Raw genomic sequence first — 144179 nt, forward strand, 5'->3', positions numbered from 1 at the left:
ATCTCCGGGATGAACACCAGCTCAGCCCTCCTCTGCTTTCCCATCCTGCCTCAGGCAGAGCCTGGAAGTGGGCTGACCATGGTTACTAGCATCTCAGCGGACAGAATAACAGCCTGGAAACAGACATGGATATTGTCCATTTCACAGACAACCACATCCAAAAGCTTTCTTCCCGGATTGCAAAACAAACCCCACTGACCAAACTCCCAAGTCGCTTTTTTATTCAGCTGTCATAAACCACCACATAAATACATAGAATAAATACAAAACCAGCAAGGATTACTTTTAAGCCTTTGGTATGGAGAGCTTTTCTCCTCTTCTTATTTTCCCCTTTCCCTGTGGTTATAAGCCCCTTTCCTCAGGTTCACATGATGCCTTTGGACACCAGAGCAGCCCAGAAGTAAGCCTGGTGCTGGAGGGCCTTGAATCCATCAGTGGGCAGGCTAGGTCCTCGCAGCCTCTCGGGGTGGGGGGCTCCTTGCAATGGGGGGTGGGATAGTGGGGTGGAGACAGGCCCACCCCCAACCAGACTCACACATAGTCGTCCAGCCTGATGTCTTTGGATGCTAACGCAGTCCACAAGGAAACCTGCTGCAGGCGGGCCTTGAATCCATCAGTGGGCAGGCTAGGTCCTCGCAGCCTCTCGGGGGGTGCAGAGGGTGCTCCGGACGATGGGGGGTGAGGTACGGGTGGAGGACAGGCCACCCCGACCCCCAGGGGGGGCACTCACACATAGTCGTTCAGCCTATACCCGCTGTGCGAGGCCGAGACGGCCGAGGGGGCCCGATTGTCTTTGTAGGCGTCGGGGGGCCGGTAGGCGGGCGCGGGGGCGCCGGCGGGGGCCGCGGTGGCCCGGGGCGGGGCCCGGGTGGGCGCCTCCTCCTGGCAGGCCAGGCAGAGCAGCGTGCCGCCGATGAGCGACAGGGCCGAGGCGATGAAGCCGAGGTAGAGGGCCTGCCCAATCTCGAACTTCATGCCGCTGGGCAGCAGCGGGTTGTAGAAGTTCTGCACCACGTCGTGGGTGGTCCAGGAGACGGCCACCAGGCAGAGCAGGCCGGCCAGCAGGAAGAGCGCGCCGCCCACCGCAGCGCACGCCGTCTTGGCCGGGGTGCCCTTGGCGCAGCGCGTGCACTGCATGCCCACCACGGCGCTGGCGCACGCGGCGCCCGACAGCAGGCAGGACACCACCATGAGCGCGCGCGCCGCCTGCAGGTCGCGGGGCAGCGCCAGCAGCGAGCGGTAGATCTGGCACTGGTAGATGCCTGTGCTGTGCCACACGCACTCCATCCACAGCCCCTTCAGGTAGGACACGGCCGTCAGGATGTTGGTGCCCACGTGCGCCGTGCGGCGCCAGTGCGGCAGGACGGTGGTGATGAGCGTGCCCACCAGGCCCAGGAAGCAAAGCAGGAAACCCAGGAGCTGCACGGCGGTGTTGGCCATGGCCTCGCCGGCGGCTGCCCGCTCGCTCGGGCGCCGGCTGGAGTCCTAATGAAGCCGGGAGGCGGGGCGGGGAGACAGGAAACGAGTTAAAGATTATCTTCAGGCATGCCATTTCTGCCCCCGAAAGCCAGATTTCCATAGGCCGTTGGTACCACGATTAACATATTAAAAAAAAAAATAGCTTCTGAGACTTGATTGGGTGCAAGAAGAGCTGCTTCGTCTAAGCTTCCATGGAAGGCCAGAGCTAGAAGGAGCGAGGGTCATGAGGCCGGCCTGTGCTTTCCAAGGACCGCAGGGCCCCCACTTGTCTTAGTGCTTACCAGCTGCACGTGGGAAGTTCTGCCTTATGTCTACCCTCACACTAGGCTGCTGCAGACTCGCACTTTGTTCTGTTTGATCAGTGATCCACTAAGGTTGTTAGGGATACCCTGGGGGCTCAGAGGGTAAAGAATCTGCCCACAGTGCAGGGGACCCAGGTTCGATCCCTGAGTCAGGAAGATCCCCTGGAGGATGACCTGGAGGGCAATCCATGCCCTCCAAACCCTTGTTTGGAGCATCCCATGGACAGAGGAGCCTGGTGGGCTACAGTCCACAGGGTCACAAAGAGTTGGACATGACTGAGCGACACTCATGTATTTACTGCTGCTGCTGCTAAGTCGCTTCAGTCGTGCCCGACTCTGTGCGACCCCATAGACGGCAGCCCACCAGGCTCCCCCGTCCCTGGGATTCTCCAGGCAAGAACACTGGAGTGGGTTGCCATTTCCTTCTCCAATGCATGAAAGTGAAAAAATAAAGTGAAGTCGCTCAGTCGTGTCTGACTCCTAGAGACCCCATGGACTGCAGCCCCCCAGGCCCCTCCGTCCATGGGATTTTCCAGGCAAGAGTACTGGAGTCATGCACTTACTGGAGGTTGCTAAATCAGCAAATGAACTGATCATTGTTAACAAATGGACTCGTAAGCCTGTGCTGCCTATGGCTTAGAAAATAGCTTAGAGTGCCTGTCAGGACAAAACATTTTCTGAAAGTGGGAGGCTTCCCTGTGTGCTCAGGAAGGGAGGGGGTTAGCACCCTGGGCAGGTCAGATGCTGCCTTCCAGAATTCCAGGCATGACCTTAGAGATCATGACACCAGGGGACAAGAACTACCAAGGCATCAGCTTCTTAGGTGCTATGGCCAAGACCATAAACCAATGGCCTTCCCCTCCAGGCAGGGCACCTCTCCTGACACCACTCTGAAGAGGGGTGGGCTTGTTACAGACAGAGGCTGCGACCTGGCTTTCAGATACAGGGTGGGGGTGTGCAGAGCCATTTCATCCTCATTAGGAAATCAATTTTCATTAAATTAATTCCTTGTCTTGCCAAATGCTCAATCAATCCCTTAGTTTTCTTCTTCTTCTTTTTTTTTTTTTTAGTTTTCTTCTATTTTCACTTTAAGACCATTCCTAGAACTGCCTGTTAGAAGGTTTGCATCTGGGACACTTGTGCATGCATGCGTGCTAAGTCACTTCAGTTGTGTCTGACTCTTTGTGACCTCAGGGACTGTAGCCTGCCAGGTTCCTCTTTCCATGGGATTCTCCAGGCAAGAAAACGGGAGTGGGTTGTTAAGCTTTCCTCCAGGGGACTGTTCCCACCGGGGGATCTAAATGGAGCCTCTGATGTCTCCTGCATTGGCAGGCGGTTTTTTTTTTTTTTTTTTTTTTTTACCACGTGTTACTTGGGAAGCCCCCCCCAAACGTGCTAACCACAGCAAAATCTCAAACCCTTCTTGGGGGCAAGGACCCAGCACGTGTGTAGTAAGTGGTGGCAGGCATGTAGAGGATACTCAGGAAATACTGGGAGGGAAGAAGGAGAGAGGTGGGGCGGGGGAGGGAGAAGAGAGGATGGAAGGGAGGGGGGAAGAGGGAAGGAAGGGAGGGAGAGCGAAAGCACCCGAGTGGACACCCCAGCTCCTCTCTCCTGCCGGAAGAGAGTCAGGAGTCCTGTGCACAGGGCCACCCCCACCCCCTGGGTGACTAGGGGCCTGTCTTTAAAATGAGAGAGCCGCAGTGACAACCTGAAGGGCTGGGAGGGGTGGGTGGTGGGAGGCAGGGTCAAGAGGGAGGGGTCATATGTATGCCTGTGGCTGATGCATGCTGATGTACGGCAGAAACCCACACAACATTGTAAAGCAATTATCCTCCAATTAAAAATAAATAAAACAAACCATTAAAAAAAACCCAGCAACGAGGGACTGGACTTCATGGCCCCCAAGTGTCTTCTGATTCTGAAGGGAGGAAAAGGGAAGGGTCTCAGCTGGTGACAAGTCACTTCTGCAACCCAAACGGGTGAGAATTCAGAAGGCACCCCCACCCCCATCTTCCTTCTTTCTCAGGGCATTTTTCTGCAATTAAGCGCAGAAAGGAAGCAGGGAGCAAAAGTGGGCTGAGAGGGAGTCTCCCAAGGCAATTCCTCCTGTGAGCTGTCTTTGGGGTCCCCCAGGACCTCTTGGCTTTAATCCTGGGTCTGTCGTAAAGAAATCCTCCCACTAAATCATAATGCAGGATTGGGTTAGTAACAGGTGATGCTTCCTCTGGGGACCTCAACGATAATCTTGCTGGATTTAAAAATCTATGCCTAGAGGTGGGAGGAACTGGGAGATGGGGCTGGACACATATACACTATTGATACTGTGTATAAAATAGAAAATAATGAGAACATACTGTATAACACCGGGAACTCGGCTTAATGCACTGTGCTGATCTAAATGGGAAGGAAATCCAAAAAAGAGGGGATATATGTATATGTAAAGCTGATTCATTTTGCTATCCAGCAGAAACTAACATAACATTGTAAAGACACTATACTCCAGTAAAAATTAATTTTAAAAAAGCATTGTTGGAAGTAATCTTAGATCTACTCTAGAAGGGTGGGGGTATGGGAACAAGGCTGGGGGTTTTGCTGATGTTAAAAGTGACTGCAATAAATGCTGGAGAGGGTGTGGAGAGAAGGAAACCCTCCTACACAGTTGGTGGGAATGTAAATTGGCACAGCCGCTACCGAGACGTTCCTTAAACAGCTACAAGTAGAGCTACCGTATGACCTTGCAGTCCCACTCCTGGGCATATACCCAGAGAAAAACATGGTCCATAAGGATACATGCAATGTTGATTGCAGTACTTTTTACAATAGCCAAGACGGGGAAGTAGCCTAAATGTTCATCAACAGAAGAATGGATAGAAAAGATGTGGGGTGTGTGTGTGTGTGTGTGTGTGTGTGTGTGTGTGTATAAAATGGAATATTAGTCAGCCATTAAAAAGAATGAAATAATGCAGTTTGCAGCAACTTGGACGGACCTAGAGATTGTCATACTGAGAGAAGTCAGACAGAGGAGAAATATAGTATGACATCCCTTATATGTGAAATCTAAAAAGGAATGATACAAATGAACTATTTTTTACAAAACAGAATCAGACTCACAGAATTAGAGAACAAATGTATGGTTTCCAGAGGGAAGGATTGGGGGAAGGGATAGTTAGGGAGTTTTCTGATTGACATGCACATACTGTTATATTTAAAATGGATAACCAACAAGGTCCTACACTGTAGCACAGGAAACTCTGCTCAGTGTTTTGTGGCAGCCTGGATGGCGGGCGGGGGGAGTTTGGGGGAGCATGTATACATGTCTATGTATAGCTGAGTCCCTTCACGGTTCCCCTGAAACTGCCACAACATTGTCTATTAATCAGCTATCCCCTAATACAAAAGAAAAAGTTTTAAAAACTAAAGTAAAAATAAATGACTGCTTGCCCAGGACCCTCCTGTTCGAGTCACTCACGCCTCGAGCTGATCGACCACACGCATCTAGTTATGGGCTGGCTTTCCTTCGGAGGCCTTCTTCCCTCCATTCAGCAAGTAGCCACTCTGTGCAGCTGCTGGGCTTGCAGTGGCGGGATGGGGGCGTGGGGGAGACCCCCCCAGTCCCTGCTGCCCAGGGAAGGGTGGGGGCCAGCTGTCCCAAGGTCACTGCCAGGGAGGCGGCGGGGCCAGCAGAGGGGGCCGCTCTGATATGGGGGGCCAGAGCCGATGCGTGGAACAGCAGCTGTTCCCTGCCCTGTTTTCCACAGGGGGGACCTGGGTGCAGGAATGAAAGTTCATTTCTGGCCTGGCTAGAATTTTCCCTGGTTTACTTCCTCCTTTTTGAATTCAGCAGGATTGAAGTTCGAGTAAGGGCTAGCAGTGGTGTTATGAGTATATCCTCTGTAGCTGACTCGCCCCACCCCGTCCGAAGACATCTTTCTACAGTGGTTCAGGTGGCCGGGGTGGGGGAACTTTCCATGCTGAAATCAGGACAGCCCCAGGCAAACCAGGACGATCAATTCCTCCAGGGAGTCTGGAGGCTGGGGACTTCTCCAGATGACCTCGGATCCTCCCAGTAACCCCCCCAGGCCAGCTCCAGCTGGGCGGCTGCACTGTCTGTCCCTGATCCTGGGCCTTCTGAGGCTCCTCCGGGATCTTGCTTGTCAAGGTCAATCGCTCAGTATCCTGAGCCTAAAGAATGTGGCATGAAAGCTAAGCCTGCTGACCCCACTGGTCTAGGGAGGGGGACTGGAGTTTATTGGACCTCTAAATATTTATGGAGAGCAAGGACTGCTAATTTTAGAAACCATTAGGTTGCTATATTTAAACTCCTGCCAGCAGGAGTTGCTAATTTAAGAAGTGAGTGTTAATGAGCCCCCAACTCCCAGACCCCAGCTCTCCACCCACTTCCCCTGGAGTTACCAGCAGCTGCTACTGGTCTTAGGTCATAATTCAACTTCCCAGCCCAGCCACTTTTCACTTTGGGGCCCCTGGATGGAAAAACAACCTCAGGTGAATGAATCTCCTTGGAAACCACTCATCTTGGAGCTCCGGAAGGAAACTTGCCCAAGCATGGCCTCCCAGGGGGGCTGGTGTGCGGAGAGGTCAGCTGGTCTGCAGCTGGGTTCACCCATGGGCTACCCTTTTCCTGCAGCTGTGTGCGTGCTCATAGACAGATGTGCGTTTGGGACAAATAACGGTTCTAAGGATCAGGTTCTGAAAAGACCTTGACCAGCTGGATGGGTGGGGCTGCATGTAACAAGAGGACGCCTTCCAGGAAGAAACACTGGGCCTGCACTGGGGTTCACAGCCCTGGAAGCACCCTCCTGGCTGAGCAGTGTGTGGCTTAGTGACACACGCGAGCAGGATTTCAGGCCAAGCTTCCCAGTGGCTGCTTCTTGAGGTGCTATGTTGGCAGGATGTCTCATGGAAGACATAAATGCCAGGTTGCTGTTGTTCGGCCACTAAATCATGTCCGACTCTTTGTCACTCCATGAACTGCAGCACGCCAGACTTGCCGGTCCTTCACCATCTCTGAGAGTGTGCTCAAACTCATGTCCATTGAGTCGGTGATGCCATCCTATCTCATCCTCTGTTGTCCCCTTCTCTCAATCTTTCCCAGCATCAGGATCTTTTCCAATGAGTCGGCTCTTGGCATCAGGTGGCCAAAGGACTGGAGCTTCAGCTTCAGCATCAGTCCTTTCAGTCCTTCAGAATGGACTGGTTGGATCTCCCTGCAGTCCAAGGGGCTCTCAAGAGTCTTCTCCAGCACCACAGTTCAAAAGCATCAATTCTTTGGCACTCGGCCTTCTTTATGGTCCAGCTCTCACATCCATACCTGACCACTGGGAAAACCATGGTTTTGACAGGTATGTTGGAGAAAACCTGGTAATGGCAGGACCTCTCATCTTTGGCCACATGCAACTATGCATTGGAATCTCCCAGAAAAGTCTCTTGCGTGGCATTTCCTAAGTTTATTTGACTGGAGACATCCTCCCCCTGATTTTGCCAAAGGACAGCTTAAAGTCAGATCACTTTGGCAAGTGGACTTAGAGGGTGGAAGTCTGTTGAAAGTTTAATGGAGGAATGATGAGAGAGGGTTGATTTTTTAAAAGGATAAGTTTGATGTTGGCAGGAGTTGAAAGAGCACAAATAGGAGGGACAGCAAGACATGCTGATGTGCCCCCGGAAAGACTCAGGGAAACCCAGGGCTGTAAACTGATGTGAAAGTCTGCGAAGGGCAGCTGTGAAGTGCAGCAGAGTGACTGTGGGCCCCCTACACTGGATCTGGTTTTATGAGCGCCACATCCGAAAGGCGAGGGTTTGTTTCTTTTTCATAAAAACTTTTATGTTGTCTCCGTCCTCTGTTGTCTGTAGGCTACATTTTTTTTTTTTAAAGGAAGGAATTTTAAAAAAAAACAAGACAGGAACCCAGAGCACATGGTGGGTTTCCTCCCCGCCTGCCTGGACCCCAGCTGTGTCAGCTTTGGAGCTAGCCTCTGAATTAGGTCATTTCAACAGCCCTGGCCAGTGGGGGAGCTTTGCCGGGACGAGGGACGTGTGGGTTGTTTGCCCGGCCCCTGCTCCTGCTCCTTTACTGCCCCGGCTCCCTCTGCCCCTTTTGTGACGAGCTCTGCAGTGGACACACGTGTCCTTTGTCCTTTCCACCTGCACGGCTGAAGGGCATGTCAGCCCTGGAGCAGAGGCCGTGCAGGTTATACCTGGGATGCTGGGGGCGAGCCAGGTGTGTGGAAGGCTCTACACCCCAGAACCACTGGGGCCTTCCTGCCTTGGCAAAGAGCTGGACGACTTGAGCTCTTGCACCTCATTTCAGCTTCTGGCCGCCCTGCAGTCACAGTGGATCTACAGCCAGTTGAGAACAGGCCATCCCCTATAGGACGGCTCCACGGGCTCCTGACACGTGTCGGATCCCCTGAGACACCTTGGACTTTGTTTCCTAGAGCTTTATCAGAAAAACGAAGAGCTGCCTTCCAAGCACGATGGTTGTTGGACTCTGAGAGAATGCTGAGTTGCCCCAGCTCTGATGTTCAGCAATTAAAGAAGTCTGGCTCAACCAATTGCAGTGTTGGGAGGGGTAGACTGGGCGTTTGGGATCAACATGTACGCACTGCTATATTTTAAATGGATAACCAACAAGATGATTGCTTCTTGGTGGGAGAGTGATGACAAACCTAGACAGCGTATTGAAAAGCAGAGACATTACTCTGCCGACAAAGGTCCGTAGAGTCAAGGCAATGGTCTTCCCAGTGGTCACGTACAGTTGTGAAAGCTGGACCGTAAGGAAGGCAGAACACCAAAGAATTGATGCCTCTGAACCGTGGTGCTGGAGAAGACTCCTGAAAGTCCCTTGGAGAGCAAGGAAATCAAGCCAGTCAATCTTAAGGGAGATCAACCCTGATTATTCACTGGAAGGACTGATGCTGAAGCTAAAGCTCTGGTATTTTGGTCACCTGATGCGAAGAGCCAGCTCATTGGAAAACACCCTGATGCTGGGAAAGGTCTAGGGCAGAAGGAGAAGAGGGCATCAGAAGATGAGACGGCTGAACGGCATCACAGATGCAATGAACATGAACTTGGGCAAACTCTGGGAGATGGTGAAGGACAGGGAGGCCTGGCATACTGCAGTCCATGGGGTCGCAAAGAGTCAGACAAGACTGGGCGACTGAACACAACCACCACCAACAAAGACCTACTGTGTAGCACAGGGAACTCTGCTCAATGCTCTGTGATAATAACCTAAGTGGGAAAGAATTTGAAAAACTGATAGATACATGTGTATGTATAACTGAATCACTTTGCTGTACACACGGGAAACTAACACAGTATTTAACAATATCAATGATGCGTGTGTGCTCAGTCCCTTATTCGTGTCCAACTCTTTTGTGACCCCATGGACTGTAGCCTGCCAGGTTCCTCTGGACTTCTCCAGGCAAGAACACTGGAGCAGGTTGCCATTTCCTACTCCAGGGATCTTTCTGACCCAGAGATCGAAACTGTGTCTCTGGCATCTCCTGCCTTGGCAGATGGGTTCTTTACCACTGAGTCAACTATACTGCATTATAAAATAAAATTATTTAAAAAAATATCCTTCCTGTCATGCCAATTAAACTTCATTATAGCTTAGATATTTAATAAATGCTAAATCTTGGGAAATAAAAACTCCAGGGAAATTTGGATTCATCTAAATGAGCTACATTAGCCAAACTACCCAACAGGAGAAAAGAAAAAGAACTTTTATGCACTATCGGCATGAAATAATTCCAACCAGTAATGCTTAAATCACATGCTGGATGCTTGCTACTTCATAATGTGCAAAGGGAGGGGATTTCTTTCCTAGAAACTTAGGTATTCTCCAAAGGTGCTATTTTAGTACTTCTTTTTGTGCAAATATGTCAAAATTATGACAAAGTGATCAAGCCGTACCTTGGAAAAACCATTTCATATTCATTTAGGATGGGCTGGACTGTGGGTTTTTTGGCTCTAAAAACAAAGTTTCCTTCATTAGTATTCCAAGCTTTCTGTAACTTTCCTTGGGTTATTTTTCAGACTGGCAGCCATCTGTATTTTAAGCTTATGAGGACTTTCATGCCATGTACATACGGTGTGGAAGAACTGCAGTCTTTCCATAAGAGGCAGAGACAGAAGAATTATATAATTAACTTATTGACTGCTCAGATAGTTGATATTATTCAGGAAAACTGGTGTGAAATATCTTGCTCAAATCATATAGAATGACAGTTTATAGATGAAAACTTCCCCTCTATTTTGGATGAGTAAAGAAAAATCTACTTTTTCATAACAAGAGCTGGTTTGGGGGAAAATCCTGTGTTAATACGCATAAAAGTCATGGGATGTGGTTAAATGCTTGCAGAGGCCATTTTCAACTCAGCGAGATTGAACAAACTATTGATTTAGTGAAATCTACAAGCTTAAGTTACCATGACTATAAAATCCTAAACCGTTTCCCAGGAGGCATTATCTCTCTCATTTCAACTCACCATACTTCATTAGAATCCATTAAAAATGCAGTAGATCAATATGTTTAAAATGAAGTGATTGAATTTCATTTAATAAAATACCCTGGTGCCTCTGCATAGGTTTTTTTTTTTCCTGACAAGATAGTTGTATAGATTGGCTATGTTGTTTTCATTTTTCAGGGGACAGGCGACTAAAAAAATCTGCCATACAAGAAAAATATTAGAAAAGCAAAAAACAAAACTCATAGGTTATATGGTTATTTTCATAAGTGTTAGATGATGATTAGATAGCTACTAGTTTGAGTGTTCTCTAGGAAAGATTTATGTAAGAGAGGCTATGGGTTGCATTGTGTTTCCCCACTAAGATATGCTGAAGTCGTAACTCCTGCATACCTGTGCTCAGTCACTTCAGTCGTGTCTGACTCGGTGACTCCATGGACTGTAACCCACTGGGCTCCTCTGTCCATGAGATTTCCCAGGCAAGAATACTGGAGTGGGTTGCCATGCCCTCCTCCAGGGGATCTTCCTGTCCCAGGGATAGAGCTTGCATCTTCTGCATGTCCTGCATTGCAGGCGGCTTCTTTACCTACTGAACCTCCTGGGAAGCCCCATAACCCCTAAGACCTCAGAATATGACCTTATTGGGAAATAGGGCCGTTACAGATGTAACTTTTAGTTACCATGAGGACCTATGGGGTAGGGTAGATCTTTAAACCAGTAAGACTGGTGTCTTTATGGGAAGATGAAGAAACACGGACGACACCATCTGAAGATGGAGGCAGAGATTGGAGTGATGCTGCTACAAGCCAAGCACAGCCAAGGATGACCAGCAGCCGTCAGAAACGAGGAGAGAGGCCTGGAACAGATCCTTCCTTGTGGCCTGCAGAAGGGGCCAGCTGGCTGCTTGAGTTTTGGACTTCTGGCCTCTAGAACTGTGAGAGAGTACATTTGTATTGTTTTAAGCCACCTAGTCTGCAGTGCTTTGTTAAGACAGCCCCAGGAGACCAACATGGAGGATCCCTGAATGGCAGCCTGGGGAATTACAGAAAAAAAAAGAAACAAACACCCATGTCTGAATATGAGAAGTGAGTTCCCTTCCGGAGGAGGCACTGAGCAGGGTCTAATGGCTTCACATCCCAAAGTGTGGAGGACAGAATCCAGGGAGAGAGGGAACATGGGGAAGGGGCTTTGAAAGCCCTTCTGTGGTTGTAAAAACTCAAGAGTGAGTGCCAACTACAGTAAGTAACCCAGACAGCGGTCAGATGACTCAGCTTCTCCAGCTCGGAAAAGTGCAAGAATCCACTGACCCCACAAAGAGTCTGGGGGGCTCAGTTCTTCACTTTTGTGTAATTGGCTGGGCTGCGTTCAGAGACATAGCAGTCCTTTCAGCCGGCATGTCTGGTTTTCTTAAGTCAACATGTCTTGGTTTCATAGACCATAAAAACCTAAATTTGGGGTTCAGGCCAGATTTGGATAAGGCAACTCCTACGTTGTCCAAGCTTTCTCTTGGAAATCCAGTAGATCTCAGAGGGACCTCCCTTTAGGACTTACATCAAAACAGAAATAAGTAACAGGACATTGTTACTTCCAGCTGGGCTGGAAACCTCCATGAACAAGGTAACTATCTGATGGATTTTGTAAACCTGAGAAAATGATTTATTTGAGCATTGAACTGGGATTATACAGCAGTGACTAAAAATATGGTGTCAGATGAGAAGGTAAGACTGAGATATATAAATGCTAAATTAAATACTGCTAAAAAAATGATGTTTAGGGCTTCCTTAGTGGCTCAGTGGTAAAGAATCTGCCTGCCAATGCAGGGGACACAGGTTCGATCCCTGATCCGAGAAAATCCTCCATGTTGCTGAACAGCTAAGCCCATGAGCCACAACTATTGAGCCTGTGCTCTAGAGGCCCGGAGCTGCAGCTACTGAAGCCTTTGTGCACTAGAGACCCTGCTCTGTGACAAGAGAAGCCACCGCAATGAGAAGCCTGAGCATCACAACTAGAGAGAAGCCCCCACTCGGTGCAACTTGAGAAAAGCCTGAGCAGCAAAAAAGACCCAGCACAGCCAAAAACAAATTCTCTGTGAATTTAGCCTTTCAAGCCCAGGTGCACAGAAGCTGTGCGTTATTAATGATGAGGGTAGAAACAATCACAGTTCAGTGTTCATGATATTCCAGACATGGGCGCCGTGCTTTCACTGGCATTAACTTAATCCGTCAACAAATCTCCAATGTGCGTGGCATCCTCATTTACAGATGGAGAAACTGAGGCTTGGAAAGGTTAAGTAACTTGTCCAAAGTCACACCTGGGCTGAATCAGGGAGACTCATAGGTGAGTCCTGCAATCACCCAGGTAAGAGATCCCAGCAGTAGCAAAGGTGGGTGCTGAGAAGAGAGATGTTTGGAGGTGAGAGTGGCTTAAGGTCTTGGGCAACTGGAAGGATGGAGCTGCTATTTATTGAGGGTGAAGACAGTGGGGGATGGGAGGACCTGTGTTTGGAGGGTGAAGGGCAGACAAGGGGAGTTTGGTTTTAGACATGCTGGGTTGAGATGGCTGTCACCATCTGGTAGGGGAGGGGGACACAATGGTTGGATGTGTAAGTGCAGAGTCCGGGGAGGGCACAAAAGTGGGGAAGTCTACTCGGAACTCAACAGCAGAGAGCCAGGCCTGAGGATATCCCCTAGTGGTCAAGTGGTTAGGACTTGGTGATTTTGTTGTGGTGGCCTAGGTTCAATCCCTGGTTAAGGAACCAAGATCCTGCAAGCCTCATAGCACAGGGGGGGAAAAAAAGAGGCAGGATTGAAAGAAGCCGTGAGACTGGGTAAGAGCCCCTAGGGAGCAAGTGTGGACCAGGAAGAGCAGATGCCTGATGATTGATCCCAGGAAGCCTCCAACAGCAGAGATGGAGGTGAGGAGGAGGAGCCAGCCATGGACCACAGACAGTGGCGGGAGGGAGGAGACAACCCAGAGCGAGATGGGTGAGTGAGGAGAGTTCCAAGTTGGAGGGCACGACCCACTGGGTCAAGTCATCAGGTGAATCACATCATCTGAGCCCCGGAAATGATGGTTGGATTGAGCAACATGAAGGACATCGGAGACCTTGACAAGCTCAGTTTCTGCCAAGTGATGGGTGTGGCTTCAGGATAAGCTACAGAGAGGGGCACAGGACATAATGAGCCCGGAGAATTCTTTCCAAGATTTGGACCATCAAGTGAACCAGGAGATGAGGCAACTGTTGCAGGAGGGGGGGTTCTTAATCTGGGGTCGAGGGCCCATAGAATTCACAGTATCAGTCAGCTTGAATGGGAAAAACAGTTGCATCATTTATTTCACTATGGTCTCCTTGAAAAGCATGTCCTTGTATAATGACCCCCTTACAGTAATCTGATTAGTGCCTGTGACTTCATCACCAACAGAAATAGTGGTTTTACCAGCATTGCAGGTATCTGGGAAGATCAGTTACCATGGTTGCTATTTCAAAACTATGCTAGTTATAAGACCCCTGCTAGGTCTGATAGAGAAGCATAAATTACCATGGACAAAATGATATTAAGATACTTTGATAGGGACTTTCCTGGTGGCCCAGTGGTTAAGAATCCGCTTTCCAGTACAGGGGACACTGTGGTTTGATCCCTGATCCAGGAATTAAGATCCCACATGTCAAAACCACCATATGACCCAGCAATCCCACTCCTAGGCATATACCTTGAGGAAACCAAAATTGAAAAAGACACGTGCACCCCAGTGTCCACTGCAGCACTATTTATGATAGCTAGAACAGGGAAGCAACCATCTGTCCATTGACAGATGGATAGATAAAGAAGCTGTGGCATATATATTCAACAGAATACTACTCAGCCATCAAAAGGAACGCATTTGAGTCAGTTCTAAACAGGTGGACGAACCTAGAGCCTGTTATACAGAGTGAAGTAAGTCAGAAAGAGAAATATAAATACCGTATTCTGACACATATATATGGAGTCTAGAAATATGCTACTGCTGAATTTGTTTTCAGAGCAGCAATGGAGAAACAGACACAGAGAACAGACCTATGGACATGATGAGAGGGGAGGAGAGGGTGAGATGTATGGAAAGAGTAACAGGGAAACTTTCATTACCATATGTAAAATAGATAGCCAATGGGAATTTGCTGTATGACTCAGGGAACTCAAACAGGGGCTCTGTGACAACGGAGAAGGATGGGATGGGAGGGAGGGGACATGGGTGTTCTTATGGCTGATTTATGTTGGTGGTTGACAGAAAACCACAAAATTCTATAAAACAATTATCCTTAAATTAAAAAAATAAGACATTCCCAATTAAAAAAGAAATCCCCCATGCTTCTGGGTAACAGAGCTTACACACCACAACTACTGAAGCCTGCAGGCCCTAAAGCCTGCTAAAATCTGCAACAAAAGTTGCTAAAATCTGTAACAAAAGTTGCTAAAATCTGCAACAAAAGAAGCCACCTCAAGGAGAAGCCCTCCTACCACAACTAAAGAAAAGCCCAGGCAAAGCAAGGAAGATCTAGCACAGCCCCAAATAAATCAATAATAAATTTAAAAATTTTTTGATAACTGAATTTTGATATAAACGGCTTCCTTTACAATCCTGGGTATCATTTTACACATCTAAAAGTATTATTCGGAGAAGAGACACTTACTTGACTTCATTGAATCCTAGGCAAAATAAACCACCAGTCCAATAAACAATAACAACATCAATAACAAAATAAATAAACACAAAACAGTTAAGCATCTCTGCCGGTGGGATGTGCGGTCAAGAGAGGATGCTTGTTTGGTTGTTGATTTGAAGATGAGAGAACCCAGAGCATGTTTGCCTGCTTTCGGAAGTGACCCCATAAGAAGCAGATATTGATAATGGTGAAGACAGGTCATTGAACAGAGGACGTCAGGGACCCTGGCACATGTCTGGAGAGACAGGCTCAGGCCGGAACAGGAGGGCGAATCAACATGGGGAGCCTGGGGAACGTGGCCACGGGGCACTTGGTGATGTTCTCCGAGTGTCCCGGTTTTCTCAGGGGAAGAAGCAAGGAGATGAACTGGGAAGAAAAATGGTGGGGAAGGTGTTTAAGGTTTGCGCAGAGGAGAGGAGGGAGGTGCTGGTCGCCTTGGAGAATGGGAGCTTGATGGACTAAGACAAGGTCAGCAGCAGATGCTCATGTGAAGCCAGGGCCCCCGAGGGTTCTGTGACCATCAGCCGCTGGACAGCCTCCTCCGGGACAGTCAGTGGGACTACATGGGTGCAGGGAGGGTAAAGGACTGGGAATTCTTCTAGGAGAAATGATGAAGGCAGAGAGCAGAAGGGAGACTGGCGTGCACACAGGGGAGTGACTGTAATGGTGGGCGGAGGATGGTGCTGCGGAGGAGGGGAGGAACAACAGGGAGGAATGAGCTGGAAGGACCGGAGGTCGTGGCTGGAGACTGAGACGCAAAACACAGTAACCTTGGTGGGCCACAGCAGGAGGTCGAAGAAGACAATGGGGATGCGTGGGACCACCAGGGATGGTGCAAGGAACGGCTGGGGAAGGGACGGGTTCAGGAACTGATGGGCAGAACCAGCCGTGGATAGGGAACCACCATGAATGACTTAGCACAGTCTATAATCTGGTGGTTTCAGCGTGGTTTGAGAAGTTGCATCTTCCCTGATTATGGACTTATTCTCTGCCCGTGAAGTTGAGAGAAAGAGACACAAGGCTAGAAAGAGGAACAGCACGCAAGTTGCATGTCTGTTAAGTACCCACTTGGGCACGGGCAAGTCAGCCTTCGCCCGGCTCTCCCTTCTGCCCTTCAGGCCTTTCACCCACAGGAGCGCCGTGCGATAAACACCCTGTCTTGGAACTCGCTCTTCCGCCTTGTGTTTTCCTAAGCCACCCTCTGTCCTTGTCCCCTGACATCCTGTTCTTCTCTGCAGAACAGGGGGGACTGCAGGACAGTAGCTTCGTACCTTGGAAGATTGGCTGGGAGACACAGAGGGGAGGAACTGCATATGAACCGAGCCGGAAATGCACACACTGCATGCTGCTCTGTGCGACCCCAGACAGCTTGACAAATAAATTGTGGGGCAGGTCTCGGCTGGAAGGGAGCTTCCTGGCTTGCGTGAGAGGTGGCCGGGCCTCCCCCAAGTAGGAGGCTGCTTAGGCTTCACCCTGTTGCTCACCCAACTCTGAGTATTCCAGCCAAGGAAACTGAATTCAGCAGCTCTCCACTCTCCCGATGGGTCAGCATCCCTTGGAGAGCTTTAAAAAGACCCCGAAGCCCCAGCCACTCCAGACAGCATGGTTCATCCATTCATTCACTGCTTCATTCAGAAAATATGGACACTTTTAACTTCCCCCCTCTCTCCAGGTGCTGGGATGTGCAGTCAGGTTTGAGAATCGCTGCCTTAATTCATGTGACTTGTAAAGGTTCTATCAGGAGCTTTCAAAGAGTTCCTGCTATATTTAAAATAGGTCACCAACAAGGGCGTAACGTCTAGCACTGTCAGTATTCTATAACGAATGGGAAGAGAATTAAACGAACAGATACAGGTGTGTGTGTAACTGAATCACTTTGCCAAACACTCGAAACTAACACAACACTGTTAATCAGTGATAAAGACAAACAACAACAACGAAAGAAATACAAAGTCAAATTTATCAAAATCCTCCCCCCACCTTCCCCCAAAAAAGAGCTTGAAATTGTTTAGCCAAGAGGCACAGTACCGATGTCTATTCTGCTTGCTGGCTCTGCTGGCTGACTCGGGGCCTTCTCTGGGCAGCCCAAGATGGAGACAGTTGTGTTCACCTACCTACAAGCCTTCACCCTCACACCACCTCTGCCATCAGAACCACCTCTCCATCCACAAGTCCTACCTGCACTCAAGTCCCACGTCCATCCTTGATCCTGCACCTCCATCTACCCCTAAGCTGCCTCTTCGATGGCCAAGCATCTTAGAAAGAGGCGGTTTCCTGATTCACCCTCGACCTTCTGGCTCCTGCCCTCCCAGTATCCTGCCCCCCAAACTTGTTCTTACCACCTGGGTCCTTTTTCTGGGATTCCAGCCCCTCTTGGGCATTCAGCCCACCTGTGGTGTTAATATCAGCCAAGAAGTTACCCCCCGGGGCATTTAGCTTTCACTGGGTGGCCCTTGAAAACAAAACTCTTTCTGGCTCCAAAGAATGATACTGGCAGTGGCAAGGAATGATGGGGTCAGTCCTGGAGAGAGGCCAGTGCTAATTTGATGTATGTATTTATAAAACATTTGAGAAGTTTAGAATGAATTGGGCCGAGTCTGGGATTCCAGCTTGCAGAAGTTCACATAAGGAGCTTGCAAATGAAACAGTGCAAAATGAAAATGAATCCCTTGTTCAAAAATGATTAAGAAGTTCAAGATGGTAACCACAGACCAGCAAACCCAGCAGGTGCCCTCCCTGGCACTGGGTCCTGGGCGCCCATGGAGGTGGCAGGCCCACGTGACCTGGATGTTGAGATGTTCCTCCCTTAAACCAAAGAGTTCTAGTTTGAATGTTGAAAGGGACAAGAGACACTTATGCAGTGTTCTGCCGAATGAAAAATATGGTTTCATGTGTTGGTTTCTTTTTCTTCATTTAAGTGGAGCCCAGATGCCTCTGTTAACACCTGCCAAGGAGGAGCCTTTTGAAAACAAAGCTATTGCTGGTCTCCTGTGCCCAGGACAGGCCGCCAGGGGAAACAGACTTGATGTTCTGAATCTCAGCTTTCATGTCTTTCTTGTTCCAGGGAAGCTGTAGGTGTGTGGGTGTGTGCGCACATCCAAGTTCAAGGGTGAACCGCTTGCCTCTCGGGTCCAGAGATCCTGCCCACAGCCTCCCTGTACCCCGGCGGGGGACCCCCAACCCCAGGTGAGGAATGGGAGTCCCATCGGCTCCCTTCTTGCCTTCAAGGACAATCTCGGGGCACCCTCCCAGCAGATAACCCCCCTGGAAAATTTCTGCTCATGGTTGCTGTTGGCTGCCCAGCCGAGAGCCTATGGCCCTGGCACCCATTCATCCTGCAAACAGTAAGGACTCCACCTCAAGCTGATTCTGAAGATCAGCTGGAAAGAGGAAGGTTTGAACTGAAAAGTGCCAAGAATCACTCTTGAACTGGCTGGATTGACTGTCTGAATTAAAAAAAAAAAAAAAAAGACATCAGGAGAAGCCTTGAAAAGAGGCTTTTCGACTTCTTGTTCTCTGTAATGCAAGATATTCTCTGAGAAAATGATTTTTTAAAACCCCAAATTGATATATTCAATTTTTATGAGCTATAATTGAAAAAAAAAAAAAACTAACTGGAAAGCAGGAAATATTTATGGTAACTTTGTGTTCCTGTCTGGGAAATCCTGTGGACAGAGGAGCCTGGTGGGCTACAGTCCCTGGGGTCGAACAAGAGTGGGTCATGACAACTAAACAATAACAACAACAAGGGAAGAAATTATCTCTTTCTTTCCACAGATTTCTCTGCAGATGCTTAAGTGGCATCAACCCCGTTATACAGATGGATAAATAAAGCATGGTAAGTTTTAGAGATTTGCAAAAGACTGATGCTGAGGCTCCAACACTTTGGCCACCTGATGTGAAGAACTGACTCATTGGAAAAGACCCTGATGCTGGGAAACATTGAGGGCAGGAGGAGAAAGGAGAGTTAGAGGATGAGCTGACTGGATAGTATCACGGACCCAATGGACATGAGTTTGAGCAAACTGCGGGAGATAGCGAAGGACAGGAAAGCCTGGCGTGCTGCAGTCCACAGGGTCACAAAGAGTAGGGTACGACTTAGCGACTGACAACAACAGAGCAGATGGAGCCAGATAAGAACAGAGGCTGGCATCTGGTCAAACTGATTTTGGATAAACAGCTGAGTCATACATGACTCACCTGGCTATCTACATCATAACAGCTGCTTCCCAGAGTTGTCTAGAAGATGCTAAGATAATATATGTAAAAACCCATAAGCTCTGCAAGGAAGGACACCCAGTACAGGAAGGTGTGTGCTGTTGAAGTTCTGTCATTGTTTCAGATACATCCATCAGGACTTCACTGACGCCAACCCAACTGGAGACCCGGGGCTGAGATGCTGGGGTAACTCCACAGTGGGACTGCGCTCTGGTTTCCCGAGACTTTAAAATGAAACAGAGTAATCAAGCGATTGGAGGCCTTGCAAACAGCAGGAATGAAACCTCCCAGTAGGAAGCTGCCGCCAAAAGCCAGTGTGCTGAGTGCTTTCCAGGGTCCGGGACCTTCTCAGGGCACTAGTCCCAGATCCTGGTCTCCTTTGTCTGTGGCCACCCCAGTGACAGTTCAGACAGTAAAAAATCTGCTGGCAATGCAGGAGACCCAGGTTCAATCCCTGGGTCAGGAAGATCCCTTGGAGAAGGGAATGGCAACGCACTCCAGTCTTCTTGCCTGGAGAATTCCACGGACAGAGGGGCCTGGTGGGCTCCAGTCCACAGGGTTGCCTAGAGTCGGACACGATTGAGCAACCAGCACTTGCTCTGAGTAGGTGGTGGTCCTCCCCAGCAGCTGCCGGGGATGTGGGGTTCAAGGCAGTCGAAGGATTAACTCACTGATCAGATTGCATGGATTTCCCCTCTTCAGTACCAAACCTGACCCTCATTAACCAGAGATCCAGCTCTTCCTCTCCCCCCTCCAGGCCCGTGTCTGCGTGCTGGGGGGTGAGGGGGGGATACGTCTCCCAAGTCTGGAGGCCCTTGACCCCCCTCAGTACACGAGGGGCAGTGACAACAAGCTCTGTAAGCTGACACTCACAGATCCAGCCCCCCAGCCCCAGGCTATGCCAGTGATGAAAGTGTTCTGCTGCCCAAACGCTCAGGAACTGGACTCTGTCCGTCCCTCCTGGCTCTTGAGAAGCCGGGCTGTCTCCATACCCGGAGCAGGGTCCCCAGGGTGCTCCCCACCCAAGGCCCAGGCACAATGGCCCTTCTGCAGGGGATGACATCTCCCGCCCATAGCACCCCCGCCCGCACACAGACCCCAGACAGACCACTGCTGACCCCAAGCCCTCCCACCGCGTCTCCCAGCCCCACACTCACATGCAGCGCCCTTGTAGTCCCAGCCGCCTCGCTGGATTCCCAGCGGCTGTGGGAACTGGCCGGGCGCCAGGCGGCCTGACCCACGGACTCCACCGGACTCTGCCGCCCTCCCGACCTCCCTCTTTCACTGACTGGCAGCTTCAAGGCCAGGGCATCTGAGCAGCTGGCAGCTAGACAATTACTGTGTCCTTTGGGATGAGCCTGTGTAGGCACACGTGTCATTTGGTTGGATGGTTAACTGCCCTGTCCGCTGGGCCAAGGCAGACATTCAGGACCAACCAGAAATGCCATCTCTGCCCTTTGGAAAAAACGCCTGATACATCAGAGCATCGTCATCTCCTCCCTAAAACACTCTCTGGAGATTCTCCGGGACTGGACAAAGCCTGGACCACTCCGCGGGGTGTCAAAGGCCATCCACGTCCAGACTGGCCCACCTGCCTGCTCTCTGCATCCTCACTTCTCCACATCCTTGTTCATCACCCCGCAAGGGACCGTGCAATTCCTGCCAGTGACTGAGACCCGCACGCATACCCTCCTGCTGCCCTGACCACCCAGCCTGCTCTGGGCCGGTGACCTGGCCATCGCCTTGTTGCTTTGGACTTTTGTTCCATTGAGCAACACGAAGTTTCTCAACCAGCGGGCTGCTGGGCATCTGTCAGTGAGTTCTGATCAACATGCAACTGTTTTTTTTGCTTTGTTATTTCTGCCTACATTTGCAGACATGGGTGGTTCAGGGACGTCGGTGGGGTGTGTGTGTGTTGTAGGCACAGGGCAGATAAAGGGACGGTTTGTGATTAGTTGGAGAAGCATGTTCAAGCATGACTCAAGAACCCAGCGAATTCAATACCATCAGTAACAGTCCCCAGATGGCTCTTCTGAAAGTTAGGACTGCAGGAGAGGTTGGCCAAGGGAATTGGGCTGTGCTGGGATTCAGAATGGCTGAGAACCCCTTGTCACAACTAACTTGTCACACACATCTGTCCCTGCCTCATTAATATCATCAATGAATCTCCAAGAGCAGTGACTATGCTCCTGAGTTCTTTCCCCAGCGCTCATCAACCTGCCTGACTCTGGCTGGTGCTTAGGAAAAGACACGGTGAAGGGACTCAGGTGTGGGATAGTGGCCTGGGCGTGGACCTGAGCCTGTCCTGTATCCCTGGCAATGGGACTGGGAAGGCAGGGATGGGAGCATCTTGTGTCTGGGGTCTTCAGAAGTGCCTGTGAGTTATCAAAGATTGAGGATTAACAACCCACATCCACATAGCTTGCTTTTTTTTTTGTCTCTTCTCCAGAAATAACTGTCCTAAACAAGATCATCTTTAGTTCAGGGTCATTCATAAGCCCTGATCCTCTTCTATTAATATTTAGAGATAGCTCACTATATTTTATATACTAAAAAAATGCACCCATATTATTTATAATATTATGCTGGGAACTTCTTTGAAATTATTTTGTAATTTTGCCTCTGGGATGATTCGGCTCCATGTGATACATTTCATTCACAACTGCCTTTGATTTCTTGACCTTGATGGTAGAATCTTAGGCAGTCCTGCAGAGAGAGACAGCCTCTAATTGTGATAAAATATCATGACATTTTTGAGAACACTGCACTTAGTAATGAAAGAGGTGAACATAACGTTAACGTTTTGCAGACTTCCGTAAAAACTTGATTTTCCTCTGGAACAACTCAGTCCTATTCTGGGCTGAAGAGTGAAAGCTCCCAGGCCTGCAGCCCTGGTCTGTGGTTGCTGGTGGACAAAAGGGCCTTTGCCCTCTGACTTTTCTGAGGGCAAAGTCAGAGGGGCTCTCTGTGACTCAATCCAAGTGTAAAAGTATCGATCTATTTTTCATTTGTTGAGTATTTCTTGAATTACAGCATGTGTGAGTTTGATGGGAAGACAGACACTGCCGCTTCATCCTCAGACTATGGGGGTCACTGGTACATGGAGCAGCTGCACCAGTGATCATTAGGCAAGGAAGCTAGGCTTGGGAAAGCTAGATGGGGAAACAGTGGAAACAGTGACAGACTTTATATTTGGGGCTCCAAAATCACTGCAGATGGTGACTGCAGCCATGAAATTAAAAGACGCTTACTCCTTGGAAGGAAAGTTATGTCCAACCTAGACAGCATATTAAAAAGCAGAGACATTACTTTGCCAACAAAGGTCTGTCTAGTTAAGGCTATGCTTTTTCCAGTAGTCATGTATGGATGTGAGAGTTGGACTATAAAGAAAGCTGAGCACCAAAGAATTGATGTTTTTGAAATGTGGTGTTGGAGAAGACTCTTGAGAATCCCTTGGACTTCAAGGAGATCTCACCAGTCAGTCCTAAAGGAAATTAGTCCTGAATATTCATTGGAAGGACTGATGTTGTAGCTGAAACTCCAATACTTTGGCCACCTGATGCAAAGAGGTGACTCATTTGAAAAGACCCTGATGCTGGGAAAGATTGAAGGCGGGAGGAGAGGGGGATGACAGGGGATGAGATGGTTGGATGGCATCATTGACTCGATGGACATGAGTTTGAGTAAACTCTGGGAGTTGGTGATGGACAGGGAGGCCTGGCGTGCTGCAGTCCACGGGGTCACAAAGAGTTGGACATGACTAGCAACTGAATTGAACTGAACTAGGTGTGGGGCTCCAGCCCTCCTCTCCCACCCAGGATTCTCATCATCGCTCCTCCCCACTGCCATCCAGATCTGCCCTTAGATCTTTTTTAAACTCTAAGGTGTAAATGACTAATAACGGTTTAACATATTGTTCCTCCCAGGAGGTATTTTTAAGTCTAATGGATAAAGATTTAGTAGTGAAATTTCAAACACCAATCAGGGTGTACAGGAGGATTTGGGAAAGGATGGTGGTGAGCATTTTTTTTTTAACACCTCCAATCACTCCATTAGGGCTTCCCAGGTGGCACAGTGATAAAGAATCTGCTTCCTAATTCAGGAGATCCCAGAGACTGATTCGGGTTCAACCCCTGGCTCAGGGAGATCCCCTGGAGGAGGACATGGCAACCCACTACAGTATTCTTGCCCAGAGAATCCCATGGACAGAGGAGCCTGGTGGGCTACCATCCATGGGGTCTCAAAGAGTCAGACCTGACTGAGCACGCATGTATAGGCAGTCATTCCATTGAATTAGCGCAACTTGTCTTTGCGGATATGATTGAAACCAGTAGATATTTTGGAATAAATGGATGGATGATGGATGAATGGGTGGACAGACAGATGATGAATGTGTAGTTGAGTGATGAATACTGTTGTTGGTTAGCTACTAAGTCATGTCTGACTCTTTGCGATCCCGTGAACTGTATCCCGCCAGACTCCTCTGTTCACAGGATTTCCCAGACAAGAATATTGGAGAAGGTTGCCATTTCCTTCTCCAGGAGATCTTCCTGACCCAGGGACTGAACCCCTGTCTCCTGCACTGGCAGGCAGATTCTTTATCACTGAGCCATCAGGGAAGCCCATTGGTGGATGAATAGATAATCTTTATTCTATCTAGACTGGTCGTTGAAGCTTGATTTATTTTATGATTCCTCATAGAGCCAGGCTAGGGGCTAACATACATTAAGAAGTTGGTAGAAGTTTGTAGAATAAATGGATAAGTAAAAAGAATGTTATGATTTTCAGTTACTATAATACTTTGGGTCCCCTTGGAGTGGACTCAGCTATCTTGCTGGGATAGAAGCCCCTGTAAAACTTGACCTTGATCAATTTATTGGCAGTAAATCCTGCCAGACACACAAGACTTCCATGGAATCCTTTCTGAGTGGTTTCATGTTAACTATGCAGAGCTCTGACTTTCAGTGAATTCCTGGTATTAATAATAACAATGATACTGAACTCATTGTGGGTTAGTTATTGTTTTAAGCACATCACATATATTTAATAATTTTATCCTAAAAACAGCCTGATGCTTGGGTATAGTATCAGCCCTTCCACCAATTTAATGGATGGGAAAATGGAGGCTCTGAGAAGTTAAATAACCTGTTCAAGGTCACATTAATAGGTGTAGGCAGGATTTGAATACAGGCAGATTGACCTCATCATCTGGGCTCATATCATGATATAGTCAGCACTTGGTATCTGTGGGTTTGGCATTCACAGATTTAATCAACCATGAGTCAAAAATATGTGAAAAAAATTTTCTAGAAAGTTCCAAAATACAAAACTTGAATTTGCTATGTGCTGTCAGATATTTGTGTTGTTGGAAGAGGGTGTTTGCTATGACCAGTGCGTTCTCTTGGCAAAACTCTGTTAACCTTTGCCCTGTTTCATTTCGTACTCTAAGGCCAAATTTGCCTGTTACTCCAGGTATCTCTTGACTTCCTACTTTGCATTCCAGTCCCCTATAATGAAAAGGACATCTTTTTTTTTTTTTTTTTGGTGTTAGTTCTGAAGGTCTTGTAGGTCTTCATAGAACTGTTCAACTTCAGCTTCTTCAACATTACTGGTTGGGGCATAGACTTGGATTACTGTGATATTGAATGGTTTGCCTTGGAAACGAACAGAGATCATTCGTTTTTGAGATTGCATCCAAGTACTGCATTTCAGACTCTTTTGTTGATTGTAATGCCTACTCCATTTCTTCTAAGGGAGTCTTGCCCACAGTAGTAGATATAATGGTTATCTGAGTTAAGTTCACCCATTCCAGCCATTTTAGTTCACTAATTCCTAAAATGTCAACGGTCACTCTTGCCATCTCCTATTTGACCACTTCTAATTGACCTTGATTCATGGACCTAACATTCCAGGCTCCTCTGCAATATTGTTCTTTACAGCATCGGACTTTACTTCCATCACCAGTTACATCCACAACTGGGTGTTGTTTTTGCTTTGGCTCTGTCTCTTCATTCTTTCTGGAGTTATTTCTCCACTCTTCTCTAGTAGCATATTCGGCACTTACTGACCTGGGGAATTCATCTTTCAGTGTCATATCGTTTTGCCTTTTCATACTGTTCATAGGATTCTCAAGGTAAGAATACTGAAGTGGTTTGCCATTCCCTTCTCCAGTGGACCACATTTTGTCAGAACTCTTCACCATGACCCGTCCGTCTTGGGTGGCCCTAAATGGCATGGCTCATACTTTCATTGAGTTAGACGAGGCTGTGGTCCATGTGATCAGTTTGATTAGTTTCCTGTGATTGTGGCTTTCATTCTGTCTGCCCTCTGATGGATAAGGATAAAAGGCTTATAGAAGCTTCCTGGTGGGAAAGACTGACTGTGGGGGAAACTGGGTCTTGTTCTCATGGGCGGGGCCATGCTCAGTAAATCTTTCATCCAATTTTCTGTTGATGGACAGGGCTGTGTTCCCTCCCTGTTGTTTGATCTGAGACCAAACTATGGTGGAGTTAATTAAGATAAAGGCGACCTCCTTCAAAAGGTCCCATGCATGCACTATTGCACCCAGTGCCCCTACCCTGCAGCAGGCCGCTGCTGACATACAGCTCCACCAGAGACTCCTGAACACTCACAGGCAAGTCTGGATCAGTCTCTCGTGGGGTCACTGCTCCTTTCTCCGGGGTCCTGGTGCACACAAGATTTTGTTTGTGCCCTCCAAGAGTCTGTTTCCCCAGTCCTGTGTAAGTTCTGGTGGCTCTATGGTGGGGTTAATGGTGACCTCCACCAAGAGGGCTTATGCCATACCCAGGTCTGCTGCACCCAGAGCCCCTGCCCATGTGGCAGGCCACTGCTGACCTGTACCTTCACAGGAGACACTCAAACCCTCAAAGGCAGGTCTGGCTCAGTCTCTGTGGGGTCTCCTGGTGCATACAAGATTTTGTTTGAGCCCTCCGAGCATCTCTGGCAGGTATGGGGTTTGATTCTAAATGCGATTTTGCCCCTCCAACCATCTTGCTGGGGTTTCTCCTTTGCCCTTGGATGTGGGGTATTCTTTGCCACCAAAGATGGAGAAACTCTATACAATGAGAAAAAACAAGACTGGAAGCTGACTGTGGCTCAGGTCATGAACTCCTTATTGCAAAATTCAGACTTAAATTGAAGAAAGTAGGGAAAACCACTAGATCATTCAAGTGTGGCCTAAATCAAATCCCTTATGATTATACAGTAGAAGTGATTCAAGAGATTAGATCTGATAGACAGAGTACCTGAAGAACTACAGATGGAAGTTCTTGACATTGTACCAGAGGCAGGGATCAAGACCATCCCCATGGAAAAGAAATGCAAAAAGGCAAAATGGCTGTCTGGGGAGGCCTTACAAATAGCTGAGAAAAGAAGAAATACTAAAGGCAAAGGAGAGAAGGAAAGATATACCATCTGAATGCAGAGTTCCAAAGAATAGCAAGGAGAGATAAGAAAGCCTTCCTCAGTGATCACTGCAAAACAATAGAGGAAAACAGTAGAATGGGAAAGACTAGAGATCTCTTCAAGAAAATTAGAGATACCAAGGGAACATTTCATGCAAAGATGGGCTCGATAAAGGACAGAAATGGTATGGACCTAACAGAAGCACAAGATATTAAGAAGAGGTGGCAAGAATACACAGAAGAACTATACAAAAAAGATCTTCATGACCCAGATAATCACAATGGTGTGATCACTCACCTAGAGCCAGATATCCTGTAATGCAAAGTCAAGTGGTCCTTAGGAAGCATCATTACAACCAAAGCTAATGGAGGTGATGGAATTCCAGTTCAGCTATTTCAAATCCAAAAAGATGATACTGATAAAGTGCTGCACTCAATATGCCAGCAAATCTGGAAAACTCAGCAGTGGCCACAGGACTGGAAAAGGTCAGTTTTCATTCCAATCCCAAAGAAAGGCAATGCCAAAGAATGTTCAAACTACTGCACAATTGCACTCATCTCACAGCTAGCAAAGTAATGCTCACAATTCTCCAAGCCAGGTTTCAACAGTATGTGAACTGTGAACTTCGAGGTGTTCAAGCTGGTTTTAGAAAAGGCAGAGGAACCAGAGATCAAATTGCCAACATCTGTTGGATCATCAAAAAAGCAAGAGAGTTCCAGAAAAACATATTTACTTCTGCTTTATTGACTATGCCAAAGCCTTTGACTGTGTGGATCACAAAAAACTGTGGAAAATTCTTCAAGAGATGGGAATAGCAGACCACCTGACCTGCTTCCTAAGAAATCTGTATGCAGGTCAAGAAGCAAAAGTTGGAACTGGACATGGAACAATAGACTGGAACAATTTCCAAATTGGGAAAGGAGTAGGTCAGGGTTGTATATTGTCACCCTGCTTATGTAACTCATGTGCAGAGTACATCATGTGAAATGCCAGTCTGGATGAAGCACAAGCTGGAATCAAGATTGCTGGAATCAATAACCTCAGATATGCAGATGACACCACCCTTATGGCAGAAAGTGAAGAAGAAGTAAAGAGCCTCTTGATGAAAGTGAAAGAAGAGAGTGGAAAAGTTGGCTTAAAACTCAACATTCAAAACACGAAGATCATGGCATCCGGTGCCATCACTTCATGGCAAATAGATGGGGAAACAATGGAAACAGTGACAGACTCTAATTTCTTGGGCTCCAAAATCACTGCAGATGGTGACTGCAGCCATGAAATTAAAAGACGCTTACTCCTTGGAAGAAAAGTTATGACCAACCTAGACAGTATATTAAAAAGCAGAGACATTAGTTTGCCAACAAAGATCCATCCAGTCAAAGCTATGGTTTTTCCAGTAGTCATGTATGGATGTGAGAGTTGGACTATAAAGAGAGCAGAGTGCCAAAGAATTGATGCTTTTGAACTGTGGTGTTGGAGAAGACTCTTGAGAGTTCCTTGGACTGCAAGATCTCACTAGTCCATCCTAAAGGAAATCAGTCCTGAATATTCATTGGAAGGACTGGTGCTGAAGCTGAAACTCCAATACTTTGGCCACCTGAAGCGAAGAACTGACTCATTGAAAAAGACCCTGATGCTGGGAAAGATTGAAGGCAGGAGGAGAAGGGGATGACAGAGGATGAGATGGTTGGATGGCCTCACCGACTCAATGGACATGAGTTTGAGCAAACTCCAGGAGTTGGTGATGGACAGGGAAGCCTGGCATGCTGCAGTCTGTGGTGTCGAAAAGAGTCAGACACGACTGAGCAACTGAACTGAGCTGACTCAACTGTCAGCTATTTATATTATACTTGGTATTATAAGGAACTTGAGATGCTTTAACGTGTATGGGAGGATGTGCATAGGTTATATATGCAAATACTATGCCGTTTTAATACAAAGGACTTGAGCATCCTCCATTTTGGCTCAGGGGAGGAGGCTGGCGCAGCTACCTGCAGATACCAAGGGACAAGGGTGTGTGTGACATGTCCAAAGTTAGCTGGAAGCGGCAAGCTCTCCTCGAACCCCGGCTCAGCTCAGCATCACCGAGCCATCTGCACTGACAGGTGGATTTGTTTTTGACTCAGCTCTGCCCCCATCTCTGCTGGGTTCAGGTGGCCTGTGGGCGGAGCTCAGTTCCTGGCCAGCTTTGCATCTCATAGACCACGGGCTGTACTGTGAGCACAGAGCTGTCACTTTCTTTCAAACCATCAACCTGTTTGCAGAGGAACTGCCTGGCTGGGCCTTGGACTGTTCCTGACTCTCTATCTGGGGTTGCAGACGCTGTGTCCCGTGAGGTCCAGAAAGCAAAGCTCAAGGTAGCTCCCTCTCGTGAGGCCTTCTGAGGGGTCACATGGTGAAGGACAGGGGGATTCTTCTCTGCTTACAGGTAACTGGAAAGCACAAGTCAGTCTTGGAAAGGGAGTCCCCATCTTTGGTTGAAAGAACCTGACCTCACGGTTGGTGAGGATGCGGTTGAATGGGATGATGGATGGCACCTTGTCCAGCACAGGGATCACTGAAGGAGAGGTTCTGTCACCCCTTTGTGGAGAGGGCTGTGGTGGGCACCCGCAGGCTAAGTGCTGGTTTGGGGGCTGGGACCTTTGGGATCCCAGCACTGATGATGTCGTTACCCACGGCAGGCCCATCTTGGGGGAAGAGACTCCTTTCCCACCTGCCTTTGGCTTAGGTGGGGTGAGAAAGCCGGGACCAGCCCAGCTGCGTACCTGAGTGGACCATGGTGTCAGCAACAGACATTTCAACACAATCCAGTGTTTGCTAATTGCTCTCGTGTACTCTGGACACAGGAAGATTTAACCTTTTGGATGAGATAGATACCAGTAACTTTCCAGCTGAGAAGCCAGGGATCATCTGATAAGTGACAACCAAAAAATTATGTCTTAAACTATAAAGAGGTCAAAAGAATGGAACGTGGGTTCTCAGCAGAAATCTGCACAAAAGTCTGTATAATCAAACCTAGGGTTTTCCTGGTAGTCCTATACAGAAGTGAGAGCTGGACAATAAAGAAGGCTGAGTGCCAAAGAATTGATGCTTTTGAATTGTGCTGGAGAAGACTCTTAAGAGTCCCTTAGAGAGCAAGGAGATCAAACCAGTCAATCCTAAAGGAAATCAACCCTGAATATTCATTGGAAGGACTGATGCTGAAGCTCCAATACTTTGGCCACCTGATGAGAAGAGCTGACTCACTGGAATAGACTGATGCTTGGAAAGATTGAGGGCAGGAGGAAAAGGAGACGACAGATGATGAGATGGTTAGATAGCATCATGGACTCAATGGATATGAGTTTGAGCAAGCTCTGGGAGATAGTGAAGGACAATGAATCCTGTCATGCTGCAGTCTATGAGTGCAAAGAGTTGCACACAACCTAGCAACTGAACAACAACAGCAATGCTCGCTATTCACAATAGCCAAGAGGTGGCTATTCACAATAACCCAGATGCTCATAGGCGGGTAAACGGATAAGCAAAGAGTGGACTAGCCAAATGATGGAATATTTCTTAGCCTTAAAAAGGAATGAAATTCTGATATATGCTACCACGTGGATGAACCTTGAAGACATTATGCTAAGTGAAATAATCCAGTCACAACAGGTCACTGTTATATGATTCAGCTAACTTATAAGGTCTGAGTAGCACAGTAAAGAATCTACCTGCAATGCAGGACACCTGGGTTTGATCCCTGGGTTGGGAAGATCCCCTGGAGAAGGAAATGGCAATGCACTCTAGTAATCTTGCCTGGATAATTCCATGGACAGAGGAGCCTGCTGGGCTACAGTCCATAAGGTTGCCAGAGTTGGACACGACTTAGCAACTAAACCACCACCAAAGTAGTGCGAGTCAAGTTGGATTCAGAAGCATCCCTCTTCTAGCTACATCTGACAACTAATGCCAAATCCAGATCCTGGCCACCTGGCAGGATGAACCACTTGGTCTCAGGGGATTTAAGGTCATGAGCATTTTCTGCAGCAAATGCTTCCTTTCTCATGGGCTCATCGTGGTTATACCACTCTGCCTGAGTGGGCAGGCTTGGCATCACAGGAGGAGGTGGTGTGCAGCCGTGAAGCCGACCACAGGTCTCTGCGGGCGGGTAGCATCAGGTGGGGCTGGAGAAGGCTGCCAGGTCATCCACCTGCCGACCCGGCCTCCCTGGACTCCTCCTAATTGCTACCCCTTGACTCAGAAAATCCCGTGACGCCAGGTGTCTCACCTTGGGGTGCTTCGTGCCTTGTAATTTACTAAGTGCTCTCGCACAGACTGTTACTGAATCACGCAGACACCTCTAAGAGGCAGCTGCTATCATCGCCAGGCATCTGGTCCCGCCCTCACAGACAATCAGAGAAAGAGCCGAGCTCCTGATCTAAGCACGGAGTTCTCTCCTGCACAAGCTGCCAGCCCGGTGTCGCCAACCCTCCTTCTGGCTATTAGAAAAGCCGGTGGTTATGAGCAGCTGGGTTCTAGGTGGCGCTCTGGAAGCAAGCCCCAAGCCCATGGCCGAGATTCACTGAGTGAACAAGCGTGGGTCTCAGCACAGTTTTGTGAAAGGTCTTTCCTCCACCCTGGAGGCTAGCTTACATCCATTACAGCTAATGGGCCAGGATGACTTGGACAGGGTCTTGCTTGAAACACCTTCAAAAATACCTCGGTTGCCATGAATTTACCCAGGCAGCACATGGATGAGAGTCAGAGGCTCCTGAGATGTGTTTAGATACTACCAGGGCCTTTTCAAAAGGGAGAGGAACCTGAATATTGACTCTGATCATCTGGGAAGATGCTTGTTCACACTGCCCTCCACCTCTGCTTCCTGCCCCATCCTCTCTTGTTTATACACATGCACACCTGTGCACACACAATGGACCCATGGACACACAGTGGGCTTCAAGGGCTTCCTTGGTGGCTCAGATGGTAAAGAATCTGCCTGCAATGTGGGAGCCCTGGGTTCAATCCCTGGGTTGGGAAGATGCCCTGGAGAAGGGCATGGCAACCCACTGCAGTATTCTTGCCTGGAGAATCCCCATGGACAGAGGAGCCTTGTGGGCTATAGTCCATGGGGTCGCAAAGAGTCAGGCATAACTGAGCACAGCAGCACACACATTCGCACAAACACATAGACCCACACTTTTTCTTAAAGTCAATTTTGGCAGCAGCAAAGCTGAATATTTCTAATCCTCTGTAAATAAGGTAAAAAGGAGGACCTCCCTGGTGGTTCAGGGGTTAAAAAACAAATCCGCCTGCCATTGTGGGAGACACAGGTTCAATCCCTGGTCTGGAAAGATCCCACATGCCTCCAAGCAACTAAGCCCATGCACCACAACTACTGAGCCTGTGCTCTTGAACCTGAGAGCCACAACTACTGAGCCCTTGAACCACAACTATTGAAGCCTGCATGTCTGCACACCCTGGAGCCCATGAGAGGCCACTGCAGCGAGAAGCCTGCTCACTGCAAGGAAGAGTAGCCCCCGCTCACCACAACTAGGGAAAAGCCTGTGTAGCAACGAACACCCAGCACAGCCAAAAATAAATACTTAAAATATCAAAAATAAGGTAAAAAGGAGAACAACTTTGAACCAGAGAAAGAGCTTCCTTCCATCAGGTGAAATGAGGAGGCTAAATGCCGAATGCCCTTCACCACGTTCAGTCCCAAACACTGGGCAGTGGCTTCCCCGAGCCTTGACTCCAGCAAATTGACAGGGCCATGTGGGGACCGCAGGGCACATTCCGGTCTGTGAACCAGGGTCCCCCCTCACGGTCTCCTCTCTAAGGCTCACGCTCTGAAACAAGTCACTTCCACTGCTCTCCACAGTGTTCCATGATCCAGAATCTCCCTTCGCAGCCGGCGGCCTCTCGCGTAAAGAGGATCACCAGAACCCAGGACCGTGCACTCGAAGCTTGTGAAGGCAGAGCAGCGGAGAAGGTACTGTTACAGCGAGACCAGGAAAATAAAGAAAGGGAGCCCAAGGTCAACTTAACACGAGTTTTTTTTTTTTTTTTTTTCCAAGTGCTTGGGGGATTTTTCATGTTGGTTTCATGGAAATTTATTTTTGCAGAGGAGACTGTGTTTGCTACAAGATCTTGCTGTGTTCATTTAGCCCAGTAATAAAAACCATCTGCCTGAAATCCTTTTTGGAAAGAGAAGGGGTATAAACAAATAAGCAAATGGTTATAAAAGACCAGGGGGAGGAGGAGGGCTGTTTCGGAAGGAGGGGAAGGTGAACCCAGAGCAAGTGCGAAAGGCCAGTATTTACAGGAGCTCTGACTTCTGAAGGGACGTGTCAGGCTGTTATGAAAACATATATTGGGTTCAAGTAAATATGGCATGTTTGGGAGGACAAGTGAGGAGAAGGCACCACTCTCTTCCCAGGCTCTCGTCTGGGCTTGGGGTTTTATCACAGGAGTCAGAACGATATTAGGGGGACTTCCCTGGTGGTCCAGTGGTTGAGAATCTGCCTTGCAATGCAAGGGACACAGGTTCGATTCCTGGTTGGGGAGCTAAGATCCCATATGTTTGGGGGCAACTAAGTCTGAGCACTGCAACTTGAGAAGCAAGCCCACAACTGCTGAGCCCACGCACCACAACTAGAGAGAAGCCTGCACACCACAGTGAAAGATCCTGCCTGCCTCAGCTAAAGACCTGACACAGCTAAATAAATAAATAATTATTTTTAAAAAGAACAATATTAGGAAACATTAACCTAGGAGCCCCAAACTCACATCTACTGGGAACCTCAGGTAATGGTGGTGTAGCCACTCAGTCGTGTCCAACTCTTTTGTGACCCCATGGGCTGTAGCCTGCAAGGCTCCTCTGTCTCTGGGGTTTCCCAGGCAACAATACTGGAGTGGGTTGTCATTTCCTTCTCCAGGGGATCTTCCCGACCCAGGGATGGAACCCTGGTCTCCTGCATTGCACGTGGTCTCCTGCAAAATTTTTTACCAACTGAGCTATCAGGGAAGCCCTAAGAACCTCAGACATGACCTTATTGGGAAACCGTCTTTGTAGATTTAATTAGTGAAGGTCATACTAGATTGCTAAGACTAGATTGGTAAAGACTAGATTGGTCCTAAAGGAGATCAGTCCTGGGTGTTCATTGGAAGGACTGATGTTGAAGCTGAAATTCCAATACTTTGGCCACCTGATGAGAAGAGCTGACTCACTTGAAAAGACCCTGATGCTGGGAAAGATTGAGGGTGGGAGGAGAAGGGGACGACAGAGGATGAGATGGTTGGATGGCATCACCGACTCAATGGACATGAGTTTGAGTAAACTCCGGGAGTTGGTGATGGGCAGGGAGGCCTGACGTGCTGCGGTTCATGGGGTTGCAAAGAGTCAGACACGACTGAGCAACTGAACTGAACTGATACTAGATGGGAGCGAACCCTAAATTGAATGGCTGTTGTCCTCACAGGAAGAGAAGAGACACACAGAAGAGAAAACCATATGAAGACAGAGCGGTTGGGATGATGCACCTAAAAGCCAAGGGAAGCCAAGGGATGCCAGGAGCCAGCAGAGGCTGAAAGAGGCTGGATGGATTCTCCTCTACAGCCCTCAGAGCCTTCAGGGAGGACCACCCTGCTGACACCTTGATTTGGGGCTTCTGGCTTCTAGAACTGGGAGAGGATAACATTCTGTTGTTTTAAGCTTCCTAGTTTGTGATGAATTATTATGGAAACTCGGGCAGCCCCTTTATGGCTGGGAGCTGCATAGGCTGGGACAGATGGGGCATATTAGGACCAAGAACATGGTCAAAGGGCTTCCCGGGTGACTCAGTGGCAAAGAATCTGCCTGCCAAGCAAGAGACACAGGCTTGATCTCTGGGTCGGGAAGATCCTCTGGAGAAGGAAATGGCAACCCGCTCCCGTATTCTTGCCTGGAGAATCCCCCTGGACAGAGAAACATGGCAGGCTACAATCAATGGGGTCACAAAAGAGTTGAACATGACTTACCGACTAAATAACAGCCACAACAACGTGACCAAATTCTTGGCCCCTAAGTTAGGAGCATAAGTCCATGAGTAGGGCAGAATGGACTTTGAAATAATATATTGATATAGTTTTTCTTTTTTCCATTTTGATTTGTTTTCCTTTCACTGAAAGAGAGAGAAAGACTCTTCTGGGCTCAAGGATTGAGAAGACAGCCTGAGTGACCTTCAGGGTCACCTCCATGGACAGGTGGGGTCCTCTAAATGTCCCAGCTGAGTTGGGAAATGGTGAGTAGAGACAGTTGCCCCTCTGGCTTCCTGAGGAGGCATGACATGGAGAAGTAGCAGGAAGGACCAGGTTTTGGCTTCTGACAGCTAATATAGGTTATGTCTCCAGCAAGACAGTGTTCTTGAAGGCCAAGTATTGGCAAGAGATAATTTTCAAAATTCCTTTAGGTCCTGTGTGTGTGCTCTTGTGTGCTCAGTCATGTCCAACTCTTTGAGGCCCCATGGACTGTAGCCCACTAGGCTCCTCTGTCCATAGGATTTCCCCAGGCAAGAATACTGGAGTGGGTTGTCATTTCCTTTTCCAGTGGATCTGCCCAACCCAGGGATCAAACCCAGGTCTCCTGCATCTCCTGAACTGGCAGGTGGACTCTTTACCACTAGTGCCACCTGGGAAGCCGGCTTTGGCTCTTCAGTTCAGTTCAGTTCAGTCGCTCAGTCGTGTCCGACTCTTTGTGACCCCATGAATCATAGCACGCCAGGCCTCCCTGTCCATCACCAACTCCCGGAGTTCACTCAAACTCATGTCCATCGAGTCAGTGATGCCATCCAGCCATCTCATCCTCTGTCGTCCCCTTCTCCTCCTGCCCCCAATCCCTCCCAGCATCAGAGTCTTTTCCAATGAGTCAACTGCATCAGGTGGCCAAAGTATTGGAGTTTCAGCTTTAACATCAGTCCTTCCAATGAACACCCAGGACTGATCTCCTTCAGAATGGACTGGTTGGATTTCCTTGCAGTCCAAGGGACTCTCAAGAGTCCTCTCCAACACCACAGTTCAAAAGCATCAATTCTTTGGTGCTCAGCTTTCTTGATAGTCCAACTCTCACATCTATACATGACCACTGGAAAAACCATAGCATTGACTAAATGGACCTTTGTTGGCAAAGTAATGTCTCTGCTTTTCAATATGCTATCTAGGTTGGTCATAACTTTCCTTCCAAGGAGTAAGCGTCTTTTAATTTCATGGCTGCAGTCACCATCTGCAGTGATTTTGGAGCCCAGAAAAATAAAGTCTGACACTGTTTGCACTGTTTCCCCATCTATTTCCCATGAAGTGATGGACCCAATGCCATGATCTTCATTTTCTGAATGTTGAGCTTTAAGCCAACTTTTTCACTCTCCTCTTTCACTTTCATCAAGAGGCTTTTTAGTTCTTCACTTTCTGTCATAAGGATGGTGTCATCTACATATCTGAGGTTATTGATATTTCTCCCAGCAATCTTGATTCCAGCTTGTGCTTCTTCCAGTCCAGCGTTTCTCATGATGTACTCTGCATAGAAGTTAAATAAGCAGGGTGACAATATACAACCTTGACGTACTCCTTTTCCTATTTGGACTGTTAGGAAGTACTGTTAGATCCAGTCTGTTGTTCCATGTCCAGTTCTAACTGTTGCTTCCTGACCTGCATATAGGTTTCTCAAGAGGCAGGTCAGGTGGTCTGGTATCCCCATCTTTTTCAGAATTTTCCACAGTTTACTGTGATCCACACAGTCAAAGGCTTTGGCATCGTCAATAAAGCAGAAATGGATGTTTTTCTGGAACTCTCTTGCTTTTTCCATGATCCAGCAGATGTTGGCAATTTGATCTCTGGTTCCTCTGCCTTTTCTAAAACCAGCTTGAACATCTGGACGTTCACGGTTCACATATTGCTGAAGCCTGGCTTGGAGAATTTTGAGCATTACTTTACTAGCGTGTGAGATGAGTGCAATTGTGCGGTAGATTGAGCATTCTTTGGCATTGCCTTTCTTTGGGATTGGAATGAAAACTGACCTTTTCCAGTCCTGTGGCCACTGCTGAGTTTTCCAAATTTGCTAGCATATTGAGTGCAGCATGTTCATAGCATCATCTTTCAGGATTTGAAATAGCTCAACTGGAATTCCATCACCTCCACTAGCTTTGTTCGTAGTGATACTTTCTAAGGCCCACTTGACTTCACATTCCAGGATGTGTGGCTCTAGGTCAGTGATCACACCATCGTGATTATCTGGGTTGTGAAGATCTTTTTTGTACAGTTCTTCTGTGTATGCTTGCCACCTCTTCTTAATATCTTCTGCTTCTGTTAGGTCCATACCATTTCTGTCCTTTATCGAGCCCATCTTTGCATGAAATGTTCCCTTGGTATCTCTCATTTTCTTGAAGAGGTCTTTAGTCTTTCCCATTCTGTTGTTTTCCTCTATTTCTTTGCATTGATCGCTGAGGAAGGCTTTCTTATCTCTCATTGCTATTCTTTGGAACTCTGTATTCAGATGCTTATATCTTTCCTTTTCTCCTTTGCTTTTCGCTTCTCCTCTTTTCACAGCTATTTGTAAGGCCTCCCCAGACAGCCATTTTGCTTTTTTGCATTTCTTTTCCATGGGGATGGTCTTGATCCCTGTTTCCTGTACAATGCCACGAACCTCCATCCATAGTTCATCAGGCACTCTGTCTATCAGACGTAGTCCCTTAAACCTATTTATCACTTCCACTGTATAATCATAAAGGATTTGATTTAGGTCATACCTGAATGGTCTAGTGGTTTTCCCTACTTTCTTCAATTGAAGTCTGAATTTGGCAATAAGGAGTTCATGATCTGAGCCACAGTCAGCTCCCGGTCTTGTTTCTGCTGACTGTATAGAGCTTCTCCATCTTTGGCTGCAAAGAATATAATCAATCTGATTTCGGTATTGATGAACTCATCAAACTCATCTGGTGATGTCCATGTGTAGAGTCTTCTCTTGTGTTGTTGGAAGAGGGTGTTTGCTATGAGCAGTGCTATGACCTTTAGCTCTTAGTCCCATATAATTCACTCAGAGATTTGATCCTTAAGGTTCTTATAATCCAGATCACTCAGGACATCACAGATGAGTTTCTGCCATGAGGGACGGGGGTGGATGAGGACAAGGAAGGAAGCCGAGGAAGGGGAAGCCAGAGGTCACACGGGTTGCTCCAACTCCCTGCAAAATGAAGGTTCTGGATGGGAGCCCAAGGAAGATGGGCTTTTCTCCTGCTCCTTGTTTGGAACATTGGTGGACGTGCCCACATCCTAATACAGAGGCATGTGGGTGCTGGGGAGCCCAGTGCAGTGGCAGGAAGAAGCAGTAAACGTGCTGGACCAGGATTCCTGGGCTCCTTCAACTCCTCTGCAGCATGGAGGGGACCCAGGGATTCTCTCAGATGCCCCACAACAGTACAGCAGGTAACCAAGGGCTGCTGGGAGCCAGTGGCTGTGAGGGCCCCAGTTTGGCCAGGGATGAAGCAGAAATCTCACCAGACCTAGGGGATCTCCACGGTGACCTGGTCACACTCAAGAGGCCCCAAGCACAGGCCTTCAGTCCCTCGTCTTTAGCAGCGACATCAGCGGGAAGTCCAAAAGGGCGACCAGCACAGCTGCCTGGCAGAAGGGGCCCGTGCAGGGTCAGGACAAGACCAGGAGACCTGTCGTCTACCCACGGGGACCATGAGTTTCTCTGTGCATCAGCTGCTACCTTGGGTATGAGGGTGGGAAGGAGCGAACAGCACTGAGGAGAGTTGAAATCTATCAACAAATATTCCCAGAAGCCTGTGTCCATTGAAGGCAATCGTTTCAACCAGAGATAACGACAAATTACTCCCCTCTAATGCCCGTGGGAGAGAGTCTAGCATGGAAGAGAACTATGGAAGGTTCATGGCCCCAGAACACCTGAATGGGGGAAGTGAGTCTGAGTTCTCACCACCTTGGCCTGGAAGGATGATGGTTATGGCTGAACAGTGTCCCTCCAAAGATTGCTAAGTTGATGTCCTAACTCCCAGCACCTCAGAACATGACTGTATTTGGAGATCGGGTCTTTAAAGAGGTGACCAGGGTTAAATGAGGTCTTACAGGTAGGCCCCAACCCAAGATGACTGTCATCCTCAGATACACTCATAGAGAGGACAACCAGAGAGAAACCATGTGCAGATGGGAAGAGACTGGAGTGACGCTGTCATAAGCCAAAGGACACTACAAATCATTGGCCAAGACCAGAATCGAGAAGAGGCAGGGAAGGACTCTCCCCTAGAGCAGTGGCCCCCAACCTTTTGGCACCAGCGACTGGTTTTATGGGGCTTCCCAGGTAGCTCAGATGATAAAGAATCGACTTGCAATGCAAGAGACACGGGTTTGATCCCTGGGTCAGGAAGATCCCCTGGAAAAGAGAATGGCTATCCACTCCAGTATTCTTGCCTGGAAAAGTCCATGGACAGAGGAGCCTGGCAGGCTACAGTCCATGGAGTCACAAAGAGTCAGACACGACTGAGCAACTAACACTTTCACTTCTCACCAGTTTCATGGAAGATACTTTTTCCATGGACTGGGGTAGGGGGATAGTTTCAGGATGATTGAGTGTGTTACATTTATTGTGCACTTTATTTCTATTATAATTACATCAACTCCACCTCAGATCATCAGGCATTAGATCCCGGAGGTTGGGGACCCATGTCCTAGAGACTTCAGAGAGAGCATGCCCCTGCTGACCACTTAATTTTGGACTTTCAGCCTCCAGAACTGTGGGACAACACAGTTCAGTTGTTTTAAATCACCTAATTTGTGGAGCTTTGTTACTGTAGTCCTGTGAAGCTAAAATATACAACTTTATAGAAATCAAGCTTTCAGAAGGATTTCACTCAATCTAGGCAGAGTTAGAAATCTTCCTTCCGAGAGCAAATTACTTCCGATTTTGAGCACGTGGTGAATTGGGGGCACAAGAGGTTGCAGGGCACCTCCCTGAGCATGCCTCGCTCTCCCTTCCTGGTTTAAACCATCTGACCTAGAGCCTGAAGAGCAAATGCCCCCCCACCTCCACTCCTGGCCACCAGGGCTCCCTCCCACCCCACCGAGGAGGGAGGAAATGGATGGCAGAGAACACAGGTTTTCTTAGCTTTCCAACAGGCAGCAGCCCCGAGTCTGTTTTTTTTTTTTTTTTTCCCTCTTCCCTTCAAATTGGTCTTTCACGTCTCCAATAACTCTTATCTTTCAGCAAACTCAAGCAGGCCCAGAGCAAGCTGTGAAATTACCAAACTTCAAAGGTTTCACACAAATCATCTTAAAGGCCTGACCTAAGCTCAGGAAAGCCCGAAGGAGGCTGAGAAATCACTCCTTATTTCAGCACTGTGTCACTGAGACGTTGTTCCACTTTGCAGGTCACACCTGTCACCTTAACCGGCCCCGCTGGGGTCCCAACCACCTCAAGACACCTGCATGATCCACCCTCCAAAGGCTGAGTAACACGCTGCGCTCCAGGTCTGCTGGCAGCAGCTTGGATGTTATTCCAGGGGGGTGATGGCTGGGGCGGCCTCACCAAGGCTTTGGTTTAATTTCCTTTGCTGCTGTTGGGGTGGTTTTGCAGGAAGTGGGTGGAAGTGATGGTTCTCTGCGGCAGTCAGTCTTAGTCTCGGCCACTGGTGGTGATGGTGCAAAGCGATATTGTTGATGGGAGAGGTGGGATGCCTGTGAGCTGGGAGAAGTGTGAGAAGAGAGAAGAAAAAAAGTAAAATAATGATGGTGATGACGATGATGGTAGTGATAATGGTGCCTTTTCTCCAGTCCTGGAGGATTAAAATTTGACCTTTCCTTCTCCCTTTATTTTACATTTCTCGTCTGGATTTAGCTATTAAAGACCAATAGAACAACTGATGGGAAAAATACTGTCAGTAGCGTTTAAAGTCCTGGGCTTAGGTCAGGCCTTTCAGATGATTTGTGCGAAATCTTTGAAGTTTGGTCATTTCACAGCTTGCACTGGGTCTCTTGGCAGCAGGTTCATTGAGCAAGAGAAGAGGTTTCCAGTCTTGAACTGGATGTTCAGGTGCTCAGTCGTGTCCAACTCTTTGCGACCCCATGGACCGCAGCACGCCAGGCCTCCCTGTCCTCCACTATCTCCCAGAGTTTGCTCAAGTCTGTGTCCATCGAGTTCGTGATGCTATCTATCTTGAATTGGATATGTGGCACTTGTGTTCAACAGACACCTTGGGAGGATGTGTGATGACTGGGTGCTGTTTTTGGTGATGGAAATGTGAAAATGGTTAAGACAGAGAACAAAGCCTTCCTTCCAACCACCCAGGGAAAGATGCACACACAGGAAGCGGCTGTAAGTGTCCGGCAGCCCCTGAAAGATGAGAGCGGCCCCCTAGGAGGGTCTTTTAGCTCCATAAAGAGATGATAAAATGAGCCTGGGTCCTGCCCCGGGATCTGGCTGGCGGTGTCTGTCTGGGCAGCGTCAGTCCTGTGCAAACACGGGCCTTGGGAGAGCTGAAATCCAACCAGGGCCCAGGCAGCTAAGACTCGTTTCTGCTCCAGGAGGTCATTTTCCTCTATGTGGCTCACTCAGCAGGGACACTTTTTTGCAAGTCAGCCATCCAGACAAAGGTGTCTTTTTGCAGTCCATCCTCCTGGATAAGGCACTTTTTTTTTTCCCCCACTTTGCACCATCTCCGGGCATGTAAGCCACCCTGATCTAACAGAATCAGGGCTGCTTGCAGGAAATTTTACAAAGGGAGGGCAAGAGAGATGACCCCGAGGATGGCAAGCCTTGAGAAGTAAGCGACATAACACACTGGTCTGGGGAGACTCGTGAAGCCCTCAACTCATGGGGAACTCGGCCGTAGAGTTTTCGTGTGAATGGGGCCATTCTGCCTTCAGTCTTCTCCAATTTTGATTTTATAGGGGAAGTCCAGGACTATAATCTTGTGAGGAAAAGGGGGCCATTGTGTTTTCTCTTTGAAATGATGCAGTGCCTACATGGGAAAACAAGGCCCACTCTTAACAATTATTTGGTACACACTTAATGACCAGAAAAAGCCTTTAATTTCCGGAGGTGGCTCAGAAATCTTGTCTAAGCACGTGGCCACCGTGATAACCGTTTAGGAGGCATGCGGAAGAGGGCATCAGAAGATAATGTCGGCGTGCAGAGCAGGGTGGCTACTGGGCCTGCCCACTTCCTCCTCTGAAAACATGGCCCCTTGTCTTCCAGGGATGCTGAGGCAGGGAGAGGCAGTGACTCCAGGCTCCCCAAGGGCTCCAGCCTGGTCGAAGCTGACCCTGGGCCCTCGCCTGGCCATCCTTCACTCCCTAGAGGCCTATCTTCAGCTTCTTTTCTTCCCCAAAGCCCCTGTATTTGTTTCTCAGAGCTGTCTGACAAATAAGCACAAGCGTGGTGGCTGACAACAACAGAAATGTATCCTCTCACCATTCAGGAGGCTGTAAGTCCAAAATCAAGGTGCGGGCAGGGTTGGTTCCTTCCTGTGGCTTCTGAAGGAGAGTCTGTCCATGCGTCTCTCCAGCTTCTGCTGGTGGCCTGCATGCCAGTCTCTGTGTCTTTGCTCCGCTGAGAAGGACACCAGTCAGAATGGATGAAAAGTCCACTTTACTTAGTGTGACCTCACCTTAGCGTAACTGGTTATGTCTGCAGTGGCCCTCTTTCCAGATAAGGTCACATTTTGAGAGCCTAGGGAGGACATGAATTTGGGAGCAATGCTTGTTCCATTGAATGGTGCTCCCTACCGTCTTTCCTGAGCTCACTGTTCAACCCAGTCCACCCCCATCCTCCACAGACACTGAAATCCATGGATCTTGACCCCTGGGATCCCACAGAGTTAACCCATAGATGGTCCCAGCCTTGCAGCCCACTGACTCTCTGACTCTGCCTGTCCTAGCAGCTTTCCTTTCTGTTCCAGAAGAAGCCCTTCTTCTCCTATTATGCTCTAAGAAATCCATTTATCTTTTACTTGTTAGTTGCTTTTGTTGTTTAGTTGCTAGATTGTGTCCAACTCTTTGTGACCCCCATGGACTGTAGCCCACCAGGCTCCTCTGTCCATGGGATTTTTCCAGGCAAGAATACTGGAGTGGGTTGTCATTTCCTTCTGCAAGGGGGAGCCTCTTTCTGATCCAGGGATTGAACCCGAGTCTCCTGCATTGGCAGGTGGATTCTTCACCACTGAGCCACTTGGGAAGCCCTAACCTGTTTAACCAAGTCTAAACTCCCGCACCCGGATTTTCAACCTGTCTCCTCACCCTCTGATGGACCTGAATCTGCCTACTGTTGATGTGGTTGCCAGTCACCCCATCCCCCAGGCCTCACCCTTCTCTGCTCTTAGCCCACCCGACCCTGGTCAGGCTGCTCTCCTGTTTCTCCCCACTCCCTCCTGCCCCTGGCAGGACCCACCCCCCTCCTCCTCGTACAGCTTCTGTCCCTCAGGTGGTGGAGCCTCAGTGCAGGCTTGCTCCATTGAACGGGATTCCCTGCTGGCTTCCTGAGCTGTCTCAGCCCCTCCCCATACCCTTTGTTTCCAGTTCCGGACCGATGCCGGAAGTCGCTCCTTCCCTGAGCTGCTCATAGCCTCTCTAGTTCGCTGGTGCTTTGCTGACGAGCCATCTCCCCAGCTAGACTTTGGGCTTTCTGAAAGTTAAGACCACGACCCATCTGTGCTTCAGTCCCCCGGCACCACCCAGGACCCCAGAAGGCTCTATCAGTTTTCACTTAGAACTTGCACCCATGGAGCCATTTTGCTTTATGAGCCTGGGTTGCCACGGAGAATTACTTCTTAGGGGTTGAGTCGGTTTGGGATGTTAACACAACAGGATGGGGGATTAGACTTTAATTGTTTTATGGGATGTGTTTAGAGTTTCTAAAGGTGGGCCTTAGGTCTGCCTGTTTCAGAGCCTGCAGAGTCGCTTTTTAAAAGGGAAATTCCAGGCCCCTGACCCAGACCTGCTGATTCAGAATTTTAGGAGGTGAGTCTGGGGAACTGAGCGCTGATGTCAGCGCTGGCTCCTGTCCTGGTGATTCTTATGGGTGGTAAAGTTGAGAGTCATGGATCCAGACACGTGGATGATACATACTGATTCTAGATGTTCTAGCAGAGCTGAAGATAAACAAGAGACTTCTTACAGCTCATAGAGCCAGCTGGGCAAAGCCAAAAGTGATTCATTGCTTCCTAGGTGACCCATCACTTCAAAAGCGAGGGTTCTCTCCTGAGGTCTAGTGACATTCTCACAAAATCAGAGGCCCAGGAGGAGAATCTGGAGGGTCTTTGGAGTGACCCGTGGGCAGTGCTGAGCCCAGCCACAAACAGAGTGTACCTGTCTTCCCCTGCTGGTCCCCTTCCCCCCAACCCCAGGCGGAGAATTAGAGCATGCTGTTCAGAGCTAATGTTTGCTTTGCTTTTGGAAACACCTCAGGGCAACTCAGGATAGGTTTTCAGAGTGGTGTTTGCCTTGGCTTGGCTGCAAAGTTCCCCCTTTCTAGTCTATTTATTGCAAGTTAGCACTCGGCCCCAGATCCAGGAGTCAAACACTGGTTCTAACAGAAATCAGGGTGCAGACGAACGAAATGAAACATGGGGTGGGCTGGAGGGCGTGTCCGCATGCTGGTTTCTTGGCCTGGGGGGTAACCTGAGGTCAGGGTGGGAGCCAGCCTTGCAGCCCCTGGCCTGGGCAGGGAGGCCTCTGGACCATGGGATAATAATGGCCGCCTACTGCCCAACAACAGGCTCTGAAGGAATTGTTTCCCAGGACAGGGATGTGTTCCATTGTTAGCTCCTATTTTGTTTACATGTTTTCTTATCTTTCAAAAGATTCAACTAGCTTTCGACAGCAAATTGCGGGTCCTTCTTGATATTCGCTCTCAAGTTGCAAACAGAGGCTGCCTTATATTTGGATGATAATCACCAGGGCTGTGCCAGCGAGTCCATTTACATCGTATCCTTTAATCCGCACAAAACTCCATGCGGAGGGTGTTATTAGATCCCACTTAATGATGAGAAAGCAAACTCAGAGAGGTTAAGTGAGTGACCCAAGGTGACCCAGCTGATAAATGGGGAGGGAGTAGCCCAGGGATCACCCCATCTGAGCGACAGCGGGGCTGGCCACTGGTGATGACCTACTCCCGTCAAAAGCTTCTTTCCTTGCCTTAAGGAACAAACGCGACACATACATACTGCTGTATATAAAATCAATAACTAATAAAGACCTACTGTATAGCACAGGGAACATTACTCAACACTGTAATGATCTATAGGGGAAAATAATCTAAAAAAGAGTGGGTGTATAAATACGTACATGTATAACTGATTCGCTTTGCTGTACACCTGAAACCAACACAACTTTGTAAATCAACTATACGCGAATAAAAAGTTTTTTAAAAGTGGAGGGATTAACAATGGTTTACCAAGGCCTGAAAAATTTCACCTGAGTCTAGATCCTCTTTGCATTAAGTATATCATCCCATTTTATATTAGCAAAATGAAAACTGAGGAAAGGTATGGGTTTCCCATGACACGTCTGCAGGGCAGTAAAATACACCATTAAGGGGAATTTCTGGCCGTATCACATTTCTATTTCACAAAAATGAAAAGCATGATTGAGCTTCACTAGTGTGGGTGGTAGAAAGTGAAAGTGAAGTCTCTCAGTCGTCTCCCACTCTTTGTGACCCCATGGACTATACAGTCCATGGAATTCTCCAGCCCAGAATACTGGAGTGGGTAGCCTTTCTCTTCTCCAGGGGGAGCTTCCCAACCCAGGGATGGAACCCAGGTCTCCCTCATTGCAGGCAGATTCTTTACCAGCTGACCCACAAGGGTAGAAAGAGTTTAAAATCCAAATGGAACATAAGCAAGACCCTTGGGATGTGGCCGCCACCCTCTGATCCAGGGTTGGTTGCAATCAAAGGCGTGCTGGATGGAATCTGGGACATTAGGGGCTGGGTGAAACTAAACCAGAAGTTGTGGGCTTTAGGGAACAGATCCACAGTCTCCCAAATTTCCTACTTGAAGACCTCCTTCTCACTCTTCTGTTCCATAGTTTCTATGGCAGAGACATGGACACAGCTCTCCTGTCCCAAACCCACAAGGTCACTTTGATCATCGGAGACTTACAGCCTGGCCTTTGTTCAAGGACCCATGATTCTCTCTACACTCAAGAATAGGAAAAAAGAGTACTGTGAATTTAAAAACCCCAGTTACTGATTGAATCTAACGAACCCCAAAGAGGCTAAGATATTATTTAGACACGGACCTTAGCTCCTAGCGGCTGGATGAAGTGGGCTGGCAGGGGTTAATGGTACTATGCTGCTTGACTATTCCGGAAAACATCATCTTTTGACTTACTACCATGAGCTAAAAGCAGTTAAGAAGAAACCACTGTGAACAATAGTAACTGCTATTCTATCGGCAAAAGCTGAAGTTGGTGTTATTACCCTAGGTTTGCATACTAGGGAACAAGAGATTTGATGAGTTTGGTAATTTGTACAAGATTATAAAGCAAGCAATTGGTAGGGTCCAGAAAAAATGGAAACAGTGACAGATTTTATTTTCCTGGGTTTCTAAATCACAGTTGACAGTGACTACAGCCATGAAATTAAAAGACACTTGCTTCCTGGAAGGAAAGCTATGCCAAACCTAGACAATGTATTAAAAAACAGAGACATCACTTTGCCGACAAGGGTCCACATAATCAAAACTATGATTTTTCCAGTAGTCATGTACGGATGTGAGAGCCGGACCATAAAGAGATCTGAGCACCGAAGAATTGATGCTTTTGAACTGTGGTGCTGGAGAAGACTCTTGCGAGTCTCTTGGACAGCAAGGAGATCAAACCAGTCAATCCTAAAGGAAATCAACCCTGAATATTCATTGGAAGGGCTGATGCTGAAGCTGAAGTTCCAATAGTTTGGCCACCTGATACAAAGAGGTAATTCATTGGAAAAGACCCTGACGCTGGGGAAGACTGAGGGCAAAATGAGAAGGGGGCTGCAGAGGATGAGATGGTTTAGACGGCATCGCGGACTCAATGGACATGAATCTGAATAAACTCCAGGAGATGGTGAAGGGCAGGGAAGCCTTGTGTGCTACAGTCCATGGGGTTGCACAGAGCCAGACACAACAACAACAACAGCAGAGCCCAGAAATAAACGAGGTCCTTTCTTCTCTAAGCAGTCTCCCATGAAACACGGTCCTCATCTCTGCCGTGGCCTGACGGAGTATCACATTCTACTACTGCATCAGCCAGAAGGTCAAGAGCAATTATGCCATCCCAGTAGTATGCTTCAGAGTCAGTCCTGGAATTAGCAGCGTTCACTCTCAGTCAAGAAAAGAGTATTCCAAGGAAATGATATCTTAGATATTTTTTTTCCTTAGTTGGTAGACATTCCTTGAGAGGGTTATGGTGCATTAAAGATATATTACTGTGACGTCTTGTAAAAATTTTATAGCTACTGTTTTACACTTATTCAGCATTCCGGATCTCATTGTGGTATTCACTTCAAATAATGCTGTGTGAGTCAGTGTGTAAGAATCAAATGCAAGTTGTACATTATTTAATGATATCCTAAATAGCTTTAGGAAAGAATAAATCCTGATAGCTTTAGGAAAGAATTTTTCTTAAATATCATGATTGTAGCATTGTCCACTATTGCTTTAAAAGTCGAGTTTCTTGGCATTCATAATTATGATGGTTATAAGAAATGAGTTGTTTACTATTAAACAATATACCTAATATTTCTCAACTATTAAAAAACATATATAATCTCAAAAGCATCTGACTTGAAGGAAGAAATTATCAGCCCAGCCTGCGTGTTAGAATTTAAAAGCTTCAGAAACTTTTACAAGTTCCTATTGTGCGGGTTTCACCCTTAGACCAATTAGATAAGATCTCTGAGAAGAGTTGTTTGGCTAGTTATAGTTTAGAGAGTTCTACAGGAAGGAATGATGCTAAAGCTGAAACTCCAGTCCTTTGGCCAGCTCATGCGAAGAGTCGACTCATTGGAAAAGACTCTGATGCTGGGAGGGATTGGGGGCAGGAGGAAAAGGGAACGACAGAGGATGAGATGGCTGGATGGCATCACCGACTCGATGGACGTGAGTTTGAGTGAACTCCGGGAGTTGGTGATGGACAGGGAGGCCTGGCGTGCTGCAGTTCATGGGGTCGCAAAGAGTCCAACACGAGTGAGCGACTTTGATGATGACTACACCTGTTATACCACTAATGTCCACTAGATGCCGCTGTGATCTGCTACTTGAGATTCCAAAACGAAATCTGAAAACCAATTTTCTCAGTATTTAAAATTGAAACAGTAAGCCACTTTTAAAGACAAAGGACTTTTAAAACCTCATGTTTTGAGAGATTGTTGCTCATAATTTCCTTCTATTAACATCCATCCTAAGTATCTCACAAAGTGTAAAATTATTTAAAAGGTGAATTGAAAAGTTTTAAAGACTTTGTAGAAAAGATTATCACCTCCCTTTTCTCCACATCCTCAGTTTCCACATTCTGTCTCGTCTGCAGTGGGCTATAGAGAAGGGGGAAGTAATACTGATAGGAAAATGTCTGACTTAAATTAAAAGTAAAACATGAACAAAAGACTATGATGTCTTTTGGTTGGTAGACAGCAGATGATGGAACCTTGCACACATGAATTACTGCTTCCCACACAGGAAAAGCTGGGGGGAGGGGAGGCGACTAGGGTCGGTGGGAGAGCCTTGAGCTTAGACCCAAATGTAATGTTAACCCTGGGGATTGACCCCGGGGCCTCCACGCTGAAAACTGGGATGAGAATCCGTCTTCCAGTAAAATGACAAGAGGACTTAGAAGCTCAAAGAAACTTCTAAAGACCAACTTCAAGCAGCGTGACTCAAACTGTTCCCCATCTCCAGTGAGATGAGAGCAGAAATTTGGAGGAAGCATTTCAAAACATTTTTATAGCAAAATAGCAAAGTAATATTAGGTGTGTTAAGCATAAGAAAAGAAATTGGGTTTGTATTTTGTATGTCTTTATTTTTTATGTCACTTCTCATAATTCAAATTTTTTTTTAGTATTTTGCAAAAGTATTGATGTATAACAGATTGGAAATTTAAAATAAAAAGAGTACAGTAGTACTTCACCTCAGATAGCCAGGGAAGCACTCAGAAACCCACCCTGAGCCACCAAAGGAGGAGATCCCAGAAGCATGACCTTATTAATCCCCTTAGTAATTTTCTATCACTAAGAACTATTATTTCTATTTCAATACAGGTAGAAAAGGGCTGAAGAACAGGGGCACTTGGATTGTGAAGGATAGGATGACTAGAGAAGTGAAAAGAAATCCCAAAATAGCACACCTTGGGGGGCCCCAGCCTCTGAGCCTGCAGTTGGCAGCTCACCCCAGAATCCACATTCCTGAAGCTCTACAAAGGCTCAGAGACCCCACGTCATCACTCTGAGCCTTGCCCAATGAACACACAGCAACTGACCCTGGGACTCAGGGACTGCAATGAAAAGAAAATACAAAACCACTCAGGATAGCCCAAATCTTACATATTTAGCTTCAGAAGAGAAGCATGGAGAGAAGTCCATAGCTCACTTGCTTCCTGGCTTAATCCAGCCCAAATCAGCTGGCGCTGATGGAAGGGAAGCTTAATGCACTGTCCGTGTCCATTTACAGATGACTGAATTGGCCATTTTGCTTCTCTAGAAACTGCCCTGTTGCATTATCATACTGTCGGTATCTTTTTTTGGAAAGTAATTTGGTTATAATTATCAACATGTAAATTGTGACTACTCTTTAACCCAGCTGTAGAAATTCATCCTATAGTTAAACTCTTAAAGCAAGCAAAGACACACAATACCCAATACTCATTGACGCTCTGTCAGAGAAAAACAAAACTAGATAAAAGCTAAATGTCGTCAGTAAGAGACTAGCTAACTGATGGCACCTGTAGACCAAACTAGGACACCCTCAGTGAAAGATGAAATGCTTCTCAAAGTTCTAGTGTGCAAAGAGTTCCAACACACGATTGTAAGCAAAGGAAGGACGCTGAAATCCAGTGGGTCCAATGGGATCCTATTTGTGTACAAAGCAGCATGTGCACTCTGATCATGCAGAGAACCCTCTCAAGCCATATCTGTCCACAGGGGTCACCTCTGGGAAGTGCAGCTAAGGGTGGAGACTTGCCAGAAGCACTTTCACTTCTAACACCATGCTCTTCTCTGTGGTTTTTTAAGTAAAAATAAGTATTAATTTAATATGGAACAAAATGCCTACTGCAAAATAAAAAGAGCTGTATGAAATGGCAACAACTATGTCAGCCAAAGATATATGCAAAAAGTAGTCACAACCTGAAGGGCGAGAGAAATTGACCGACATCGACAAAGAAGAAACCACAACTCCTGGATGGCTGTCACCCATGGCTGGTGAATATTTTTAGTGTCGGGCAATATAAAACCCAGAGGACCACGCAGCAGGGGACCCAAGGCTCCCAGGCATGACGGCCACCACCAGGTGACAAAACCCAGAGACAACCGCTTGATTACTTAATAACTGTGTGGAAATGGAAAGGGGTCGGTTATCTGAAAAAACCCTACAAAAACAAACAAAAAATGATTGCCTGGGCCCACTTCACAGAGGGAGTGTCTCAGCTACGAGCAGTGTTGTTACTATTTGCAAATGGGACACACACATGTCTTGTTAATTCTACCCCACATGATGCTGATTCATTCTGATAACCCTGGTCTCAGAAATACTTACCTTAAAAGTTACGTGTAATTTCTACACTCTCCCACGCCCCTCACCACAATCTGCACTCTAAGGATGAGAGCTGCGAGGGAAGCCCCTGTCGCCTTTGGGGCCTTCGGCTCAGCAGACTGCATGATACACGACTCCTGGCTAATGAGTATTTTCAGAGCTTTTCCGAATTGCGCTGAAAAGCACACTGCTTATTCTGCTTTGGCCTTTCTTTCTATCATTTATTTCATGTTCCAGCCATAGTTTTGAGTAAAAGGTGTTCGGACTTGCCTCAGAGGACAAAAGAATAGTACGCTGGATGTCAGAAAGTCAGTTTCCAGGCAGCTCAAGTTGCCCTCATGGAAATGGTGGAGGAAGCAGAGGGTGAATGAAGGTCAGCGAGGCCCCGGGGACAGAAGTCCTCTGCAACTTTAGGCAGCGCCACAAGCAGCCCTGTGCGCCCAGGAGAGATGACCAAGGGCACGTGAGAGGCCTTTGGAAGCAGAAGCCAGATTAAACTTCTAAAGGCCCAAAGAGCAATCCTTCCTAACTTCTGCCCATGTCATGACTTACTTATCCCACACACGTTGAGGGGGCCTGGGTTGCCAGAAGTGGGGGGCAAGGGGCAGGCAGACACACAGCCACCCCTTACAGACACAGCAGAGCACTCAGGCCTCCCGGTGTTCTTGGAAAGAAACTTCTTTCCTTTCAGTCAGGGTGGGCCGGCCCTACAGCTGCAGCATCTCTGAAAACAGTAGCAAGACAGACAACAGTCTTCCAGATCTGCCTTTAGGGGAAATGGTGGGGTAGGAGAGGGAAGGATCGCAGGAATAGGGCCTGGAATGAGGGGTTCTGAGGGGCCTGCGGGGGACAGTGTCTTCTGAGATAGGTGGGTGCCCTTAACCATGAGGCTTCTGTTTTGCCGAGGTGGGGGTGGGGGGAGGGTTTGCTGCAAATGTGGGGCCAGAAATGAATTTCTTGGCGGTGGGGGACAGGCTGAGGCTACCTCCTGACGAATTCTTCTCCTATTGGGCCCTTCCTTTATTTATTTAGAGGACTCAGCCTTTCCTCTGAGTAAATATTGAACAGATCTTTTCATACCACCCAGTTAAACAGTGGCAAATTGTTATCTTGTCTCCACCTGGCCCTGTGCATGGCTACGGTGCTTCCTGCTTTAGGCCCTAACTTCCTTGGTGGAGCAGGCGGAGCCCCTGCTCTGTGGGTGAAGGCCACACACTTCCGGTGTCGGCCATCTTGGGAGGAGGCTGTGCTCAGGCCTCAAGTCCACAGGGAGAAAGGTCTGAGACCTTACTTTGTTTGGTCTTGCCAGAAGGGTAGACGTTTGGGGGTGGTGTTTACCACTTGGAAGCAGGAGTGGGAATGGGGTGGATTTATTTAGACCCAGAAAAAGGGAGCCATGCTGAGCTGGCTGAGGTCCATTGAGGGTCTCCCATGAAAAAGAATGGTCCGGGCCGAGTTGCTGTGGAGGGGAGGGCTGCCCTACCATACAGGACTTTTCTCCATAGAACAACTTCAGTGGTCCCGTTTCCTCTCTTGAGGAAAGCAGTAGGCACTACCTCAGAGGCACTGCTTTTAGATTAACACCTCAGAAACCAAAAATCTCTTTACAATGGCCTATACAACCTGTCCATCCCCAAAGAACATGAAGACATGGGGCCCTACAATAGACATACTGCATCTAGGTCAAATGAGGGATATCCAGCCTTTGCTAGAGCCAATGGTCTGAACAAGCAGAGCCCAGGTGGGTCCGGGACACAATTGGATTCTTGGCCTCCTCATCCTCAAACGTGGTGAACACAGCTACAGGCTCAGACCCAGCAAACACTGAACTTCCCAGGACATTTTCCCACCGGTCAGACTGGAAATACCAGAAAAGCAAAGGTAGCTGCCCTCAGAGGTAGGGCTGGTATTTTCTTTCCTTTTGGCCAGTTTGGTTTTAACTAGAAACTGGAATACTAATTATAATGATACATGTTTACAGATTTTAACTAATTAATCCCTTGGAGTCCTCTTTTAGGGGGAAAGCACTCTACCCACCTCATACATCAGGAAAACAGAGCCATATGGGTTGGCGGGGCTGGGTGGTCGCTCGTGTCAGTACAAGCGTGGAGGCCTGGACTTCAGCAGTTCTTGACTTCTTGGCCTGGGTCCAGGTTGCTGGGCCTCGCAGCCCCTAGAAAGGTAACACATGAGAAATTGAAGCGGACCAGACCATAAACCATCAGGGGCAGTTGGCTCCAGTTAGGAGGGTGGGCCCAGTGGCCCTGCCTATGCCTGTTTCTCTTAGAAAGACAGGTTTGGAGAGGAGGAAAACCCATTTCTCCAGGACTGTTTTGCCCACCTTTAATTACCAGTTAAAACAAAACATTCTGTAGAGGAAAAACTTCCCTTGAAAGAAAACCCAAGTTGCTCTAAAGATTTCATCTTCCCCTTTCGAACCTCAAGGTCCACAGTCATGTAATCCAGTGTTGGCCTGAAAAAATATTTGTCTACAGAAACACCCAAAAGGAGTGTCAGGGACCTGAGTGCCTGGGCATGGGGGTGCAGCCTGCAGAGTGCCCCTCAGCCAAACCCCCCTAATCAGGCTCTGACCTACTTATTAGAAACCCTCTTAATCCCCTTTAACAAGGAGTATCTAGGTTTTCTCCTGATTCTGTCTTCTCTGTCTGCCAGCAATATTTTTCTCAACAAATTAGGATGAGATAGGAGGTGTGGGCAAAGAGAAAAGGGTAGAAAGGTCTTCAATGGCTATGGCTATTTCAAGGTAAGGGAGGTGGTAGGAAGACAGAAGGAGGCAGGGTGGGAACCTTTCGACATCAACAACTGAAGACATATACAGGCATCCAGGTTGGCAAAGAAATCCAGGCTGGGTCCCCAGAGAAAATTGCTTTTCTGAAAAATGAGTAGGCCTGGTCAAGCACGACGCTGTCAGTGTGTCCAGACAGATTACCAGCTCTGTTTGGAAGCAGAGCCTTGCTATCCCTCCACACCCAAATAGGCATTTATTTAGTCTCAATCCCATATATTAACTTGTATTATTGTCCAGTTTTTCATATGTGGATGCTCTCTTTCCCCAATTCAATTGTAGACTTCTTGGTGGTAGAGATCAGAGTTTTTATAATCAATAGTAATTAAAATGATTGATCCAAAAGTTTCCCCTTGTGTGTTATCAACTGAGGGACGTAAACTAATTTCAATCTCATTTCTATTGCTTGATTTCCTTTCATCGTTCCAAATTTCCTGTTAAGGTCCAAATTTTGAGAGTGCTCCCCAATGCAAGAGCACATCTGGGAGACATGTGTTTCTCTTCTTTGCTCCTTCACAATGGTAATTTTTCCGGCTACTACAGGAAGCTGGGCAGATTCAGAAGTACGGGAGCCCCACCAAAGTCTGAGATGATATTCACTGATGCTATCAGCATGTCTGAACGCCAACATCTGCTTCAAGAGTGATTGCTCAGAGAAGTTCATCCAGTCCTAAATTTGGTTGGTCTGTTTTGAGGTGAGAGCCTCATATTGAAGTAATTTCTCCCCACCAAAGGGTCTAGAATAGGTTCAGTTGTAACCAATTTTATGTAGTTGTGACTGGCTCAAGAAACCTGGAAAAGGTTATTAAGAGTGTATGTCTAGGCATATGGATAACTGCTCCAGCCCAACTGTCTGTGAACACCATTAGTAGCCCTTGAAACAGTTCTCCAGGAAGTGCGGGCTGTTAATAACTCTGCCCCAGTGCTCCTATGTGAGCCGAATGTTGCAAGGAGCCCAAGTGCTCTGAATTGACAACCTGCTGGGGAGACTGCAATGAACCCAGGAAACATTGCCAAAGGAAAGTGGGAAATGATCAACTCTCCCTGGCCAGTAGATGGACTTATCACTGCCGAGAGACAAAAAGTGGCAAACTGATAGATTATGGAGCTGTGTCCCTTCTACTCACTCTGAAAAAGCCTCCACCTCAAACAGTCAGAAGTGCTAAAACATCTCTTGTGTGGCAAGAGAAAGAATCTTCCCATCAGTAACTATTAATTGACTTTCACTTTGTAGGAAAATACTGTATCAGGTGCTTGGAGACAGAAAGAAAAATATGTCTTCAGGATGTTTACAATCTAGCTACCGGGATAAGACACAAGATTGAAAACCTAGTTAAAATGCAAAGCAGTGGAATATCCGCCCTATGGGATAATATTCTCCCACTGAAGTGAATGAAGAAAATCTATAAGTCCTGAATGCGAAGTGGAAAAAGGCCAGCAACTGAACAAAATACCATCTACATAAAAATTAAAGCAAAGTGCCTAAGTATGTATGACCATCCATATGTATGCAAATGCATAAAGGAAACAGGAAGAGGATACACCAAAATTGAAACAATTTCCTTCTCAGGAGGAAAGTGAGACTGAGGAAGGCTGTAAAGGATACTTTCCATATTTTTACTCAACACACTTCTGTACTGAATAAATTATTCAGAACAAAAAAAATCTGTGTATTTCTTACATAAAAAGGGGGAAAGAGTGAAAAATACAAAGCAAGTTCATGATAGATAGGTAATTAAACCAAAGGTAATCATTGTGGTCCCATCCCTCTGCAGTGATTCCTTGAGCTTAATCATGTGATATAATCATGGCCAATGGGAGGCTGCTGGGTAAAGCTTCCTTGCTCTTAAAGGGAGGAATGAAGAAGAGAAAGCACATCTTCTCCCTTCTGGTGGATATCTTAGTGTCCTGGATGAGAAGCCTGGTGGTGCAGCAGCCATTCTGTACCTTGAGGAGCTACCCTGGGGACCAAGCTGACCTCTGAGAATGCGGCTAGAAAGATGGAAACACTGGGGTCTTTGAAGACCTCATGGAGCCACTGAATGAACATACCCCAGAGCTGCTCTATCTCTGGACCTCTGCTTAGTGAGAGGGCACACTGTTCTTTTTGTTGAGGTAGGATTATCTGTTACTTGCAGCCTAATGCATCCTTACTGACATAGCAGTCAGCAGGAGCCCTGTCTGCTTATGAGGTCTCAGGCTCCTTAGGACTTGGGGCATCTTTGAGTCCTGGGGCAACGGAACATTTTCCAGAATGGAGAAGAGGTCAGGAGCCTGGTGGCTGGAAGGAGACAGGGAGCTTTGGGGAAGCAGGGAACTCCTCCTAAGACAGGGGCACCCATTCTTCTGGCATCCTGGTGGTGAGTGAGGCTGCAGGTGTGGGGCAGGGGGTTATGAGATGGCTCAAAAGAGCCATCACAATGCTGGGCTATTTGGAGGGAATGTGTCCTTCCCTTGGAGTGCAAAGCTCCGGCTTCTACATGTCAGTAGCCTCCTTAGGGCTGAAGCCAGTGTGTGGTGGCCAGAACAGGGAGCACAGCTTCAACCTCGCAGAGCTGAGCATGGGCCACGGGGGGCTGTGACCCACAGTGCCTGGGCCGGGTGGCAATGTTTTGGAGGTGACTCCACGCCACCTCGCAGTGGGGAAGAGGTGAGAAAGCCCCGGAGATGGCCCTCCACAGTGTCCCAGGATCCACCACGAATTTGCCCAGAAGTGGTGACGGTTTTGACTGGTTTGTAGAGAAGTCTAGCTGAATTAAACTCCAGTGATCCCCAACATGATGTTGATTTAAAATGTTTTAAACTGGAGTTTAAACATTGCTGTGTGGGAGCTGAGTCCCGGAAGGCAGAGCAGGGAAATAAGTCTGATTTATCGTGGTTGCCTGGGGGAAGAGCAAGAGACAGAGAGAGACACACACAGAGAGACAGAGACAGAGAGGAAGACAGAGACAGAGATAGACAGAAAGAGAGACAGAGACCGACAGAGACGGAGATAGAGGGAGAGAGATAGAGACAGAGAGACAGAAAAACAGAGACAGAAACAGAGAGACTTAGGGAGAGAGACTGGGAAGAGAGAGCGAGAGGGACCAAGTGATTTCTCACTTAACCTGATCCTAAAGAGGTGGGTGGCTGGTTTTCACGTGGGCTGTGAGCGCCAGCCCTCGCTTGGAGATCTGTTTCGTTTCCTGGTCTCACCTCCAGCTTGAAATCAATCATCCCACTCAATTCTTGGAGTGAAGTCAAGGAGGGTTTACTTTTAAATCACAAACTCTGAAAGAGGGTCAAAAAAAACAAACCCAGCACTGGCTTTTGAACTAATCTGTGGAACCTAAAGTGACATGAAAGGGCTTCAGGGGCTGCAAGTGTACAAGTCTCATTTAAACACTTTCCCGATTCACGTGGGAAACAAGATAAAAAACAGGAAGCAAGTGTTGGTGGGAATGTGGAGAAATTGGAACGCTTGGGCATGGCTGGTGGAAATGTAAAATAGTATAGTCTCTGTGGAGAACAGTATGGAGATACTTCAAAAAAATTAAATACAAGACCTAGCAATTCCACGCTTAGATATATTAATATATCCCAAAGAAATGAAAGCACAGACTGAAACAGATACAAACATCTATGTTTTTGGCAGCATTATTCACAACAGCCAAAAGGTGGAAATAAGCCAAGAGTCCACCGATAGATGAGTGGATAAACACAATGTGTTCTATCCATATATTGGAATATTATTCAGGCTTAAAAAGGAGTAAAGTTCTGTTACACACAACCATATGGATGAACCTGAAAACATGAAGTGAAGTAAAGCCAGCCACAAAAGGACAAATGCAGTATGATTCCATGTGTATAAATTGTCAAATTCACAGAGATAGAAAGTAGGGTCGTGATTGCCAAGGGCTGAAGGGAGGGAGGAACAGGAGGCTAGTGTTTCGCGGGTGCAGAGTTTCTGTTTGGGATGATGAAAAAGTCTGGAAATGGATATGGTGATGGTTACACAATATGAATGTACTTAATGTCACTGAATTCCACACTTAAAAATGGTTAAAATGCTAAGTTTTATGTTACATATGTTTTACCACAATTAAAAAAATATTTATAAAACTCTTAACTGCTAAAAAAAACTATAATGGAAACGTCATAAACTTCCAGATAGTCAAATATACATGAATTGTGCAGACGTTAGAGAACACCTGGTGTTAAATTGGGCTTCCTTTAAGCTCTCCTGGGAATCAAGCTTCTTCCAGCATTTCTCTGGGGGATTTGCATTTATTGCAAATGTGTCAGGGGCTACGAATCTTTTACAAATTCAGACTTGCCTTTATCCAATTGCATAAAATTATGGGAGCATAGCTATGACCTGCTTGTCACAGCCATAGGAGCCCGTTGTATAAAAACACCTTGTGACATGCCCAACCACAAGATTACATCTGTCATTTATTTGAAGCTTTTGACGCTTCTTGTCTAACTTTTATATTTGTGAATAAGAATATAAACCACCATTAGATATCATCAGTGGTTCTGCTTTGAAACAGAAACTTCCCTCTCTCTCCTTTTTCAAGCATCTGGACAGTTTGCACAAAGAGCATCTTGACACAGCCATCTGGAATTCCCCCTTGATTTTTGTGTCCATCAAAATATACAAATGTTATCCATTTGAACTCAAAAAATAAAATTTTACTACTAACATACTATATTTGTTTCGAACACTGGGGTTTCTCTAAGATTCAAACTCCAAAAAGTTTCTGCTGATAAAAACGAAGTTTGAAAATCAGTTTTTGATCAATTTCTGTTTCATTCAATTCAATGAACATTTATTGAAGTCTTCATTCAATTATTAGCTGAACACACTGAGTTCGTGGGGGATAAAAGTAAGAGAGAGTTACATTCAGACTGCCTGCAAGCTAAGAATGGTTTTCACATTTTAAATTGTTGGGGGAAAGTCAAGATAAGAATAATATTTCATGACACATGAAAAATTATATTCAAATCATGTCCACAAGTAAAGTTTTATAGGAACATGGCCACATTCATTTTTACTTATACATTGTTCATGGCTGCATTTGCTGTACCAGCACAGAGTTGAGTAGTTCTGATAAAGACCATGTAGTCCCAAAGCCTAAAATAGCTGCTATCTGGCCCTTTACAGAAAAAATTCACCAATTCCTGGATCAGACAACAGCTGTATCCATGTATTCACTTTCATGCACTGGAGAAGGAAATGGCAACCCACTCCAGTGTTCTTGCCTGGAGAATCCCAGGGACGGGGGAGCCTGGTGGGCTGCCGTCTATGGGGTCACACAGAGTTGGACACGACTGAAGCGACTCAGCTGTATCCATGTGAGGTCTGAACATCAAGAACTGAGAAGCCTGCCATTCATCTTGATGGTGCCACCATTTCTGCAACATTATTGCATAAGCCCATCTAAATCAGCGTCCTCCAGCCTGGACAGGAGACATCCTGAGGGGACGTTAGCAACACGTGGGCACAACTTTGGTCATTACCATTTGGGGACATCATGGGTGTGAGTGGACAGGGACTGAGGCTGTCAAACAGCCCACAATGGCGGGGGCACCCCTGCACAGTGGAGAACTGTTCTGCTCCAAACATCAGTGGCACATCCATTGTGAAACAGTCACCTGACAAGTATGGTGAGGATTACCTTTCTGTATTGACTTGACTGGGCCACGGAGCCCAGAAAATTGGTCAACTGTTCCTCTGGATGTGTCTGTGGGTGGTGTATTTGGGATGAAATGAACATTGAAATTGATGGACTTTGAGTAAAGCAGATTCCTCTGCATAGTAGGAGGTGGGCCTTACTCAACCAGTGGAAGGCCTTAGTAGGACCTCCCTGAGCAAGAAGGAAATTTTACCAGCAGATGGCCTTTGGATTTGAACACCAAATCCTCCCTGAGTCTCCAGCCTTTGTTCTAGCCTGCAGATGTGGGACCTGCTAAGCCTCCAGTCATGTGAGCCAAGCAATTCCTTAAAATAAATCTCTCTCTGCTTATATATACACACAACACACACACATATACACACACAGATGTACAACCTGTGGATTCTGTTTCTGATGAATGCAATTACCCCAATTTTTCAGTTTGAGGTCTGAAAGTGGCTTTCAGTCTAACCAGTTCCATACCTTTCAAATCTCACCTCTTTTCCAAATTTTAAAATTTCAATATATAAATAAAAATGAATGTGGCCATGTTCCTAGAAAACTTTACTTATGGACATGATTTGAATATAATTTTTCATGTGTCATGAAATATTATTCTTATCTTGACTTTTCCCCAACAAAATTTCAAAAAATTTTAACAATGAGATGAAATTGCACTGAGCCTGCATACACGCCCTCCAGCATGACCTCATCTCAACCATATCTTCAAAGACCCTGTTGCCACACAAAGTCACATTTGCAGGTTTGAGGGATGAAGACGTGAACATCTCTTGGTTAGGTGGGGACACAATTCAACTCTCAACAGATTCCACACGACCTAACAATCCCTCAGAAGCCACAACGACCCCAAGTAAAACATCTCTTTCCATGGTCTTTTCAGCCTACGTGGTGCCATCCCAGGGGCCCTCCTGTGGCACCCAGGCAGGGAATGGAAAACAACGTGTGCGTTTTCCTTAGACGTTTGGCAGGAGGAAGCTGGTATGTCTCTCAGAATACTGCCCCCTTTTTAGTTCTCCCCGTGGACGAGGCTCACAGCTTTGCAAAGCGACTCTTGTGGGATCATGGACCATCAGACGCTGTGACCTAGCAGCTGCTCACTTCAATTTCCAAGCTGCGCTGAACAGAAGGCCCAAAACGGCAGTGGTTTGGGGGAAGGCCAGACTTGCTCGAAAAGCTGTCATTTCAAAAAGGAAGGAAAAAAAAATTCCACCGTTTGGGAGGATAGGCACTGAGTAGCAAAGATTTAAAAACTTGGCTGCGACCACAGAATGTCTGAAAATGGAGGCTGCTTTGTAAAGATCAGCTTCTCCTTAAACCACCAGGCCATCCACTGGGTTCCTGGCAGCATTTAAGCCACTCTGTGGGAGAAGCTGAGGTTTCATATGTCCCCTTCTGGTACCCACTTGGTGAAGGATGGAGAGGGAGAAAGAGAAGGAAGGGAGGAAGAGAATGAAGGTAGAATGGGCGGAAGCCTTTTCTAAAGGTGGTTTCCGTCTTTTCCCAGCTCATGGATACACAGGAGAAGAGAGCGCAGTGGCCTTCCAAATATCTATTTAGGGCAGGACTACAGTTTCAGATGTTTTCCAGGTGGCTCAGTGGTAAAGAATCCACCTCAATGCAGGAGATGCGGGTTCGATCCCTGGGTCAGGAAGGCGCCCTTGGAGGAGGAAATGGCAACCCTCTCCAGTCGTCTTGCCTGGGAAATCCCACGGACAGAGGAGGCTGGCGGGGCTATGGTCCATGGGGTTGCGAAAGAGTCAGACACGACTTAGCAACTAAAAACAACATAGCTTCAGACATACCATCTTGTAACCAGAGCCACACGAACCTCGACTTCTGAACGTTCCCATGGCCAAGACGGAGATTTTCACAACATTCCGAGAAAATCCTGAAATCGAGTCCTGTAGATGGCTTGGAATTTGGTGGGGGGAGTAAGGAAATAATCTTCCACGCATCAGAGGTGCATCTGTGTGGGCAGATGTCTTGAGAGCAACTCAGTGAGGCCCAGAGCTGGTGGTCACTGCTGGAGGGGGAATAGGGCGGGGGCTGGAATGCGGGCTGGAGAGAGTGCTTCGGTCCTGATGCTGATGGCGCTGGGCTGGGGCCTCAGGCTGATGGGGGTAGCGGGGGCGGGTGGTGGGGGGCACTGTGGCATGCATCTGTCATCCCTGTTCCCAGCCCCTCCCTTCTCCGGGGAACTGGCAACACTGTCATGATTTCTCCGCTAAAAAAAAACGTGTTGGGTGTATTCAGTTAACCTTAAAACTGCATTCCAGGGTACAGTAGGTGCAAGCAAGTACCGCCTGACTCCACTTAAACGAGGTACCTGGAATGGTCAGATTCACAGTCAGAAAGGACATTGATGGATGCCAGGGGCAGGGGTGGGGAGGTGGGGAGGGGGAATGAGGACTTTAATATTTAATGGGGGCAGTTTCAGTTTAGGAAGGGGACAAGGTCGGGAGACGGATGACGGTGAGAGTTGCACAACCATGTGAATGCACTTAGTGCCTCTGAACCATACAGTTAAATAGGGTGTGAACAGTATGTTTTATATTATGTGACTTTTACCACAATTAAAAAGACATTAAAAAAATCATGCTGGAGAATATTTAGTGTTTTATTAAGACTCTTAGGCTTCAGGATGCTCTATCAATGGCAAAATGTCAGCTAAAAAAATCCCCATCAAGTTATTTGGATTTTTTTGGATTCCTAGTCACTCAGTCATGTCTGACTCTCTGCCACCCTATGGACTGTAGCCCGCCAGGCTCCTCTGTCCATGGAGTTCTCCAGGCAAGAATACTGGAGTGGGTTGCCATCCCCTTCTCCGGGGGTTCTTCCCGACCCAGGGATCGAACCCGGGTCTCCTGCATTGCGGGCAGATTCTTTACCATCTGAGCCATCAGGGAAGCATCAAGTTATTATAGGAAATCCATTCATGACTTAAGGTTAAAAATAAGGGCCGCACCTCCCAGCAGGATCTCTGTGTTCCTCTTGTGGATAAATGTGTCCCAACGTAAGAGAATGGCTCGATGGCACCTACACTCATTATAAAAGTCATCTTCTTTTCATGTCCAATATAATCAAGGCAGCCACACCCCACGCTCAACCCACCTAGACTTCCTTTCCCATTTTCAGACCCCACACTATCTGAGACTACGTGTGATTGCCCTGGTGGGTGAGGAGCCTGTCTTGAAATAAAGTGCATCAGGACCACAGCGGAGTGACTCAAACCGAACGGTGCACCCTGGCTTGGCACACGTACACTTCCTGGCCTCACTTATTAACTCTTGGAGACACTGAGAGCTCCCCAGGATGGGGTGGGGGGTGGCGGTCTGCGAACATCCCTGCCCCAAGGCCAGCAAATCCCGGGACTCCCCCCGCCCCCTCCCCAGCCCTGCGGCCCTGGATTTCAGCAGCTCTAGGTGACGGCATCCGGAGGACACTGTGATGTATGGTCCCTTCCAGAGGACAGGATGCAGACACGCAGGGGAGGGTAACCCGAGAACAGTGCTGCGAGGATGCTTCTGTGCCCGGGGTTCCACGCGTAAATTACAAACCACAGCTCCCAGTGGGAAGGCGAGTATTGACGTTTCTCTCTTTGGCAAACTTGGACCTTTTTGTGCTCAAGGTAAGTCTGAGAGGAGCGTAGTTTTGACTCCGAGGTGATGTTTCCCCCCATTCTGTTTCAATCATCTGCTGGGTCTCCAACAAACAGTATGTCCGGCTCAGTGACTAGGTCATGAGCAGCGAGGACTGTGCCTCTACAGCCCCGGCACCACTGGCCACACACCCCTGGTGGCCGTGCGTGGTCGTTCCTGGGAGCAGAGGTGCTTGGTAAAGGGAAGGGGGAGATGACATGTGTCACACACGACACGGTGTGGGCAGACCCCATGTCAACTGCAGACCCAGCCTGAGACCAACCAGGGTGCTTGGCGTGGACAGTCGTCCTCCAGCCCACGATCTGTCCCGAGTCACTCATGGTCCTGAGTGCGCCTTCTCCTCGCGCGAGGCTTCCACCTTCCCAGCTCCAGGGAGCAAGGCATGAGCCTAAGCAGACCCAGTGTGCTCCCCACACGAGGGCGACCATCTCTGCCACCCCCATATTTCTTTCCTTTGCCTTTGTACAGAGCAAACAGACAGCTTCAGATAATAGGTTGGTTTCCTGCACATCTTGCAGGAAACCAGCTTTTAGAGATCACAGATCCATCTCCTGAAACCTCATCTGGGCACAGAGTGATGGTGTGTGTTAATATGTGTGTGTGTGCACCAAAAGGAACATTCTTAAGCTACATTGTTTAGAATCAGTGGTCCCTGACATTTTGGGCACCAGGGACCAATTTTGTGGAAGACGATTTTTTTCATAGGGTGGGGGACAGTTTGGGGATGATTCGAGCTCCTTACACATATTGTGCACTTTAATCTAACACTGTCATTGATCTGATGGGAGGTATCCATCCATGACCTGGAGATTGGAGACCCCTGGTTTAGATGGTCTGTGTTCAACCAAACTTTTGCAAACAAAAGGATTGCACTCAGGATCAAAACTTCCGTGATTTAGCAAATAATCTAAGGATGTCCCTGGCAGTCCAGCGGTTAGGACTTCTCACTTCCACTGCAGGGGGCTTAGGTTCAATCCCTGGTCAGGGAACTGTGTGTTCATTTAGCTGCTAAGTCTGTCTGACTCTTTGCAACCCTGTGGACTGCAGCCCGCCGGGCTCCTCTGTCCGAGGCAAGAACACTGGAGTGAGTAGCCACTTCCTTCTTCATTGGACCTTCCTGACTCAGGGATCAAACCCGCATCTCCTGCATTGGCAGGGGGATTCTTTACCACTGAGCCACCACTAAGATCCTGCAAACCTCGTGGCATGGCCAAAACAAACAAAAAAAAGAAAGAAAAGAATATAGGAAGTTTCCCAGTTTGGTGGAATGTGGAGTAAGCACCTTTGCACACGATAAAGAGTAAGGGCCATCGCCACCACTTGACCGCCTGCTCTGAGATGCTCCAACCCTCTGTTCCCTGGAAGACTCCATGGAGCAGTAACAGGACAGACGGAGAGGCATGTGACCTCAACACCGGGGCCTGACTGCCTTCCACGAGCACAAGGAAGCCCCGCCACTCCATCCCACCCCCCAGCAGTGCCAGCTGCTGGCAGCGCACCTCTGCCTTGAATTTCTACCCGCACGAGGGAAACAGGGGAGCTGGTGACACGGAGAACTAGATGCCCCCTCCCTCCGGCATCACATGACCACGGTGGAGGCCCAGAAACCAGGGGCACGGTCTGCCTGGTGCCACGTGATAGCCAGGATCACATACCTAGAATCTGCTGGACCTGGGCCCACTGGGGCGAATGCAGGTGCTTGCTGTTCAAGTTGTCACATTCACACACAGTCACTAGCCACTTTCCGGCCGGGCTGGTAGGCACTTGGTAAGATGGGAAACAGGACCTGTGTGGAGACACCTGATCAGGCCATGACGCATGGGAGAGGTAGGACTGGGACCTGGCGGGGCAGGGAGGGGGTAGGTCCAGAGACAGCGCTCTTTTCTCAGGTCACCCCTGCGCATGCTGGGGACGCAAGGCACAGACACAGGGTGCTTTCTGCTTTGGCTCTGCTGGGCGGCCCTGACTCATGCCCTTGGAGTTCTGGGCCCTTTGAGAGCCTTCTTCACCTCCTGCTGCCCTTAGAAGATGCTCCATAGACCTTATACAGCTGAGCAGGACCTCTACCCACATGTATGAGCTCAGTGAAATATGCCAGTTGATCAGTTATCTCCCAAGGAGAGTAGACGGCATGGCCCTCCTCAGCAGGGCTGCCCACACCGGTTGAGAATCAATGAAGCACTGACTCCTATCAAGGTCCGATCCTGTGACCTCAAGAGAAATAAGAGACAGAGATCCTGATGTCAAGGGCATGTGGCTGTGTGTAGGGATGGAACCAAAGTGCACAGAGCCAGTAGCTGCTGGTCTGCTGGTCTGCTGAAATATGCTAGAGGAGTTGGGAAGGGGGCAGGAGAGAGTGGTGGTCTTCCTAGAGGAGGTGAACACTGAGCGGAGCCTTGAGGGATGCAGACATCAAAGCTAAGGGCAGGAGAAAGGAGGTTCTGGTGCCAGAAGAGCAACACAGTGGTTGGGGTGGGTGCACTGCGGTGGTCAGAGGTCAGAGGATGGTGAGGAGCCCCCAGGCCAAGCCAGGGAAAATGGGTGATAACAGAGGAGCTGGCAGGAGGCTAGACGGGGGTGGTGGGGGGGGTGCTTCGGAAACTTGGCAGAGGCTTCGAAGGGCGACTTCCTGAGCAGGTGAGTGACAGTCTGGGAAGGGTGGGGACCATGTGGCAGCCACATGTGGGGTGCCCGGAGCACAGCAGAAGAGAGCAGATACCCTCGGGATGGAATCAGGCCCTGCTGGGGAAGTGCCATCTATAAGGTCCCCAGCGTGACCCCCTGCTACCCACTGTCCTGTGTGCAGAGGGGCAGGTCTTCGGGACATGTGGGGAGCCCCTGGCATCATCCATTGCCTTATTGGGAACTGGCTTCCCTGGTGGCTCAGATGGTAGAGACTCTGCCTGCCATGCGGGAGACCCGGGATCGGGAAGATCTCCTGGGGAAGGAAATGGAAATGGCAACTCACTCTTGCATTCTTGCCTGGAGAATTCCACGGACAGAGGAGACTGCCAGGGTACAGTCCATGGGGTCTCAGAGTTGGACATGACTGAGTAACACTAAAGGGTTGTCTTATCTTGAAAGTATGAGCTGGGGCCCTTTTCTGATTCCCCCCCAGCCAACCTCCCACACTTCCACCATGGGCTGGGCCAAAGCAACATCACAAGGGAAAACTAACATTTATTTCAGCCCATTCAGCCTCCCTTCTGACCTTTCCTCTCCTCTGTACTGCCCCTTCCACTCAGGTACCCACAGGTGTCCTATTCTTTCCTTCTTCCCAGAATCACAGAGTTCAGGGTTGGAAGGAACCTCTATGGAGATCACCTGGGCAGAGGCCTGCAAACTCTTACTCGAATGGGCAAGATGGTATGTACTTTAGGCTTTGCTGGCCATACAGCCTCTGTTACAACAGCTGGACTCTGCCCTTGCAGTGTGAAAGCAGCCGTGATGGCACAGAAGTGAAGGGCGTGGCTGTGTTTCAATAAAACTTTATTGACAACAACAAGCAGAGGGCCGGATCTGGCCCACAGGTCCTAGCCTGCGGCTCCCTATCTAATGTTCACTCTCATTTCACTGATGATGAAGCAGAGCCCTGGAGAAATAGACTGACTTGGCTAAAGACTCAGAGATCTGAAAGTCCATGGGGACCCGTTGGGATGTTTGTGTTTTCACTGGTGTAGAAAAAATAAAAACAGATGAAGGATTTTATTATTATTATTTTAGGTGTGCTCATTCATATCCACTTTAAGTCTAGCCAGGCAACCACACTCATGAGGTTGATTGAGCAATTGTACCTGAGACAGACTTCACTCCAGTGTGATGATAACTAACCTTTCCTCTAGGCTTTACCATCACCTACTAAGTAGTACAATCCATCTGACTACTGAAGTCAGAAGCAGTCAGGCTGCTTCTGTGCTTGGTGGGGACAATATGCTGACCTCCGGAGACATGGGACACTGATGGACAGAACCTTGGCTCTGGGGACCACTGGAAAAGCACCGGGTTTCCCCAAAGTTTTGGTCATGCTCCCTACTAAGAGCTTTTTATCATTGTCACTGACACCTACAGGTACCGTGCACCCCAAATAAAAGGAAAGCAAACACTTGAAAAGGGGAAACTTGAGGATCCATGTTAAATGATCAGTGCATAGGTAGCCCAACATATGTAACTGAACTGTTCTTCTTTTCGGATGTGATCATTCCATCTATTCGGACCACCCTGTCAGCGTGTCAGATGTAAAATATTACATGTGGAATCATGAAAAATTGCCAACATCTCACCACCATCTTTTGATTAATGGTTAGCTCCTCAGAGATTGATCGGTTTGTTTGATTTAGTTACTTGGAGTGACTGATGGCTACTTTAAAAAATACTTAGCTTTAGAATTACACAACCTGAGATAATTTTCATAGTCCTTGTGTAGCCCCGTCCAGAATAATTGGACTTTATTGCCTTCCTCCCATGCATGAACTGACGTTCCCTGGAGAAGCAAAACAGATTCAGACTTTGTTGCCTTAATATTTCCATGTAGATCAGCTGCCGTATTCATCGAGAGGCTCTGACCAGATGGCCAGCCAGCCTTGTGGTGACATTTCCCATTTCCCGTCTATTACTCACTGATGGAAAATAATGTGACGGGAATTCCCCATTTTGGGTAATATGCGGTTAGATTCTTGTCGTACCTGCACTGAAGATAAATGACTTATCATGCAATAATTTAGTCCCTCTCTAGGGAGAAAATAGGAGAAACAACAGTCCCCAGGTTTGGCAGGAGTAAGGAATCGTCACCGTTCAGGCATTCAGCAGGACATCTCGATTTAATTTCCTAATTATTTCCCCCTCATTGCTTATTTTCCTATTACTGGGTGGGGAGGGGAACTTATTTCTGCTGCTTAAAACAATTAAGCTCAGGTTTTAGAAGGCGTCCCCAGATGCCCGGATTTGGTCACAATACTGGGACGTCTCTTTTCTAGACATCAGTCTGATGCAGAGCTGAAGTAGCGAAAATTACTGGCAGTGGTAGTTCAGTCGCTAAGTTGTGCCCAGTGCTTTGTGACCCCATGGGCTGTAGCCCACCAGGCTCCTCAGCCCATGGAATTTCCCAAGCAAGGATACTGGAGTGGGTTGCCATTTCCTTCTCCAGAGGATCTTCCGGATCCAGGGATCAAACCTGGGTCTCCTGCATTGCAGGCGATTCTTTACCGACTGAGCCACCTGGGAAAAATTAGTGGAAAAAAAGTCCAACTTTATCATCTAGACTGACTCAAATGTGTCAGCAAATTTTTTTTTTTTTTTGCATTTTAAAGTATTAGCTATTACTCTTCACTATTTGACACAATGTTGTCAATATTGTAAGATTAGGCTTGGTTTTCAGTTTCTCTCACCTCACCCTAGGAGGTACATTTATTTTAGCTATCACACCCTCTAATTATTTCTAAAGATGAGTAAGTAATAATGGCAGACTTGTTAATAAAGAATGAACAATTAAAGGAACGTTTCTTCCATCTTTAACATGTGCCAAGCAGTGTGGTAAGAGAATTCCACACTTTAGTCATATAATAGTCACTGCTGCCCTTTGGGGCGAGCATTATTATTACCATCATTTTCCAGTTAAGGCAGGGAGGCTGGAGAGGAAACTAACCTGCCTGAGTCCACAGCTGACTGGGATTTGAACCCACAAAAATGACTTCAGACTTTTAACCTCTGTGCATCGGTGAAGCCAAGTGCTAGGCAACTCTTCTTTCTTAAACAGGCTAACACTCCCCTTCTTAGAAAGAAGGCAACCTAGTTACTTCCCAGTTTCTGTTCTTCCCACTGGGCTGCAGGTCTCATTTTGGCTGGTTCTCACTGGTGTGTGTGTGTGTGTGTGTGTGTGCACGCACACGCTCCATTGTGTCCAACTCTTTATGACCCTATACATTGTAGCCCAGCAGGCACCTCTATCCATGAGATTTCCCAGGCAAGAATACTGGAGTGGGTTGCCATGCCCTCCTGCAGGGGATCTTCCCGATCCAGGGATCGAACCAGGGTCTTCTGCATTGCGCGCAGATCCTTTACCACTAGCGCCACCTGAGACGAAGGAGCTAGCCTGGGACTCGCTCCCCTTCCGTTGATCCTAAAGAACGTGGGTCCCCCGAACTGACCATCCGTGCGGGAGCATCTGTCCTTGCCCTGTCCCAGAGATGTGTGATTCATCCTGGGACCCAGGTTGGCTGCTGGCAAATCGATTTTGCTCAGTGAAATAATCCGCACGTTGGAGATGGCAAAGGTTCTGGAAACGGCTTCTGCTCTCCTCCTCTCCCTCATTTCTGCCACAGGCAGAATCTGCTCTGGAGTGAGCCTCACCTGGCCATAGCCCTCCATCCACTGAGGCCAAAGAGAACGTAAGCCAGGCGGTGGCTTAGAACAGCTTCAGCAACAAAGCTCAAACGAAGAAGGTCACCTGCCGGGAGTTTATACCCCATTAGTAACTCAAGCCTTTTACAAGCTCATTTGTATTCATCCAGACGGCTGTTTTGGCTAGAAAGAAATGCTTTCTCCTCACTAGAATTAGAAATAATTTGAGCAGAAAGCTCCAGGCAAGACACACAAATCATGTTTGAAAGGATGTATCTTTTCATACAAAGGGTTTTCTTAAATGGAAAAAAAAAAAAAAAAAAAAAAACCTCCCCAATCTGTACTTCTATTAAGTGGTTTCTAACTCAGAATGCACAGCTTGCTTTGTTTCCTCATCTCATTCCCATCATTTGAAAAATTCAGATCTTATCCCACATATATGACCCTGTGATCACAGTCTTCCTTGGTAACTTGCAGGAGGTTCTGAGGAATAAACAGCTAGGAGGATTTTTTAAAAGATTTCCCCTTATCTTTTATTTGCATTTGTTGATGTAAAAAATAGCATTCACCTGCTGTATGAGATCTAGACACTTTCCCATACTATTTCTCTCATTTCTTATTTATGTTTCTTAGTCTAAAAAATTAGCGCTACCTGACTTCCCAGGCGGCTCAGTGGTACAGAATCCTCCTGCAATGCAGGAGATGTGGATTTGATCCCTAGGTCGGGAAGATCCCCTGGAGAAGGAAATGGCAACCCACTCCAGTATTCTTGCTTGGAGAATCCCATGGACAGAGGAGCCTGGCGGGCTACGGTCCATGGGGTTCCAAAGAGTGAGACACGACTGAGCATGCACACGCACAGAAGGCACAGACATTTGACATAGTTTAAGCAGAGAAAATACTGCCGTACACTCGGATATTATGTTAGTGTCATAGAAGTGCCTGCTAACTGTCCCCTTCCCATGGACCCAGCCTCTTAGGTACCGGAGGGCACAACTTCCAGGGAGGCGGGTTTTGTGGGAAGATTTAAAAGATTTGCACCACCACTGCCAGTTTACACAGCACCGTGCGTCTCAGTTAAAGAGTAAGTCTTCGATCAGGGTTTGACAAACCTAGACAGCGTATTAAAAAGCAGAGACAAAGGACCTTTGCTGACAAAGGTCCATCTAGTCAAGGTTATGGTGTTTCCAGTAGTCATGTATGGACGTGAGAGTCGGACTATAAAGAAAGCTGAGCGCCAAAGAATTGATGCTTTTGAACTGTGGTGTTGGAGAAGACTCTTGAGAGTCCCTTGGACTGCAAGGAGATCCAACCAGTCCATCCTAAAGGAAATCAACCCTGACTATTCATTGGAAGGACTGATGTTGAAGCTGAAGCTCCATTACTTTGGCCCCCTGATACAAAGAGCCGACTCATTGGAAAAGACCCTGATGCTGGGAAAGATTGAAGGCAGGAGGAGAAGAAGACGACAGAGGATGAGATGGTTGGATGGCATCACCGACTCGATGGGCATGAGATTGAGCAAACTGCAGGAGGTGGTGATGGACAGGGAGGCCTGATGTGCTGCAGTCCATGGGGTCGCAGAGTCAGACACAACCGAGTGACTGAACAGCAACAATCAAGCTTTTGCTCAAAGGCAGGTTTGGGAGGGATGTGGAATATATATATTTTTAATAAAAATAAAACCCCTCATAGATAGAATGGGGTTTATTTTGAACAGGAGCAGAAGTACTGTGGGGACTGGTTTGTGGATTCCATTTCAGCCACAGATAGCCTCAAGTCTCCCTAATGAGAGAGATTGGGGGTCTCTGAGGGGACCATCCCCACTCAGGGAGGAGTCTGTGGCAATCTCGCCTTCTCCCTCCCTCAACTGATGAGGCAGTGTCTGCCCACGAGCTCATGTGCTCCACCCTGGCAGGCCAGTCCACCTTTATCAGCACCTACTGTGTGCCAGAGGGTTTCCCTGGTGGCTCAGTAGTAAAGAACCCACCTGCCAATGCAGGAGACACAGGTTCGATCCCTGGGTCAGGAAGATCCACTGGAGAAGATAGTGGCAACCCACTCAAGTATTCTTGCCAGGTGGCATTAGTGGTAAAGAACCCACCTGCCAATGCAGGAGACACAAGAGACGCAGGTTCCACCCATGGGTTGGGAAGTTGTGTCCCAAAGTCATGTCCAACTCTTTGCGACCCTATGGACTGCAGCCCACCAGGCTCCTCTGTCCAAGGGTTAGGCTTCCCTGGTGGCTCAGATGGTAAAGAATCTGCCTGCAATGTAGGAGACCCGGGTTCAATCCCTGGGTCAGGAAGATCCCCTGGAGAAGGGACTACTCACTCCAGTATTCTTGCCTAGAAAATCCCATGGGCAGAGGAGCCTGGTGGGCTGCGGTCCAGGAGTCACAAAGAGTCAGAGGGTTAGGGTTAGGTTAATTATGTTCATAATTAAGGGAAGTCCATGTGAAGATAAAAACGTAAGTAAGCAAAATCCAAGTGTAGGTGTAGATAACAAAGCGTAGATGACAGAAAGAGGGAGTGAGGAATTCCGACAGGTGGACGGGCAGGGAGAGTCCCCAGCATGGCTGACAGGGCTTATGAAGAACGAACAGGCAGACAGGGGACGTGCTTTCTAACAGTGGGAGGAGGTTTTGTTTTTTAAGATTTTTTTTTTATGTAGACCATTTTTAAGTCTTTATTTAATTTTGTTACAAGTTTTTCTTCTTTTTTAAAAAAGATAATTTTTAAAATTTGTTTTTGGCTGCGCTGGCTTTTGGGTGCTGCATGGACTTTTCTGTAATTGCGATCAGCGGGGGCTACTCTTCACTGGGGTCCATGGGCTTCTCGCTGCAGGGGCCTCTCTTGTTGCCGAGCACCGGCCCTAGGGCGCTGGGGCTTCAGCAGCTGTGGCACCTGGGCTCAGTTGTTGCGGCTCCCGGGCTTACTTGCTCCGTGGGATCTTCCTGGATCAGGGATCAAACCTGAGCCTCCTGCATTGGTAGGTGGATTCCTTACCACTGAGCCACCAGGAAAGCCCCTACAATATTGCTTCTGCTTTATGTTTTGGTTTTTTGGCCACGAGGCATGTGAAATCTTAGCTTTCTGACCAGGGATCTGACCCCACCCCGACTGGCAGGTAAAGTCTTAACCACTGGACCACCAGAGAAGTCCCTATGCCTTACTAGATGCTCCCAGTGGAGTCAAGGAAGGGGAGATGGGAAACCAGAGCAAACCTTCCAACAACCCACATAAAGGAATTAGGGCTAAATTAATTCAAATGAACATGGATCCCTAAGATAGACTGTTGAGTGAAAAACCAAGATGTGAAACAAGTTACATAAAAAAGAAACGCTAAAAACAATACTATGTGTATTTTAGAGGTGTATATGAGAGCCTGTGTCTGTAAATGCATTTTTCAAAGATCTCTATTATGTGCGCATCCCAAACCAATAACAGTCCCTAGGAGGAGCAGGAAGGAATTAGGATTGGGGGTGAGGGGATCTGAGTGGACTGCACTTTTCTTCTATACTGGTTGTTTTCTTTATAATTAGCAGAATGTATTCTGTATTACCTATGTAATTAGAATACATTTTAAAAATTAAATCAATAATGTGTTTACTTTTCATTATAACACACGGCACTTAAGGATATTACACTATGTCCATCTATGCTAGGTATTTCTAAATGGATTCTAAAAAAAAACAAACAGAATTACTGATCCTTAAAAGGTATAGAGTTCACAGAGTCTAATTCCCTTCTTTTACAAATGAGGAAATGTGGGTTTCTGGGGGTCTCTTTATTTATAAGCACAGGAAGAAGAATGTAAAACAATTCATGGGAAAGTCATTGTTGCCTTTAAGTTTTCGAGGCAGCTATGAAAGCTACATTAAAATGCTATTTTTCCACCAAAATTCATTTGCTCAGTCACAAAAGCCATTTTCTCTGAAAAGGGGTGCTCAATTGCAAAGCTTGAGTGTTAATATAGTCTAAGCTGGGATGGGAGTGGAACAGGTTAACTTCTGCCCAGAAACCACCACGGGACCTTGACATAAGCTAACCTCAGTGTCCCCATTCCAGCACCAGGGATTTCCTGCACCCTCAGAGAAGACTACTCCGCTGACAACAAGATGGGTCAGTGGGGGTGGTGGGGGACTTTTATCTGTGAGCTAGAATGTTAGCCTTAAAAGTATGTGCTTCAAACTGATTTCAAAAGTGAGCGTCTAATCTAAGCCTTGCGTTTTGGTGGGGTTGAAAAACACAAGGGCTTCTCTAGAGATTTCGGTGAGAAAGAGAAGTCAGTATTCGGACTAAAGAAAATATTTAAGTTATGATCAGAAATATATTTGTCTAGAAATAAAAAGGGGTTCTCCCCCCCTTAAATAGTCACAGCTGGCTCTCTGACCATATCAAGTTACCAGGCTGCTCGATGACTCAACTGCCCCATCTGCGTTGGTGATTGACACAATGTATTCAGGGCTAGGGAACCCGGTGTCAGGACACCCCTGTTTGATGAAGGTTTATTTTACCAGCACCAAGAGTTAACATCTGGGCTGCTGCTCCTGAAATTCCGAGCCATAAAACAAGTAAATTCAGCATGGTCTAAAATTCCCGGGCATAGCAACCAACTGTCCAGAGAACACATTGAGGGGGCTGCTTGGTAATGGAGCGGGGTTTATCTCAAGCAGGACTGGACATCTGGCAGCATCTTTCCCGAGCAAGTGTGGGAAGAAGGAAGCTGGGACGGCAGAGGCCAGGTGGACAGAGAGCCGGGGAGGGGTCTGCTCTTTGCCCTGCGGTCAGGACACTCCCAGTGCTGCTCACCTCTTAGGTTCCAGGCTGTTGAGATGGGGAACGCCACACTCAACCCCAGGAATCAAGGCTGTATTTGAAGACGCTCACAGCTTACAACTATGGACTCAGCTCTGTGTCCAACCTGGTGGGGAGAGTTCAGTAAGGCCCGCCTGTCTCTGAGTATCACAGAGTCTTTAAAAATGATGGTTCCATAGACGCTGAGCCATCATGGGAAAATACTGACGATCAGACTAAACCAGAGACAAAGAGCAAAAGAAACCAGGGCAGCACTGATACTATGGTAATAAATTAGTGAGACCAGACACGCAGCCCAGGACCAGAGGTGAACGCAAAGAGGAGTCATTCAGCTTACTGGGGTGAAGTGTTCCTTTCCAAAAGCTTTTCTATTCTATTAATAGAAATGCATCATTTAATTATAGTATATGATTAGAAGCTATAGGGATGGAAATGCATCCTCTAAAGACACGATCTCCACTTTTTAGGAATCCTAGAGTCCTGGGGGCGGAGAAAGCAATGGCACCCCACTCCAGTACTCTTGCCTGGAAAATCCCATGGATGAGGAGCCTGGTAGGCTGCAGTCCACGGGGTCGCTAAGAGTTGGACACGACTGAGCGACTTCACTTTCACTTTTCACTTTCATGCATTGGAGAAGGAAATGGCAACCCACTCCAGTGTTCTTGCCTGGAGAATCCCAGGGACGGGGGAGCCTGGTGGGCTGCCATCTCTGGGGTCGCACAGAGTCTGACACGACTGAAGCGACTTAGCAGCAGCAGCAGCAGAGTCCTAGGGGAGGCATGGGAGTGACGTAGGAATACGACACCAGGTCAACCGCTGAAACCGGTTATGATAGAAACACAGGACAACCCCTGGGGGAGCCAGAGCGAGAATCATGAACTTGAAAGTGCTCTGACAGGCACAGGAGGATGAAACATGTGCTTTCCGGACAGTTCACAGGACCACATCTTCCGGTGTGATGCCCGGAGACCTTTGAGGTCACCCTCACATCTGAACACACATTGTGCGTTCTGTGCAAATGTGTTAGAGAGAGACGGGTGACGCAATCACAGAGCTCTCCCAGCAAGACGACCCCCAGCTTCCTTTCCGGCCACGTGCAGGCCTGGCCACACCTGCCCAAAGCCCCCCACCAGAAGCAGGCAGCCTCTGATTTACCCGCCATTGCCAGCCCCAGTGTCCCTTCTTCACAATGCCACCGGCTCTGGGTTCCTTCATGCTACGGCTCATATCCTTGCCCGTCCCCCAACACTTACATGGCGGTAACGGGACGTGATTTTAGACGTGCTGGCTCCATCTCGCCCAGTCCCAGCGAGAGGGAAGGCCAATATTTCCCACCCCGCCCCCCAGGACGGGAGAACGGAACCATCCGAAGCCAGGAAGTGTAGCAGGAAGCCATGATCTTACTATATAATTAGAGCCACAGGACTGTGATTTATGTAGGATGAAAAGGAGGGGTGAAACTATAGACTATCCAAAAACAGAGCAGCAGTTAATTAAATGGCAGGACATCCATTCAATGGAAAATCACTTATCTACCGTATTTGTAAAAAAATACATCTGTAACGACAATATGGTAATGGAAAAGGGCACAGGACGCAAAATTAAGAGAGAAAGCTTGTGCAAAATTGAATGTAGGTTATGATTGGAAATATACAGAATCTTTTTAAAGGCTTTAAAGGAATACAAATTTAGATGTGCTTACACATAAACACTGAAATATAAATCCATGTATAATCACACATTGTATTGTCAAAGAGAATTAACAGGTGCAGTGACAGAGAGCAGAGGGTCTTTCTCTGAGCAGACTGATTATTCAGAAGTGGCAGAATCATGGGGGATTTTTTTCTCTATTGCCCCCAATTTTTACAACGTCATATATAACGCAGAGCATGCATTTTGTTTTCTGGCAGACTACTTTCCAAAGTTCAGACAGACAAACTAAATCATGCAGCTCACTCATCCTGGTGGCCTGCCTGGAGGCAAAGGCAGGATGGCCCCAAGGGACCCAGACTTCCCTCCTCATGTTGAACGAAGAACCCATCCTCACTGCTACACCTTCTCTAAACATTTTCCTGGGGAGGGAGGGAAGAAGCACAGCTGTGCTGTTCAGAGTTCTGGTTTGACCCTTACGCAGAAAGAAAAAAATACATATCAGAAAATCTTGACAGAGGTTGTAAAGTCAGCTGCGGTCACCTCTGGGCACAGGTTGTCAGACCCGGGGGCTTTCCTTCTTGGGGAACCCATGGCTTGGCTTTCTGCTTCATCCTAGAGGGCCAGCCTGGCACTTGCTAGGTGTCTGTCCTCGGGGTCCAGCTGGGATCGAGCATCCAGCTGAGACCCGCCTGGTCCTGAGGACACGTCCCGGGGCGGCCAGAGTGGAGAACTGAGTACAAGAGGCAGGGCCGGGCAGCCCACCCACCCCCAAGTCTGCCAGCTCTCCCCTGTATCAGGTTAGATGCCCAAGTCAACTTACTTAAAATTGACTTGGGGCGGGGGGGCCCTCCCTGGTGGCTCACAGGTGAAGAATCTGCCTGCCAGTGCAGATGTAGATTCGATCCCTGACGGGAGGAAGATACCACAAGCGGCGGACCAACTAAGCCCGATGCTGCTGCTGCTGCTAAGTTGGCTCAGTCATGTCCGACTCTGTGCAACCCCATGGACAGCAGCCCACCAGGCTCCTCTGTGCATGGGATTCTCTAGGCAAGAATACTGGAGTGGGTTGCCATTTCCTTCTCCGACAAAGCCCATGCGCCACAACTATTGAGTCTGTGCTCCAGGGCCCGAGCTCGGTAGCAAGAGAAGCCTCCACAATGAGAAGCCCACGCACCACACCCAGAGAGCAGCCCCTGCTCACCGCAACGAGAAACCCCATGCAGCAACGAAGACCCAGCACAGCCAAAAAGAAACAAAATTATTATTATTATTTTTAAATGACTTGCGACTTCCCCGGCAGTCCAGTGGTTAAGAATGTAAGCTCCCGATGCAAGGGACACAGGTTTGATCCCTGGCTGGGGCACTAAGATCCCGCATACCACTCAGTGCAGCCAAAAAAAGAAAAATGACTTCACTGCGTTACATTTTAATGTTACATCCCTGACATTGACTTCCGGAGAAGCAGCTCCATGAAGAATGTCCCTGAATCATTTTATGAAGGTATTAAAGAAGCTGCTCATGACTTTGCTTGGTGTCATTTGTCTAAGGATCTATGAGACAGATTATTTTTTATCAATAAGTGTAAGACTGTTTCCTGCGGATGATTTAAAAAAATTTTTTTTTCCTTTGAGCTTTGGCAGCTCTAAACTCAAAGTTAAATCTCACGTCTCATCACACTAACAACACTAACATACATTTATGATATATTTGCTCCCTCCTTCCCCTCCACCATCTTTCTACATGTTAAAAACATTTTCTCTTTCATTCAACAGACTATTTCATTGTAAATGGCCTTAAATTCTTTCTAGGAAGAGACAGTTTATAAATAAACCTGCATAGCACCGTATCTTGAGGAAATTGTCTACTGGCAGAGGCCCAGCTTGATACATTAAACAAGGTTGTTAACATTGCTTAAGCAAAAAAAAAATCCACAGCCAGGACAAATCCAGAACACGGCTTTCTATACAATTACTAGACCGGGCAGTTCACAAACCAAAGCCATAACAAAAGAGGCTGAGAGACTGCTCTAGATTGAAAGAGACAAAGACACACAACACAGACATGCTGACCTTTGATTGGATCCTGGTTCACGAGAAAACCACACAGCCATAAAAGACATTTTTGATGCAACTGGGAAATTTTAAATATGAATTGGATAGTTGTTGTTCAGTAAAGCCAGTCGTGTCCCACTCTTTGCGACTCCATGGACCACAGCACTCCAGGCTCCCCTGTCCTTCACCATCTCCCGGAATCTGCTCAAACCCATGTCCACTGAGTCGATGATGCCATCCAACCGTCTCATCCTCTGTCATCCCCTTCTCCTCCTGCCTTCAATCTTTCCCAGCATCCAGGTCTTTTGCAATGAGTTGGTTCTTCACATCAGGTGGCCACAGACTTGGATAGTAGATGACGTTAATTTTTACAGGTGTGTTAATGGTATAGTGGATATATAGGAGAAAGTTTTTCAAAGAGTGAGATATTTATTGTGAAGTGTCATGACTGTTTACAATTCACTTTTAAATGAAACAAAACCGTATGTGTGTGTCTGTGTGTGTGTATCACTCAGAGAGAGAACAAATACGGCAAAATGCAAGCAACTGCTAGACCCAGGCAGACAGTTGTTCATTGTACTGATTCCCAGACCTTTACTGTGTGTTTGAAATTTTTCACAATAGGTTGGGCAGAGGTGTGCAGAAGTCCACTTCCAGATCAATCAAAGATGTTTTAAACCTGATGACAAATCACTTTCTAGAACCCTGAGTGTACCCCAAACATAAACAATTAGGGCAAACATTAACAAGGTTCAAGGAACAGTCATGAACTTAGCAAGAGAAAAGGAAAACAGCCAGCACCACAATTTCACCCTTGTCACAGCATGGAGGACAGGTCGCAGGACGCTTGGGTGGTCCAAGACACAAGCATCAGAATCAAGATGTGACAGTTCCAAACTAGTCACTTCTATTTAAACCTATTTATTTCCATAGTCTGCATCGACAGATTTATTCCACATATGCAAGCCAGCCAGTAGCAAGACATTCATGGACCTCTGTCTAGAATTGTGGAGATCACCCAAACCCAAATATAGGCAGTTATAGAAGCAGGAGGAAGCCCCTGTCACCTGACCACCAGCACTTCCAAGGCTGCTAAAGTCTCAGTTGTGTCCCTTCCATTCGCAGCCCCCGCCCCCATGGGGAGGGTGCTGACCCATGAAATTCTCTGACCTGAGCTTTTAACCACGGATTCAGAGCTGACATGTTACACTGATCCCACTCCAAACTGTCAACTGGAGAGGCTCTGCTGTTAGCCATATCAGTTTAAGGAATGCGGAGAATGAGCTCTGAATCATGCGTTCATCTGTTCAAGAGCATCTTGAACTACTAGTCAGTACCTACTATGTGCCAGACACAGTGCCAGATGAGAACACGCCCTTGTGAATAAATCAGATGAGGTTCTTGTATTCACGGTGTCTAAGATCTAGTGACGAACATAAGCCATGAAACAAGCAAACGAATATGTGTTTATATATACACATAAAAATACATTGTTGTTCAGTCGCTCAGTCGTGCCCAACTCTTTTGAGACCCCATGGACTGCAGCCCTCCAGGCTCCTCTGTCCGTGGGATTTCCCGAGCAATAATCCTGGAGTGGGTTGCCATTTCTTTCTCCAGGGGATCTTCCTGAGGCAGGGATTGAACCCACATTTCCTGCACTGCAAGCAGATTCTTTACCACTGAGCATGAGCCACCAGGAACCCTCTGGGTGCTTATACGTATACATAAAAACGTATCTGAATACACATTGATTTGTCCTCCAAAGGAAATACATGGGATCCAGTTGAATGATGGATTTACCTTTCCCACTCACATCAGACACTGGGTAGCCTCTCTGGGTAGACGAGACCCTGAAATCTCGTGCCTTTCTGCCACGAATGAGGGGGCAGTGGGAGACGGAGAGGGGCAGGTTCAAGAAGGTATCTCTGAGGAAGCGACTTGAAGTCAAGTCCTAGAGGAGGGGCAGGAGGGACTCTGTGCTGGCGAGAGCTGGGGGAGGAGGGTACCAGGTGCAGAAGGCGTGTGAGGTGGGCCAGGCTGGGTGGAGGAGAATGACCCAAGATGCACCTGGCGAGATGACATCAGATCAGACTTTGTAGGTGGTTATAAACAGCTCTGCATTTACTCGAAGTGGATGCCGGGCCATTGAATCATTCGAAGCAGTGGATGGACATGATGTGACTCAGATTTTAAAACGCTATCCTGCGGCAAGTTGACTGCAAGGGGGCAAGAGGGTCAGCTATTGCTGTAGTTCAGGTGAGACATGCGTTCTAGGAATGTCCACTAGGACATGGAGTAGGAGAGACGTGGATAACACTGACCAGCTTTGCTAATGGGCTGCAAAAAGGGACAGAGGGTGGCTTCTAGATTTCTGGTTCAACCAAATGCTGGTGCCAGTTGAGGACAGAGAGACAACTCAGAGTGAACAAACTGGTGTAAAGAACATAAGCGAACAGTTTAGACAGAGTTTTCCATCTTCTGAAGAATACCTCCTCTCTTGTGGTCAGTCAGTTAATCAGTCTGGTACTTGTGAAGGGTTCACCATGTCTCCACCTCTTCACATTTACCTTGACCATCTACTTACTCAAAGATGGTTTGACAGGACATTCATTAAAAGTCACAGGTACAAAAAAAACTATTGAAAAGGGATGTGCGTGTATGTGCACAGGCGTGTCTGTGTGTAAATAGAAGAACCAAATAACAAAAGGGTGGAAATAAGGGTGTGTGTATGCTCAATTGCTCAGTTATGTCTGACTCTTTGTGACCCCCACGGACTGAAGTCTGCCAGGCTCCTCTGTCGATGGAATTTCCCAGGCAAGAATACTGGAATGGGTTGCCATTTCCTATTCCAGGAGAATCTTCCCGACCCAGGGATCAAACCCACATCTGAGTCTTAATTCTAAAAGGAGCTGTAATGCTTGCAAGCACAAAACTTAGCTCTGAGCTCCCCAGAAGCCAAGGAGAAAAGGGAAAGGTGAGTTTTGTGGAAGCGAAGTCACTCAGTTGTGTCCGACTCTTTGCCACCCCATGGACTGTAGCCTACCAGACTCCTCCATCCATAGGATTTCCCAGGCAAGAATACTAGAGTGGATTGCCATTTCCTTCTCCAGGGGATCTTCCAGACCCAGGGATTGAACCCTGATCTCCCGCATTGTAGGCAGACGCTTTACTGTCTGAACCACCAGGGAAGTCTCAAGTTTTGTAGTTATCATTGTCTAATAACAGGACGCTTGTTGGTTTAGGTGGAGAAATAAAGCTATGCTTATTCTCTACTTTGAAAGCATTTTTTATCACAACATAGCATGTCTAGGGGCCAGTGATCAATGTGGCAAAAGGTTTTGTCACTAACAGTTTAATACAAAAGCCTTCTATATAAAACCTCAAAAAGAAGCCGAAATGCCCAGCAGAATGGACCCATAGGAGGCACTGGTCAAGGGCACAGGTCCTAGGTTTTGTTTTTAATAGTCATTGTGATCTTGGAATCCACTGATTTAACCACAGTTTCTTTTGTCTTAGGATGTGGATCTTTTCTGAGTCTCTCTCTCTCTGAAGGTATGTGTATGTGCGTGGACCTTTTGAGAGTTAGTTGTAGACTTTCTAAGACTTTTTAAAACTAACTTTACTTGGCGTTGCTGGGTCTTGGCTGCTGCCCAAGAAAAAACCAACTAGAAACTTGGTTTCTCTAGTTGTGGCGGGTGGGGGAGACTCTAGTTGCCTGCACAAGCTTCTCTCTGGGGTGGTTTCTCTGGTTGCAGAGCGCCCCCTCTAGGGTTCGAGGGCTTCAGCAGTTGTGGCCAACTGGCGGCTTAGTTGCTCCCAGGCATGTGGAATCTTCCCAGACCAGGAATCGAACCGGTGTACTCTGCACTGGCAGGCAAGTTCTTGAACCACTGGACCAGCCAGGGAAGTCCCTATAAGATGTTTTGATAAACCTCCCATGCTCCCAGCCACCCCGCTTGCCCCCTCCCCGACTCTGGCCAGGAAAATTCTGCCTTGACTTGCTTTGGGAGAGCAAGCATCAGATAACAGTTTCCAGACCTCGTCCGTGTCACCCGGGAAATAAACACGCCTGAACTCCCTTTCTGTCCTCTGCTCAGCTGACGCCCCTGAGACAGCCAGGGAGCCCCCTCTTACATCACAGCCTTCTTCTCAGGGAACCCTGGGGCCCTGTGAGTTCCTTGGGGCCAGCCTGAACCAGAGTCCGCTCTAAATGTTCTGAGGCCGGGAGAGAGACACCCCCACCCCCACCCCCACACCTCGGCTGAGTGCCCGCCCCTGCACCCCATCGCGAACTCACCCTTCCCGGGGAGCTTCACCCCGGCTCATGGCCCTGCAGGGGTCTGCAGCTGGGGTCCAGGACGCCCCCTTCCCTCCTGGGAAGCGACCATGAGTCCCGGACAGCCCCAGAGCGAGGGCCCCCAGTGGCCCGCGAGTGGCCCTGCACGCGGGCGGCGCGGGATGAATAATTGACTAATGCAGGAGGCGGAGTGGAATTACCGCCGCGGTCCGTCCAGCGCAGCCCACGCGCCCGTTGGGCGGCCGGCGGTCTCTGCCGCCGCCTCTGGAACACGGCTGCCTTTCCAAGACGCCCTTGCCAGCTCGGCAAGTGCGCGGCCTTTTTCTGGAAACATATTTGCATACTGCATTTCAGGTTCAAAGGTGTGCGCATAGCTAGGAGGATTAATGAGCGCAACCTGGCGGGGGTGGGGGGTGGTGGTGAAAACGCACCCCGCCCCCATCCCGAGGGGGTGCCGAGGGACTGGGGCTGCCCTCTGGGGTGGAGGGAGCCCCAGCTTCCAAACTGAGGCGCTCAGAGGGCCATCAGCTGCTCCTCTATTCTCGGCCTTTTCTTCATTCATGTTTTTTCCCCAGATAGTTCACTGAGCATCTCCTAGGCGCCAGGGTTGCGTTGGGAGTCGGGGGAGGATACAGCCCGGAACAAAACAAGTCGCTGCTTTCATGGAGCCTGCATTTGGTGGGGAGGGGAGACATACAGGCAACAAAGAAATAACACAGTTGGTGGGGGCGGGGTGGGGAAGGGAAGAGGGTGGGGGATGGAAAGAGCAAGTATCCAGAAAGGGCAAGGAGAGTGATGGGAAGTTATTCAAGAGTGCTGAAAAGATAATTCTCTCTGGCTGTTTTAGATTCGCACTGTTATTTAACGACTATATTATTATTTGTTAATAGGACTTCCTACAGTATAAAGTGCTTTAGCGTTTTTGCTTTAGGTAATTGTCACAGCAAGCTAATGACATGGATCTTTCTGTGCCCCTTTTAGAAAAGAGGAAATTGAGGCAGTGCATCCCAAGGCCACTTAATAACTAGTGGGTGGTCAAACCTTGAACCCAGACTGTTGTCTTCAGGGCCCCACTCTGAAACTCTGCGCCTTTCCCACTCCTTCCCAGATGTGTGACGGGGCCAAAAAGAACCTCATATGCATGAAAGCATTTTGGAAAGTCAAGCCCTCCTCCTCCACATTACCTGATATGTCTCTTGTTCTTGTCTATTTCTATTGGATTCCTAAAGAGGGCAAGAAAACACCTGATCATTGGGACCTGAATCGCCCAAGGGTCCCCAGGCTGCCAGCAGACAGGTGGCCAGTGTCGCCACTTCTGCCTGCTGTACGGAGCCGTGGCTGTGATGCTAGCAGCCAGGGCACCCAATGGGTGACACTCGAGAAGACAGCGATCACACGAGCTCCTGGCTCCTGCCAACCAAGTTTGCATTACAAGGGTGCTGCCTACCAGCCGAGTGGGTGGCAGGTGCCCTCTAGGAACCAGTGGGAGACGGGCAGGACCACAACCCAGGTCAGATCCTTGCCCTGGGTCCCTCTTGCCACTCTCCACCCCTATTCATGAGACGGGCAGCACCAGAGACCATGGCCTTTCCCTGAGTCAGGGGAGCCAGGGCATCAAGTCCCTGAGTCCAGAACCAGGATCAGCCAAGACTCCCAAAGGCAGCTAAGACTGGATTCTCGGCAGAATCTTAGTCCTCGATGTTAGAACTAAGTACTTCCATGGTGGCTCAGACGCTAAAGCATCTGCCTGCAATGCGGGAGGCCCAGGTTCAATCTCTGGGTCCGGAAGATCCTCTGGAGAAGGAAATGGCAACCCACTCCAGTATTCTTGCCTGGAAAATCCCATGGACGGAGGAGCCTGGTAGGCTACAGTCCATGGGGTCGCAAAGACTCGGATACAACTGAGCGACTTCATTTCTTTCTTTCTCCCAGGCCCCAGGAAGTCACCCCTGCCCCCACCATCTGACCGATTCCACTGGAGGATTAAGAGGTACCAGGAGTTGCGATTTAGAAAGAGTAACGAATTTGAAGCTGGGAAGAATTTGGACTTTCCTGTGCAATCAATCCCTGGGGCTTCCCTGGTGGCTCAGACAGTAAACAATCTGCCCACAATGTGGAAGACTTGGGTTCAGTCCCTGGGTGGGGAAGATCCCCTGGAGGAGGGCATGGCTACCCACTCCAATATTCTTGCTTGGGAAATCTCACGGACAGAGGAGCCAGGCGGACTACAGTCCATGTGGGTCACCGAGTCTGACATGACTGACCGACTGAGCACCAACACCCAAGCATCAACCACAGATGGCCATCCCTTCCTCAGCCCCTCCACCTGGGAGTGCAGTCGCAGACGCCCAATAAGCCAAAACAAAATTTCTCCGGGTTTTATCCAAATATGCCTTGGACTTTGGAATGAACTCTTACTCCTCCTTCCCTCTGACCCGACTGCAAATCAGCTTTTGATGGGATTGGACAGTTTGCGGAGATGGGCAGTGATCACATTGAAATATGATGATGGGGGCAAGTCTGTAAGGACATCCTCGAAGTAAGACATGTGTGGTGGAGCAGCCATGTGAAAACAATTAGGACAATAAATTTACTAATTGCCGAGAGTAACTTAATAACAAAACCACAATGCTCTCCGCTATTAATCCTGGCTACTGGGGCGGGTGCCAATTGCATTTTGCTTGCTGGAGGGATTGTAAATATCAGGCCAGAGACACTGTGTTTGTGGATATCAAGCGAAAAAGCTTGCGTGGCTTTTCATAATTGAAAAGTAAATGACTCTGCAACCTCAAACCCATTCAGGGGGCCCTAGGGGTTTGAGGTATTTCTTAAACCCATGCAGAGAGAGAAAGGAAGGAGGCAGGCCTGGCCATGACACACTCGCCTTCTTCAGCACCTTTTGCACTTTCTCCATGTAAACTCAAGAGATGGGAGTTGCTTCAGGTTTTGGAGGCTTGGTAATTGATTTCTAACAAGTGGAGATTCAAATGCCATATTTTAAAGAGGTTTGGAGTCTTCGGGTTGAATGGATAGATTCAAGGTAACAGCTAGATTCAGTGAACCATTCTTGGATTAGGTAAAGGGCCTTCAGTCTTTGGGTCCCCAAGTCTTTTGGGGGCTGCTTGTTACAGATGATTCCTCATCAGAAATTAGGTTTTGTTCCCTGGCATAAGGAGTAAGGGGCTTCCCTGGTGGCTCAGATGGTAAAGAATCTGTCTGCAATGCAGGAGACCAGGGTTCAATCCCTGGGTCAGGAAGATACCCTGGAGAAGGACATAGCAACCCACTCCAGTATTCTTGCCTGGAGAATTCTATGGTCAGAGGAGCCTCGACTACAGCCCATGGTGAAAGTCCATGGACTCGCAAACAGCTGGACACAACTGAGGGACTGACACTTTAACTATCACATCAGGAGTAAATGCAGTGTGTTTGGACCAGAGAAGGACCCTTACCTCACAGAAGATCAAAGACAACCATCAAATATATCACCGTCAATAACTCAGCAAAATGCAAAGGACTGCAAGTTCCCCAAATAGATGGGCTCTTTGACTAGCATTTGTGGCTCAGACGGTAGAGTGTCTGCCTGCAATGTGGGAGACCTGGGTTCAATCCTTGGATTGGAAAGATCCCCTGGAGAAGGAAATGGCAACCCACTCCAGTACTCTTGCCTGGAAGATCCCATGAATGAAGGAGCCTGGTAGGCTACAGTCCATGTGGTCGCAAGAGTCGGACAGGACCGACCAACTTCACTTTCACTTTGAACCTGCAGTTATCTTAAGGTTGCCCAAGTCTTCAAGGGTTTTGGGTCATTCAAGCTTCATTTTTTCTCTCTGAAATATTCAGAAAAAATAGACTGAAGTATTTTTAAAAATTTTTCCCTGGAGTATAGTTGATTTAAAATATTGTGTTAGTTTTTGCTGTACAGCAAAGTGACTCAGTCATACATACTCATGTATCTATACTTTTTTAGAGTCTTTTCCCATATAGGTCATTAGAGAGTATTGCAAAGAGTTCCTTGTGCTATATAGTAGGTCCTTGTTGGTTATCTATTTTGTATATAGTAGTGTGTATAAATCAATTCCCAGTCTCCCAGTTTCCCTGCTTGGTGTCCATAAGTATGTTTTCTGCATCTGTGACTCTGTTTCTGTTTTGTAAATAGAGCTACTATATGATTCTGCAACTCCACTCCTGGGCATACCTCTGGAGAAAACCATAATTCAAAAAGATAAATGCATCCCAATGTTCATTGCAGTGCTATTTACAATAACCAGGACATGGGAGCAATTTAGATACTTATTGATGGAGGAATGGGTAAAGAAGATGTGGTACATGGATACAGTGGAATATTACTCAGCCACAAAAAGAACGAAATAATGTCATTTGTAGCAACATGCCTGGATGTAGTGATTGTCATAGTGAGTGAAGTCAGTCAGACAAAGACAGATATCATAAGACAGCATTTACACCTGAAATTGGAAAAAAAATAGCACTAAGTGTTTTTTTAAAATACATTTGCATCTGCTTCTATTGTGCGTTTGACCACGTCTCAAGGGGAAGTTGCATTTACAAGAGTTGGAGGTTCTGTTGGTGACTCATTGTCATGTTGCTGTCACTGCAATGAGAAGGTTAATGTGATGATAACGTGAAGTTTCAGAGTTTGAAAGACCAAGCATGTTTTTGCTGGACCATCCCCAGGAGATGTCTGATGGCTATTGGGAGATGAGAGGAGGAGAGGTGAGTTGGGGGGGGCACCTCAAACTCTCTGACGTGTCCCACTTCACTGAGGATGATTGGTTTTACCAAACCCTTAACCCCTGCCTCCAGCGGTAAGATGGAGGGCCAATGGGGGCCTAAATGGGATCCCCTGACCAGCTGCCTTCCAGGAAAGTCAGGGGTTATTACCTTGGACTTACTAAAAGTTTGGAGAAAAATAGTATTTCTGAGGCCATCCAACGTTTAGTTCCTCTTGAAGTTTGCTTTTGGCTTAATTCCAGTCTTTAGAGACCTGTATACATTGTTTTCATTCCTTTCAGAATTACTTTTACTAAATCCCACATGAGTCTTATCTCACTGGCCCATTTCTAAAGTAGTAAGAAAACAAATTCTCAGGTCCATCCTACAGTCTGATGGAGTGTTTCCAGCGGTGCTCGAGAAAAGCTGCGTGTCTGCTGAGTCTTTGAGTCAGCGCCATTGTCCCCTAACAATTTTTGCTGGTCTGGTTGTTAGCGAGAGTTGTGCTTCTTCTGAACAACTGGTTTGTTTTTCTTTTTTATCCCTTGACGCTGGAGTTTCTAACTGATCATGTTATATCTTGGGGTTGACTGCATGGCTTCCAGATTCAAGTGGACGAGCTCTTACTTAGGACATTGTACTTTATGTTCATTTTCTAATTGCTGTCTTTGTCTCCCCTCTTTCTTAAAATATGCACTTAACCATTTTTATTATGAAAAGTTTCAAACACACAGGAACAGCGAGTGTACTGTAATGAACACTCATATATCCATCACCAGGCTTCACTAATTTTCAATTTAGAGTCAGTCTTTAATATCTGATTTTACTCTTATTGGGGTTTGGAATTTCTTGTAAGTCCCTCAAATCCTAGGTGGAGAGTACATTCTAAATCATCACAGTAAGTCAGTGATTCTTCTATGGAGGGGATTTTTGCCCCTCCGTCCCCCACCCTGTCCTTCTTCGAGAACATTTAGAAATATCTGGGGACATTTTTGATTGTCACAACTGGGTGGAGATCAGTGTCACAACTGGGCTAGTGACATCAACATGTAGAGTTGGGGATGAACAGGATGACGCCCAAGGCAGAGTGATCCAGCCCTAACTGCCAAGAGTACCAAGGTTGAGAAACTTAACCCTAAATGAAAAGTACTTTTCAAGCTGGAATATTCCTAAGAAGTTGAGCTTGAGTAAAGTTGAAAACTGCATTTTCAAGTTGAAAACTGTTCTATTGATGAGTACCATAGGGTTTGGTGGCTTATGGCAAATTCATGGTACATATGCTAGAACACCAGTGAGAAACTGGTTCCCACTGTTGTGTCTGGGGATTTGGGGAACTGAGTGGATGGAGAATGGGGCCGGATAAAATTTGCTTTTTTTTTTTTTACTTTACTAATAGAACTGTAAACTTTTTTTTGAGGGGCGGGTCATGCCACAGTTTTTGGGATCTCAGGATCTGAACCCAAGCCATGGCAGTGGCCATGTACAGGAGGTGGTGACCAAAACCATCCCCAAGAAAAAGAAATGAAAGAAGGCAAAATGGTTGTCTGAGAAGGCCTTACAAACAGCTGAGAAAAGAAGACAAGTGAAAGGCAAAGGAGAAAAGGAAAGATGGACCCATCTGAATGCAGAGTACCAGAGACTAGCAAGGAGAGATAAGAAAGCCTTCTTAAGTGAACAATGCAAAGAAATAGAGGAAAACAATAGAATGGGAAAGACTAGAGATCTCTTCAAGAAAATTGGAGATACCAAGGGAGCATTTCATGCAAAGATGGGCTCGATAAAGGACAAAACCAGTAAGGACCTAACAAAAGCAGAAGAGATTAAGAAGAAGTGGCAAAAACACACAACTGTACAAAAAAGCTCTTAATGACCTAATGGTGTGGTCACTCACCTAGAGCCAGACATCCTAGAGTGTGAAGTCAAGTGGGCCTCAGGAAGCATTACTACAAGCAGAGCTAGAGGAGGTGATGAAATTCCAGCTGAGCTGTTTCAAATCCTAAAAGACGATGCTGTGAAAGTGCTGTGCTCAATATGCCAGCAAATTCGGAAAACTCAGCAGTGGCCACAGAACTGGAAAAGGTCAGTTTTCATTCCAGTCCTGAAGAAAGGCAATGCCAAAGAATGTTCAAATGACTGTACAATTGAACTCATTTCACATGCTAGCAAGATTATGCTCAAAATTCTTCAAGCTAGGCTTCATCAGTACCTGAACCAAGAACTTCCAGATGTCCAAGCTGAATTTAGAAAAGGCAGAGGAGTCAGAGATCAAATTGCCAACATCCATTGGATCATTGAAAAAGCAAAGGAATTTAAAAAAAATCTACTTCTGTTTCATTGACTACACTAAAGCCTTTGACTGTGTGGATAACAACAAACTGTGAAAAAGTCTTAAAGAGATGGGAATATCAGACCACCTGACCTGCCTCTTGAGAAACCTATATGCAGGTCAGGAAGCAACAGTTAGGACTGGACATGGAACCACAGATTGGTTCCAAATAGGAAAAGGAGTATGTCAAGGCTGTATATTGTCACCCTGCTTATTTAACTTCTATGCAGAGTACATCATGAGAAACGCTGGGCTGGAGGAAGCACAAGCTGGAATCAAGATTGCCAGGAGAAATATCAATAACCTCAGTTATGCAGATGACACCACCCTTATGGCAGAAAGTGAAGAGGAACTAAAGCGCCTCTTGATGAAGGTGAAAGGAGAGTGAAAAACCTGACTTAAAACTCGACATTCAAAAAATGAAGATCATGGCATCCAGTCCCATCACTGCATACAAATAGATGGGGGAAAAGTGGGAACAGTGTCATATTTCATTTTCTTGGGCTCCAAAATCACTGCAGATGGTGACTGTTGCCACAAAATTAAAAGACATTGCTCCTTGGAAGAAAACCTATGACAAACCTAGACAGTCTATTAAAAAGCAGAGACATCACTTTGCCAACAAAGGTGTGTAGGGTCAAATCTATGGTTTTTCCCATAGTCATATACGGATGTGAGGGCTGGACCTGAAAGAAGGCTGAGTGCCAAAGAAGTGATGCTTTTGAACTGTGGTGCTGGAGAAGATGCTTGAGAGTTTCTTGGACAGCAAGGAGATCAAACCAGTCCATCCTAAAGGAAATCAGTCCTGAACTGAATCCTGAACTGGAAGGACTGATGCTAAAGCTGAAGCTTCAATACTTTGGCTACCTAATGTGAAGAGCCAACTCACTAGAAAAGACCCCGATGCTGGGAAAGGCAGGAGGAGAAGCGGGCAACAGAGGATGAGATGGTTGGATGGCATCACCGACTCAATGGACATGAGCTTGAGCAAACCCCGGGAGGTGGTGAAGGACAGGGAAGCCTGGTGTGCTGCAGTCCGTGGGGTCATGGAGAGTCAGGCATGACTTAGTGCCTGAACAACAGCAAAGTGGCAGTGAAAGCCCTAGATCCCACCACTCGGCCCCACCCGACCTTTTAAGCTTTTTAAAAAATTGAAGTAGAGTTGATTTGGTTTCAGATATAGAGCAAAGTCACTCAGTTATATATACAAGATTCTTTTCCATTATAGGTTATTGGTTTGGTGGTGGTTTAGCTGCTCAGTTGTGTCAGATGCTTCGTGACCCCATGGACTGTAGCCCACCAGGGTCCTCTGTCCATGGCATTTCCCAGGACAGAATACTGGAGTGGGTTGCCATTTCCTTCTCCAACTGTAGGTTATTACAAGATATTGAATATAGTTCCGTGTGCTATTCCGTAGGTCCTTGTTAGTTTGTTTTTTAATCTCTTTTATATATAACAGTGTGTATCTGCTAGTTCCAAATTCCCAATTTATCCCTCCCTTCCACCTTTCCCCTTTGGTGACTCTAAGTTTGTTTTCTCTAAGGCTTGCTTTTTCCTGTGTACCTGTTTGTGGTTTTTCTATTTTATACTGTATGTGTGTCTTACCTATTTGAAGTAGTTATGTTTGCATAATGTGGACTACCTGATGGTTTTTAAAGGATCAGAAAACACATAATTATTATTTTAAAAAAACCAAACTGTTAAAATGGTTGTGTAAGGAGACCGGAAGGAACCTTTTGAAAGGGCTTTCCAGAGAACCGTGAGCCTGTCAGACCCCGAGGACGGCTCGGCAGAGGCCTGGGCCATTAAGTGAATCAGAAACACGTGGAAGGGGCGGCCGTCTGGGCCCCACATGACGGATCAATTGCAGGGGAGTGAAGTTAAACGAGATGGTCCCCATGCCAAGCCTCTGACACTAATGAGCCCTCAACTCAGGGAACGGGTCTCTGGCAGGCAGGGAGGGGTGGTGGTGCCCTGCAGCCTTTCCTGGCAGCGGTGTGGGCAGAGAGCAACCTTGGGCCCCGAAGATGAGTCCCGCCACGGCTGGCTCATGGCCGCATGCCCCTGGGGAGTCCCCCTCCCTTGGCCAGATCTTCCAGAGGACACGCCTGTGATGAGCTGCAAGTGGTGATGGGAGTGAGGCGAGCTCCTTGCTCCTCTCAAAGAGAGCAGCTCTCCAGCAGTTTCAGCAAGCAGCTGTGCTCAGGGTAGGGGCGCGGATTGCAGGCCCTCCCACCTCTCCATCCTCCTCTTCCTCCAGGCTCCTTCCTTCTCAGCTCCAGCTCCCAAGGCCTGTGTGGGTCCCTCATATTCAGCAAGCTCCACTCCACCGAGAGGCCTTTGCACATGCTGTTCCTTCTCCCAGACACACTGTTCCTGTCCCCATCCCAGTGAATATCTACTCATGTTCACCTCCTCCAGGAAGCTCTCCTTGACTCCCCTGGCAGGCCAGATCCCCTTCTTATAGGATGTCCAATCTCTCTCTCCCAGCACTTGGAGAGATGTGTCTTCAGATGGTTTGTGCAATTATGTGGTAGATGTCTGTCTCCTGGCTGGTCTCTAAGCTCTGTGGAGGCAGAGTCTGGATCTGGATCCCAGCTCAGCACTTGGCACATGCTTGGGACTCAAGTACCTGTTCACCAAGTGACCCAGTGAGTAACAGAAATGGCATTGCCCCAAGGGTGTGACCACAAAGAACTTGTCAAGCCACTCCTGGAAGAGCAGGTAAGCTAGGAGGAATGGAGGTGCCTCCAAGCTGTGGGAGAAGGGGGCTCTTGTGTCCTGGAGTCTCCTGTGACTTCACTAGGGGTGGGGGCCTGGGCGTGGCCAGGCCCGGTCTCCGCCAGAGAGAACAGCTGGATTGTTGCCCTGACCACAAGCCCGTGTCTTCTGTTTGTCTTCTTTCCCACCTGGTGCCGCTAGAGTGAGGCCTCGTGATGCTCAAGGGGTGAGTTAGTGACCTTCTCAAGTTGGTCCGTAGGTACGGGAGCCCAGGGCAGGAAGAGCTAAGAGGTTCTTCAGGATGACCTGGGGAAATGAAGGACCCCCTTTCTAGCTGACCCTTGGAGAAGGGTAAAGCAGTTGTGCCCTTCCTGGCTATGGTGACCCCAGATTGTGTTGAATGCCACTTCTCTGGGTTCCCATGATGCCCTGGGCGTATTCTAGTTGCTTAGCAATGGTGATGACAACCTTTATGTCTGGCGCCCAGGCAGGTTGTGAGCCCTTGAGAATCATGTCTGGCGCCCAGGCAGGTTGTGAGCCCTTGAGAATCAGACTGTGGGTTTTTCCCCCCTCCTTCCTTTCAGTCCTCAAATCATGCACAATGTCTTGGTGATCCAGGTGCTCCATAAATGTCTACAGGATGGGCTTCTCACATGATCACATGTCATCATGCCTACAGGGTCAATTTTTGATGACTCTTTAGAAGGAAACTTGTCCATCCTGCCACCATTTCTATCGGCAGAAGAAGTGAAGACTGAAAGAAAGGGGGTTTGCTTCAAGCAAGACTATGCTATTCCTTCAGGTGTTCATTAAGCACACACACACACACACACACACACATGCACACACATGCTCTCAGCTACCAAGAATTCTTGTTGAAGCCAGGAGTGGTAGACGTGTAAGAAAATGCTGTAAGTGAGAAAGATGTATTTGGTGTTGAAAAGTGAATTGATGAGAAGTAACGTGTGGGTTCCCAGGGTAATACGAGCCGCCCGGGGGACGCGGAGACCCCCTGACAGGTGTGCGGGCCTCCCTAGGAGACCCCCGCAGAGGCCCTGGAGGACATTCTGCCATCACCCGCTTCCGACAGAGACAGCACCTCCGGTGGCTGTCTCCCAGAGGAGAAGGGCAGGCGGACAGGAATCGCGTCTGGGGGTTGTACCAGACACAGGCTGGACAGAGGTCAGAGAGACTGTCCTCAGAGATTCTGGTCAACCGCACAGCTGCTTTTAAGTGTGGACCCTAGGCTCCTGTGGCAGTTGGAGGAAGTCACCTGTGCCAGGTAAGGATGCAGAAGCCAAGGATGAACTCGAATCAGAGAACGTCCTCTCCTCCTTCAGGTCATCACTCAAGGGTCACCTTCTGGGGGACCCCTCTGTTGGCCGGCTTCCCACAGCCTCGCCGCACACACAGTCCCTCCCTGTCATGTTTAATTGTTCCCCTGAACACTGATGCCCTCCCCCAAAAAGCCCAAGTTGCTAATTTTCTCACAACTCCCTCCCTCCAGAACTGTACTATGAGACCCTAACCTGCACTGCTCATGGCTCTGTCTCCAGCATCCAGAACATTGCTGGGCAGGTGTGAACGCGTTGTCTATGGAATGGCCAAGAGAATGAATGAAGTTTACCTTAATAACGACGATCCTGTATTCTGATTCACTTAAAAATATTGCCTTCCTAGACGCCCCCAAAGGACTAGGCGGTCCCAACCTATATTTAAATTCTAGTGACTTAAAAGTACTTTTCTTTTGAGAATATATTGAGTGTTTTTATAAGTGATCCCAAGACAGCTGGGGGGGGGGGGCGGGCTTGGCCATCGTCATGGCAACAACAATTTAATACGTGAGAGGGAACGGGAAGGTGAGACTCCTAACTTCAGGTCCTGATCTAAATGTCCAGTCTCGGGACATTTATATACCTGTTACTGAGACCCAAAATGTTGAATAACCTCTTCACTGCTGTAGATCCTCTGTAAACTCCATTTTCTAGCCAGTCTGTGTCCAATCACTTCAGGGAGGACTTTTAGCAATTACAAGCTGAGGGAAAATTTGAGGTGCCCTAAAGTGAGTGATTTGCTGAGAGTCATCCTGTCAAGAGAGATCTAGGTGGGTGGCCAGACTTTCTCTTGGCTGGGGTTTCTCACATGGTATGTGAGGAGTTGGGTTCTTGGCGTTTAGTGCCCATTCCTTGTCCATTTCTGGCCCCATTTCCCCATCTCGTCCCCACCAAGGGCCCCAGACCATTGGCCACCGCTTTCCTGGTCCTTCCTGACTCCATCCTACCGGCCTTGGTCCTCACCGCTGGCCTTCTCTGGTCCTAGTGACCTGTCTGCTCTCTCTCTGCATCTTCCTTATGCCGTCAGTGGCTCCTGTGCTAAGTGAGATGGGTGTACCCCCAGCATCACTCTCTATGGAGACCATGGAGGGCTGGGCAGGGACCCCTGTGATGAGAAAACAGCTTCTCTGAGTTGCTCCCTGCACGTTTCACAGCATGCCAGCTCACCCCAAGACTGGACATTTAGATCAGGACCTGAGGTTAGGAGTCTCACCTTCCCGTTCCCTCTCACGTTGCTTTTCCCAGGACACCTTTTAAAATAACCACTTAGGGAGGCTGCTCTATAGAGCACGGAGCTCAGCCTGATGCTCTGTGATGACTTATGGGGTGGGATGGAAGAGGAGAGGTGGGAGGGAGGCTCAGAAGGGAGAGGATATATGTGTACTTATAGCTGATTCACTTAATTGTGCAGCAGAGACTAACACAGCGTTCTAAAGCAATTATACTTCAATAAAAATGCATAATCAACAAAAAATAAATAATCAACATTAAAGATCATGGCATATGGTCCCATCACTTCATGGCAAATAGAAGGGGGAAAAGTAGAAGCAGTGACAGATTTTCTTTTCTTGGGCTCCAAAATCACTCTGGACAGTGACCGTAGCCATAAAATTGTAAGATGCTTGCTTCTTGGAAGGAAAGCTATGATGAACCTAGACAACGTATTAAAAAGCAAAGACATCACTTTGCCGAAAAAGGTCCATGTAGCCAAAGCTATGGTTTTTCCAGTAGTCTTGTATGGATGTGAGAGTTGGACCACACAGAAGGCTGAGTGCCAAAGAATTTATACCTTTTGAATTGCAGTGCTGGAGAAAACTCTCAAAAGTCCCTTGGACAGCAAGGAGATCCAACCAGTCCATCCTAAAGGAAACCATCCCTGAATATTCATTGGAAGGACTGATGCTAAAGCTAAAGCTCCAATACTTTGGCCACCTGATGCAAAGAACTGACTCATTGGAAAAGACCCTGATGCTGGGAAAGATTGAAGGTGAGAGGAGAAGGGGACAACAGAGGATGAGATGGTTGGATGGCATCACCGACTCAACGGACATGAGTTTGGTTAAACTGCGGGAGTTGGTGATGGACAGGGAGGCCTGGCATGCTGCAGTCCATGGAGTTGCAAAGAGTTAGACACAACTTAGCCACTGAACAACAACAACAAAAATAAGCAAATAAAGTAACCGCTCAGGGCTCAGCCTGAGAAAACTGGACGACCTCTGCCCCAAGCACCTGAGAGGTCATTGGTGCATGCTGTCCTGCTGTCCATCCCCTGCCCACCGTGACCTAGGAAGGACAATGGCCCTTCCCATGGCTCTCTGTGTGCCTCCTTTGCTGGGATCTGTAAGTGACAAATCTTGTAACTTTACTTCCTCTGTGTGAATGCATTGCAACTGCACCTTGAATCTAAATGACCCAGTATCTTCACCTCCCCAGGGCTGGAGCTCAGATGCTGACGGAGTGGCCTGCGGATGCTGGGCGGGTGGCTTGGGTGTCCTCAGTCAGCAGGTCGTCATCTGCATGTTCTCAACTTAATACACCAGCTCTGGCCTCCCAACTCCAGCCCCCAGTGTTCACATCCACCCAGAGCCCCCGAAAGTGACCTTCTTTGAAAATTAGTATCTTTGCAGATACAGTTCATTACGACGAGGTCATACCAGATTCGGATGGGCCCCTAATCCCATGGGACTGATGTCCTTAGGCGAGGGCTGTATAGAGATGCAGAGAGACACAGGCACACAGAGGGGAGAAGGCCACAGGAAGACGGGGGCAGAGATGGGAGCAATTCCTCTGCAGGCTGAAGCTGAGGGTCATGGCAGCCTCCAGGGACTTCTGGAGAGGCTGGATTCCCCATCTCAGCCTCCAGAAGCAACCAACCCTGCCAAGACTGTGATCTCAGATCTCCAGCCTCCAGATCCGTCAGACAGTAACTTTGTGCAGTTTAAGCTGCCTGTTCTGTCGTACTTGTTTGCAGCAGCCCCCAGAAACTGACACAGAGAGCCAATGGCCTGGCCGGACTCCCCCCACCCACTGTGGACTTTCCTGCTTGGAGGAGGGCGTGGACCTCAGGGAGACAGATGTCCAGGCAGACACGCTGTTTACCCTCAGACAGGCTTTGTCCCCCGAGGCTCATCCTCGTGAGAGCTGACCCCCGGAACTGTCCCCGGCCCACCTTTGCCCTTAGCGCTCCTTCTAAGGGTCCATTTTTCTCATCTGGTTTCTCTCTGTGGCCCCCAAGCTGGCTCCGGGCTTTGAGCAGGGTGCCTGGCATGGGGTAGGACACCACAAATAAGCTCTTGAACTATAGCTACGCGTTACAGGGAGGAGATGGTCAGAGCCATCAAGAAAGCTACTCTTCTGATCTGGGTCTTTGACACAACCTAGGTTGCGGGGTTGGGGGTACCCCTGAGCCAACTTTGTCGTAACTGGCTCTCCTGGAGACCCGGGATGAGCCAGGTGGGACCACACACCAGGGGGACACTCAGTCTCATGAAAAGAGCAGACTCCCCCGTGCTGTTGGAGATTGCTGAAACAGACAGCGGCTCCTGTCAACCACCAGGCCTGTGCTGTTGACCTAGATGAACGTTGAGCCTGACCCCATCAGTCCCGCCTTCCTGGCCTCAGACAAGCAGTCCTTCTTGGCTGCTACTTTCAGCATTTTTAGAGGACTGTTGGGGGTGGCGGGGCAGGGTGAGGAGGTGGGGGAGAAGGGAAGAAGGTGGTCTCGTGTGAGATTTCTACAGTTTGCTCACAGTGAAAAATGGGAGAAGTGATAAAGTTACCGCACGCACCAGTCATCCACCCAGAAACATTTGCAACTGATTACGTTCCTGGGAGTTGGCACTGAGTCATGAGGGATTCTGGGAAGTGGCCTGCTGGCATGAGCCAAAATGCGGGAAAACGAGAAGGTACCTCTGAAACACGCTCAGAAGGAAAATCATTCCAAGTCATAAAAAAGATACAGAGACCAGTAGTTGCCTTTCTGAGCACCAAAGCATCCAGTGTTACCTTAATAATAATAAAAATTGGAATGACTTTGGCAAGGGTCTCATTTGAAAAGACCCTGATGCTGGGAAAGATTGAAGGCAGAGAAGAAGCGGATGACAGAGGGTGAGATGGCTGGATGGCATCACTGACTCGATGGACATGAATTTGAGTAAACTCCGGGAGCTGGTGGTGGACAGGGAGGCCTGGCATGCTGCAGTCCATGGGGTCACAAAAGTCAGACATGAATGACTGACTGAACTGAACTGGCAAGTGTAAAGATGCGGGCATGCTAGCAGCCTCAGATGGACTTTCTGAATTCCTGTTATCATTGAGAGAGGTCCCACGGGGAAAAGGGAGCTGACGGTATGTCGACCCGGTATGTGGGCACACAGGGCTCTAGGTCACATCCGTGGCCACACCCAGTTGACCTGCTGCAGAACCCAGCCTCCTAAAAGGGTACAAATGACATCTGCTGGAAATCAATGCCCCAGCGGCCCTGGCTCTGTGCTTCTAGAAATGGCCATGATTGAATTGGATGAAGACTCAGCCTAAGCCAAAAAAAAATCAATCCTACTTTTGGCCGAACTAGTCTTTATTGACTTAGAGAGTAAATTCGAATCACAGAAGGAGACAGAAACAAAGCTCCTTTCTGACCCAGAAAGGCCCGCTGCATCTCCTGGAGTGCCTGTCCCGGGGTGCCCGCCATCCTGGGAGCAGCACCCTGAAGCCGTGGTCTTCACCCTGGAAGGCAGTCTTCTTGCTCCCCATCTTCACTCTGAGCTGGACCGCCTCCTGCTGTGGGGGCTTCTGACTGGTTCTGGGACTGATGTTGTTCCCGAGGCATATCCTTTTTACCTCCTGGGCTTTGGGGGAGCGGAGGCCCACCTGTCTGGCCTCATCTCTAAGTAGAATCACTTGGTTGTCTCGCTGCCCCGGGGCCGGCTGACACAAGACACGCCAAGCCTGGGCCAGGGCCTGTGGACCAGCGGGAGCGCTTCCCGCAACCGCCAGATGGGCACATACTCTGCTGTGTTGAGAGGGAGGTGTTGAATCGTCTCAAGTTCGTGCCGCGGAGAGAGCCCCCTTCCAGCTGACCTGTGGGGGACAGGGACTGGCAGCACCCGCTGTGGTCTCACATCTTCCTTCCCCAGCCACCTGCTTTCCTGAAGACGCTCTGGGGTGTCAGGAAGCTGAGGGTGAAAATGCCAAGGGGCTGCGTTCCAACGTGGTGCTGGCTGGCAACTCCTGCGAGGCAGGGTGCCCTCCAGTGGGACAGACGCCCTGAGGGTCTGCGGCTCAGCCCCTGCTCCTGGGCGCATGCAGGGGGCATCTTCCAGCACTTTTCAGCTTGGAAGCACCCCCAGGGCCAACACTGGGGGAACCCTGAGAGCCTAGCCCAGCATCCCAGAGCCTCTTCTCCTTATTCCTGTACCATCTTCCCCAGAATCCTGGTGACGCCTTAGGGGAAGCCAGGCTTGGGACAACTGTGAGTGATGATACCCCTTCCCTTGTGGTCAGTCAGCCTCCCCCGCCATGGGGTAGGGGCACACACTGGTCTCACTGGCCATCCCCTGCAGGACCAGCTACAGCCAATAGCACTTGGAGGAATGTATTCTTACCCCGGTCCTGTTAAGGCTATTGTGCCTGAAAGCAGCGAGGAAACGTGGCCAGACACACCTTTCCTGCCAAAGCCCTCCTGGCTCCAAACCTGAAACCACCTGTCCCTCCTCCTCCTTCAGTAAAGACCAACCTCCCTTCGGCAAAGACTGATTGCTTCCGGGGCAGGCCTGGTCCCTGAACTCCTGCCACACGGACCTTGCCTCCCAAGGCCGACGTGGGCATGTAGAACAGCAAAGCAGGGTCAGAGGTGCCTTGGGCTCCCCTGGTGGCTCAGACGGTAAAGACTCTGCCTGCAGCACCAAAGACCTGGGTTCGATCCCTGGGTTGGGAAGATTCCCCTGGAGGAGGGCATGGCTACCCACTCCAGTGTTCTCGCCTGGAGATTCCCATGGACAGAGGAGCCTGGCTGGCTACAGTCCATGGGATCGCAGAGTCGGACCTGACTGAGGAACTAACACTGGGCCAAAGAGGGGTGTGGATAAAGGGTCACCGTAATAATATTAGGAGAAACGGCCGTGTAGAGTAAGTGCTTGGTGTGACCTGGGCCTGCCCGGTTCTGAGTGTTCCACTCACTTATTTCTCACAACATTCACAGGGGAGAGATTTGGGCATCCTTACTATTCCACACGTGGGGCAACTGAAGCACAGAGAGGTCAAGAAACTTGCCCAAGATCACACAGCTGAGCCCTGAGGTGAGACCGGCCTTCCGGGCTTTCACTTGCCGAGCTGAGGTATTTCCAGCAGGACAGGCAGATGATGTCTGGCCGCCTCAACTATCTATTAAGTTACTTTAGGGCAGCAGAGCCACTTTCCCTCACAGGATCTCTTTTCATCAAGGAAGCACTTAATAAATCCTGACTATATTCTGCCCCGGCCTTCACAAGACTGAGGGGCCTGCCTCCCCCAGTGTTGTTGTTCAGTTGCTCAGTTGTGTCCTACTCTTTGGGACCCCATGGACTGCAGCACGCCAGGCCTCCCTGTCCCCCACCACCTCCCGGCCCCCCATAACCTTCTCTGATTGGGAACCTTCCCCGAGTCACAGACACAAATGCCTTTCCCAAGCTCCTCAATGTGTATAGGATTGTTTCCATGTTTGTTGGGCATCGCAGCTCACTGTGGGTGCCTTGAGAGCAAAGGTCAGCCTCCCTTACCTCCCCTGGGGTTCCCTGAGCCAGCCAGGGGCCTGGCAGGCCGTGAACCATCAGGGGACGTTGGTCAAGTGAATGAAGGAACCTCTCCATCTTTGCCCGACTCTGCGATTCTAACAGGATCGCTTTTCTAGAACACCCACCCCAACTCCGCCTAACGGAGAGAAGGCTGTTTTCCTAGCGTTTGGAATATATTAGGAGGGGGTTCAAATAAATTTCCAAGACACAACAGGCTCAAACCACTGTGGCTTTGCCAGAAATCACTGGGGAATTCAAGCCAGAGGAGGGGGGTGGGGCCGACGACCCTCGAGAGCACCGCTTGCAGGATTCTGTCGAGGAGAGTGGGCTGAGGGCTCCCCCAGCCCAGCCTGGGATGGGGGCGGGGGGTTGCACTCATGGGCTTCCAAACAGAACTTATCAACGATTTAGTCTCATTAAGTTGTAAGAAAACAGGCAACGTGTTCCAAGGTCATAAGTTTTCTCCAGCATTCAAACGTTTCCAATGTTTTGTAAAACCAGAGCAGGGCGGGGGCCCACTGGGGCTGGCTTGGGGTGATAGATATATGTGCAGTTTGTGAGGAACTTTTCCAGCCGCCTTCAAAGCCAGCTCATTACCGTTCCACGAGCTCCAGGCAGTTTCTCTTAGTCCCCGAGCGACGGCTGCTCAGTGGGTGTGTGTGACAATCTCCAAAGACCTCGAGGGCCCTCCTGGCATTTTCAGCTTTAACAGAAGCTTCTGAGACTGCCAGTGTGGACACACGCAGCCAGGTTTCCCTTGCTTTTCTGCAGGTTGGGGTGTATGTCACCCCAGGTATGTGTCACTTACAGGCCACTTTGCACAGCAGAGCTGAGGTTGGCGGCCCTGCCCTAGGATAAGGAATTCAAATAAATTTCTCTTTGATCATTAGGCTTCCCTAATGGCTCAGACGATAAAGCATCTGCCCACAATGCGGGTAGACCTGGGTTCCATCCCTGGGTTGGGAAGATCCCCTGGAGAAGGAAACGGCAACCCACTCCAGTACCCTTGCCTGGAAAATCCCATGGGCGGGGGAGCCTGGTAGACCTACAGTTCATGGGGTCGCAAAGAGTCGGACACAACTGAGCGACTTCACTCACTTATCCTTCATCTCTAGATTCATTCCCCAGAGAAGTTATTCCGCAAACATCAGCCTCACGTCACTGAGCTCCTCCAGGGGCACGTTGCAGGGCTCTGAGCTGCCTGATCAATGGAGAGTAATTTCATTACTTCACTTCCTGATGCTGTGCACCGCCTGGTTTATCAGCTGGCAGGTGTGGGCAGCTTACCTCGGGGAACCCTCTCATCCTCTACTTTGCAGCTCTCAGAGCAAAGGGGCTCAGTGATTGCTTCTCTGGAGTCCTCAATTGGCAAGGTGTGTTCTCCAGGATATTCTAATTAAAACAGCCTACATTCCAGGTCAGAAAATCTTCCCTTGAGTCAGACTCACCTCCCAGGGCATCAGAGGCCAGGTCTACACAGCCACAGAGGAGCAGCGAGGGTGCTTGCGGTCCTGGGCAAACCACGGGCCCTGCAGTCTGCTCCATCCAATCCCTTTGCTTGAGGTCTCATGGTCATCAGATGACAGGGTGATCAGCTTTTGAGTCCAGCTGTCTAGGTTGGAAGTCTAGCTCTGTCCTTTCCGGGAGTGAGACGTTTGGCAAATTCCAACTTAAGTCTCTGTGGGCTCTTCCTTCCATGTGGAGAGATGTTGCACTCAGAAGGTTGCTGTTTGCATGAAACCAAATGACCAATCCCCAGGTGGCATTAGTGGTAAAGAATCCCCCTGCCCATGCAGGAGACATAAGAGACACAGGTTCGATCCCTGGGTCAGGAAGATCCCCTGGAGGAGGGCATGGCAACCCACTCCAGTATTCTTGCCTGGAGAATCCCATGAACAGAGGAGCCTGGTGGACTACAGTCCATGGGGTGGCAAAGAGTTGGACATGATTGAAGTGACTTAGCATGTAAATGACCAAAGAAGAGCCCTTAAAACCACATCATGTGATGAGAGATACCAGTTCCTAAGAATCTTCTTTACCCAGCATCCTCCTGAAAAAAAGGCTCAGTAAATATAGGCCCTTTGGCTTACACAGATTTTTGCCAAACATCATCTTTGTTTCCAGTTGATTTTCAGTTGAAGAGGCTCTTCCTCTGTGTTTATGTGCAATCTTTCCCTCACCTCTGGGATAATTAAGTTAATTATCCCCCATGTACTATTTGTATGGGCCTCCCTGGTGGCTCAGTGGTAAAGAATCCACCTGCCAATGCAGGAGACATGGTTCTATCTTTGGGTCAGGAAGATCCCCTGGAGAAGGAAATGGCAACCCACTCCAGTATTCTTGCCTGGGAAATCCCACAGAGAGAGACACATGGTGGGCTACAGTTCATGGGGTCGCAAAGAGTCAAACACGACTTTAGTGACTAAACCACAGCAACGGTACCACTTGTAAGTGTTTGAGGAAGTCACACTTTAAGGGAATTTTAAGGTGGGTAGATCTACCTGAAAGTGGAGCATTCTTGACATTCAAGAATATCGCTCTGGAGCGGACAGATCTGGTAAAAGGTAGAGTTCTCTGTAAGGGCTCTATCTTCAGACATTTGTCTTTAAGGTGATCCCCACTGATAAGTCCAAGACCGTGATCATGGTACCCTGGGACGTAAGCTTCCTGAACCCAGAACTTGGTTTGATCTGTGAAACTGTACTTTGCTGGGACACCAGATTGTACTTGGACATTCTCCTCCAACTGGGCCAGCTCTCACGTCATCAAAGCCAAGCTTGGCAGCCTGTCTGTCTCAGAGCCTCACACTCCTTACCTCTCAGGATGTACCCCTTGGGTGGTTGATGAACCCTGGGGGTAGGGAGCGCTCTCCAGGAGGACGAAGACGCCAGGACACTCTCCTGAGCCACTCTGCAGCTGTGTTCCGTGAAGGCGCCACGTGTCCTGGGGCCAAAAGGAAGCCCCGAGAGATACATGGGGGTAAAAATGGGAAGATATTCATTCTTGTTACAATTCAGATGAGCAGGAAGCTTTGCGTGTTGCTTCTTTACTTTTTTTCCGGAATGAATCCAATCTTCCTCTATGCATCTCTATTCACTGGCTTGAAGGGAAAAAATACTGTTTGTCTGATTTCGAACATAGTCCCATCCATCATTCAGTGCTTCTCTAACTGTCTGTGGTAAGGGGACCCTTTTATGGTTTGTTTTTAACTTCTAACAAGTTGCAGATCCTTTCATAACATCTAATAGAAATGGATGACTGCAAAATAAAATTTAAGAAGACATACAAAGTATAAGCCAAATTTTTTTTGTGATTGATTTCTGTAAACATGAAATTATCCTCTCAAGTGGCTACCAGAAACTTCTGAACATCTACCCTCCGTTTCAACGCTTTTATCATCCTATGCCGGCAGTCAACAGTTTTGAGAATCCACCCACCAGAGAGTCCGAAGGCCCACTCTGAGTGGCACTAATTAAAACCATGTCCGAAGATGTAATTTGACTTGTTTGATTTCATCCTCACCTGCTGCCCCCTCCCAGGTGGCTCAGCGGTAAAGAATGCTCCTGCAATGCAGAAGACACAGTTCAATCCCTGGGGGGATTGAAGATCCCCTGGAGGAGGAAATGGCAGCCCACTCCAGTATTCTCGCCTGGAGAATCCCGTGGACAGAGGAGCCTGGAGGGCTACAGTCCATGGGGTCACAAAGAGTCAGACACGACTGAAGCGATGTAGCATGCACACATGCATCCTTCAGCTAAATTCTAAGCGTATTCCCACTCTCTGGTCTAAACACATAACAAAACTCCTTCTGGGAGCATTCCTGTGGAAAAGGACCCATTTTCCTCCCTATCAGAAACCTCACCAGTTCTCCATAGTGGAGAGCTTCCAACCCACGCGTCACCTTGTGTTTTAAATTTATTCATCAGTTTTGCTTTTAAAAAAGTAATTTTCAGTAACCTCTAAAAAAATGCTTTCTCTCTTATCTCAAAATATTCAAATGACGGACTGTCCCTTCTTCTCGCATGAACAAATTCCACCTGGCTTCTTTCCACCTGGGAAGTAAACAGGAATCGTGTAGGATGGAGCGTTGGCTTGTCCTCCCCACTGTGTCTATCCGTCAAGCAGTGTAGTTTTGTGGTGAGCCCACTGGCCTGGGAATGCTAATAACCCTGGCTTCACGGGTAATTTGGGGTGAGGTATTCATTCTGTTCTTCATTTAGCTCCTCTGCAAAATGGGACAAATAATAACACTGCGTGATCTGGAAGCCATAACAAGATGATGGGAATCAAAGTGGTCACCTCCATCTAGCCATGAACTTGAGGGCTGTACAAATGCAGAATGAAATGTTATCATTCTTCAGGGGAGCTGGATTTCATGAAGAGCTCTGTATTTTACTCACTTTTTTTTTAAATAAAAGAAGTAAAAAAAAAAAAATAAACGATTGCAGCCTGGAATACATGGGTTACATTCTCTGTTGCTTGTTAGAGCCAGTAAAAGGAACCACACTGATTTGAAAAGTTAATCACAGGGCACGTTTGAAGGGTTTACAATAGGAAAAATATTGTGTGTCTTTAGGCATTATTTGCATTTTAATTTTTTGTAAATTTATTTTTCAATTGAAGTATAGCTGATTTATAATGTTACAGGTGTACAGCAAAGTGATTCTGTTTACATTTATTTTTTCATGTTCTTTTCCATTATGGCTTATTTTGAGATATTGAATCTTGAATATAGTTCCCTGTGCTATGCAGTAGGACCTTGTTATTTTTCTACTTATATATAATAATGTGTATCTGTTAATCCCAAATTCCTAATTTTTTCCCTGCCCCTTTGGTAACCATAAGTTTGTTTTCTGTGTCTATGTGGATTTTAAATTCTAAATCACGACATGAAATATATGGTCTGGTTTAGACTACGCAACCAGACATCTTGGCCTGGTTTCCTTGCTCTAGAGCTCTCTCCTAATAACCAAACAGGAAAAAAAAAAAGCAGGGCTTTTTTCAAAGTTGCTAGTCAATGTGCTGTAAACATGGATCTGAGGTTAGAATATTGAATTCCATGAATATCAACAATCTGTCTTACCCCATTAATCAGAGGTTTACAATCTCTGCAGGCTCAGGAGCCATGGGGCCGTCACTGATAATTCTCTGTCAAAGAGAAATGGAATCATCCAGACGTGTGCTTGAAGAGGAATTTTTCCCCTTGTTGATTTTATGTAGGAAATGATTATTAAAAAAACATTGGCTCACAGGGTGGCTTGGGGGCTTGGGGAGGAGGCCTCATGTTGGGGAGGGAGGAGACCTGGGTGACACACAGGCCCTGTTGGTGGGGCTCTGTGAACCCAAAGAGGGTCAGCAATTTGTTGGGCCGAGTCTCCCTGGGGACCTCTTTCAGAGCAGTGATACTGTGTGCTAAGCGACTTCAGTCGTGTCTGACTCTTTGCCATCTCCCATGCGATCTCCCATGAACTGTAGCCCGCCAGCCCCCTCTGTCCATGGGATTCTCCAGGCAAGAATACTGGGGTGGGGTGCCATGCCCTCCTCCAACCTTCCCAAGGATCTTCCCGACCCAGGGATCGAACGTGCATCTCTTAGTCTCTTTACCTCTAGTGCCACTTGGGAAGCCCAGCAGTGACACTAATCACCCTCAAATCCACACCCCCTCCCCTGCGCTAATATACCACTTGAGTTGTTTTATCCAGAGATAGACATTGGCTCGGCTAGGATTCCCTAAACTCCAAAGACAAGTCCCTCTTCCCAGTGGGAAATCATGCTTGATGAACTGAAAGTTATGTTTTTTAAGTTTGGCTTCCCTCCTCCCCAGCCAGCTCCACCCTGTTCTTTAGGATCCTCGGTTGGAAATGCTGAAGACTATGCAGGCTGGAAACTACCTCCCTGAGAGTCCAGGTCCATGTTCGAGTCCCTTGAGGTCAGCACAATTAATTCCTGTATTCATATATGAATTGTCCATGATGCAGTTCATGCTGTATGTCAAGAAGGATGCTTGATTCTCCAGGTTAGCAGTACTTGGTCTATGTGGGGCTTTAACACATGAGCAAGGGTGGAGGAATCAGAGACCTTCCACTGTACCCCCGCCAAGCACAGCTAGAAACTAGAGACATGGTTTAAAGGAGTTTGGACAGAGTAATTATTTGGAGAAGGAGAATACTAGCACCTCTGATTTTGGTCCCTAAGACTACAGGGCTTCCAGAAAAATCCATCCCCAGTCTCTAGGACTGATGTAGTTTCACCCTGAATTTCCTTGGCCATCACTGAGGAGACACGCTGGGGTGGAGTGACTTTGGTTTAGGTCCTACCTCCAAAGATGTAATTCTAAGTCACTTCCAGTCACTGTTTCACTGAAGACTTGGGTGGCATGTGTTGCTATGACAGGCAAAACTATTTCCCACCAAACATGTCCTTGTTCTAGTTTCCAGGATCTGTAAATATGTTATGTCACATGGCAAAGGTCAGTTAAGGCTGCTAACAAGCTGCACTTATAACATGATTAGTGTGGATTATCTGGGTGGACACAATATAATCACAAGAGTCCTTAAATGTAGAAGACAGAGGCAGAGGGTCAGTGTCAGAAGGATGTGACGTGTCAGAGACTCTATAGCCATTGTCCGCTTTGATGATGAAAGAAGGGACCATGAGCTAAGAATGCAGGCAGAAAGAAAGCCAGAGGCTGGAAAAGGCAAGGAAATGGATTCTCCCTTAGAGCCTTTGGAAAGGAAAACTGGCCTGCTGATACCTGGATTTTAGCCCAACCAGACTCATCTCTGATCTCCAGAACCATAACAAATGGTGTCTCATTTTAAGCCACTTTCTGGTAAATTGCTACAGTAGCAATAGCAAACGAACACAGTTACCTGGACGTTTTCCTCTAGTTGACAAAAATTACAAAAGAACTAATTTTGTTGTTCTTGAAACTGTGGCAAGTCAAGTGGGAACAGAGGTTTAGAGCAGCGGCGGCGATGCCCAGCACGTGCATAAAAGCAGGTAAGGATGGATTTGAGAGAACAGGCGGATGGCGTTTGGTCTCTCTGCCCGCCTCTTGTGAGGACAGGCATGGGGTCGCCAGACTCTCCCTGATTCTTTTGGAAGGAAGGTGGTCATCCCGAACACCAGGGCTGCCGGTTCTTCAGAAGCCACCCTGCCATCTCCTTAGAGTATCATGGTTTCCATTTTTCCCAATGCCTCCTCCTCTAAAACAAAATATTCTTTTCGTAGGTTACCCTGCTTTGTTGGAAAGATGTAGGTTTCAGACTTCCTTCCCTGGTGGTGTGCTTGCTGGTCAGCTGGTTCTAGGGGCAGCCAGCAGGTCTGCTTGATGCATTTGCCAATTTCCACAGTGTAAATGTTTCCACCAGGGCTGACGTCAAGCTACCAACTTAAAATGCAGAGGTGGGAAGAGATGTTCGCAGTCTGGTTTGGGCAGGCTCCAGCGTACCCCAAGGAGTCTCTGAAGCACCCCCAGAGGGCTGCTGAAGTGCAGGGGCCCTGGGTTTTCAGAAAGCACAGCACATTTTAACAGTAGTTTGACTCTTCCTATAAAGAGCACTGCAGAGACTTTCAAAGCAGTTGTGCCTCATTTTACAGCGGATTCTGGAACTAAAGGCCCTCACCCCCAGGCTGCAGCTGCTTGGGACCAAAGAGAATCCTGGAGACCCAAAGAGCTGAGTCACAAGCTGACATGAGTTGATTAAAAACCCCGGACATCACGGGCAAGCCCAGTTTGAACCCTGGAGTGTGCTTTCTAGAATTATTCTTACCTTTTTACAGTTAAATAACTGTAAAGTCAGTCTAGCCTGACTTTATAAGGTTATTTGAAAACCACTGAAACATGAAACCATAGGTCTCAGGGAAATTATTAGGAGAGTTTTCATCAAATTAGTATGTCTCATTTTATAGCCATCATGCCCGAATGTACCAGTCAGTCTCATTTCTATCACTGACTGGACCAGGTGTACTGCTGCTGCTGCTACTGCTAAGTCGCTTCAGTTGTGTCCAACTCTGTGCGACCCCATAGACCGCAGCCCACCAGGCTCCCCTGTCTCTGGGATTCTCCAGGCAAGAATACTGGAGTGGGTTGCCAGGTGTACTAGTTAGTAATCTGGTATGAGATATTTAAACCAGTTTGTTGGAGGAAGTTTAATGCACACATAGGAGATATCACATGTGCTTCATGATATGACCATTGACTTTCAGTCAGGAATACGAGAAAGGGAATAATGACACCAACCACAAATTGTTAGAAAGGGGATGCGAGTTAATATTTGTCAAGCACTTAGACTCATCCTAGGTGCTTTAGAAGTGTTTGCCCCATAGAGAAAGGACTTGTGAACATGGGCGGAGCGAAGGAGAGAGTGGGACAAATGAGGGAGTAGCATGTGTGTGCTCAGTCACTCCAGTCGTGTCTGACTCTCTGTGACCCCGTGGACTGTAGCCTGCCAGGTTCTTTCTGTCCACGGGATTCTCCAGGCAAGAACACTGGAGTGGGTTGCCATGCCCTCCTCCAGGGGATCTTCCCGACCCAGGGATCAAACCTGTGTCTCCTGCATTACAGGTGTATTTTTTACCACGGAGCCACCAGGGAAGCCCAAGAGAATAGCATTGACTATATATACATATATATATATATATATATATGCGCTATCCTGTGTAAAATAGCAAGCAGGAAGCTACTGTGTGGCACAGTGAGCTCAGCTGGGTGCTCTTGATGACCTAGAGGGATGGGAAGAGAGTGGAGTGGGAGGGAGGCTTAGGAGGGAGGGGTTACATGTGTACATACAGCTAATTCACTTCCTGGTACAGCAGAAATGAACACAACATTGTAAAGCAATTATACTCCAATTTTAAAAAATTGAAAAAATAAAGTGCTTGCTCTTTGTCAAAGAAATCCATATGACTTTAAAGAATTGAGAACTTAAGAAGTCTTTGACTTGAGACTTATCACTCAATGCTACAAACACAAATCACAGCATAACCAGTTTCTCCCTTGCAGTCTTTTCCAGAAGTTTTATCCCCCCTCCCCTCATTTCATTGAAACCAGACACTTGCAGCGACACGGCCCTCCCAGTTGAGCTCCTGAGACCGCAGGGTCTCAGCAGCCCATCAGAATAAGCTTTGACCATTACCGTGGGTGAGAGCTCCATGCAGCCGTTCTCTGCATCACAAGAGCACTTTCTTATTCACCCAACCACACAGCCCCAACTTAAATGAGGCGGCCCCTTCCCTACAGGCTCTGTGTTCCCCCTCCTGATTCATTCCAAAGGCCAGGTGATGGTCTGGCCTCTGCAGGCCCTGTTCGCTGGGTTCAGGGTTATAAATCAGGGTGCTCCGGCTGATGGGCGTGGAGGCCGGAAGACATCTGTCTGCCAGCAGGGAGAAGGAGGTGCTTGCAGCCACTGGGCTGACTACAAACTCTTAGTCTCCCGGGAGTGGGAAGGCTGGGATGAAAGGAAAGGCGGACATTAAGGATGCTGGACCTACATTTTCCAGAGCACATCTTCATCCCATTGTGAATTGATCTGCAGCCCTGGATTTCATCAACAGCATAAAACCTCAAAGTCAGCCCGGAGGGACAGCCTGCCATTTCGTACTCACCAACAATTAGGAGGCCGGTCCGAGAGGCCTGCCGTGCCTCAAGTTGGAACTGTTGAGGGTGTGTGCGTCACACGGACGCACGCAGAAAAAGTCTTTGCCTAGAAATTGAATCCAGTTCCTTTTTCCTGTATTTGTTTTGCAATCCACCCTTGGAAGGAAAAGTTGCGTAGGAAGACAATAATTCTCCAAGGCACACCACTTCAATTAAGAGAGAAGCCCAGAGGAGCCCAGGGGTTTCAGGAGGAGCCAACCACAGATTAATGGATGTCGAAGAATGCTGCATTCGCAGCTGATTTATGCCTATTCGTGTATTCCGAAGTGTTTAACTCATGGGCATTCCTTAATCATAGCACGATCCCGCGACCACTTTCATTTGGGGGGATGGGGATGACAGGGTCTTGTTTATTTGGCTGAGCTTTAATAACTTAGCTCTTTCTTACAATGCTCTTACAGAAAGCATTTTTGTAAACTGAGAACAGTGTCCATCCAGTCCCCTCTGGGTCTCCCTTCTTTAGTCCCACATGTTCCTTAGCTGTTTCTTTTTTCCTTGGCCATGCCATGAGGCATGATCTTAGCTCCCTGACCAAGGATTGAACCAGCACCGCCTCCAGGAAGCCTGGACTCTTAACTACTGGACTGCCAGGGAAGTCCCTCCTTGGCTATTCTTAATACAGTAATTATTTTCTTCCTCTGAACTGGAAATTGTCCAGACTCCATTCACCCCAATACCAGGTGGCTCATACTTAGGGTGGTTTGAGCAAAATCAGCTCAGCCATTTCATTTGTGGAAGAGGGGTAGAGGGAAATCTGTGTGCTTCCTAGGATAAGCCTAAGTCAATCATTTTTTTGTTTTACTTGGAGGACATTCACTTAGCATCTACTATGTGGGGGTTCCACGCCAGGCAGGAAAGATTTGGAAAGAAAAAAATCTTCCCACTTTGCACATGAGCTCCCAGTCTAGTAGGGGAGACAGATGAGAAAACCTGTAGTTACAGTAAAGTGAGACACTTTGGGGAAGGCTTCTAGGACTAAACGACAGTGGAGCCAAAGACTGAGGGGCAAGTGGGAGTTGGCCAGGTCTAGAGATGAGCCCACTTGGACCCGAGAGGGAGTTTGTCCTCTTCAAGGAAGTGCAGGCAGCCTGCGCTGGATGGAGCATGGAGTGGTGGGGGCAAGGCTATGAGGTAATGAAGGGTCTTCCATGGAACAGGGCTGTGAGGTAGATGAAGAGTTTTCCATGGAACAGAACTGTGAGGTAGATGAAGGGTCTTCCATGGAACAGGGCTGTGAGGTAGATGAAGGGTCTTCCATGGAACAGGGCTGTGAGGTAGATGAAGGGTCTTCCATGGAACAGGGCTGTGAGGTAATGAAGGGTCTTCCATGGAACAGGGCTGTGAGGTAATGAAGGGTCTTCCATGGAACAGGGCTGTGAGGTAGGTGAAGGGTCTTCCATGGAACAGGGCTGTGAGGTAGATGAAGGGTCTTCCATGGAACAGAGCTGTGAGGTAATGAAGGGTCTTCCATGGAACAGGGCTGTGAGGTAGGTGAGGGGTCTTCCATGGAACAGGGCTGTGAGGTAGGTGAGGGGTCTTCCATGGAACAGGGCTGTGAGGTAGGTGAGGGGTCTTCCATGGAACAGGGCTGTGAGGTAGGTGAAGGGTCTTCCATGGAACAGGGCTGTGAGGTAATGAAGGGTCTTCCATGGAACAGGGCTGTGAGGTAATGAAGGGTCTTCCATGGAACAGAGCTGTGAGGCTGAGCAAGAAAATCCCTTGCCACCTGCCATATGACTCCTCCAATGGGGAGTCTAATATCTGGACTCCCCTAGGGTCCCTGGCATGGGTGGGGGGGATTTGAACACAGTGGCCACCTAGATGCTTTTGAGTGATGATAATGCAGAACTTCAAAATCCCAATACATGAGACAACGGGGGATGAATCCATCTCTCTACATCCCCTTTCTTCCTCTCACAAACACATCCCCCCATTACTCCTTTATGGACACTGGGACTGACACTGTGATGCTACTGGACAAGCCATGTGATGGAACTGAGCGCCATTTGTATCTAAGAAAGTGATTAACTTATTCGGGTAATCAATTTGACACTTTTTTATTGCTGAATTGAGTGGTTTTGAATTTACCAGTGATTTTCTATCTGATATCAATAAAGGCTGAAATTATATCAATATTCTAAATCCGTTTATATCTAAAATCTACAAATAACATGACATTTACAATATAAGGCCAGTGAGTTATTTTAAGTGTGTACTCAATTGCTCAGTCACGTCTGACTCCTTGTGACCCCATGGGTTGTAGGCCCCCAGGCTCCTCTGTCCATGGAATTCTCCAGGCAAGAATACTGGAGTGGATTGCCATTTCCTTCTCCGGGGGATCTTCCCGACCCAGGGATTAAGCCCACATCTCTTGCGTCTCCTACTTTGGCAGGCAGATTCTTTACCTTTGCACCACCTGGGAGGTTCCAGATATTAAGCCTACTTACTCTAAAAATTGATGACAAAAGGAAAAGTACATCAGGGTTATAAGCTAGACTTGATTTTGAGGAAAACCCTTCATTATGAAAGGATGCTAGCTAATAAATACCAAATAAGTGATCAAATTAGAAAATCACGATTTTGTAACCTTAAATGAAATAATTATTTAGTCAAGGATCCTTGATGGATGCTAGAAGGATTCAGGGAAGAGTGGTTGAGAAGTCCTCAGATGATCCAAGATGACTTACTCATCTTAAGAGTGAACAGATAACTTTATAGTGGAGACAGAGATCCGTAGGCACCCTCTTACCCCAAACATGATCTTTATGTCCCTAAGAGTGGGATGACCTGGCACTGCCGTGACACAGTAGGAAGTACACAGCTGCAACAGAGAAGGTTTCTTGGCAAAAAAATGTTTCACATGAAATTAACCAATTCTTAAGAACAGGGGCTAACGGATGGCCAGGGAAGACATAAATACAATACAGGCTACTGCTGCTGCTAAGCTGCTTCAGTCGTGTCCAACTCTGTGTGACCTCATAGACAGCAGCCCACCAGGCCCCCACATCCCTGGGATTCTCCAGGCAAGAACACTGGAGTGGGTTGCCATTTCCTTCTCCAATGCATGAAAGTGAAAACTGAAAGTGAAGTCACTCAGTCGTGTCCAACTCTTATCGACCCCATGGACTGCAGCCTACTAGGCTCCTCTGTCCATGGGATTTTCCAGTCCAGAGTACTGGAGTGGGTTGCCATTGCCTTCTCCAACAATACAGGCTAGGCAGAAATGTATTCTTATTCTTTAGATATTTACTAACTTACATTGTAATGTAGTGTTATTACTATGCTATCTTGGTAGTGTCTGTCATTTATTTTGAATTGCAACAAAAACACAACAAATTGCCACATATATGGCACAGTATTAACAACCGTTAAATCTGGAAGGTGAGTATATGGTCATTCATTATCCTACATTCTCTTCTTTTTCTGTACGTTTGAAATGTTTAACAATGTAAAGTAGAAAAGGGAGATGCTGGAAGACAAAAGATTTTAAGATGAAAGCTTCTAGAGAATGCACCTACTAGTTTTCACCACGTATTTTAATGGCTCTGTGTAGAAAGTTGCATATTCTCTGGGGTTTTGTGAAAATGATGCTAGTTCAGAAACAATTCAAGTTGGAAAAATAAGCCATTCAGAAACAGAAATGCACAGTATGCCCCCTGTAACACCCTTACTGCTGCTGCTGCTGCTGCTAAGTCGCTTCAGTGGTGTCTGACACTGTGCGACCCCATAGACGGCAGCCCACCAGGCTCCGCCGTCCCTGGGATTCTCCAGGCAAGAACACTGGAGTGGGTTGCCATTTCCTTCTCCAACACCCTTACTACAGGATAGTAAAGAAAATAATTATGTCCTGTGGTTAATACTATGCAAAGTAGTGTAATTAAAGTGCTTTTAAAATCTCTCCCTGTACTTCTTATCATGGAGAGCTTATTCAGTGTTGTTGCTGTTCAGTCACTAAGTTGTGTCTGACTCTTTGCGACCCCATGGACTGCAGCACACCAGGCTCCTCTGTCCTTCACTATCTCCTGTGGTTTGTTCAAACTCATGTCCATTGAGTCGGTGGTGCTATCTAACCCTCTCATCCTCTGCTGCCCCCTTCCCTTTTTGCCTTCAATCTTTCCCAGCCTCAACAACATCAGTTTTTCTGTTCTGTTCTTTGCCCATGATATAGTCAGTGGTGTTCAGAGTGGCATAAGACATCCCAAGAGCCTTCAAAGTAAAAGACAAGCTGTATCATTCTCACTCCACTTTGAAGACTATGGACCCCAGGATTCAGAGCAGGCCGTCAGGTTGGAAGGATTCCAGTGGTGAAGGAGTGAACTCCAAACCCAACCGCAGACTGAAAAGATGGAGATTCTTGGACGGGAATGCCTTTGGAGCTGAAGGACGTATCATTACGTCTAGGTGCCCTGATTGATGTGGAAGACCCTGCCAAATTCCCTTCTCCAGACTGGAAATTCCAGGATAGTGCTGGTACCAGTGAGTGACATTTTCTTGGACTGTCCCCAGGAGTCATAAACTACTCTGCCCACCTTTACATACCTAAGGAATGAAGGGTGAAGATCATCACATAGACATTTAAATTATCTTAACAACATCACATTGAATTGACCTGGGAAGAATGTACAGAGGGTGGATGGAGTCTGACTGAATCATCTCAAGCCCGTTTCTCAAAGGCTCCCTCCTCCCTCAGTGAAATCAGATACAGCAGGGGGATTGCCAAGTTGAGACTGCACTGAAGCACAACAGGCTTTGTTTTACAAGCGTTTCTTTATGATTCTGTAATCGGCCGAGTCCAGGGGAGCCCTGTGCAGTCAGGAGACGATGCACTCTGGGATTGTTATCCCAGGCTTTTACTGCCCGTGGTTGGGCTTGTTTTGTTTTGTTTGGGGGTCACTATGTAATTCCAGCCCTGGCGTCATCTGCATCTGTGCAGGGGGCTTGTGTAGGTTGTGCGCTTGTGAACTGGATGTGCTCCCCAAACAGCAGGGAGCACCCCCGGGGTGCCCCCCAGGCAGCCTTCTACCTCAGGTTGATGTGGCCCATGTATATGGCACCGTGGGCCACCTGCCCTCTGCAGAGGCTGGGCTTCTGCTTCCTGGGCATTAAAAACAATTTTTTTGGCCAAGCCACAGGGCATGTGGGACCTTATAACTGTGACCAGGGATCGAACCTGCAACCCCCGTGGTGGAAGCTCAGAGTCCTAACCACTGAATAGCCAGAGAAGTCCCTGGGTTTGTGCTTTCTCTCCAGCCACAGCTCCCCATGGTGACCGGGGGTGGAAGAGGAGATATTGTAACAAAGAATATATATCTATATAACTGAATCTCTAAGCTGTACAGCAAAAATTAACACTACATTGTTAATCAACTATACTTCAATAAAATATTTTGAAAATGAAAAAAAGTTTAAAAATAAAAAAGAGGAGATTCTTGGTCTTCCTAGCACCTCACTTAGCTGACACAGATTTATTACCATCCCTCAGCCCTTACATGGCAATAAGTGAGAACTGGTATCATTTCATATCAGCCTAAGAATTTTGAAGCCTAGCTAAATTCTTTTTTTCTATCCCCAGTGAGTGTAGGAATTGGGGCTGCTTTTAAACAGATGTTTGGGAAGAAATGGGTCAAAACTGTGGGCTCTGAAGTCAAGAACTTTAATTCAAACTTGATTCACCTTTAACTGTGTGACCTAGCAAACAACTGAATATAAGCCTCGGTTACCTCATCTGTAAAATAGGTCTAAGGATGATTCAGATTTCACAAGGCCTTTGAGAGGAATTAAGGAAGTAATGTATGCAAACTGCCTAGCTCAGCTCCTGGTATACAGTCAACGTTGCCTAAATGACAACAATTTTCATTGCCAATCTTGCTCCTTCCTGCCCCATGCCAAAACTAAGGCTGTGTCTTACCAAATGACAACAGAGGGTATTTAAAAACAGTGACCCCTAGGGGTCTATAAGTAATACACTGTGAAAATTGGAGACATGAATAACAGCACTAGGTATTAACGCTGAAGTCCCTGCAATTCAAAAGATATATAGATAAAGATGTGAATGATAGTTACATCTAAGTCTGGGTGTTATTTAGAAGCTTGACCACACTGTTTTGAAATTCTGCACCTGATATGAAAGCTTTGTTTTATGAACTTTCCTCTGTACACGCTATCCCCAGAAACCACCAGAGCAATACAACCTTGAGAAGAAAAGACATGAATTGATGGTCAAAATAATCACACCTAAATGTCTTAATTTATTTACTCTCTGCTGCTGCTGCTGCTGCTGCTAAGTCGCTTCAGTCGTGTCCAACCCCGTGCAATCCCAGAGATGGCAGCCCACCAGGCTCCCCCGTCCCTGGGATTTACTCTCTAATAAGTCTTAAATTATTTATTTTATATTAAGGACACCCCCAAGGATCTAAAATAATTGCTAGAATTACATGAACTGAGTAAGGTCATAAAATACAAAGTCAGTACAAGAAAAATCAGTTATATTTCTATATGCCTACACTTGAAAATGAGATCCAAAAAAAATCAACTCCATTTATAATGGCATTCCAAACTTCAACCATCTAGAAATAAATCTACTGAAAGACGTTTAAGACCTATGTATAAAAAATGTAAAGCATTCCTAAGAAAAATGAAAGAGACCCAAATAAATGGAATATATTCATGTTAATTGACTGGAAGGCTCAATACTGTTAAGATGTCTGTTTTCCCTAAAATTATGTATTCGTTCAACACAATCACTACAAAAAAATTCCAGGAAGTTTTTTTTTTAAGACATAAATGAGCTGATTCAAAAAGGATCTAGAATATCTAAGATGACTTTGAAAAAGAAATACAAACTTGGAGGACTTACACTATGTAATTTCAAGATACATAACACAGCTACAGTAGTCAAGGCAGTAGGGTATCAGCGTGAAGATACACACACAAATCAGTTGAACGAAACTGAGAGTCAATGGGTTGACACTTAGACAGTCAGTTGTCCACAAAGATGCCAAAGTAATTTTATGAAGAAAACAAGTCTTTTAGTAAATATTGTTACAACTGAATGTACCATAATTATACCATGAAATACTATTGGGCAATAAAGTAGAATGAACTATTGATATACCCAAGAACATGGATGATTCTCAAATACAGTATATCGAGCAAAAGAAGTCAAACCCAAAAGAGTACATACACATTGATCCGGTTCATAGGAAATCTAAATAAAGACAAAATTAATCTCTTTATATAATCTGTTAAAAAGTCAGAAAGTGAGGAGGAGGAGAGGGGATCAACCGGAGAAAGCTTAAGGGAAATTGCTGGTATAATTAAAAAATAAAAAGTTCTACACCTTGAGTGGTGATTACTAAAGTCTACTCATTCTCAAAGCTTGTTGAACCAAATACCCCGTATCTGTACATTTAATTTACATGAATTATACCCAAATAAAAAGTTTTAAAACAAGAATGAAAAATTATTAGGGCAGAAATTATTTAAGTAGTGAACTACTCTTTTATTATATCTGTCCTACATTTCTCTGTTTGTTATTGCAAAGACCACTCATATTATGATGGTACGAATCATGTGGTATGATTTCTTAAATTATAGCCCTATTTGAATTTTTAGAATTCTTATCACACAAAGTTGTTTCAAGTAATGAAAACACACTAGAATACTTTATACTGTTTGTGGTGCAATCATTTCTAACACAAAGGTATTCATTTTTCCATTTAACTTAGATGACAAGGATTTGATTCAAGTTTTTATATTCTTGTTAAATTTCCCGAAGACACAGGAAATGAAAGTCTTTAAAGCCAGTTCCCAGTGCTTTCTTCCTTCCCTTCTATCCCTCTCCCCCATGCCGTCATCTTTATTTACTGGTGATGACAGTTTTAAGAAATAAAGTCATATTTAGCAAAAAAAAGAAAAAAATCAAACTGAAAAACAGACATCCTTGTCTTTCCTAAAGAATAAAAATGGGTAGAGCATGTCATCATGTTACTTTCTTATGGAATTTCTATACCAAATTCTCTTTCTATAGAATTGAAGTTACTGCTTTTGCAAAGGAATCAAGATTACTAATGCTGGTTATGCTGCTTGGCTGTTGTCTCTCTTGCCATCAGGCAATGTGCAGGGGCCCCCTTGGGTTTACCCCTGACTCCTCTCTTGGGTTGATAAGCTTTCACTGACCCTGATGCTCAGTGACATCAAACTGTGATCATCAGCCAAGAATATCTCATCCATGAATGAAGCCAGGCAAATGGGGCTTCCCAGGTGGCTCAGTGGTAAAGAATCTGCCTGCCAGTGCAGGAGATGCGGGAGACACGAGTTTGGTTCCTGGGTCGGGAAGATCCCCTGGAGGAGGAAACGGCAACCCACTCCAGTATTCTTGCCTGGAGAATCCCATGGACAGACAAGCCTGGCAGTCTCCAGTCCATGGGGTCACAAAGGGTCAGACAGGATTGAGCATGCACACATTTTACTTAGGACATAGATGCCAGGCATGACTTATATTAATAATCTCCATGTACTGCCCTGAGGTAGGACTATCATGAACCCTATCCCATGAAGCACAGAAATGTTGCATAACTTACATCTAATAAGGAACCGAGCTGGAGCCTGACTCCAGATGACTTGTCCCCAGAGTCCATGTTCTTAGCCACCATCTCACACAACCTCACGCTTTAGCAAAAGGGAACAAATAAAGCAGAAGCAGGAGATGCTGCTGTGCACGCTGGTTGATAATGGAGACAGTCTCTGGAGCGGGTACCTTGTTCACAGGAAGCACAAACAAGATTTATTGGCATAGACGGACATTCCTAAACACGACTCTCGTGATTTCATAGATGTTAATGGTCTTGAGTTGTATAACCTTGCAGCTGTTGATGAAGTGCCTCTGGATTTATACCTGGTTTCACTTACTCCCTAGAAGGAGCCATCTTGCTTTCAGAACATAAAAAGCGTCACCACCTTTCTGGTGAAATGAGCTCGTCGACCCTGAGAACAATTCTCTCCGGGATTCTGTAATGGAGATGCAATGACTCTTCTGCAGTTGCCCTCCTGGAGATGCCCGGGCAGTCCAGAAATGCGCTGGAGTTTCTTTCCTTTGGAAACTGATCTTGCTATTAATCAACATGAACACAAAGTCTGTGTATCCTCGAATTCCTACCCCATGTGCTCAGTGATTAAAAGGGAGACAAACCATCCCTTCTCACCAGAGGAAGGTTAAAAACAAGAATATGTTTTGCTGACATCCTTAGAGTCCATGCTAAGTTGCGTCTGTCGTGTCTAACTCTTTGTGATCCCGTGGACTGTAGCCCGCCAAGCTCCTCTCTCCATGGGGATTCTCCATTCAAGAATACTGGAGTGGGTTGCCATTTCGTCCTGCAGGTGATCTTCCCGACGCAGGGATTGAACCCATGTCTCTTATGTCTCCTGCATTGGCAGATGTGTTCTTTACCACTAGCGCCATATGTGTGTATTTATCTATCTATCTATCTATCTATATCTATCTATGTATCTGTTTAGATTCCAGGCAATTAGAACCACTTAATAAAACAAGTTGATGAATAACTCAACAATCATCTAATCTACTCACACAGAATTTTCTCTCCTTGTCTTCCTTCCATCTTTCCTTTTTTCCCCCATACACAGGGAGACATACATTCATTCATTCATTTGATAAATATATACAAAGTGCCCATGTATGGGGCACTGTTCTAGGTGCTGCCTATACAGTAGCAAATGACACAAATACACAAAATCCTGGCAACCATGATGCTTACAGACTCTGGGAATCAGATAACAAACAAGATTAAAAAAGGAAAAAAAAAAGACTGTCAAATGTGGTGGGCGGAGTAATGCCCCTCCAAAGATGCCCAAATCCTAATTTCAGGAAGCTGTGAATGTGTTACCTTCCATAGCAAGAGATTTGACAAGTGCAATTAAGTTACCATCTTTCCTTTATTTTTTATTTTTTCCATCTTTCCTTTATAAACCTCCTTGCCCATCCTGCTCCCAGCTCGCCTGCCTGCTCTGATTATTTTCACCTTCCGTGGCAGAGACTCCAATCTCAAGACAAAATTAGGCAGAAATGTAATTGACAAGCTAGAGTGCAACTTACCACGTTGGTGTGTCCCCAGCCTGGGCGACGTCTGCATCTGAAGGCTCCTCCAGGCACCTCTCGAGCATCTTAGTTGGCCTCTTTCCCAGGTGCTCCAGCTCCGCACTTTCACTTGGCTGGATCCCCAGGCATCCTAGTGGCTTCCCCCAGCCTGACCCCACCCCCCACCAGAGTCTCCTGGCCTCGTGTCAGGCTGCACTTTGCTCGTCCTTCCTGGAGATGCCGACCTCTCAGCTGGTGTCGGCTCGCTCCTGGAAGGACGTCTCTCAGAACTCCCAGGCACCCAGGCCTGTGGCACACACAGTTTCAGCTCTCAAAGCTGCCCTTTGGGTACTTGCCATTCCAACTCTGTCCACTCTAAAAAGGGGCCAGTGTCTCTCCGGCTCAGCTTAAATTTAGAGTCACTCTTCTCTCAACAAAAGGCCAATCAAGCGCTAAGACGGTTTCACTGACGTCTCTCCCAGCTCAGATGACCTGTTTTCTTAGGCTTCATTGTTGCCAGTCAAGGCTGGTGCCTCTTGTTGCTTAAATTCAGAAGAAAGCCCAGGCTAAGAGTGGTGTTAGGAAACAGGAAGAGATCGAGAGGAAAAGCGAGTGGGTGAGCAGGGCCATGGAAGAAAAATACTGCAGAAAGGCAGAACTGAGTCCCAGAGAGGAGGGAAGAGGTGGCCCGTGGGTGAAGTCCATCCAGAAGGGGAGGAAAAATGCACATGGGAAATGATTTCTTAAGGAAAGGTGAAGCCAAGAAAGGACAAGAAAACCATTAAGAAAGAAAGGAATGGAGGGAGAGAGAAAGGAAGAAACTTCACGATGAGGATTAAAGCTGTTTTGTTGTCTGGGAAAGATAAAGGGAAAGGAACTTCTTCCCTCTGTGTGTGGAGATCCAACCAGTCCATCCTAAAGGAAATCAACCCTGAATACTCATTGGAAGGACTGATGCTGAAGCTGAAGCTCCAATACTTTGGCCACCTGATGCAAAGAGCTGACTCATTGGAAAAGACTCTGATATTGGGAAAGATTGTAGGCAAAAGGAGAAGGGGGGAGGAGAGAATGAGATGGTTGGATGGCATCACCGACTCAAAGGACATGTGTTTGAGCGAACTCCAGGAGATAGTGAAGGACAGGGAAGCCTGGGGAGCTGCAGTCCATGGGGTCGCAAAGAGTTGGACACAACTTCAAGGCTGAACGACAACCAACTTTTCAAAGCAGGTTCACTTCCATTTTTCCATAAGGACTTCATCCCAATGACCAAAGTCAGGCAGACAGCCCAGCTTCCCAGAGGTTATGGGTAGAAAGTTTCAACCCTCTAATCCACCTCTAATCACTAGGTCTTTCTGGTCACCAGCCCATCCTGTGGTCCCACCCAAGTCATCACTACCACAAGCTCAACAGGGATTTCTCAGGGATGACAAAGCAGACTTCTATGACTCAGGAGTTCCCAGGGTATGAGGAACTCTGTGCCAGGTCTGGGACCAAGACCAAATATATTCCTTATAACTACAGTGTCCGTGCCCTGAGACATAGCAGATCTTCCCATCTGAAGTCAGAGTTGATTTCTCCATCCTTGGGTCTGGGCTTTGCCAGGTGCCTTGCTTTGACCAATGGGATGGGAGAAAAACCTCCAACAGAGGTCTGAAGGTGGGTGTACTGGGGTTTGCTGCTGCTGCTGGGAATCCACTAGCCACCATGTAACAAGGGCAAGCCAGCCTCCTGGGGAATGAGAGATCACGTGGAGAGAGACCCCAGCCTCCCCTGCCTTCCACCTGACATACGCACCAGCCGCAGAAGAAAGGCCTTCCCAGACTGTTCAGCCCCAACTGGGTGACTCAGACCAGAAGAAACGTGCTCTTCAACCCACAGAATCATGAGATGTAGCAAGTATTTGCTATTTTAAGCCACTACATTTGGGAGTGGTTTGTTACACAGCAAAATCTAACTGGTACAGCAGCTGTACCTGACAATGAAAATGAAAGTGAAAGTTGCTCAGTCGTGTTGGGCTTTTTGCAACCCCATGGACTATACTGTCCATTGAATTCTCTAGGCCAGAATACTGGAGTGGGTAGCCTTTCCCTTCTCCAGGGGATCTTCCCAGCCCAGGGATCGAACCCAGGTCTCCCACAATGCAGGCGGATTCTTTACCAGCTGAACCACCAGGGAAGACCAAGAATACTGGAGTGGGTAGCTGATCCCTTCTCCAGCAGATCTTTCCAACCCAGGAATCGAACTAGGGTCTCCTGCATTGCAGGTGGATTCTTTACCAACTGAGTTATCCAGGGAATCCCATACCTGGCAATAATAGCCAGTATTTATTAAGACCTTATTAACAACACACACACTGCTAGATGCATCCTGGTCTGCCATGGAATCTCCCTGGTACCCTGGACAGAATCTTAAACACCGCAGATGGCCAGTAGGTATCATTTTAATAATTTTTAAAATGTATTTCTACTGTACCTAAATCCAGAAAGATTAAATGAACACTAAAACACAATCAAGCAGCATAAGTTAAAATGAGGGAAAAGAAGAAAATGCAAGTGTCATAAATACAAGGAGTCATCAGTTCAGTTCAGTCGCTCAGTCGTGTCTGACTCTTTGCAGCCCCATGAATCGCAGCACGCCAGGCCTCCCTGTCCATCACCAACTCCCGGAGTTCATTCAGACTCACGTCCATCGAGTCAGTGATGCCATCCAGCCATCTCATCCTCTGTTGTCCCCTTCTCCTCTTGCCCCCAATCCCTCCCAGCATCAGACTCTTTTCCAATGAGTCAACTCTTCACATGAGGTGGCCAAAGTACTGGAGTTTCAGCTTCAGCATCATTCCCTCCAAAGAAATCCCAGGGCTGATCTCCTTCAGAATGGACTGGTTGGATCTCCTTGCAGTCCAAGGGAATCTCAAGAGTCTTCTCCAACACCACAGTTCAAAAGCATCAATTCTTCGGTGCTCAGGTTTCTTCACAGTCCAACTCTTACATCCACACATGACCACAGGAAAGACCATAGCCTTGACTAGACTGGACCTTTGTTGGCAAAGTAATGTCTCTGCTTTTGAATATGCTATCTAGGTTGGTCATAACTTTCCTTCCAAGGAGTAAGCGTCTTTTAATTTCATGGCTGCAGTCACCATCTGCAGTGATTTTGGAGACCAAAAAAATAAAGTCTGACACTGTTTCCACTGTTTCCCCATCTATTTCCCATGAAGTGATGGGACCAGATGCCATGATCTTCGTTTTCTGAATGTTGAGCTTTAAGCCAACTTTTTCACTCTCCACTTTCACTTTCATCAAGAGGCTTTTGAGTTCCTCTTCACTTTCTGCCATAAGGGTGGTGTCATCTGCATATCTGAGGTTATTGATATTTCTCCCAGCAATCTTAATTCCAGCTTGTGCTTCTTCCAGTCCAGCGTTTCTCATGATGTACTCTGCATATAAGTTAAATAAGCAGGGTGACAATATACAGCCTTGACATACTCTTTTTCCTATTTGGAACCAGTCTGTTGTTCCATGTCCAGTTTTAACTGTTGCTTCCTGACCTGCATACAGGTTTCTCAAGAGGCAGGTGAGGTGGTCTGGTATTCCCATCTCTTTCAGAATTTTCCACAGTTTATTGTGATCCACACAGTCAAAGGCTTTGGCATAGTCAATAAAGCAGAAATAGATGCTTTTCTGGAACTCTCTTGCTTTTTCCATGATCCAGAAGATGTTGGCAATTTGATGTCCAGTTCCTCTGCCTTTTCTAAAACCAGCTTGAACATCAGGAAGTTCACGGTTCATGTATTGCTGAAGCCTGGCTTGGAGAATTTTGAGCATTACTTTACTAGCATGTGAGATAAGTGCAATTGTGTGGTAGTTTGAGCATTCTTTGGCATTGCCTTTCTTTGGGATTGGAATGAAAACTGACCTTTTCGAGTCCTGTGGCCACTGCTGAGTTTTCCAAATTTGCTGGCATATTGAGGGCAGCACTTTCACAGCATCATCTCCAGAATTTGAAATAGCTCAACTGGAATTCCATCACCTCCACTGGCTTTGTTCGTACTGATGCTTTCTAAGGCCCACTTGACTTCACATTCCAGGATGTCTGGCTCTAGGTCAGTGATCACACCATCGTGATTATCTGGGTCATAAAGATCTTTTTTGTACAGTTCTTCTGTGTATTCGTGCCACCTCTTCTTAATATCTTCTACTTCTGTTAGGTCCATACCATTTCTGTCCTTTATCGAGCCCATCTTTGCGTGAAATGTTCCCTTGGTATCTGTCATTTTCTTGAAGAGATCTCTAGTCTTACCCATTCTGTTGCTTTCCTCTATTTCTTTGCATTGATCACTGAGGAAGGCTTTCTTATCTCTTCTTGCTATTCTTTGGAACTAAGGAGTTATAAAATGAAATTAAGCATAGAGCCAAAAAGAAAAAAAAAAGCAAATATAAATAAAATCTAAATGATGGTTTCAAGTAGGTATACTAGTCTGCAAGGGTTGTCATGACAAAGTGCATTGACTGGGTGGTTTAACAACAGAAATTTATTTTCTGACAGTCCTAGTCGTCCAAGATCAACATTCTGGCAGGGTTGGTTCCATCCAAAGCCTCTTTCCTTAGCTTCCTGATGGTCATCTTCTCCTGATATCTTTAGTTTGTATATGTCTGGATCCATATTTCATCTTAACCAAATTTTCTCTTCTTATAAGGACACCAGTCATGTTGGATTACCGCCCAACCTAGTGACTTCATGCATGCATGCCAAGTCACTTCAGTCATGTCTGACTCTTTGTTACCCTATGAACTCTGTAGCCTACTAAGCTCCTCTGTCCATGGGATTCTCCAGGCAAAAATACTGGTGTGAGTTGCCATGCCTTAGTCCAGGGGATCTTCCTGATGCAGGGATCAAACCCGCATCTTCTGTGGCTCTTTACCACTGAGCCACCAGGGAATCCCCTAGTGACTTCATTTTAGCCCAAAGGCTCTGTCCCCAAATACAGTCATATTCTAAGGTCCTGGGAGTTGGAGATTCAACACATGATTCTGACAAGACAGTGTGGGGAGGGGGGCACCACAATCCACCCATAGTGGTTGAAAACCACTTTGTTTTAAGCTTCCCAACACTGAAAGGGGACAGTAGAGGATGATGGTCGGATGGTATCACCGACTCAATGGACTTGAGTTTGAGCAAGCTCCAGGAGCTGGTGATGGACAGGGAAGCCTGGCGTGCTGCAGTCCGTGGGGTCGCAAAGAGTCAGACATGACTGAGCAACTGAACTGAACTGAACACTTACAGGAAAGCCTACACTATTACACAAGTTTATATACATAAACTCAGGAAAAACAGGACTACCCCGTGGCTAGCTCTCCTCACATACAGGGTTTCCATAATCTTTCTCATAAAATGCAAAAAAAAAAAAAAAAACAAAAAAAACCCAACAAACCCAGCATCTTACAACTAAAACAACAAATTGCAAATCCATTTTTAGCACTGGCCAGTGGTCTAAGACTGGAGAGAATGATGATTTGAATACTTTGTCTTCTTAGCCTCATTACATGAAGGAGTAGCCACTAGACAGGATGGCTGTCAACTTCTGGACTGGTCTTTCCACTAGACCATTTCCACTAGTTCCATTTCTTTGGAAGGTAAAGGGATTTTTATTCTCAAGAATTTTCCATTAAAATGCAGCACCATGGTTGAGAACTGATGAAGGTGAGAATGACCTGGGTGTATGTACTAAAGATCCTGGAGTGTAAAGGGAGAGAGAGAATTTTCTAGACCAGAGATGACATATGTCAAGGAACAGTTTTCTCCATGTCATGTCTTAGGTGATATATACCAGAAGGGCATTTCTCAACATCTCAGTAAAATTTGGTGGCTCAGACAGTAAAGAATCTGCCTGCAATGCGGGAGACCTGGGTTCGATCACTGGGTTGGGAAGATCCCTGGAGAAGAAAATGGCAACCCACTCCAGTATTCTTGCCTGGAGAATCCCATGGACAGAAGACCTTGGTGGGCTACAGTCCATGGGGTCCCTAAGAGTTGGACACGACTGAGCAACTAAACACTTTAAGCATCTACCTTAACTCCCAACATCTTTCTCCCTGTAGACTGAACATGCTGGTTGTGACTTGCTCCCACAGCCCCTCCTAAGGGAAGATAACCTGGTAGGTCCTCCGTAGACAGCCATGCACACGGCAACAGTGACCCTCCTCTTCCTGGTCTTAGCTGATGGTCCATTGACCCAGGGACTGGCAATCTATTTATTGACCAGCAACCTATGACATATGGCTTGGCATAATAAGATATGTTCAGCCAATCAGGTTCTCTCTCTCTTACAGAAAATGGGCCAGATATGAGTGTGAGTCACGTTGTAAACCTTGGACCAGAGTCCTCAAGGATTCAAACACAGACTAAAATTATGGGGAAGCAGAAACAGAAAGGAAGTAGAAGCCATAAAGCATTAACAATAACAGAGCACGCTTCTCATCTATTAGGAACAGAAAATATTATGCAGAGAACAGAAAAGAAGTGTTGGTGAGGATGTGGAAAAATCAGAATGCTTGTGCATTGTAGGAGGAAATGTCAAATGGTGCGGCCACTGTGGAAAACAGTGTAGTAATTCCTAATGAAAATCAAACAGAGATATCATGCGATTCAGCAATTCCACTTCTAAGTACACACTACCCCAAAGAGTTGAAAGCAGAGACTCAAATGGACACTTGGATGTTGATATTCAGAGCATCCTTTACAATAGGCAAGAGGTGAGAGCAGCCCAAGGTCCACTGACAGTGTTTTGAATGTGTTAGTCGCTCAGACTGTAGCTTCTGTCCATGGAATTCTCCAGGCCAGAATACTGGAGAATACTAGTTGCCATTCCCTTCTCTAGGAGATCTTCTCGACCCAGGGATTTAACCTGCGTCTCCATAAAGAATCTGCTTGCAATGCAGGAGAGTTGCCTACTGTGAGCAGACAATGAAAGCCCGTGATACTTAGATAACATGGAAGGAGATCACAGAGGTCATGGGAGCTTTGGTAACAAATCACTTTGGTCTCTGCCAAGCAAAAGTATCAATATGGACCCTCTGCTCATCCCTGTCATTTGGTTTGGGCTGCAGGTTCTGACGGAGCTTCAGTGCGTGCCAGGCACATTTCTAGGCCCAGGGATACAGCAGGGAACCAAGCAGAAAAGGAATCCCTGCTCTAGTGGGGAAGACAGACAATTACAAGATGAACCCTCAAACTACAGGGTGGCTTTACCGTGATAAGTACCGAGGAGAAAAATAACACAGGGAACAGTATAGAAAATCTGATACGGTTACCCACGTAGAAGGGCGAGAGGTGGAAGGACTCGCAGAGAAAGTGGTGTTTGGATAAAGACCTAAACCGGTTGGGGGAGGAGTGGTTATTGGGGGAGGGGCTGTTCAGCCTTAGGGGACAGCATGTGCAAAGGCCCTGAGGTGAGTGGTTTGGTGCAGCTGAGTGTCAGCAAGGAACAAGACTGCCAGGTAAGACACAGGACATTCAGTTCAACTTGAATTGCAGATACAGAATGAGTAGTTTTTTACTATGCATGCATGCTAAGTCGCTTCAGTCATGTCCTCCTCTTTGTGACCCTACTGGCTGTAGCTTGCCAGGCTCCTCTTTTCGTGGAATTCTCCAGGCAAGAATACTGGAATGTGTTGCCATCCCTCCTTCAGGGGATCCTCCCAACCCAGGGATCGAACCCAGGTCTTTTACGTCTCCTGCATCAGTAGGTGAGTTCTTTACCACCGGTGCCACCTGGGAAACCCTTTTTAATGTGTGTGTGTGTGTATGTGCACGCATGCACATCTGTGTGTGTGTGTGTGTGTGTGTGTGTCAGTTGCTCCGTCGTGTTTGACTTTTTACAACCCCATGAACTGTAGCCCACCAGGCGCCTCTGTCCATAAGATTTATTTCCCAGTCAAGAATTCTGGAGTGGGTAGCCACCCCCTTCTCCAGGGGATCTTCCCAACCCAGGGATCGAACCCAGGTCTCTTATGTCTCCTGCATTAGTAGGTGAGTTCTTTACCACTAGCACCACCTTGGAAACCCTTTTTAATATGTGTGTGTGTGTGCACAAGCACGTGTGTGTGTGTGTGCACCCACATCTCTGTGTGTGTGTGTGTGTTAGTTGCTTAGTCGTGTTCAACTTTTTGCAACCCCATGGATCGTAGCCCGCCAAGCTCCTCTGTCCATGGGATTCTCCAGGCAAGAATACTGGAGTGGGTAGCTATGCCCTTCTCCAGGGGATCTTCCTGACCCAGGGATCGAAGCCGGGTCTCCTGCATTGCATGCAGATTCTTTGCCACCTGAGCCATGAGGAGTCCCAAACAGCGCATGTTGCAGTCTTCCCTGGTCCCCCCGCGAGAGACCGTAGGGAAAGACACAGCTTCTTGGATATGGCACAAGTTGTGATAAGCCAGCCATGAGGAGTGCTGAGGTCCGTTCCTTCTGGGTGCATATGCTATCCTAGCATGAGGAAGTGCATTCCAGAGGAGCACTGCTGGGACAGCAGCGTGAGGAAGCCCGCCTGGCCTTTCTCACCCAGTCCGCCTGACATTGTCGTCTGGTTTCCTGAGAGCCTTAGACCTACATTTCTCAGAGTGTGCTCTGAGGAACACCTGCACCAAAGAAAATTCTGTTGAAAAAACAAAAAAGGGGTTTCAGGAGCAGAGTTTGTGCAACACTGCTTATTTTATCCTGCCCATGAAAGATTCCAAGAAGTCTTACCATAAAATAAACGTGGTATCATTTTACTTAATCCAGCCTTCCTAAACTCATTTGACTGCAGAACCCTTTTACTGGCTGGTGCAGCATATTTGCAAGCATTCCTCCTACAATGGTTTGTCTTTTTTAAAGTATTATCTTTTTCTCCTTTTATTTATCCATTTTTGGCTCTGCAGGGTCTTCACTGATTTTCATGGGCTTTCTCTTGGTGGCGAGCAGGGGGCTACTCTTTGTGGAGGGGCATAGGCTTCTCATCGCAGTGACTTCTGTGGAGCGCAGGCTCAAGGCATGCGGCTTCAGTGGCGGAAGCACATGTCCTGGGTAGGTGCAGTGTTGGGACTCAATAGCTGTGGCGCATGAGATTTAGTCGCTCCCGGGGCAAGTGGGATCTTCCTGCACCAGGGATTGAACCTGTGGCTCCTGCATTGGCAGGTGGATTCTTATCCACTAGGCCGCCAGGGAAATCCCCCTATAATGGTTGATTTTTATGTGTCGACTTAGCGGGATCACGGGGCTCAGATATTTCGTCAAACATTATTCTGGATGTTTCTGTGAGGGTGGGATTGGATGAGATTTACATCTAAATTGATAGACTTTGAGAGAAACGCCAAGGACCCTCCATAATTGGCCTTGTCCAATCTGTTGAAGGCCTGGTAGATATAAAAGGCTGACCTCGGGACTTCCCTGGTGGGCCAGTGGCTAAGGCTCCAGGCTCTCAATGCAGGGTTTCTTGTCCCTGGTCTGGGAACTAGATCTCACATGCCGTGACTAAGACCTGGCACAGTCAAATAAATGAATTTTAAAAAGAAATACAAAAAGGCTGACCTCCCTCAAGCAAGAAGGCACTCTGCCAGCAGGAGACTCAGACTTCAGCTGTAACACGTGGGCTTCCTGAGTCTCCAGCCCACCAGCTCACCCTGCAGATGTTTGGCCTTGCCAGCCTCCAGTGGCTCAGATAGTAAAGAACCCACCTGCAATGTGGGAGACCTGGGTTCGATCCCTGGGTTGGGCAGATCCCCTGGAGGAGGACGTGGCAACCCACTCCAGTATTCTTGCCTTCAGAATCCTCATGGACAGAGGAACCTGGTGGGCTACAGTCCATGGGGTCGCAAAGAGTCGGACACGACTGAGTGACTAAGCTCATAAGCATGTGAGCCAATTCCTTAAAATATCTGTCTGTCTATCTATCTATCTCTTAGTCAGTGTTCTCCAGAGAAACAGAACAATGAGACACACAGGCAGGCTCTTTTATTGTGCTTTGCTTTATTGCCCATCAAAGACATTGTGTGTGTTGGTAGGGGGAGTTGTTTGTTTGTTTTTACGAACTGAAGGTTTGTGGCGGTCTTACACAGAAAGCAATTCTCTTGGTACCATTTCTCCAACAGAACTGGCTCACTTCCTGTCTCTGGGTCACATTTTGGTGCTTCTCACAATATTTCAAACTTGTTTATTATTATTATATGTGTTATGGTGATCAGTGATCTCCGATGTTATTACTGTCATTGTTTGGGGGCACCACAAACCATGCCCCTATAAGATAAAAAACTTAATTGATGATGGTGTATATGTGTGTGTGTTCTGAATGCTCCACCAGTTGGCTTTTCCACATCTCTCTCTCTCCCCTCAGGTCTCCTAGTCCCAGAGACAAAACAATATTGAAATTAGGCTAACGAATAATCCTACAATGGCCTCTAAAGTGTTCCAGAGAAAGGAACAGTCACATGTCTCTTACTTTAAATAAAAAATGAGAGATGATTAAGCTCAGTCAGGAAGACATGTCAAAAGGTGACATGGGCCAAAAGTTAGACCTCTTGCACCCAATAGCCAAGTTGTGATGGCAAAGAAAAAGTTCTTGAAGGAAACTGAAAGCGCTGCTCCAGTGAACACACAAATGATAAGAAAGCACCTCAGCCTTATTGTTGATCCAGAGAAAGTTTTAGTGGTCTGGATAGAAGATCGAACCAGCCATAGCATTGTGTGCACACTCAGTCGCTCAGTCACGCCTGACTCTTTGCAAGCCCATGGACTGTAGCCTGCCAGTCTCCTCTATCCAGGGGATTCTCCAGGCAAGAATTCTGGAGTGGGTTGCCATGCCCTTCTCCAGGGGATCTTCCCGACCCAGCGATCGAACCCACATCTCTTGTATCTCCTGTGCTGGCGGGCAGATTCTTTACCACTGAGCCACCTGGGGAGCCCGAAGCCATAGCATTCAGTTCAGTTCAGTTCAGTTCAGTCGCTCAGTCGTGTCTGACTCTTTGCGACCCCATGGACTGCAGCACTCCAGGCCTTCCTGTCCATCACCAACTCCCAGAGTTTACTCAAACTCATTGTTTTAAGCCAAAGCCTCATCCAGAACAAGACCGTAACTCTCTCCAGTTTTGTGAGGGCTGAGAGAGGTGAAGAAGCTCAAGAAGGAAAGTTTGAAACCAGCAGAGGTTGGCTCATGAACTCTAAGGAAAGAAACTGTTTTTCCATGACTTAAAAGTACAAGGTAAGGCAGCAAATGCTGATGTATTTACCAGTTGCAGCAAATTATCCAGAAAGATCTAGCTAAGATCATTAATGAAGGTGGCTACACTAAGCAAGAGATCTTCAGTGAAGATGAAAGAACCTTATATTGGAAGGAGATGCCACCTAGGACTTCCATAGCTAGAGAGAAGGCAATGCCTGGCTTCAAAGCTTCAAAGAACAGCCCAATCCTCTTGCTGGGAGCTGATAGAGCTAGTGGCTTTAAGTTGAAGCCAATACTCATTTAGCATTCCCCAAATCCTAAGGTCCTGAAGAATTATGCTCAATCTACTCTCCCCATGCTGTCTAGATGGAACAACAAAGCCTGGATGACAGCATGTCTATTTACAACCTGGCTTACTGAGTGCTTTAAGCCCACTGCCGAGACCTACTGCTCAGAAAAAAATATTACTGCTCATTGACAATGCACCTGGTCGCCCAGGAGCTCTGATGGGGACGCACAATGAGGTTAATGTTGTTTTCCTGTCTGCCAACCCAGCAATACAGAATCCATTCTGCAGCCCGTGGATCAACGAGCCATTTTGACTTTCGAGCCTTACTATTCAAGAAGCACACTTTGTAAGGCAACAACTGCCATAGATAAGTGATTCCTCAGATGGATCTGGGCAAGTAAATGGAAACCTCTGGAAGGGATTCACCATTCTAGGTGCCATTAAGAATATTTGCGATTCATGGGAAGATGTCAAAATATCAACATTGACAGGAGCGTGGAAGAAGTGATTCCAACCCTCATGGGTGACTTTGAGGGGATTAAGGCTTCAGCTAAGAAAGTAACTGCAGGTGCAGTGGAAATAACAAGAGAACTGGAATTAGAAATGGAGTCCAGGGCAGGGGGAGGGCGTGAGGAAGGAGAGGGTGAGACGAATGGAGAGAGTAGCATGGACGCATATACACTACCATATGTAAAATAGTCAATGGGAGTTTGCTGTGTGACTCAGGGAACTCACACCGGGGCTCTGTAATAACCTAGAGGGGTGGGAAAGGGAGTGAGGTGGGAGGGAGATTCCAGAGGGAAGGATCCATGTACACCTATGGCCAATTCATGTTGATGCATGGCAGAAATCAAACCAACACTGTAAAGCAATTATCCTTCAATTAAAAATAAATTAAAAAAAAATGGAGTCTAAAGATGTGAATTGCTGCAGTCTGATGATAAATCTTTAACAAATGAAGAGTTACTTCTTATGGATGAACAAAAAAAGTAGTTTACTGCGATGGAATCTGCTCCTATGAAGATGCTGTGAAGATTGTTAAAATGACAACAAATAGCTTAGAATATTACTTGAACTTAGTTGATAAAGAAGCATCAGGGTTTGAGAGGATTGATTCCAGTTTTGAAAGAAGTTCTACTGTTTATAAAATGCTATCAAGCAGCATGACTTGCTCCAGAGAAAGCATTCTTAAAAGGAAGAGTCAATTAATGCAGCAAACTTCATGGCTGTCTTATTTTAAGAAAATACCACACCCGACCCAACCTTCAGCAACCACCACCGTGATCAGTCAACAGCTATCAACATCCAGGCAAGGCCTTCCATCAGCAAAAGTATTATGATTTGCTGAAGACTCAGATGATAGCTAGTGATTGCTTTTTCTTTAAGCCATAAAGTATTTTTCAATTAGGTATGTGCATTGTTTTTTGACATAATGCTATTGCACACTTAATAGATTACAGAATAGTATAAACATATCTTTTCTACACACTGGGAAAACAAGCAATTCATGTGACGCTTTATTGCAACATTTGCTTTATTTTGTTGGCCTGGAACCAAGCATGCTCTATGTCCAATATATTCCTGTATATAAACATATAGAAGATTTATTAGAGGAATTTGCTCGTGAGATTATGAAGGCTAAGTCAAGTCCCATGACCTGCCACCTGCAGGCTAGAGGCCCAGAAAAGCCAGGGGTGTAATTCCAGTCCAAGCCCAAAAGCCTGAGAACCAGGAGTGCTGATATGGAAGGCCAGGAGCACAAATTTGCCCTTCTTCTGCCTTGTTCTGTTTGGACCCACAGTGGATCGGGTGAGGCCCGCCTGCTCTGGTGAAGGCAATCAGCTTTACTCAGTCTACCAATTCAAAACTGCCAACCTCTTTCAGAAACCCCCTCACAGACACACCCAGAAAAATGTTTCACCAGCTCTTCTGGGCATCCATTAGTCCAGTCAGTGACACATGCAATTAAGCATCACAATATATGAATACACATCCCACTCGTTCTGGTTTTCTGGAGAACCCTGACTGATACGCTGTGACCAGCCTCCATAGAACAGCTGGGGAACATCAGCGCAAAGTCTGAGGAAGGGTCCTGTCACTGGTGCAGTGGGGATCTCCAAGGGCCCCGCCAGGCAGGCTGTCGAGGGCCAGAGAGACACATAGACCAAGTCAAGAGGCTTCAAACACGCAGTTCATTAGATCAACTCAGAACACGCAGCAAGAAGCAAAGCGAGAGGTCTGGGGCTGGTTGATTCCCTCTGGGTCAGGTGCTGGTGGGGTGGGAGGACCATACGCCTCAATCCTGGGCCGCGTGGTGTTCACTCGACCCCTCCATCTGCCACGCCAGCCCTCCTCCTGATGGTGCTGTTACCAGGACCAGCCTACAGTTGAACCAGGAGCCTGAGGACGGCAAGTGACCTTGCTCTCTGAAGAATCAAAGGAGCGAGTCCACTGAGCCAGTAGCTGCAGCTTATCCAGGAGCCTGGTAAGCAGCTGGGGGATTTACCTGCATTTTGAGCGGCTGAGCACACACAGATGCAGAGAGAGTGACACCAGTGGGTGGCTGAGTTAAGACCTCGTGAATCCTGAATTCCTCGTGGATATTTTCTTCCATCCATTCCAACTCCATTCAGTGCACAAGCTGTATTTTGTCTACGACCAATGGGTCTCATGGCTTCCCAGGTAGCGCTAGTGGTAAAGAACCCACTTGCCAATGCAGGAGACATAGGAGATGCGGGTTCGATCCCTGGGTTGGGAAGATCCCCTGGAGAATGGCGAGGCAACCCACTCCAGTGTCCTTGCCTGGAAAATCCCTACAGACAGAGGAGTCTGACGAGTTATAGTCCATCGTGTCGCAAAGAGTCGGACATGACTGAGCAACTGAGCACACAGAGATGAAGGAAAAGCAAGTGGTTTTTATTTCATGAAGGTTAGAATCTGCCTTGTTTTCAAAACATACCAGAAGCTGTGAATTTTTTAAAAATGATCATTTTTGAGCAGAGTGAAGACGTTTTAGAAGGTGACATTTGGGGAATTCGCTGGTGGTCCAGTGGTTAGGACTCTGCACTTTCACCAATGAGGGTGAGGGTTCCATCCCTGACTAGGGAACTAAGATCTCCACAAGCCACATGGTGTAGCCAAAGCGGGGAGTGGGAAGCAACCTCATATAGAAAGTGCCTTTTCAACCAGGAAAGTGGAATGCACTGGGCAGAGGAAGGGAAAGGGCAGCACAGTGTACTGAATGCTTACCAGGGATTCTAACCGGCCGGCGGGGGATGCGGAGGTGGGGTGGGGAGGAGAGCGAGGCAACGCAATAAATTTACAGAGAGAGACAGATGCACATGTAAGTTATAAATCTCAGAGAAGATAAATAAAAGATTAGGAGTGAGAAATGCGAAGGCTGAGAGGTGTTATCTGAATGAATACATTGAATGGAGAAAAAAATTTCACAACAGGATTAGCTAGAAAAATGCAATGTTCCCCCGCTTTAACCAAAGGAGGCAAGGACGTTCCGAAGAAATGTATTCCACTTGAGAGTGGCCGGGGTAATTTTTCAGCAATAGAATCAGACATTTTTGAGGGGGGAAACCTAATAAATGGCCTCGCTCTCAGTGGTCAGAGGAGGTCTTTTGGAGGATGGAAAACAGACTCCAAAGGCAGGCATTGATTCCCCAGAGGAGAAAGGATAAAGCTGAGATGAAAATCAGGCCAGCGCTGAGGGCTAAGCATTTGAATGTCCAAGGTCAACTTCAGTCTGCTAATTCCTGCCTCTCCTGCACTCAAGGACGGGTTCCAAGAGGCAGCCAGCAGCCCGCCAGCGTGGACCACTGAGTCTCCATCTGTTGTTGACCAACACAATCCGCTTGGCCTCAGACCAGGAATTTGACACACGTTGCTTCCCAGGTGGCTCAGCGGTAAAGAATCTGCCTGCCAATGCAGGAGATTCTGGTTTGATTCTTGGGTGGGGAAGATCTCCTGGGGAAGGAAATGGTGACCCACTCCAGTATTCTTGCCTGGAAAATTCCAAGGAGAGGAGAGTCTGGTGGGCTACAGTTCATGGGGTCATAAAGAGCTGGACACGACTGAAGTGACTAACCACAGCACACACACAGCACAGCAGTAAGGAGAGGGTTAGAGCTCTAGCAATGGAAGCTTCTCTGCAGTAACTTCCATGATCTTGAACATTAAACTTGGCAACAACTGATGCTGAGGCTGAAACTCCAATACTTTGGCCACCTGACTCGAAGAGCTGATTCATTAGGAATGACCCTGATGATGGAAAAGAGCTGAAGGCAAAAGGAGAAGAGTGTGGCAGAGGATGAGATGGTTAGATAGCATAACCCACACAATGGACATGAATTTGAGCAAACTCCGGGAGATGGTGATGGACAGGGAAGCCTGGTGTGCCGTGGTCCACTGGGCTGCAAACAGTTGGACATGACTTACCGACTGAACAGCAACAAAGGCATAGCACGACCTGCAGCTCCGGTCCCCTGTCCTCGGCCCCCGTGAAGTCAAAAGTGATAGCACAGCGCCTTGCCAAGGCCTTGAATGAGCTGTCAGCTCCTCAGTAGCCCCTGCAAGGTTATGAGGGCATCCTTTAATGACTCTTCAGGAATTCCCAAACCAGCTCGGTCCACACAGTGCAGGTCCCTTACAGCCCCTTCCCGGCCCTCCCGTGGTTGGAGCTGAGTTAAGAGTCTCAGCCAGGTTCCCCCTCCAGCCAAGCCTAAGCCCGGGGAAGAGAGTCAGAGATGCTGGGCTGGAAGGAGGATGGAAGGAAAACCCTTCTGTTACATGTAAGATGCAGGGAGAGCAGCCTCAAGGGTCCTGAACAGCCTTTGGGGGCCTGTCTGGCCACTATGCACAGCAGCCCAAGTGGAATCCAGGTGTTTCAATAGACAAATCACTCCCATCGTGGATGTGATTGACAAGCTGGGGGTGGGGGCTGCAAGCCTCTAGGAGATGGTAGAGTTTCACTAGAAGTTAAGCCACAGGGCATCCCACCGCTGGCCATCATCCTGGGTGGGTCCAGTGACACCTGATTCTTGCCATTCCTTCTGCTTCCCTCCACCAAAGAAATTCTACCTCCTTCTGCTTTGAGGCCCACATGCTGACCTTGCTGTCCTAAAGCCTTCAGGAGAGAGTCCTTGCTGGCCCCTCCGGCTCAGCTGTTTGTGGACAATCCCTGGTGTTTTGTTTGGCTTGTGGCTGTGTAACCCCAGTCTCTGCTTCCTCATCTCATGGCGCTCTGCCTGGGCCTGTGTCTCTGCAGCTGCGTTTCTGTCTTCTTATAAGGACACACTGGGAATCTTGGAGGCAGGGCCCACCTTAATCCAGGATGTTCTTACCTTCACTTGATCACATCTGCAAAGACCCTATTTCCAAAGCAGGCCATAACCTGAAGCTCCTTTTGAGACAAGAATTTTACGAGCATACTACTCAATCCAATAAAAGAAGCCAGAACATCTAACTTAGCAGGTATAGCCCACGTTTATTATATATCCCATCGTCCTCCCCAGAGCACTCTGAAGTGACCAGGAGTCTCCCCTTTCCATTCCATAAATCTGGTCCAGCACAGACAGGGCTCAGCTTTCACATAAAGGAGTTTTCCAGAGTGACTGCAGGCAAGGACCTCTGTCAGCAGTGGCTACTGGCAAGGCCGGTAGAGGGTGACTGTGGGAAGCCCCTCAGGACTTCTTCCAGGTGAAAAGGTGCATCGGCGTAACTTCTGGCTCTCTGCCCATCCCTCACTTTCCTTCCTGGATGGTGTGCTTGGAATGGGCCTGGGCAGGGAGAGATCCCCTCTTTGGAGTGTGCTGTACCTCTCCAGCACACCCCAGGTGGCTCAATGGGAAAGAACCTGCCTGCCCAGTGCAGGAGCTACAGGAGACGTGGGTTCGATCCCTGGGTCGGGAAGATTCCCTGGAGGAGGGCATGGCAACCCACTCCAGTATTCCTGCCTGGAGAATCCCAGGGACAGAGGAGATTGGTGGGCTACAGTCCACGGGATCACAAAGAGTTGGACACAACTATAGCGACTTAGCACACACTCATATACCTCCGTGGGGTAGGGTAGGGACTGCCCAGATCCACCACACACCCCTCTGAAGTTGGACTTCGGTATTAGAGAACTTACTTGCTCACAGCTCATCTTTATCAGTTATGAAGGTGGTCTTTGGGGTCCCTTACCCTTCATCTCATCTCTCAACTGGTTCAGAATGTGGGCAGGAAGGAACACGCTGTTCGGGGGGGGGAAACCCCAGACAGAGACACACACTGCTCACTTGTGTGTGTGTGTGTGTGTTATGTGTTAGTCACTAAGTCGTGTTCAACTCTGTGTGACCCCATGGACTGTAGCCTGCCAGGCTCCTCAGTCCATGGGATTCTCCAGGCAAGAATACTAGAGTGGGTTGCCGCTCCCTTCTCCAGGGGATTTTCCCGAACCAGGGATCGAACCTGGGTGTCCTGCACTGGTATGTGGGTTCTTTACTGTTTGAGACACCAAGGAAGCCCAGTTTTAACATCAGTCAACTTAGCACTTCACACACAGTCCACTCACATCAGTCCTTAACGTGCCAAAAAACATACCTGAGTCTGAAAAGTGCAGGGCCCGACCCCAGCAAGCTTGAAGGCTCCATAAAGGGCCCAGGAGGGAATTGATTTCTCCTCCTGTATTATTACTCCACAATAGCTGGTATGCACTCCAAATAAGGCAACAAAGGAACCAGGCCACTCTGGGGAAAGGAGTTTAAGAGAAAATCTGCCAAATGCCAGAAACTCTCAAAGGAGAGGAAGTAGCTGGCCACCCCCTGGGCTCCAGTTCACTGTCACAGGGTCAGTTTCTATACAGCAGGCTTCCACAATTATCTCTCTGCAGAAATGTACAAACACAACCAGCATACTCTGTGCCCGTGGAAAGACCTGGATCAATAGGAGTAACAGGAGAATGAAGGAAAGAGGAAAAAAAGATTTTATCAAACCTATTTGCTTTAAAGATGCCCTAAAGACCTGCACAAACACACCTGCTTCTTCAGCGCCCGGCAGGAACAGAGCAAACATCTCTCCTTTAAAAGAAAGGGCAGAGAAAGAGAGACACTACAGCTTCAGAGCCGGTCTCCCGGGTTAGGCACTCCCATCTCAGCAAGTGAGAGCAAGAAACCTAACCTTCGGGTCATGACGTGTTAAACATGAGCCCGTGATCACTGTAAAAACCCTGATTACCAAAGGCTTCTAAGTTAGTTCTACATCATACTGGGGACAGTGTGGTGCCGGGGAGTGTTTAGCAACTGGACCTCTGGGGGAAAGGACCCTGATCTATAACATCTGCCAGTATCTGTGGTGTAAATACCCCACCGTAGCTGATTTCCAGCTCCCAGTGTGACTCACGGAAGGGAGATTTGGAATTGCTGCCGATCCATGTTGACGCAACAAACACAAACCACATCTCAGCACAGGGAACCGGAAAAAGTACTAAAATGGTTAGGAAGTCATACGTTGTGAGGATTTATGACCTGTGTTTTAAATATCATTTATTTCATTGTAAGCATATACATTTTAATTTTTAATAGTGACCGTCTAATGATCAACTCACAAAAATCAACCCTAGTTGAAATAAGACATTCAGCACACCACTGCCTAGGGACCTTTTTGGAAATACCAAGACCCCACCCCGACCCTATAAATGCCCAAGATGCTGGTGGGGACCACACAGATTTTCAAAAGCTCACCAGTATGGTTCCAATGGGCATCCTCCACTGAGACATTCTGATGCATCTCTACAGAAAGGAAACTGTGGTTCAGAGGTTTAAATGTCCTGGTTGATGCTTCACCAAGGTGGAGAATGACCATGACCATGAGTTAGGTGTCATTTCTTCCCCCAGGCCTTCCCACGATGGTTATGTGCAAGGAGGAGAGGAGGGGACAGAGGATAAGATGGTTGGATGTCATCATCAATTCAGTGGACGTTGCACAAACTCTGGGAGACAGTGAAGGACCGGGAAGCCTGGTGTGCTGAAGTTCATGGGGTCGCAAAGAGTCACACATGACGGAGTGACTGAACAGCAACAACATGTGTATATATATATATGTGGGTTTCCCTGGTGGCTCAGGTGGTAAAGAATCTGCCTGCAATGCAGGATTTGCAATTTCAGTCCTTAGGTCGGGAAGATCCCCTGGAGGAGGAAATGGCAACCAACTTCAGTATTCTTGCCTGGGAAATCCCATGGAGAGAGGAGCCTGGCTGCTACTGTTCACGGGGTCACAAAGAGTCGGACACAACTGAAGTGACTGAGCATGAGCATGCATGTATACATATGTACGTGTGTGTGTGTATATATATACTATTGAATATAATTCCCTGTGCTATACGGGGGTAGGGGTGGTCCTCATTGGTTATCTGCTTTATATACAGTAGTTCAGTTCACTTCAGTCGCTCAGTCATGTCTGACTCTTTGCGACCCCATGAATCGCAGCACGCCAGGCCTCCCTGTCCATCACCAACTCCTGGAGTTCACTCAGACTCACGTCCATCAAGTCGGTGATGCCATCCAGCTATCTCATCCTCTGTCGTCCCCTTCTGCCCCCAATCCCTCCCAGCATCAGACTCTTTTCCAATGAGTCAACTCTTCACATGAGGTGGCCAAAGTACTGGAGTTTCAGCTTTAGCATCAGTCCTTCCAAAGAAATCCCAGGGCTGATCTCCTTCAGAATGGACTGGTTGGATCTCCTTGCAGTCCAAGGGACTCTCAAGAGTCTTCTCCAACACCACAGTTCAAAAGCATCAATTCTTCGGCGCTCAGCCTTCTTCACAGTCCAACTCTCACATCCATACATGACCACAGGAAAAACCATAGCCTTGACTAGATGGACCTTTGTTGGCAAAGTAATGTCTCTGCTTTTCAATATGCTATCTAGGTTGGTCATAACTTTCCTGCCAAGGAGTAAACGTCTTTTAATTTCATGGCTGCAGTCACCATCTGCAGTGATTTTGGAGCCCAGAAAAATAAAGTCTGACACTGTTTCCACTGTTTCCCCATCTATTTCCCATGAAGTGATGGGACCGGATGCCATGATCTTTGTTTTCTGAATGTTGAGCTTTAAGCCAACTTTTTCACTCCCCACTTTCACTTTCATCAAGAGGCTTTTGAGTTCCTCTTCACTCTCTGCCATAAGGGTGGTGTCATCTGCATATCTGAGGTTATTGACATTTCTCCCGGCAATCTTCATTCCAGCTTGTGTTTCTTCCAGTCCAGCGTTTCTCATGATGTACTCTGCATAGAAGTTAAATAAGCAGGGTGACAATATACAGCCTTGACGTACTCCTTTTCCTATTTGGAACCAGTCTGTTGCTCCATGTCCAGTTCTAACTGTTGCTTCCTGACCTGCATACAGATTTCTCAAGAGGCAGGTGAGGTGGTCTGGTATTCCCATCTCTTTCAGAATTTTCCACAGTATATTGTTATCCACACAGTCAAAGGCTTTGGCATAGTCAATAAGGCAGAAATAGATGTTTTTCTGGAACTCTCTTGCTTTTTCCATGATCCAGTGGATGTTGGCAATTTGATCTCTGGTTCCTCTGCCTTTTCTAAAACCAGCTTGAACATCAGGAAGTTCACCGTTCACGTATTGCTGAAGCCTGGCTTGGAGAAGATGAGTGCAATTGTGTGGTAGTTTGAGCATTCTTTGGCATTGCCTTTCTTTGGGACTGGAATGAAAACTGACCTTTTTCAGTCCTGTGGCCGCTGCTGAGTTTTCCAAATTTGCTGGCATATTGAGTGCAGCACTTTCACAGCATCATCTTTCAGGATTTGAAATAACTCAACTGGAATTCCATCACCTCCACTAGCTTTGTTCGTAGCGATGCTTTCTAAGGCCCACTTGACTTCACATTCCAGGATGTCTGGTTCGAGGTGAGTGATCACACCATCGTGATTATCTGGGTTGTGAAGATCTTTTTTGTACAGTTCTTCTGTGTATTCTTGCCACCTCTTCTTAATATCTTCTTCTGTTAGGTCCATACTTTTTAGTTCTTCTTCACTTTCTGCCATAAGGGTGGTGTCATCTGCACATCTGAGGTTATTGATATTTCTCCCGGCAATCTGGATTCCAGTTTGTGCTTTACCCAGCCTGACATTTTGCATGATCTCCTCTGCATATAAGGTAAATAAGCAGAGTGACAATATACAACCTTGACGTCTCCTTTCCCAACAGAGTGACTCTGTTACTGTTTTGTAAATAAGTTCATTTGTGTCTTTTTTTTAGATTCCACATATAGTTAATGTCATATTTGTCTTTGTCTGACTTTGCTTAGTATGACAATCGCTAGGTCCATCTATATTGCTGCAAATGGCATTATTTCATTCCTTTTTATGGCTGAGTAGTGCAATATTTGAGTAGTGCAGTTTTTTGAAGTATTGACCCTTATGTTAGGAGTCATGCAGAAAAATCTCACTTTTTAATTATTTAACAAGAGCAGAACTAAAGTTTACCTTTAGACTACCTATAGACTGCAGAGGATGAGATGTTGGATAGCATCACTGACTCGATGGACATGTGTTTGAGCAAGCTCTGGGAGCTGGTGATGGACAGGGAAGCCTGGCATGCTGCAGTCCATGGGATAGCAAAGAGTTGGACACAACCAAGCGACTGAACTGAACTGAACCGATCTATAAAAAAAAGGGATCTTAACAAAGCAATTCATAGGTAAGGAGACTAAAAGGAGACATCAGTGACTTCAAGCATATTTAAAACCAGCTCTGTATCTATCTTTATACAAACCATTTGTTAATAGCAAATGATCCTCATCTACTCACCCACAGAGGGCTGGCTGAGCTTGTAATGTTCAGTTAGTGGTTAGTTTAAGTTATTCTTTTTACTGAAAAAATGAAATTTACTCTGGCTAGCAAGATTATGGGTGATTTTTATTCACAATGATTTACTCTTCTGCATTTTTTCTGAATTCTCTTCAGCAAGCAGAATTTTGTAATGCCAACATATATTGATACTTTTAAAATATTTTTATGATCGGGGGAAGTTGATATTATTTTTTTAAAAAAAGAAATGAAATCTACTCTTTCTTTCTACATCCAGGCTGTTCACCAATGCAGTCTGATTTCTCCCCCAAATATCCTAAAGAGAAGAGTGAGAGGTTTTAACTGAGCCTGCTGCTCCTTCAAACTTTCAGGGCTTTTCCTGACTCTTCCTGGGGAGTTGACGATAACCTCCTCTGAATTCCTGTGGGGTCCCCACAGGATAGGACACGGTTCCTGGCAACAGGTCCCAGGCCAGTTTCTCCCTCTCCTGCTGCTGGTTGAGAGAATGTCGCACTGTGAACCCCTTCTCCAAAGAGACAAAACCTGAATTTCAGTGACAGTGGGTCCAATTAAGCTGCTAAGAATGAGATCTGCCGATTCCAGCATCTTCCCTGGTCCATCCTGAGAGGACATCCTTACCTCATCCTGTTCCTGCAGAGGAAGGGGTTGGTAAGGGTGGTGGGGGGCGGTGGTGGTTGACAGGGCTGGGGAGCCAGGTGGTCAGGGCAGTGGATGCTGGGCTGGGCTCGAGGCTCCTGCGTTTTTCCTTAGAACAAGCGCACACCTTGGGTCACTTTCTCTTCCAGGCGGGCCAGACTCCTTGAAAGCCATTTTCTTCCTACACCCTTAGCAGCTCTGGTCTCCAAAGCCACACAGATCTTAGCCCCCTTCTAAGTCACACTGATTAAAGCCCAATTCTTTTTTTTCCAAAACCTTTTTATTTTTGGCCGCACTGAGCCTTCCTTGCTCGTGTGTGGGCTTTCTTTACTTGCATCTCTGGTTGTGATGCGCGGGCTTCTCATTGAGGTGGCTTCTCTTGTGGCAGAGTATGTCCTACAGGGCTCTGGGGCTTCAGTAGACGCAGCCCACGGGCCCAGGAGCTGTGGCTCGCCGGCTTGAAGCCCGATTCTAAACCCGCCTCCCCGACACTGGATCTCCCTGTGGACGCCACGTCCAGTGGCAGGTTTCTCACCAGGACACTTCCACACCCACCCTCCTGACACACCTCACCCCACCCTGGGCAGGGGCCAGGGGGGCAAGGGGGAGGGGGCTCCTGCAGACGGCTGTGGGAGAGTCACATCAGAGACCCCTCTCATGTGTGCAAAAAGGGAACCCTCTTACACTGTTGGTGGGAATGCAAACTAGTACAGCCACTATGGAAAACAGAGTGGAGATTCCTTAAAAAACTGGAAATAGAACTGCCATATGACCCAGCAATCCCACTGCTGGGCAGGCACACTGGGGAAACCAGAATTGAAAGAGCCATGTGTACCCCAATGTTCATCGCAGCACTGCTTACAATAGCTAGGACATGGAAGCAACCTAGATGTCCATCGGCAGACAAGTGGGTAAGAAAGTTGTGTACATACGCACAATGGAATATTACTCAGCTATTAAAAAGAATGCATTTGAATCAGTTCTAATGAGGTGGATGAAACTGGAGCCTATTATACAGAGTGAAGTAAGTCAGAAAGAAAAACACCAATACAGTATATTAATGCATATATATGGAATTTATAAAGACGGTAATGATGTGAGACAGCAAAAGAGATACAGACGTAAAGAACAGACTTTTGGACTCTGTGGGAGAAGGTGAGGGTGGGATGATTTCAGAGAATAGCTTTGAAACATGTGTATTATCATATGTGATCTATTTCACATAGATCACCAGTCTAGGTTTGATGCATGAGATAGGGTGCTCAGGGCTGGTGCATTGGGATGACCCAGAGGGATGGGATGGGGAGAGAGGTGGGTTCAGAATGGGGCACACATGTACACCCATGGCTGATTCATGTCAATGTATGGCGAAAACCACAACAATATTGTAAAGTAATTAGCCTCCAGTTAAAGTAAATAAAGTAATTTTTTTTTTTTTAAGAAAAGCAAAAAGTAAAAAAAAGAAACCCCTCTTCTGTCCCTATGGGATGTGTGTTTGGAGGAAATTCCATGACCTCTCAGGACCTCAGTGGCCTCACCAGCCAGCTGGTGATAGTCATGTCCACCCACAGATCAGTGTGATCAGATTTGAGAAGCTACTGCATATGGCTAATGGGGCCAATGTCAGAGGCTTCACCAATGCCCGAAAGGATCTCCACGTCTCCTTCCCTGTGGACCCCTCCTCCGGGGTCCCCTCTGTCCCCGCACAGGCGCCATCCGTCATGTTTCCCTGATATCGGTAGGGTTGCCAGATAAAAAAACAAGACATCTGGTTCAACTTGAATTTCAAATAACAATTAACTTTCAGCATAAGTATACCCTGTGCAACATTTTTATTTGCTAAATCTGGCACCCTTAATTCAAGGAGAGAACGTGCTTCCTGGAGCAGGACACCAAGTCTGACTCACGCCCTCCCAACCCTCTCTCTCCC

At 47.4% G+C, this 144179-nt stretch overlaps 1 long non-coding RNA gene across 10 annotated transcripts; it reads right to left on the minus strand.

The window, feature by feature from the left end:
- Positions 1-204: 204 nt before the first annotated feature.
- CLDN14 lies at positions 205-81926 on the minus strand. 10 transcript variants are annotated; one of them, XR_003111560.3, is made up of 6 exons: positions 81663-81905; positions 64161-64291; positions 52400-52535; positions 42055-42192; positions 40171-40326; positions 205-1485 (listed from the first exon to the last, which is right to left on the minus strand). It is a non-coding gene; the product is annotated as a claudin 14 (long non-coding RNA). The 10 variants fall into 10 exon arrangements; XR_003111561.3 differs by lacking the exon at positions 42055-42192; XR_003111550.3 differs by lacking the exons at positions 40171-40326; positions 42055-42192 and adding an exon at positions 68851-68947 and having other exon boundaries at positions 81663-81904.
- Between the last annotated feature and the right edge of the window lie 62253 nt (positions 81927-144179).

Source organism: Bubalus bubalis, chromosome 1 (genome assembly GCF_019923935.1).
Source record: "Bubalus bubalis isolate 160015118507 breed Murrah chromosome 1, NDDB_SH_1, whole genome shotgun sequence".
NCBI classification, from domain to species: Eukaryota; Metazoa; Chordata; class Mammalia; order Artiodactyla; family Bovidae; genus Bubalus; species Bubalus bubalis.